Below are 128,732 nucleotides of genomic sequence, written 5' to 3'. Positions count from 1 at the left end.
CGGGCCCGTCCCGCGCCTCGGCTGAGGGGGAGGATCGCGGGAAACGAGGGGGAAAACAGGGGAATTGGCGTTTTTAATACACGTATTTCCAATTTGTATTGAAAACAGTTGGCTCTGGCTGCGCGGGAGCAGAGACTGGGGCAACGGGTCCTGTGACAGCACACACTCCACTGTCAGAGGAACTTGGCTGCCCTGAATTTGGAATTATAGCATTATGATTAAGAATTATAACCTTACTATGCAGTATTAATTTTATATATACACAGTAGTAGTATACAGTCCTGTTATACTACATATTATGACACTATTCGGTCCTAAACAATACACCTCCTTTTAAAAATCTCCCATCAATAAATGGGTTGGATGCTCTGCATCCATAACATCAATAGTTTGTCTGTGCTACGCATCTATAACATCAATAGATTTCTATCTATCTGCCCACGTGCTATCGCATATAATACATTAATTTAAATTTATTTTCCTGCGTTCACACGCTCCTAATGTAAAACAATGCTCCAGTGCTGATTTAATTTCGCAGGCATCGCTGGAAGTTTGGCAGGGGAGGCGCAGCTGGTGCAGCGCCAGCCGGGCTCAGCAGGAGACACCACCCAGCAGCACAGAAATGTGCTCACACCAACACCACAGCGAGAAAGGCAGAGCAGGGGCGGGCGAGGCTCGGGTGTTCCAGCCCCACACACAGCCACCACAACTACAGCCCAAACATCCCCTCCCTCCACAGCTCCCGGCTATCCAGGACGTTTTCTCCATTGTTTCTGCTCCACTTGCTGTCCCTTTTCACAGAATCACAGAATCAATTCTGTTGGAAAAGACCTCTGAGATCACTGAGCCCAACATAACTGACTGCAGCACCTTGGGCTGCTTTAAGACTGTAACAAATACTGCATTTTCAGACTGGTGTGCCCGAAGCAGACCATGAATATAGTTCTTTCCAGGAATTTTCCCCCGCTCTCGTCCATTTTTAAGACTCAGACTGAAAACTTTTAATGGGACTTTTTAAAACCCCTGTGAATAAAATAAATATCATACCTAGTGCTTTATGACTTCCTGCTCCGAGCTTCCAAGCGCAGCGAGCAAACATCTTCACAGACATCCACACATGAGATACTGCTCTTGAGCAATGTTATTACTGCAGGGATAGATGCTTAAATATATATATATTAATAGCACGGTTTCATTGTTATGGACTGCACCTCCGCTAACTCCTCACCCCATTAAAGTTTTAAACCTAACTACAATTATGGTTTTCATTATTAATCAGCACGTTAATATTTAAGTGCCAAGGAATTGTCTACAACTAGAGAAGCATTAAGAGCTGGAAGTGGCCAAGTTATTTAGGTTATGGACAAGCCATGGAGCTGGGGATGGAGGATGGCAGAGGGACCAGGAGGAGACAGGGCAGTCATGATGGGCCATCACCTCCTGAAGCTGACAGGCAGAAGAGCTCCGTTATCCCTTGCCAAGGAGACAGCAGACTGCAGGGAGACCAACAGAAAGAGCTGATGGCTCTGGGACTGCCTACAAATATCTGTAGGTCGTGGGAACAAGGACAGTCTCAGACTGGAGAACAAGGTCTGATGGGGGTAGAACAGCAGTCAAAGGACCATCTCAAAGCTGGGGCTGGTGTGGGAGGGAGGCCAGAGAGGCTGTTAAATAATTCTATCTGCTCCAGGAAAACCTCTGAGTGCTCAGGAAGAGAAAGCTTTAAATCAACATACACACTGTCACCAGATGCTGCACAGATCTTCCTATTCAAAGAGGTGTGTGATCCTGACAACAGACTGAGATCAGATTTATACAATACAAAAAAATTTCCTGAGTCAAGGACACCACTCAGACCCAGCAGAGCACGTTAAACATCACTTTGCAGAAAGCAGCTGTATAAAATAAACCCATGTGTCAATGGAAACAATAAGATGAAATTACAGAAATTATATCAGACAGGCTGATGCTGAGGTCAGGTGTCAAGCACAGACTCTTGGATGGAAACTCTTCAACTAAACAGGTGCCACCCCCAGCTCTCTATTCCTCCTTGCTAGACAGTGGTGAGAAGGACAGGTATCAATGCCTTGAATTCCTAATGAAGAGGAGTTCTGGGATATTGTGAAACAGGAACGATGAAAGAACATAAGAGATGAGACAGAGACTAGGGAAGGACAGGGCAGGTGAGTTGAGGAGAATTCTTTTTACCAGGCTTGGCTGCACCCCATCACATCAGAGTGGTGGTTAACACAACTTGGGGGGCCCATGCCTTCCTTGTGGAGAGACCTTGAGGCAAGAGGAAGAGCCACAAGGTCATTGTTCAGTGGCAAGATGCCACAAGGAAGTGACTACAAAGTGGCAAAGGGGTCCCTCAGTATATGGTCAAAAAGGCCAGAACCTTAGTACTGGAATCAGATGGATGGGATCCAGGCTTTGGACAAGGTGTAAAGCCTGCAGGAGTCTCCCAGGCAAGCACAAAAAGCAAGGGTGGTATGTGATGACTCAGTCAAGGTGACAAGGTTTGCTGGCACCTAAGGAGCAGACAGGCCAGGCAGGGCTTGCTCCTCTCTCCTGACCCTGTCCAGAGGGAAGGACAGCAAACAAACCTCCTCTTCCAGATCCAGCCTGAGATACTACACCCTCCAGGCTGCTGGTCACAGTGGGTAGATGAAGTTATCAGCACTGCTGAGAAGCTCTGCCTCATGATTCTGTATCCTGCTTCAGGGAAACCTCAACAGGGTTTGTACAGGTGCTCTGAGCTACCTGGGTGATTTTGCCTGAAGCAGATATGGAAATGCACACCCCAACTGCTCCCCAGACAATGCTGGATACAGGAGCTACAATAAGAAACTACATGTGTCAGTGTTTTAATAGAGCACCACACCCTGAAGCATGAAGTTAAAGCAGTTATGCAAGAGATTAAAAATCTTTTTATAGTACTGTCAGGCTTACTTACAAAGTTGTAAGCGTATAATTAAATATTTGGGATATTTTTTTTCCTTCAAAGCTGTGTGTAACTGGAAAGACAAAAACATACATTTAACATTTAAACTTCCTTAATTGCTTTTAAATGTCACTGCAAATTAAACAGTGTTTAATTGCAGTCTAATTGACAGCAGCACGAAGACATCACCTCTCCACCTGAGCAGAGAGGCTGGAAGGGAACAGCAACACACATTTGCATTGCACAAGCTGGTTTTATATTCCCTGCCTCCCCACCAGCACCTCTGTGTACCTTTGATGGCCCTGTGCCTGCTCCTCCCTGTTTTCCTGCATGAGAGATGATGAATCTCAACTTCATTCCCTTGTAGAGCAGCCACCAGCTCACTACACACAAAACCTCCTCACGGACAGGAGGAAAAGTCCTGGTGCCTTGGAAGAAGAAAACAAAAAACAATTAAACAAAGTCCAGATGTTTGCTGGGGTCCCATGGAGCAAAACTGTGACTCTCTGCGTCCTTCCACCAGAGGCTGTGCCAGGAGAAGATGGAGAACTTGGGGATCATTAACATCTCCTCAGAGCTGCACACACTGAAAACCTGACAAGGGCACTGGAGTGGCCATTCCAAATCCACTGAAAGATTAAAAAAAAAAAAAAAGTCTATTTTTTTTTAAGTACAGAGTAATTTTAAATGAAACTGCAAATCTCGTTTGGTCATCCGATGAAGCATCGGTGACCAAAATCAAATTTTGGAAGGTAAAATCTGGGGTCCCTGCCCATGGCAAAGAGGCTGGAACTAGGTGATCCTTAAGGTCCTTTTCCAACTGAAACCATTCTGTGAAAAAAAGCAGAGTGCATTGTTCCAAGCCTTGGGAAAAAGAAAGGGATGAGAGGGGCTGCCTCGCTTGGACAACAAACTCCACAGAGCCCGATGGTGCCAAGGAAAAGGAGCAAAACCTACAGTACTGAGATCTTCCCTTTCTCACCAGAAATAACAGAAGTGTCAGAGATAATGGATTAAAGCAATTCTCAAGCTTCCCATAACAAGTCAAGCCTGTTCAACTGAGAGGTTGAAACAAGTCACTGTGCCATGACAACACACCAGCCAAGTTTCTGTGTACCTTCCTTCTCCTCCTGTGTGCAGCAGCCCAAAATAATTCCAAATATTTAGATCATAACTAGCTGACTTTAGAGCAAACTGAGGAAGTTGTGCAGAGGCTCTCATGGTTCTCCCTGTCACCTTCTCAGGCAGTCAGCTGATCACATGGGTGTTTTTTTAATCTGTGTGACCTTTATCAGATTCCCAGTGTGAAAGTCCTTCCTCCTTCTTGTGAGTCTTGTGAAAGCTCAGTTGTTTTGAGAGAGCTCAGAGCAAGGATCCCAAATGTAGCCTTGAGAACTGACCTGGGGAACTTTTAAGTCATTTAATCTTGACCCCAACTTGGCTGCTGACACAACAGCTACAGTTCCAGGGTCAAATGAGAATTGCTTTCATGAAAAAGGCTTCTAATTCCTCTCCTGGTGGGACATCACTCAAACTTTCCCAACCTTTATTTGAAAGGAGTGATTGATGCTGAGTGTCCTCCACAGGTACCAGCTGACCCTTACAGAAACCCCCCCATGATGATTTCCCTTCATGGCTGCAGGCAACTGCTGCAGTGTGCAGGGTGAATTTCTCTTTCATTCAGAAGAAGGCTGTGGTGCTGTTCAGTGGCAGTAAATTCAGGAGAGAATCCAAAGGAAATAACCTTCTGTGAACAGCAGTCCTTGGGACCTAAGTCAGCTTTGCAGAGGGGCAGCCCCTTGTTACCCCATCCACAGCTGGCAAAACTGTGGACTTTGCATCTGGGGCACAACCAGAAGGTTTTAGGGGTTTGGGGACAGGGAGAGAGCACACCCAGCCTTTTTGGGGCTAAGCTGTTCACACGTTGAATCTAATCCTATTCCCATGAACATTTCCTGTCATGGAAGCTGGACCTGTCCACAAGAATTTTTTAAGTGTCTATAAATACTTTTCATCTCAAAGGTTTTTAGGAACATGCACGCTGGGGCTGTGCAGAAATCCCTTCCTTGATCACTGGGATCGGGCTGACGCCTGAAAACCAAGCGGCTGCTTGGCCAGGTCACTGCTCCTGATGTGCAGCAGCTTTGCACAGCACATCAGCAGAGATGAAAGCACAGAGCTCGAGGGAGGGTTCACATGGCAAGTTAGTGAAGTAAAACCATGCTGCAATTTGGCCACAGCCCTGAAATTACCTATTATTTTGAGAAGCGAGATGGGATCTTTATAGCCATCGATACAGCAGAGCTCAAACTTTTTCCAGGATGGAAGTCATCTCCAAAGATGGAGTGAGGGTCTAGCACTGAGGCTGATCAACCAACATCATTCCTTCAGTAGGAAAATGATTCCTGAACTGTAAGGCTAACTGTATCCAACCTTGCTCACCCACAAAGATCAACAACTCCAGCTCCAGTGAACTGAGTCGATGGGACAATACATTTCTACTGCATATTCTGTCTCTGCTCACCCCAATTTGTCTCAGTTTCCCCTTCTGCAGACAATGTAAACATCAGAGAATTGAACACTTTATCAGCCTTGGATGAATTTAATTAGACCAGGTAATTCCTGAGGTGAACAGTGCACTTGCAGCACTCGGGTGTTTCAAACAGAGGACGAGAAACGTGAGAGCTCCCACACTGCCACCACCTCCCAGACTGCCACCACCTCCCCTGCAATGCCTGGCTGCACTCAGGGCACCAGGAGCCTCCTCCATAACCATCCTCTTCTTTCTCATCTTCAGTCCTGGGATAAAGGATAAAGGGGATCCTGTGCTCAAAGGGAAAATGATCCCTTTCCAACTGGGATGCCCTCTGCCCAGAGTCAGCACAAGCACAAGCACAGGAAGGTATAAGGACACACTCCTAAGAGCCAGACCATCATCTCAGTGACTTGCAGCAAGAACAAACGCTAAGTTGCTGCTCTGAATATTCAAAACACACATTTACCATTAAGCCTTTTAGCTCTTGCATTTTTAAGCAACAGTCCAGACTGGGAAGGAAATGATTAGCATCCTGACTTCACCTCAGCACGGAGCAGCTCCCTCCAATGCTTCCAGCTGAGCAGAAGAAAGTCCTTAGGAAAACTCAACCATTGCAGGCACATTCTTCAGATCTTGTAGAATATTCCTCATCATCATCTTTTTGGCAAATGAGCTTTTGTGCCTTTAGGTACAAGATTAAAAAACAAAAATCATTTATATCTTTTCCATTAAAAGTATTTTTTTTAATCTTAAAAGATAGCAAAACTTTCGCTGGAAAAAATTGAAGTTTTCTCTAAGGAGGACATGAAGGAATATAATTAATAGCCTATAATATCAGGAATAAGGCTCAGCAAGCCCTGCAGAAGGTCCCTCCACACATCTCCACAGGGTGTCAGTGTTATTTCAAATTTGGGTCATTTAATGCTGGCATCAGACTAATTTTCTCACCACATTATTTTTATGAGTCTGCTCCTCAGAGAGCTGCTGCCACCACAGGCTGCTTGTTACAGAGCTCCCCCTTTCCTCCCATATTTTTCATTCAAATTAAATTAAAACCATTTAATTAAAATGAAATTTCTTAAAATTGGGAGACAAACACACAGTCATGGTGGTCTGGGGACAACGGGAGATTTCAGAGGGATCTGCAACGGGGTTGATGCTCACCACTACAAATCTGCTACCAGTTTGCTGGTGGGATTCTCAGTTGCTGCAGGACAATGGTCTTTCAGCAGATGATCCAGAACCCTTTCACATGCACCTACCCAGGGCTGTACCTCCTTTCCCTGACAGGTACGTGGCCACCACGAGCATCTCTGGCACCACCCATTCTGTCTTTTACAGCCTTTTGAGAGCTGACTCCGAGGCAGAACAAAGCTGTTTAAGTTGACCCTTGCCAAAAATTATTTTCCAGACACGTTACTAACCTGGCTGTGCTGAAACAAGGTCCCACTGTACTCTGGCAGCTGTGGCAGATGTGTGGTGTGACACACAATATCCCCTCGGGGTGACCGCCCAGGCCAGCTCCAGTTCTTTGCAGGGCTCTGCTGGGATGCCCTCAGTTCCAAGGTTCCCCTTCCCAGCAGCTTTCTTCAACTTCCACTGGTCCAGCTTACCTTCTACAATACACACACAACAGCTCCCCTTCTAACCTGTAATTATGAGAGAGTTACTGGAGGCACAAATGGTTGGATGTCTAACAGGGATGAATCCTGGCTCAGGAAGTTTCTGCAATTACTAACTACTCAGCATTTCAGTCATCATATTATTCAAAAATGTGCTATTTCTTATCAATATTAAGGACATCATCCCAAAGAGCTTCTGCTGAAAGCAATACTCAGGAACGTGCCTGCAAAATGACAGACAGCATATTGTGTGTTAGCCCTGCAGAGGACACGTTCTGCCTCAGATATCAGACAGCAGTTTGACAAACAGGGGTGTTTTTCAGCAGAACCATCAATTTAAGTTGCCCCTGCCGTGCTCCTCGCTATTTATCCTCCCATCCCTCTGCCAGCCCTGCAGTTGTGCCAATACCATGGCAATAAGCTGAATAGCAGAACTGACTTAAATTAAAAATAATCTGGCACCAAAGTCAGTCAGTATATATTTAATTCAGATTAATTATCCCATCTAATTTACCAACTGACTGCACAGTAGCTGTGCCACCAGGATGAATATGGGAGGAGTGGTGGGTGGGAAGGAGGTGCTGGACACTCTAATTGGCACAGTCAATAACAGTCTATGGAGTTTGACTTGCATTAGAATAACAAGAAGGTGAAAGCCCAGATCTCCAAAAATACCTGAGTCCAATTTTCCATAGATCACAGAATGGTTTGGATTGGAAGGGACCTTGAAGATCATCTCATTCCAACCCCCTGCCATGGGCAGGGACACCTTCCACTAGCCCAGGTTGCTCCAAGCCCCGTCCAACCTGGCCTTGAACACTTCCAGGGATGGGGCAGCCACAGCTCCTCTGGGCAACCTGTGCCAGGGCCTCCCCATCCTGACAGGGAAGATTTTCCTCCTAGATTTCAGGAGTTTCATGTTCCTCTTACATAAGCAAAGAAGGGCAACAAACAGCCTATGTCCAGAGAAGGGCAGCAGAGCTGGGGAAGGGTCTGGAGCACAGGTGTGATGAGGAGCAGCTGAGGGAGCTGGGGGGGCTCAGCCTGGAGAAAAGGAGGCTCAGGGGGGACTTCATCACTCTCTTTAAGTCCCTGAGAGGAGGTTTTAGCCACATGGAGGTCAGGCTCTTTTCCCAGATAACAAGTGACAGGATGAGAGTAAATAGCCTCAAGTTGTGCCAGGGGAGGTTTAGACTAGGTATTAGGAAAAATTTCTTCATGGAAAGGCTTGTCAAGCACTGGAATGGGCTGACCAGGAAAGTGGTGGAATCGCCATCCCTGGAAGAGTTAAAAAAGCCTCTGGATGTGGCACTTGAGGACACAGTTTAGAGCTGAACGTGGTGGCAGTGCTGGGTTGATGATTGGACTTGATGATCTTAAGAGGTCTTTTCCAACCTTAACAATTCCATGATCTTAAAACAGCTGGTTCTTTCTGCTTTCCCCTTCCACAGCAGGGCAGGGCACCAGGCAGGGGAGCAGCCTCACAGCAAGCCCAGCTCCTGCTCGAAGCTACCTGGTGGTCTGCAGAACATAAAAATATTTTGGAACAGCTGCACTAGATGATGGCAGAGAAGGAATATTGACTGGGACCGCTGCGGCCGTTTCTTAAGTCTTTAAAAATGAAACATCATTGCAGCTATTTAGTATGGGGTTTGAAAATTCAAATATTGACAGAAGGAAATTTTCCAAAGGATGCCAGCAGCTTTTGCAGCAACCCCAGTAGTAGAAACACTGCGGTGTCAGATGTGGGCTGCAGCACAGACCAAACCCACACGCTCCACACAGGCAGGAGAACTTCCAGCTGAGCACAGCAGCACTTTGCCCTCCCCAAGACGTTTGACTGTGCACTGGAGCTGGGGTGGCGAGGGCTGGAGGGTGGAAGGGAGAGGCTAAAATGCCCCGAGGAACTACAATCACACTTGCCAAATTCTGCATTTTACTGGAGAAGGGAGAGAGTGACTTCACTTTCTGCCTCCCCTTCCCCACTTCCCCTGCCCCAAACAGACAGATGTGGCTTTGCAAGAAATTAATTACAGATGGAGGCTGAAAAAAAGGGAAAAAAGCCCCACTTTCAACCACAAGGCTTTTTCCTCTGCAGACTTGAGGATGGATGGGGCGACCTGGGAAAACTGGCAGATGGAAAACCCATTACAGATGTGAGGTTTGGAGAATAAGGCTGAGGGACAATTTGAGAGTTGTAAATTTTAACTTTGGGGGTTTCAACGCATTGCTTAGCAACACAAAACAAATAGGAAACAGGAAGCCTCACGAGAGAGACGCTTGAATATTTTAGAATCCCTATTTGAGGTGAAGACTGCATTACCAGAGACCTGAGGGGCTGCTATTCTCAGCAGCTACAGTCAAGTCAGAAGGAAAATGAGGACTGTAATCTCATTTCCACACAGGGAGGCATTTAACTTATTCTGGTCGAGAAAAATAGTTATTTATTTGTTTCCATTCCTGTTTTGCAGGATCAGAAATACACGGTGCATTTTTAAGTACTTTTCTACCCAGGAAAGAGTCTCGTAATGTCTTCAAATACATGCAGGGAAGCTGCTTTACTGGGCATGTATATATTGTGTATGATCATTGCTACCATATGCCTGACCCTTGCTACATGGTCCAATGCCTTTTTATGCTGCTGCATAAATCATCTCCTAAAATTCCTGACATCTCGAAGGATGGCAGGGGCCTCCATCTCCAGGGAGAGGAGGAGAAGGGTGAAAAAGAACAGATTGCCTGGAAACAAATGCTGAATGTTTTATGCTATTTCCTCGCCATGAAGAGAAAAGGGACCTTCCAGCTTTGGAAGGTCAAATATTACAGTTTTGGCTTCTTTTTTTTTTTTTTTCCTGATCCACTGAAACACTAGAAATGCAAAGTAAAGCAAAGTGTGAAGCTTCTGAATGAGCCTGTGGCCAAAGCCTCACCTTCTGCAGCAAAACATGAAGGGAACTCATTAAATATTAAAAAATAAATTCCCAAGAAACCAAAACTCCTTTCAAAAATTTTGTTCTAAGAATCTGTACAAGAAGTTCTTCAAATACATACATATAGTGACACATTTGTATACAAAAAGAAAAAAATAAGCATCAAGTAGTTCTTTGCCTTATTTTGGGATATTAGCTCTGGGATGTGTTGAACTGGTAGGAGCATGCTCTGATCCTCTCCTGAACATGACATCATCCTGTTGCTTTCATGAAGGAGGTCCACATTAGTGGAGTTCAGAAATAACCCAGACATTCCCACTTGGTTTTGCTGCTTGAGCTAAAAGGGATACACCAGGCCCAGAGTTTTGGGGTTTTTCCTTTTCTTTTTTTTTTTTCCCTATATGAAAAAAGCCAAGCACACAAGCCCAACCATAAATAACTTGGAATAACTAATGCTTGCAAGAGTTAAAATCAGTAGGAAAGCTCCTTGGCAGCTCAGAACTCCAGGCCAATAAAACCAGCTGTTCATATATATACACTTAACCCTTCAAAATCAACGGAGAAAAAAAAAAGCATAATGGACACATCTTGCTTAATCTAATGGCCAGAAATATGGACAGCCAAGAGTACTTAGAGAAAAGGCATTCTGACATAGAATCCCAGAATGGTTTGGGTTGGAAGGGGCCTTAAAGCTCACCTGGTTCCAACCTCACTGCCATGGGCAGGGACACCTTCCACTAGCCCAAGTTGCTCCAAGCCCTGTCCAACCTGGCCTTGGACACTTCCAGGGATGGGGTGGCCACAGCTTCTCTAGGCAACCTGTGCCAGGGCCTCCCCACCCTCACAGGGAAGAATTTCTTCCTAATATCCAATACCCTCTCTCAGTGTGAAGCCATTCCCCCTTGTCCTGTCACACATAATTCTTCTAAGGAGTGCACTCGGCTTTGCTGCTCAAAAAAGGTGAAGTATCAACATACAGGCCACCTGAGGCTGAAAATGTGACAAACATCAATACATTTTGAAAATCTTATCAGAATATTACAGGGCAGGGCTACTTGTAAAGATGAAGGAAGTATTTCCCTACAGATCCTCAGCAGTTTTATAAGTAGCAGTACATCAGCTGAAACTACCAGATGTGAATACCATGGACAAGACCCAAAGGTCCAACTCCAACTGTGGTTCATCTCCTGGCATTAGGAGATGTTTAAAATCCAACTAACTACCATTTTGTGGGTGTGCTACAAAGAGTGTAAATCAGCAGACAGTGGCTGCTGCTCTGTGCCTGTACCTGCCTGAAAGCCAACACTAAGCTGGGCCTGGAAGAAAGGCTTTTGGGAATCAGCTTGATCTTGGTCCAGAGGAGTCATGTACAAAGGTCTCCTACAGGAAAGATTTCAGAGAGATACTTTTAGCTTGGCCTGGGACAGGAGCAGACACACACAAGCAGGCTGATGGTAGAAACACTGTGTTGTGGGTACATGTGCTCATGTTCCCTTTTCTCACATCCCTGTCCAAACCCATGCTGCAGGACTATCAACACTTCTTCCCTCCTCTGTCCTTGCATGACTTTTTTTTTCCCCGTTGCACATCTAAAAAGTGAAGGGGCATATTTCCAGTCCCTGAATTAAATACTAGGTTAATTAAACCACCCACATATCTCATTTACCAGACTGAATTTGAGAAAGTACCTACTACAAAAGTCCCTTGGTAGACCAGCACCAGAAGATGACCTTAGACAAGGTCCCAGCAGCTCCCACAAGTATTTTTTTTACAATCAGTAAACTATTTGACAAGGTAGTAAATACATGCCAGAAACTGATGGTCTCATAAAAGCACAGACTCCTCTTTGCTGCTGGTAACACCACTAACCTGGGGTGACACTGGCTGGAAAGTTTTACAAAATTCCCTCAGAGAGCCAGGGGTCCAGTTTTTTGGGTTTAAAAAGACAAGGAAGCCTGGCGTGTTACACTGTAAAAAAAGTCTGTATCATTTCCTTTATTCTCCTCTCTCCAAAATTCTCATGGGGCTTCACTACACAATGCAAGAAAGCAAAATAAAACACTAACTCATTCTTCCAGTTGCTTTTTCTTGAGATGAAGCTTCTTTTTCCATCATGTTCCTGTCACAGACATGTTGTGAGGCCGGTCTGCTGCAGCACTGCTGCCCAGCCTGGCTTGCATTTTTTTAGGAAGAGGGGGGCTATAGAAAAGGCACAGTGAGAAGCGAGCCTCACTCTGTAGGATTTTTTATCCTGGATAAAGGCAGGAATTCCTACCAAACCCCATGCACTTGTGGCCAGAAGCATCTCCCCAGCCAACGATGTGACACCAGGTCACTTGAGGCAGGGAGCTCAATGAAGGGAACAAACCCTCAGGCTGCTATAAGTTGCATTTGAATTAGAGAGCATTATAGTGTGGAAACTGAAACCTCATCAGATATTCCACTGGAAAACAGAAGGAGCAGCTTCTCCAAGTGTGAGACAGAGCTGCTGCTGCTCTTGGAGAGCGAGAGGGAGCGGGCAGCCAAGGGGCTGGACAGGCTGAACAAGCCTCACTTTTTTGGATGCTGCTGAAACTTGCCTCTGTTGGTGAAACCCTGGCTTTGACACGAGCTTCAGGCAGAGGAGATAGATGTGGGGCAGGAGAGATGATGGGGAAAAGGAGCATGGAGAGAGATAGGGAGGGAAAGGGGCTGCTCTGTTCCCAAACCCCTGCCTGCCCCATCCCTCCTGAAAAGGCCCCTTCAGCCAGGCCTATCTGTCAGCCTCCGACCTGCCTTTCAACATTATGATGCTCTTTGATTTTATTCATTCCTGCTGGAGGTTTTTGCTTAAATATAAACAGCAGAGGATTTCAGCCGGAATTAAAAAAATACAAATAAAAGAAATAAGAAATTCCCCAAACCTCCAGGCACATTTTAAAACACATTAAAAAAGACACAACAGTACCAGCTTCATACATACCACAGCTGCAGTGATTCGGAGCAAAAGTAAGGCAGGCTGAATGTGCTACTGTTTTGTTCTAAAATATGGACTTCACAACCAGGTGGGAGATCTCTACAACAGCGAAACCTGAAGGAGAGAGTGAGAAATTCGGTGATTCCCACCTTTCCCACCTTGATATTTCTGCTTCTCCATGTGCTGGGCAGGCTGGACTCCAGGCTTTTGTGAGGTCCCCAGGACTCTGGGAAACACAGGCAGCTTTACACTAGGATTTACAACCAGTAGGTAAAGAACAACTCAAAAGGTGTTTTATTACTCGTGATGAGGGACTATCAAAGAAGCCACAGGCTACTTTGCCAACTGTTTGGTGTTATTTCTTTAGTTCTTATTGGCAGTGCTCTTGGCTATTGCTCTATTTTTCTTTCCCTTCCCACTCGCTTATCTTTCATCTTCCAGCCTCCAACATTAACTCAATTGCAATGCACCGTATGTTGGAAATTAATCCACACAGATGCTGAAGAAATTCAGCTGTTAAAAAAAAAAAAAAAGATAAAAAAGAAAAGCAAAAAGGCAGCAGTTCCAGCTCCTGAAACACAGAGGCCAGGATGCTACTCCAGCACTTTACCACAACACTGGTTGTGCAAACAGAAAATGAGTACTTGAGTTCTCCTAAATGAGTTACCAGCAAAGGCAGAGGCTCTTCTGCACAGATTTTGCCATCCCTATTTTCTGGTTTGAAACACAGCCAAAGGATGAACAGCTTTTCCTTCAGTAAGCACAAGGCTTTAACGTGTCCCACCTTGTGATTAGCAGGAATATCCTGGACTCTTTCAACATGAAGAATGGGACCAGACAACAAAACAGTGGAAACTATATATATTTAACATATTCTTCTGCTTTTAGCATTTTTCAAATACTGATCAAAATACAAGCTTGACTTGCCCCATGAGAAGCACGTGTACAGTCGCTGTGAGAGACAAGGATTGGCCAGATCAGGAAATGTAGATGAATACTGACTGACACTTGTGTGCCCTGTGTGAAAACAAAGATGCCCAAACCAGGGCAGTTATGTCTTATAGCATCAATAGAGATGGACTGGCTGCCTATGTAACTTAAACAAAAAAGAGGAGAGAGAGGTGGTGTACCCTGTGAATCTATGGCAGAGGATTTAGAAGCAAATAACATCTATTAATCTTTTCTAGCTTGTATGTACAGATGTTTTACTTTTTGCAACACTATTTCAGGTTCAACCCAGATGGTGTAAATCAAGCTGTAATGCTCATTAAATGTATTTTCAAAAAAAGCATTTATATTCCGTCCTTTCAGCATTCCAAGCAGTTCAGCAGGGCAGAGCACCCACCCTGAGCAGGGATTGAATTTTAAAAGTACTAACCATTTTTTTTCTGATAAATTCTACTTTCATCAAGAATCCTTATAAAATTGCCTGTATATCTTTTCCATAGATTACACTGTTTGTAGTGACCATTCAATTCTACACAGACCACTGTGTAAATGACCAGTTAAGCCCAAGCAAACATCCATCTTGTTTTTCCAATCCCACCATTACTTTTGTATTTACTCCCATTTATCTTCTGTTTTGCAATGCCTTTTCTTGGTCTTACAACCACATTAACTTGCTACTACAATCTTTTCTACTCCCAAATTGTTTAAAAGAAAAGACCTATGTTTTTACTACATAAAATGTGAAAAACCCCCAAAAGATAGAAAACTGCAGTCCAGTGTAAATCATGATGGGACACTGATAATAAACGAACCTTATTCATGCCAGATAAAGCAACAAATTCTCATTTAACACACCAAATAATTTATCCTCAGCCAGAAAGACACTCAGTCAGACATTCTAACAGCCGTCTTTGTACACACAGAGAAGCTGCCAAGTCTCCATACTTGAATGATCTCATAGACTCTGGGAAAAAAAAAAAAAGAAAACCAAAACATTTTACCCTACTAGCTGAATACACAGGGGCAGAAAAGGATTGACTTGAAAGCATTTAAGTGGTTTGAGTCCTAGTACAGATCTGCAGACTAGTGTGGGGAAACAAAGTCATGGAAAAAAACCAGACCCAAGCAAAACCTCCTTTAAGTTTTCTGGCCTGTAAGAGTGCTGTCAATGAAGAACAAAGACCCATAAATATTTACTGCTGTTGTCTCCCCTACTCACGCCAAGCGTAATTCATACTCATTTCTCAAACAAGGAAAATGAAACTACTTATAAGAGCACGTAGTGACAGGACAAGGGGGAATGGCTTCCCATGGACAGAGGGCAGGGTTAGATGGGATATTAGGGAGAAATTGTTCCCTGTGAGGGTGGGGAGGCCCTGGCACAGGTTGCCCAGAGAAACTGTGGCTGCTCCACCCCTGCAAGTGTCCGAGGCCAGGTTGGATGGGGCTTGGAGCAACCTGGGCTAGTGGAAGGTGTCCCTGCCCGAAGTAGGGGGGTGGAATGAGATGAGCTTTAAGGTCCCTTCCAATCCCAACCATTCATGAAAAAGTCTGCAGCAAATGATAACCACAGTTGGAGAAGTTAAAGTGTAAAGGCAGTAAAGTTTCCCTCTGAATCACCAGAAAACAGTGATCAGTTTTCCCCTATGATGCCTTTCTCTTCTTGTGTCAGGCACTGCTGAGTTAGAAGGGGAAGGAAAATGGGGGAGAACATGGATATAAGCAAATAAGAGGACATTGATCCATGTGCTGCTACCTAGGAGAAATATCTGTGTGCAACCCCGTTGGCTTGGGCTTAGTGCTGAGCACAGATAGTTACTGAGCTCAGCTTGGTTCCCAGCTGTGTACACTGGACCTGATCCTCCTCTTGGGAAAATTTCCACAGCTCCATCAGGCTGTGAACGATGACAATTTTACCAGCTGGACACCGGCTGCATTCGGGGTTTCCAAAGACACTGTGGTGCCTTTCACCGTGCCCACGTGAAACCAGCTCTGACAGAGCCCTCGAGGTCCATCTCACCCTGCTCAGACGAGACACGGGCACACAGACATCTCAGCATTAAACAGCAGCTGATAGGTTTGGATTTCAGCTGTGCCAGCTGCTAGGTCAGGATGGGCTGAACTTCCAAATGTGCCACATACTTAAACTCCCACTTGACAAGAGGGACTCAAGCAGTCCATTGTAGCACTGAAAGTCATGTCTCTGCAAGTGTTAAGCCAGGCACCAAATATGCATAACTAATCTTAAAAAAACCCCAAAACCACACAGGCATAAGTCACTTGCTTTGTCTCACATAGTGAATAAACTGCACAACATGGACAAATAGCAGGGAGCGTTAGAGAGAGATAATGTGAATTTTCTTGAAGCCTTACATCCCCTTATCTACAATTTAACTTAGTATCTCCCCATACTGCTTTTCATAGACTAGCAAAGCGACATCAGATGCGAGAATCAGCTCTGTCTCAGCATCCCTCACCCCATCCAGCCTCTCCATGCAGCAAGGCCTCTGGCATTCCACAACATTCACCCACACAACTGGAATGGCACCCACGCTGCCGTGTTTTGCCTGTCTGGATGTGTGGGGCACAACCTCAGCCCTGTGTCTGTGTGGGAATGCCCAGCCATGCAGGACCATCCCACCCCCTGCACACCTGCAGGTACTCCACACTCAGCCCACAGCCCTGGAATCTCTCTCTCCAGTCCTCTCTGCATAAATCAAGCAGCAGGGAGGCTCAGAAACATGACGAATACGTTGGCCAGAATATCTCCTGCTGTAAAGACACAGGAGGAAGGGGGATACTAAACTAACCTTGCCTTGGATGGAAAAGCAGCTGGAATTTAATGTTCTTGGAAGCCAGCCCTGGCTGTTCAGACATGGATCTGCCAGGGAAGTCCCCAGCGGAGGCATTGCTCATTCTCCAAAACTAAAACGTCAAGAGAAAGCACTGGAAATCATTAAGCACTCCGTTCAACATGTCTTGAACAATCTCAGGCAGGGCAGGAGCAAAAAAAGAGCCTCTTGACCACTAAAACAACAAATTCTCAGTGTTAATATAAAACAGAGGGGGGATCATCAGCAATCCGAAGTGGAATTTTGCTTAATTGTGTCAATCTGAAATGTTACATCAAACCAGCCTTAAAAAAAATTACAAGAAGGAAAAGAAAAATAAGAAAAGATAAATGAACAGAAGTGTGTTTAACCTGGGCTTTCAGGGTCTTCATTATTACAGCCCACCCTGTGTAACTGCCCTGCACCAGCTACACTCCCCTACACGTGGCAAGGTGTGCTTGGTCACCAGGAACTCCAAGAGGGAGAGAAATGGTGATCCAAGGCAGCAAGGAAAACCTTCCCTGGAGAAGAGCTAGCATGTCCCACAGAAGCTGTGGCTCACTGGCACAAACCCCACTGGGAAGTAACATCACTACATTCCTAGGGCTCGAATTCAAAAGAAAGGGGGTTGTTTTGCCACCTGCTGCAGAAGTGCAGCTCCAGAGAGAGCGTGACTGAGTTTTAATCCCACACCAATTCAGACACAGATGCCAACTGGCCATCATGGAAATACATTCCTGGAGTTGGTACTTCCCAGCCCTTCCACAGGGAGGGAAGATTTTCTTACAGATGTTCTGCTTCTCCGAGGACTTTGCTACAGTGAGGTGCCCTCTAAATCACTGACACAAGGGCAGAGTCAGTGTGGAAATGCACACCACAGGCACCTCCACCTCCCACCAGAAATGTAAATAAGTCATGCCCACTGAAATAACTAAAAAGCCATTGGTCAGTTTTGGAAGAACAGAAGGAAATTTGGTAAGTGGCAGGTTAAACTGGATAGTTGTTTTTTTTTTTTTTGCTTGATGGCTGAAAGATCTGTATTTCCTAACAAAATCAGGTTCTGTACTTCATGAGTTGGGTAAACTGGTTGCTTATGGTTGGCTGATCCAACAGGTGCCAGAAAGAATTTCTCTTTTTCTGTGTGATCCAGAAAGCACTTGGCAATCTCTTTTGGAGGAAAGCTCTATCAAGGAAAACAAAAAAATCATTACTGTACTCAACTGAAGTGTCAGTCTCTCAGGAATCAACAAGGAAAGTGCTCCACATTAGCTAAACTTGAGAATTTTTTTTTAGTTAGGATCAGTAATGCTGGAAAACACAGGGAACAGCGTTTTCCTGAATGGTCCTACTGAGGACTGCTGCAGGTTGATGAGGCACTTAAGTCTCGTGGCAACAGAAAAACAGACTTTATCCTATTCCCTGTATGCCTGGAGGGGTTCTACCTAAAGGGCTGCTACAGAGCAGATGGCAGGGACAGGTTTTGGAGCAGGCTGGAAGACAACAACCAAAAGGATCCCCAAAAGCAGCCCTGAGGGTATCCTGGCATAGCTACTCGACTTCCTTGAGAGCTGGGGAAGGAAACAGGAGAAGCAGAAGCCTGAGGTACTAGAGAGGATTTCCCCAATTTGTTTATACACATGTATCAATGGACATATTCCAGCAGAAAAGACACATATTGCTTTAAAAAAAAAAATCAACAAAATGAGAAACAGCCTTTGTGCATTGGGATGAGACACCCTTCCCAGACCAGGCTTCCAAGTGGAAACAAGCCCCATTTATTCCAGTATCTAGCAGCATACATTGGGTTTAAATTGACAGAATTTAAAAAAAATAATTAAGTTTTATCCTCCCACATGCTGACTGGTATAGAAATTTTCATCTAAAGCAGCAGCAGATCACCAAGACAAACATATTCACAGGGATTTCTTGTCAAAAGTCACTTTAACACAAACATTTTAGTGGCAGAAAAAAAAAGCTCACTACTGACACCAGCAGAACACTATTTCCATTTAAAATGAAGAGCGTGGCAACTTCAGTTTTAATGGAAATTTAAGTGTGCTGGCACTGTCAACTAACTGTAAAGCCACTTGAAGGCTTTGTTTCATTTTTAACTTAAAAAAATAATACAGGAACAGGACATACTGTCAATACTTTTACAGATCCAATCCCACTTTCCGTGTGTGTTAATGGAAGCCTTACAGCTCTCCATTCACATGACTTCAATTTGGGTTACCACAAGAAATGTGTTATGACTTCAGGCTGATCTTTTAGGAAAAATTAAAAGAACATTTTTCTGTAGCTTGTAATTATTTATACAAAATCAATTGTACAAAACATCTGTTTATACATTGCTCTGATTAATGTTCTAATACCGACGAAGGAAGCAGAGCCCACACTTGGAGAAGCTGCATCAGTTAAACTTGTATTTTCAGAGTAGCTGAGACCCCTACGATTTAAATCATGACAAACTCAGGCTCAGAGGCATTTGAAGTCTCAGATTCTTTGATGTTCAGATATCACAGCTTGAAAATTCTCATCTTGCAAACTCGAATTCTGACAGAATGTGTAACCAAAGGACACTCTGGGCTACTCAGTGTGAGTGGCAGATTTCAGAGTACAACTGGAGTCAAATTAATATTTTGTGCTGCTGACAAACTAGTACTAATGTGTTGTTTTAAACAGTACCTTTAGAAGGTCAATTTTCCTTCAATATTTAACAGTCTGAGACTGTTTGTAAGACACCAGAGCCTAGAAGAGACTTCCCACGTCACCAAGTTATGTCTCATGGCACTGCAGACAACTAAAACTAGTAGTGTAATTTCTTTCATGATCTGATTAAACCCCACAAAAAAAACCCCCCAAACATTTAGGGGTTTGTTCCCCACTGCTCCTTTGAGGAGCTGTAACAACAGCTCTGAAGTACTGAATTTGACAGCTCTCATTTGAACTTGCCCTCCTTGGTGGTGTGAAACCTTTTATCTGCAGTCAGATTATGCACATTTGCTCATGCAACAATATTCTCTTATTTTAGCTTTTTCTTTTCCATTTCTTGCATTCCAGGATATGGGTAAAGAGCAGCTTCAAGTTTCACAATGTGGGAATAATACATTTTTGAAATAATAAGGAGAATTAGGAAGTAGATTTAAAACAGTAACATAACCTTAAAATATGAAGTGTTGTGTGCCTAAATGGCTCTTTTTAAAGAACCATGAGAAATTAAAATTCATCTAGTTACCAACATCCAAAACAGCATTGACTTAATCCAATTTGTTACTTCCTTGCCAGCAGCATATTTTTACTTTAATCTAACTGCCTATTACATTTTCATTGCATATCCTTGACACTGAAGGAACAAATGCTGGGCTGATACCATCAGAGCATTCAGTGTCATTATCTAACTAGGAATGACAGGCAGAACAATATATTAAAGAACTTGTGCTTAGCTGAAAGACTGGATGAGCTCAAGGTGAACTGGTCTGATGCATCCCAAAAGCCTCCTTTGGAAGCTTTTCCCACATGCAGAGCAGGAGGAAAAAAATCCACTGTATTTGCTCGTTTACATTCAGCACTGAAAAAGCAGCACTTCAAGGATCAAACGGCAACACAAAGCACTGAGTTAGAGAAAATAATAAATGTATAAACCTTGCAGGATTTGTTACCTCCCTTTATTCTTGAAAAGGACCAGAATATGGGGGTGAATTAAGAATTTTGTGTACTTCCCTTTTTATGCTTTGACCTAGCAAACCATTTTTCCTTACATTTATAAAGAAACTATTTTACTCATATTTTCCCTGGCCACTTGTAGGCAAACAGAATGGCAAGAGGACCAAGGGGTTCCCCCTTCTGAGACTGGCAGAAGCCTCAGCAGGAGCAGTGGCCTCTCTCACAGCTGTCCAAATGCCTCACTAATCTTAATAAACCACTTCTTGGGAGCATGACTGATGCACAATTGGAAACTCTTCAGCTCAGTAAGTTTTGTCTAGAGACTGTTTTTTTTTTTTTGATTTTTGACATTATAAGCTTCTTTGAGTGCAAGAGATTGTTCTGTCTGCTTGGAGCCCCACGAAATCCCTGGGGTTCCACATCACAGACAACCACCTACAGCCCTGGCAGTACCAGGATTTAAATGATTTAGTTTGCCCTGCATTTTTCTTGGGCTGCCTGGGACACACAGCCAGGCCACTGATGGGCTGTACCCCCCCCCACCATCAGTGTCAAGAAAAATGATTGAAATCAGGATAACAGATAGAGTTTTGCCAGAAACACTGGATCAGGTGTGCTCTGACAAGTTCTGCCTTGATTATTTTATGCATTTTTGACCCCTTGCAAAGTGCACTGGATACAATCAGCAGAGCTGGCCTGTTCTCCAGCCTGGCACTATTACTGCTGATGTTCCAAACTGGGCAGTAAGGCATCACCACACCCTTGAGGAACAGCTTCCCCTGAAACCTTATAACCATCAAGGCACTGAATTTGACAGCTCTCATTTGAACAAATGTGAACTGGCAGCACAGCAGCACAATCAGTAGGATTTAAACAAGATGCTGTTTAGTAAATATTCATTAGATGCCATAGTAGCAAGCATGATATGTCTACATATAATGGTTAGGAGATATTCTCAGATATCCAAATGGCCAACAGATTTATCCTGAAAGAATTTCCTTACTCCCTTTAGGTTCTCTGAAGGAACCTCACAAATGACCTAACTGTGGTCTTCCACTACCTGAAGGGAGCCCACAAGAAAGATGGAGAGAGATTATTTACAAGGGTCTGGAGTGACAGGACAAGAGGAAATGGCTTCAGACTGAAAGAGTAGGTTTAGACTAAATATTAGGAAAAAAATCAGGGTGGTGAGGCCCTGGCACAGGTTGTCCAGAGAAGCTGTGGCTGCTCCATCCCTGCAAGTGTCCAAGGCCAGGTTGGATGGGGCTTGGAGCAACCTGGGCTAGTGGAAGGTGTTTGGAATGAGATGAGCTTTAAGGTCTCTTCCAACCCAAACCATTCTGGGATTCTATAAAATTAAATGCAAAGCTGTGAGTAATAACTGTGTGTCAACATCCCACGACACATTTTGACTCCTAAAAGTAAGTAATAATATACAGGTGTCTCTGACAAGATTTAAAAGAAAGCCTGGGATATATTTCACACTGGCTCTCTGTTGGTGTGTTCACACCACGTTGGTTCTGCTCTTTATCATCTTACATACATAGTTTCAACCTCTTCTGGAAAGGAGGAAAGATTAGCAGAAACATTTTCACTATTAAGCCATCACCATGTTGAATGAAACTAAGAAAAAGCTTTCAATACATAAAAGTCATTAGGAGTCAGGAGTTACTTACCTGGCTGAAAGTTCACTCACCTGCATGCTGTAGGTTTACTCCTTCCTCTGAAGCCTCTGATACAGGTGTCAGAGACAAGGAATAGGAACAAAAGCAGCACTGGTGTAACATTATAGCTTTAATACTGATGGGGAGCTGATTACTGAGGTGAGTGTGACTCAGGCTTACTAACGGCTTACTCACAGTATTTTTGGTATGTAGTGCAAATCAAAAGTTTATGAAATGCTTGCCAACACCAAATATCCCCAAATCAAGAAATTATAATGAATCACAACTATCCCATTTAGACTGGCTTGCTTTGAGTAAATCTCAGATACATGTTTATACTCATTAAAGAGCATCCTGCTGCTTCAGCACCAGGAACTCAGGATTTGCATTTGCTGTTCCCAGTTCTGTCATAAAACACTGCTGATCTACTCACACCAGCATCAATCTGTCTCCAAGCCACTGCTGTGGGACTGCTCCTGTACGAGGCAACGGCTCCCTCCTCTCATGAGCTGTTTCTGTATTCCAGTCACTCTAAACCATTAAATCTGCAGTCAGGCAACGAGCAACAGAGGCCACCCTTTGCCCTTGGCTTGCATCTTCAACAAGCAATGAATTAGTTAAATGTTTAGCTGTATTACTTGACTTAAAAACAGTTCAGCTCCTTATCCCTTTTCCATAACGAAAGGGAAACATTTTCCTACCTGAAAAGAAAATGAAAGACAGATTAGCACATTGCTGCTGGCTGTGTTCATGTACAAGGCCTCTCTTCAGCTTAATAAATGGCTTGGACTCATTTTGTGTTTTCCTACAGATAACCCCCCCACTTTTTAAAACCTGAAAAAAAATACACTGTCATGTTTCCCTTTGCAGATCTCCTTCGAGAGGCCCTTTTGAAGGTTTCAGAATCGAAACTACATGGTTTTATACACTGGAATTTTTTATCAGGTGCCCGACATGCTCCATCACACAACACACACCGTATAAAACCCAGCTCTTTTACACAGCAGGATAAATTTACAGAGCAAAGTAATTTAGTAAAGGCCAGTTTTGCACGGCAGCAACAGTCTCTTGTACCAGCCCAGGAAGATAAGCTGAAGGTTTTATTTTGGATCTGAATTTTGTCCTTAAGTACCAAATTGAACTAAAAATGAAAGAGGCAAACATCAGTGTAAAGGTAAATATTACCCATGTAAGAATGTGTGTGTTTCAGTAATAATGCTCAATTTAAGTGAAAAACTAATAAAAATATTACTTACAAGCTGGAAGCATGGATTCAATCTTGTGTATTCAATTTATTTGCTGTTATAAAAACCATATCTCTCCTCTGTTCTGTCAAGGCCAAAACAGTATCATCTGCTTACATTTTTTGTTACCCAACCTTCTCACTTACAAAAACTAAGCTTAATATATATTAAAAAAAGGAGGGGGAGGGGGGAAATACCATCTCCTTTCAGCTTGGTTGTTTCATATATCTGTGGTTTGGTTTCTCCTTCTCCCACAGATGTTAAACCCTCTCCCCTCACTGTGGTTCCTTCCTATGTAAAAAAAAAAAAAAACAAACTAAAGATGATGTTACAAAATCAAGGCAATTTCAATTCTTTCAAATCATTTTTTCATAATCTTTTAACATTCAGTTAATGGACTCAGCATCTCTCCTTGGTAAAAAAACAGCAGGAAGTATAACCACAGTGAAAACCATTCCACTTGGGAAGCAAGGAAGAGATCAGGTGCCTTTCCCCCACCTGTGTTCTCACTCTCTGGATTGGAGGCCTTCTCCTGTAAACAGCATTCTGAGAGACAGGAACAGAAGAAAAGAGGCAAAAGGACTCCTTGATGTGTTCCTTGATTTAGGAAAAAAAAAAAAATATTAAAAAAACACTCCAAAGAACTCTCGCTTCAACCACACAAAAAGAGCTTTGAAAAGGAACCAAAAAAAAGAGGGAAACAGAAATCACCAGCTAATTAATTCTGTGTTTCTTTTCACGCTATTGAGCACAAAGCGTTTCCTCAAACTCAATAATCTGGAAATAAGAAAAAGGAGGGGGTTACAAAAATCTACTTTATTCCTTCTCTCTTCGCGAATACATTTGAAACGAATTGTTCCATCACAGAGAAAAGGAGAAGGAGCCCAAGGCTCACCCTCTGACAAGCATTTCACAGCCTGACCCCACAGCATCTCCCCCGAGGGCTGCACGATCCAGTTCAGTAAGGCTTCACAGAGTAACAAAGGCACAGAGAGGAGAGAAGCAACACCAAACAAAGAGCTGAGGAAATACAAGGCTTTGCATGCTATTCATTCATTCATTCTTCATTTTTAGTTTATCTTCCATGTAGTTGCTCCTTAAGAGCCAATCTGCCTGATCACTGCTTTCAGCAAGTTTAAATTTATCACATCTTTAAATACAGAGACAACAGAAAAGAATCTGATAAACTACCACCGAGAGAAAAACCACATCATTTAACAGAACAATCTCCGAGACCAAACATAAATCTCTTCAATGAACTGTATCTCCCTGCTAGCTTTTGGATTTCTTTTGTACCAGCAGACAACGGTATCTTTACATGCTTCATTTCAGAGGTTCATTAAAAAAAAAAAAAAAGCCACTAAAATTCCAGCTGATCTCAGCACCATTCCCAAAGACAGTCAAATTCCACGTTGCAAAACCTGGTTGCAGTCTCAATGCAGATTTTCAAATGAGAAATTAAAACTTCAGACACAGGCCATCTTTTAAATCATTTATTTCAGTAGGAAAGACTTTTGAAACCTGTTCTTCAATTCATTTAAACTAGCTTATGCAAACACACGATTTTCACACGCACACACAGAATAAAGTATTAAAAAAGGTGAAGAAAATGGCTAGAGGACAAACTGCACATCCCTCAGCAAGATCATAGTGCAATCCCTCTATCCCTAGAACGCCTCACACCAGCAGGGAACATTAAAAATGGCTTGTGTTTACTGCATGACACCTTGATCCCCCTCCCAGTGACGGTTGGTCCTTACAGGATTATTATAAAACATAGCTATGGTTTCCTGGTGCTTTTCCCACTTCAGTGCAGCAGCATTTGAATGGATACACTCCTGAACACAAGGAGCCAGAAGCGCCAGTAAACAAGGCACCCCAGAACCCTCTATTTCAACATTTCATCCATTTATTAACTGCTTTTCTGCTTTGCAGTTTCAGCTGTGAACAGCTTTGGAATGGTAAGAAATTCCTTCAGGAATCACAGGCGAAGGCCAGAACCTACCCAAACAAAGAGAAATAACACACTAATCAAACACACAAAGGAAAGGGAGTATTCACGGTGCTTTTAGTCACTGCAGAGCAGGACCAGGCTGACAGCCAGAGCCACGCCAGGAGCTGCAGGAACCTGCATTTCATTACATCTCATGCTCCTTCTTTTCCTTACCAACATAACTTCAAGGAGACTTGCCAGCCCAGTTCTGCGACAGGCACGGCTGAACTAAGTAATTTGTGTTTTCTCCTCGGACCCAACCCTTCTGTTGTCTTTGAAGATTCTTAGAAAGCATAAGACTAATTTGCAAATAATCCTTCCAACATCTGAATTTACCAAAAAGACTATATTAAAACTGCTGTGTTTTTATAAGGATGTATTCCAGGAAAACAAATATTTAATTGCATAAGAACTACACATTCTTCCTTTCATTTCCCCTTCCAAAGCTTCTGAAACCTTGCTGCTAAAACAGCCTCTTGCAATTGTTTCAGTGAAGGGCAGTGCTCTCCACATAGTGTTGGCACTAGAAATACAATATATAAAACTGAGCTTTTGGGATATTAAGACTAAGATTAATCCAAGTCCCCTCTTTCCCCCAAACAGTTTTTTCCTGTGGTATTTATTTCACATTAGCAAAAAGCCTGTAAGGAATAAATCTTCTCATAAGAATGTTCTTCATTGTTTACATTCAAATGGGAGAGAGAAAAGCAAGCTCCTTTCTAACAGCATGAGCTCTTCAGCTCATGTGGTCTAGATCATGACTTGGACTACTCTTTTCAATTTTCCCCCCTACTAAATCTACTCAGAGACACACCAAAATAAAAATAAATTAATTTTTAAGAGGTCTGAGCTACTTCTGACAAAAGCTGAACAAGCCCAAGCTACCAAATACCTCTACATTTTTCCTAAAAAGAGGCTATACAAACAGTGAAAAAAAAATAATAGTAAAGAAACTCAAGCCAAGCTATTTTACACTGACCAAAACAACTGTCTGCTGCAGAAATGCAATGACTGCCAGGAATGTCACCCCTTGGTCCATTGAGGACACAGCCTGCAAGTCTGCCCTGGTGGGACCCTCAGCACTGAAATAAAGGAATTGGTCTCCAAGTTCATAATAAGGCACTGGCAAAAGTCCTCCTCAAATCCAAGCACTCACCCTCCTGATACATCACATATCAGAATGATGTGGTTTAAAAAAGAGGGGTAACCCCTATGAACAAACTTCATGTCCACTCGTACAGATCCTTTCAGTGACAACTTTCCCAAGCCAAACCACCTCATGCACAAGACACTTTTAGAGAAGAACGAAAGAAAAAGGGTAACATTGAAAAAGAACAATAAAACTTTCACAGCTTTGTCTTTGTAAGGAGAATAGGCAATTCACTGATGTGATTTAGTACCACTCCTGGGGGCTTGATGCTGCAGCAGGTAGCACACAGAGCTGGCCATGGAAAACACTGGAACTACTAATGCTGGTGAGTTAGAATATCAAAAAAAAAAGGGACAAACAATAAAGAAAAATGCCACTGATAGAGACAGAAGAAACAATATCCCATGTTTTACCTTATCTTGATTTGGATAAGATTTACTACAGTTATACAAAACCAGAAGATCAACTTGCCTTTTGTCACAAGGGACCTCAACTTGTCACGTGCCTCAGCAGCACAAAAAACCTGCAACTGCTTCTGCTGGGAGGGAAAGGATCTGCTGTTAACATGTGTTATGTCTGATTCTAATAGAGGAGGACTACTGTAGGAAATGTATAAATGCAAATAGAGGAGGCTGATGTTGCAAGATTAGATTAGATGAATGCACTTCCAGTGAGGAACAGATAACTAATAAAACCCTGCTGTGGTTTTTAATGCTTTCTTCTGCTCCCAATATGTTTTCAAATGTGCACACTTCTCTAAATTTTAAAGCTGGGTGCTAAAGCTCATTCATTAAGTATTTATGTGCATTCATTCAGTATTTGTAGTTTTAATGCCTATAACTTGCACCTAAATACTTAATGAATCATAATAGCCTGAGTAATATTCCTCTGGCATGAAAATGTCTGCAAAAGGAAATACGTGTCTGGGGTGAGCTATGTTTATTCAAGCTATCCGAATTTTTAAAAAATAAACTCATTTGCTTTCCAAGAACACTGGGACAGAAGTTAGGTCTGAAAATCCCAGCCAAAAGTAGCACGGATTAAATGAGATAAGAGTTAGCAGTAAGTATTCAACCACCAGTGCAACATTATGTATTTCTAATGCACTGCACCAGTTCCATAAACCAGACATTCCCTGTTTCTTGATCTTTCCCAAAACTTTTAGTTTGGCTAAGAAACTGGTTAGCTGTCAGATGATTCACATTTGCATGCCAAGTCTCACTAGAAGATCTACACTGAATAATTTTTGCTCAAATGCCACCAAAACAAGGAGTTGCAATGGGCATCTTTAGTTTCAAAATCAAAATGTTCAGAAAAAACACAGTGACAAATATTAGCTGAAGTGTTTCAACAGTTATTAACAAGATAAAGAATTAGAGCAACACTCTGAAAATAAAAATCAAAGAAAACCTGCCAACTATCTGAAGTAGTCTGGATGACAGTCTTACCTGAATACCATGAGCTCGTTGCTGTCCTTGTTTTCTCAGCACTAGTTTCAGTTATTTAATTTTTTTAACTCCTTTTTTAATTAAAAAAAAAAAAAAAAGGGAGCATTACTACACTCTTTACAGTGTATATGACTTGTCTGTGTCTTTCCAAAGCTGAGCTGAGGCAGTTTTCCCTCAGGGAACAAACCCTCCACCTCTTTCTGAGCACCATTTATCTTAAAATATATAACGTGACAGTGTTTCTGTGTTGCCCTGTAGGACAACAATGGGAAAGTACTGAACTACTCATTGTAACAAGTGCCAAAAATGCTTTTCTGTGTTGTCATTACTCACTCCAGTTATTATGGCCACACACTTTAAGGAACTCCTCCCACAATATTCCATCTCTCCCATGAATCCCCCCTATCGGAGGGTGGAAAACAAGGAAGAGTAGGAGGCCCAAGGACAACGAAAACTGGGAACAGCAACAATTCATTAAAGGATGATTTGCAAACTGTTTTCCCCACCCTCCTCCTACCATAAAACCTAACTCAAAACAGCTGGAAAAATACAAAAAAACCAGTAATAAATGACATGTCCTGACCTGGCTCTGTCCTTAGCAAAAGCTGTGTGCTGTCAGGCTGTGGCTCCCTGTTGCATGTTGCCTTTCACTAACAAAAGAACAGATACAGTTATGCTGCAACCAACCCAGATTAGCTTATTTAAAAATTCAAAATCCACAGGTTACTATCCACAATGCTTAAAAAAAAGACACACGTTATTAAAAAAAAAAAAAAAACAACAAACAAAAACCCACTTAGTCATTGAGAAGAAACACACTAAGTAATTCTTAAAACAGAAAAAACCCCAAACTAAAGTTGTGCAAAGTCTACTAAGTAACACTGCTGGCTCTGAAGATGTTGTCTTTACTATACACCTAACGTGGGTAAACCTGGGAGATGTGTGAACTGCAGAGGGATTCAGCACAAGCAACCTCTTCCCAAAGTTCATGACTTCAGGATGAGAACAGGCTATTCATTCCTCATAAAAAAACCAGCCACCAAAAAATGCAAAGGGTCTCAAATTCTCAGAGTGTTTGTGGTGTAATTCCGACAGAAGCATCTTTCTAGTGTTTTCTTTCTACCAAGAGCCAAATCAGAACAATTCCTGGAAACATAAGCCAGCCTGTTACCCTTTACATCACCAAGTGGTTGGGGTTTGTATGTTTTGTTTGGTTTTTTGTTTTTGTTTTTACTGTGAGACTGGATTAGCCTTCTTTTTTGCCCGCCAGAAACCAGAAAAGTAATCATTTCCATTATGAGATTAATTTGACTCCGGAGGAAAAAAAAAACCCAAAACAGCTCAAAAAGTGAATTTATAGGCTTCTACTTAGATGCAATAAACAAACTAAACATTTTCAAAATAACAACTACTAGTAGAAACCTTTATTAGATAGTCAGAGAACTCTCAAACAGACTGGTAGGTAGCTTGTTTCTTTTTAAAAAGGAGAATTCATGGTGGAATCTGCAAGCGTATTTACGGCCACTAAACCACAATGCCAATGGAACAATTACCAATTTTTCACAAACTTCAAAGTTCTGATATCGGAGTCATATCTTGGGACAACGTTTCCTTGCTTTACAAAGACCATATTTTTTAAGATTAAAGAGAGACCGATCATCCAGGAAACTAGGTGACGTCAAGGAAACCCCAAGAAAGCGAGAATCAAAATCTTAAGCATCAAACACACACATAAAGCACAGCTCCCTTTTTACAATCATAATGTTTTTCTCCGTGAGTCATTCCAGTGACCAAGAATGATTCCTGCCAAGGACAGAATTTTGATGGTCCCACACCTTTTCTCTCCTTAGGTTATATCCTACCTCCTAATAAATTAGTTATTTGCCTGAAGATTAAAAGAGCTTCTGCACGTAAGGTCTGCTTTAGGCCACGTTATCAACACCACACAACGTCAACTATTTCGACCAAGACAGATACTAAAATCAATTATTGCCAAATGAGAACGTGAAAGCTTTGAAATTGTGCCTCTATCTTCTTAAAAATGTCCATCTTCAGTGATATCATGAAACACCACACACTAACAGTGGTCCCTAACTGGTCATCAGCAGACACCCAGAGAAGGAAAGCGTCTCGGTGAGCCGTACCCGGGTGTTGGTGTTTTGTCATTCAACAAATGGGAAGAAAATACTCAGTGCTGACCCAACAGTGCTTTGAGTTTTGTCTCTTACACACACCCCTTGACTGCCCAAACCACGTGTTTTGAACCAGGAACGAGGTCCCGACGTACCAAAGCGGTATTTGGGGTGTAAGTGCCGCTGTCGGGCGCCCGGCTCCTGTGCAGGACCAAGGTTTGCAAACTCACTGCTGTTTCAAACTTTATACTGGTAGGTCTGAGAGAAATAACACTGCTCCAGGCTAAAAGTGCCTGGGACAAGCTCCCATCCAGAACTCCTGGTATAGTCTAAACAACATCTCTAGGACATGTAGTACCTCTCTTACCCAGTTCATACACAGCTTTAGATACAGCTCTTAAATACCAGTTTACCTGTTTTCTTAAGAATGCCTAAAAAGGTGAGTTATTTTCAAAATTAGTATAAAGTTAAAAGAAACTCAAACTAGCTACAATCTATTTAACTCAAGCACAGCACCGCCAGAAGTTTCACACACACTATTTGGTGTTTCATGTTGGTTTTCCTTTCACTCTTTAAGGCAGTGGTTTCCACAGGTCAGTTCAGAGAACATAACGAAGCACGGTCCATGGCAATTCATGTTGCAACTCCATTTTTCACCTGGGGCACTCTGCTCCCCAGCCATTAGTGGTTTTGTTCAGGGCTCCAGAGTTCAGAGATCGAGTGGACAGGCTCTGTTCTGGCACAGATACAGCTGGCACATTTTTCATCAGGACCTCCTTCTCAGTTATGAGATGGTTCAAATTGTTCTTATTTTTTTTTTGTTTTGAATTAGCCTGTTATTCAAAGGTCATCAAGTTGGCAGGAACCTGAAAGCAAAAATGGAAATGATAGAAGAATTTACTTCAAGTAGTAGCTACTGACATTCAACTCTTACACACACTAGACACCTGTTCAAATGCACATTGTTCTGTCTCCAAAAAAGGGGAGGAGGAATGCAACTATCAAAACATACCTAGAACTGTAGAAAAAACAGGTATAACTAAAATATTAAATTGTTTCATATGGCCATAGAACTTTTAACTTTCGTGACATTTAAGATTTGTCAGCAAAAGAACCTTCACATGACAAATCTCAGCACTGAACTACACAAGCCCCAGCTAGAGAATTCTTGGCACACAGAGCAGTGATTGATGTAGGTCCTCTAGTATTTTTAAGATTAATTTAATAAAAACGAGGCATCAACACTTGCCTGAGCTTTTCCCAGAGGAAACCTGAATTCCCTGCTGCAGATATCACTCCCTTTCATGAAGATTAAAGCTAGTTTGCAATACATTAGTTTATATTTCCATTTTTCCCCCCATCAGGAATTTACCTGACAGCAGCATCTCTTGTTTACTCAGGTTATTAAAGAGCCAGCACATTCCTGATGACACTCAATAAATACCCAGTTTGGTCAGATTTGAAACAAGCATTTCTTGCTTTGCATCTGATCCTGATGGGTCCCTTCCAACTCAGCATATTCTATGATTCCATGATTTATCATTTACCTGTAGAATGCTCAACTGGGCTAAAGTTTCACCATTAAAATCAAAAATAGTATCTATTAAAATAGTTCTCAGTATTACTCAGCTGGGTAGGTGTTTCTATTCTATTGAAAACACCTTTAAACATCCAATTTTCCTAAGGCAGTCACGCTGTTAACAGTATTAGACAGTACTGTTAAATCTTATTGAATAAAACTTGTCTTCAGGGGGTAGTTTTCAGGCTTGCCTGGAAGTCACCACTTGTTTGTAACTCTTTGCTACTATTTGCCACTATCCCCACATTCTCCAGCCACAGGAACACAATTTCCTCTCCTTTGCACTGTCTCAAATACCTCCACAGGAGCTTCTGGAACCCTCCTTACTCCTTAAGATCTGTCTCAGAAGCAGAACTGAACAAGAAAGCACAGAAAGGTCTTTTTGTTTCCCCTTGAAATTCAGTGGTATTTCTGCTCTGGAAACTCCATAAACAAATGTGCAAAGGAAAAGGGAGAGTTCAGGGAGGCAAAATAACTTAAAAAGGATTTTGCTGATAAAAAAGATCAATAAGAATTTATACAGGAACAGCATTTAATAGGGGTTGGAGCAGTCTATCTTCCTTTTTGATTCATGGAAAATACTACCTTTGCTATCAAAGACTGCAAAATGTACCAAGGATTAGACTAATGTTTATACATTTTAGGAATACATAACAACCAACAGAAAATATGCACATCCATGACCTGAAAAAAAACAGCACTACAGGAGAGTTACCTGGAATTGATATTGAATGCTACAGTTTACAGCTTTTATGTAACTGTACAAACAGCCCTTTTCAAATGGGCAATACAAAAACACTGCCACTTGGACAGGTATTTTAGAGCATTCCTTGCATTTCCCCAGTTGTTTTAAATGAGCCTCAAGATAGCCCCAAATCCTTCTTCATTACCCCAGAGTCTGCAAAGGGACAAAGGCAAAGGCAAATCAACCAGCATGTGAAATGGAGGCAGAGGCTGCTCAGGGTACACTGCTCCTCACACAAAGCCCTCAGTGACAGCTTGGGCAGCTCGAAGATCTGTCACTTCTGAGCTCTTAAAAGCTCATTCCACTGCAGCATCTTGGTCTCACCTGTTGTCTGTTGCTTTGGCAGGCAGCACTCAGGTGTTTGAACCAGAGCATTGCATTCATTCTGTTCCCAGCTTGAAATTTATATGAATTTCCTAAGTGAGAAAAGAGAAAAAAAATCTGATGAGGAAACACAAACAATGGTAACGCACTTAAATCCTACCCATATTCAAATACCTCTAACTTAAGACATTATGAAAAGATTTAATAACAGAAGGTTCATATAACTTTACACTTAGTCTGGAATAGGTGCAATTGTTTGAGCTAGTGAAGAGAGGCTGTAGCTTCCTGCCTTCCTTTCCAACATTCTAGATTTCAAATAATGCCAGTATCAACTAGGAAAGAACAAAACATTCCTTAGAACTGCACAAAAATGTTTGAGCTCATTGCCCACTATTGCAATTTGTTTATAATACCATAATTTTTTAATGAAGTGCAAGATATCACTGAAATGCTCTCTGGAAAGCTACACTTGAAAATGTTTGAATGTTGTTCCTGAACCTACTGATACATTTCAGACTAGTGTTTTCAGTGCCTGGTGTTACACAGTGCTTGCTTACGTTCAGCAAGGCCATGTGTTACAAAAACTTTTCAGATTGCTGTTGCAGAGTTTAAGCTGACAAGCATTCAGTATTTACACCTCATATCAGTGGTGCTAAAATGGATGTTTGGAAATAAAACACACTAAGACTTGAAGCAGACAAAGCAATAAATAATTTTAAGCTCCTTTCTCAGAACTTCTAATAATTCTCTTTCTGCACAGTTTGAAGTGCTATGGAAAAGTAACATTTTCTTCCAAGTTTAAGCTGAAAGCAGGGTGCTGTGTTGGAGTGATGGAAATCCACAAAACAGCCAAGATCTCTTGGGGTTTTTTTTCCTGGTAATAGCACTACATTTGAACAGATGGTTTGATTTTTGTTTTTCATGTGAGAGGAGAAGGGACTGGTCAAGCAGGTAGTATTAGCTGAATCTCTTTTTTTTATTGTTAGTTCCATTTTCACACATGTGAAAATGCCCCAGTGTTCTAAATATAGTTTGAAAGAATGCAGAGGAATACTTCCAGTAAAAATCACAACTGGAGTTGTTAAGGGTTTGGAGGGTTCTCAGAACTTAATGAAGACTCTAAGGATTCTCCACAGATTCTTGTTCCCATAGCATTCTAAAGGCAAAGATGATATCTTGGAGAGCAGCTGAAATTGGAAGGATGTAACAGGATGTTACCTTTCACTTGCTCATTTTACTTGCTTATAAACGACCTCAGCAATGCAAATGCTTATTCTGGGAATCAGTGCACTCTTACCCTTCTCAGAATCAGTCAACAAGAAGAGATCTGGATGCTCAGGGTCATCTGCCATCATCACCATCCAGCCCACCACGGACACGTTCTTGCTGGGCGTGGATTTGAACTGGAAATACAGCCAGAGATGTAAAACTGAATTAAACCAAGAGGCTTCAGCCAGTTCCTCTCAGTGACACTGTCAAAGACTGAGTAACTTCAAATGAAGCACAGCTTCATTAAGCACAGTTAATTAACAAAATTCATATGAAATTAGGGAAAACAGAATTTATCACAATTAATGATATTCAAAAGAAATTAAAAGAAATATCACAATCTGCAAAAATTTGTGAGACCTCTAAATTGCACTGCATGGAGACAATTCCTCGCCACACTACTGCACATTAGAATGTACAATATAGTTCAAAAGAAGAGTATTAATAAATGCAAAGCTAATCCCTCCACTGTTAACAAACAGAAGAACTGAACTTGTCTGTGCCATAACTATTCAAAATTAACACATTATAATAAGTCTGTAATTACACATAACATGGGTTCTGGGGACAAGATAACACAACTGTGTAGTTAAATATTATGACATGATGAAGAAAATGGATCAAATGAAGATGCAGATTCAATAACCCAGTGCCCAGAACATCACGTGCTCATTTATCAACAAGATGTTCCAAATGCTGGGGCTCCCCTGTTCAAAGTGTTACTCACACACTGACAGATAACAGTACCTGTCTCTGCTACACTAGTCCCTCTCTTCACAGCTCCTTGATGCCACTGTTTTTCATTCTCTTTAATTATATTATTAGAAATCATAAAACATTCCTGAGACTGTTTTAGCTTTAAGTCATTAAAACTAACCTGTAGTTGTAAAATATTTTTATTCTTCATTCTAATGCCACATGGTTGATGCACAGCATTAAGCATCGAGTTACTTTTTTTTTCATTTTAGAAATATTGCTTTAATATTACTAAAAGAGAGTTCTGGTTCAACCAAAGAAAGTATTACTGCTAATAAGTTTGAGGGTGTCATGAGCAAAGTAAGAGACTGTAAGAATGTTCTCTGCATGAGAATACAATTACTTTTATTTATATAAGTTCCATTGCAAGTCTAATGTCAGTTATTCTAATCTGTGCTATAGATTAACTGAAGACCTGGAATGTTGTAGAATCATCACAGAATCCCAGAATGGTGTGGGTTGGAAGGAACCTTGAAGATCATCCAGTTCCACCCTCTGACATGGGTAGGGACACCTTCCACTATCCCAGGTTGCCCCAAGTCCCATCCAGCCTGGCCTTGGGCACTTTCAGGGATGGGGCAGCCACAGCTTCTCTGGGCAACCTGTGCCAGGGCCTCCCCACCCACAGGGAAGAATTCCTTCCTAATATCCAATCTAGACCTGCCCTCTGTCAGTTTGAAGCCACTGTCCAGATGAGTTTATCTGTCTGGGACTTGTGCAACCAGGAACATTTTAAACCTCAGTTTAAAATCCATCATGACTTGAAGTGAGCAAATGTCAGACTGCTATCTGAAACAAAAAGCATTTTAACCAAGTTCAAAATAGTTTAAGAGTCCAGTCTCTCTACATATGTATACTAAAGTTAAGTAACTCACTGTCTTTGGGGGGTGGACACATGTGGTAATGTCTCAGAAGAGGAGGAAGTAAATTATAAAGCTCTATCAGACAACATTTCATTACTGTGAGGGCTGGATAACAACTCCTTTCCAAACAGAAACTACAATTTCTTTGAGGAGTCAGTAAGTAATGTCAGTCTGTAATGAAAAACTGCTTATTCAGAACTTGCTATGGGCCTACTGATGACATTGCCTCAAAAAAAAAGAAAAGATGACACAGCCTACACTTTAAAGGGACCTGCAAATTACAAACTTCCAAGCAGTCCTAAAGCATTAATAGGTAGGTCCTTTTCAGAGATGGAAATCTGAGTCACAAAGCAGTTTTAATAGGTTACAGATCAGCAATGAACCTTTTAAATGGCACTCCTTTCTAGAGTTTCATGAAAACAGCACATCTCCTATCTTAGTTACACATCCCAATAGGTATCCAATATGTGGCATTGCCATGCAATGCAAACTGCTGGAGCCCCTGGCTTTTTAATTTCATTCAAAACAATTAGTTAATTATGGTACTTCTCCAAAAAGCAAAAAGCTCCACACGAGGAAAGTGTTTCCTGCCAGCATCAGCCCATCATCGCCTGAAACACGTCAGCTTTCCATCCCTGGATCTGCATTCCATGTTTACACAGTCCCCCAGGGCAGCTCATTCATTCTCCACTGATGCACAGAGCCTTGCTAACAGCAAGCCTGCTTTGTTAACATGAAGGGAATGAAAGCTTCATTGTAATTTAATGTTCCTGGTTCTTATTTGCTTTTTTGTAATATAGGCCACTGGAATGATGCTTATTATACACATGGAAAACTGCACAGCTCTGGCACCAGGCTTCACATGACTGAGTTCTGTTGCTGTTGTTCTGAGCTCAAAGGCATTTAGACATAAAACTTTGAATCAAAACCTCTGAATTAATCTGTGAACAGACTTTTCATTCCAACCTTTTAGCACCTACAAATCTCCTCCTCCACGTCTCCTGTTGAGATTTTACAGCTTTCTAACATTCAGATCATTTTCTCAGTGGCTGAACATCCTTCTTAGAATAACAGCATTCTTCTTCAGGGTATTTCTGTGAAACTACCACATTTTCTAGACTGCTAATAAATGGATCTAATTCTGATTATAACACGCAATGGAAGGCTTGGAACAAACAAGGGTTCGTGCTCAAGTGTGTGAAGCCTCCAAAAGTCTCTGTTTCCTTTCCAAGTACCTACAAACATGGAAAAATCTCTCCTGCACGCTATGTCATCACAGAAATTGGCAAGATTCTCCAGTCTAATCACTTTAAACAGTTATTTTACGGGTGTATTCACATGTTTCAGGGTGAATGCTCATTTTAAGACTCAGTTCAAGTGGCTGTCCTCACACTGTCCTTTTCTAAAGGTGCATCAGTGCTACAGTTCTGCCACAGAGGCTTTTCTGTGGGTACCATTTCAGCATATGAGATAAAACCTTAAGCACTGTACACACATTCCTGTCAGACTGTGCTGTGCCACATCTCTGTGCTCATTATGAACATGCTCATTATACACAATTCTCCATTACTGCAGTAATAACTGAGAGCTGTTCACTTTTTAAAATCAAGGCTCGTTATATGTATCAGCCTTTCTTAGGAGATACAGCACAAGAAAGTTTGCCACAGGCAGGTATTACAGTATCTCTTCCTCTCAACCAGATTCACATCTGGAACACACACAATACTGGATGCACTCCTTGGTCTTTGACCACAGGCATGAGAAGAAGAGTTGGCTTGCCCGTGTCCTAAAGGGAGGGGATTTCTTGCCCTTTCTGCTGAATTACACAGGGATTTTAGTGATGTAATTTTCCAAAGAGGTTGGCTATTATAAGCCTTGGAAGAGCTTTGACTGTTGGCCCATTCCAAGTGCCTGGAGCAATTGCAGCAGCAGAATGGTCAAAAGCATGCCTGTAATCAAGACACGTTTACCATGAGAGCTCCAGCCAGGAAACTTTATATAGCAGCCTGACTCTTTTGTTGCCAGCGTTCCTTTCCATGTCACAGAGGCCTTGAGAAAGGAAGCAGAGAAGACAGTTGTTTAAATGGCTCCAGAAGATGATTGGAATATTTTGCTGAGGTAAATCTCCAATGTATTGGTCTTTGAAAAAGAAGCCTGATTCCAAGTAGACAGCATTAGACAGTAAAAAAACCCCCAAATCTAGATCTAACCTTGAATCTCTGTATTTTGCAGAGCAAACCTCTTAGGAATATCACTGGATAGTGTTTGGAGGATATACTCATGCTCCAACTATCTATGGATGACTGACCATCTGCAGTTCATTCTCTCCTGATTAACTTTCTTTCTGAAACTGCAACCACAGGCTCCAGAACAAAAGGTGAGGCTTTGCACAGTAACCCTGCAGTGCAACAGATGGAAATCTATGCCATGGATAGCCAGGTTCAAACTACAACACAGGCAGAGCAGCTGGACAAGTCACTGACCACTTATTATTAGGTTGCTTAATAAACTGGAGCCTCTCCCCTTAATCCCTCAACCTCAGGCTCCTACAGCAGTTACCAGGTTATTTTCCACCTTAATTTCAGCATAAAGATCGTACTCTGTGCTCTAATAACCTCTGAAGCAGAGGTTGGTTCACTGTGAGCATTCACTGGGAACTATTTGTGTAAATAAAAGACGACCCAAACCACAGCTAATAGTTACTACAATATTTTCACCTTGACTGTGCCTGGGAAACCAGATCACAGACTGAGAGTTCACAACAGGCTTTGCATCCACAAAACAGAACAAAGTATGTTCACTGCCCTAAAAACCTCAAAGCAAGACATGAGCTGTGTACAGCCAAATCCAAGGTTGTGCTGGATAGTTCAATCCAACCTCACAGAGCCAACTATTAAAAAAAAATTAATCTGCTCCAGCAGTCATTGCTTTTAACTACCACTCCTGCTCCTCCCTTTCCTGGGAATTGCCTTGCTCAAACTCCACTCAGTGTTTGCAAGCCACGAGGCTGGCAGGCTCCTGGTGGGAAATCCTGCCAGCATCCTGGACTCAAATGCCTCCTCTCCTCTATCTGCAAACTCCCTTAACTGCTCTGCTGGATCATCCCTGGACAGAGAAATGTGAAAACACCAGGATGAGAGACAGATTTTGGCTCCTTAGGCACCAGCCTAAGAACCAGTTCACCAGCAGTTTAGTTGTTGGGGGTATCACAACACATCAGTGACTTGGGGAATATTAAAAGTCAAATCAAGAGGTTCAGAAAACAATTTCCCAAAGAGCACTCTAAATGGCTGTGACAGCATTTCAAGCCAAAGGAAAGGCTTTTGCAGTAACAGAGACTCAGGAGGATCAGGTACCAGACTTTGCACCTTTTTCCTTCATTTACTTCTGTCTAAAGAAAGGGCAGGACCATTTAAATGATTAAAAATTCAATATACCAAATTTCCAAACAATATAACTACCCACTATGCAATTTTTCCACAGTCTCTAAACTTGCACGTTATTTAGATTGTTTTAAAATTTTAATACAGAAAAGTGAAAAAGAAGCTTCTGAATGAATAGATACAAGTCTGGTAAAGTCCTCCATAATTTTGTGGTGGACAGTGGATAAGAGAGACTTACAAATGCACATTCTATTCTTAAAAGGAAACAAAATGCAATTTTGGCACAGAGCCTGAAGGAATCACAGCAGTAACAGGAACACAAAGTCTGACATTACCAAAAATTTCTTTTCCATTTCTCAGTGTTTCCAGAAAAAACAAGCAACTAACTGTGAGTGACACAATGCCAGCACCAGTTCTCTCTTGGTACTTTTTCTTTAATACTTGGCATTTCTGCTCATAAGAGCTTACAAGTCTGCTCTTTCCAGCTACCTTTCCTTCTAATGAGACTGAATCCTTCCATAAAGTTTTCACTGGAACCAGAGACAAATACATCCAAACAATTCTCCCAGGAGAGCCAGGAGACAGGATGCCTGGCTAATAGACCTTTAGCCTGGGCTAGTATTGTCTTAACTGGCAAGACAAATGAAGTAGTTTTGACCTCACCTAAGCAAACCTAGTGGGGAGTGGATGGCAAAGAAACCATGCAAATATTTCTACAAGTTATTAGCTATTACTAAACTACTCTGAGTATTAGAATACTGTTTCTTAATGAATTTTCAATAAAAGTGGAAAACAATATTTATTTTTTTTTAAATTAAGACAACATTACACACAAACTTCCCACACAGCAACTTCAACCACCCAGGAGCCTACTAAGCAGAAATCTTAAGCTTCAAATCTCTACCCTCTGAATATGAAAATGTTGGGATAAGAAAGCAGTATTTTGTACCAAAAAGAAATAAAGTCCCTTTCACAAGGATTCCATGAGCACATCTCAGTTTGCAAAATTACATAAGCTTTATGCAAAGCAAATGTTTTTCAGTGACAGTTGTCATAAATTAACCTGAAACACAGGCCAAGGGAACTGTTAGTAAAGATTTTCTGAGTAGTGAATGAACTCAGAAAAAAGACTCAAGTTACTCAAATTTTATCCAGCTTCTTAACAGAATCATTATAATTAACCAGGAGCATTAAACAGGAACCATGCACACCATAACATCCCTAGGACAGGTACAGAAAATCCTCTTACTCCTTCCCCACATAAGCAAAATATTTTCAGCTTCTTTCAAATAAAGCTGCAGCGAGTAAAAGGAGCATCATTCAGCTCTCTGCTGAACAGATGAAGTGTTTTGTGCTAATGGAATACATGATTATACAGAAAAAGAGAATAGTGTAGTTCTACCACATGAAATTACTACATGTTTAATGTTGTATGCTGTGACTTCCCAGGCTTTCCTCATCGGTGCTTGTTTGGATTTCAAGTTGCTGCAACACTCAGATCATCAAAAGAGGATTTCTACCTTAGAAAAGGGACAGACCCAAGGACAGAGTTCCCTTCCTTACAGACCAACAAACTCCAAGAGACACATGGCAGATGTGAAGCAGATGTTCTTGGTGTAGCACATAAATGTAAATGATATTTCCCTCGGGTATATCCATATGAGGTGACTGAGTGACTGGGAGACAGGATGGTGCTGACCAGAAATCAGGCAAGGCCTGAACTACTCTCAGTGTTTACATCGGGAAATCACATTTTAATTTTGGCAGATGATACTGGAACAGGCCTGGTTTACATACATGTTTTCTCTCTGTGGCCTTCAGGGATTTTGCAGCGTAGTAGAAGAGCTGGGTTCCACACAGTGCTACCCAGTATTTCGTCCAAGATGCTACCTGGGGAGAAAGGAGGAAGAAAAACCAAGTGCAATGGGTAAGTGAAACGGTTCATAACGCTGAGCTGTAAAACAGGAGGCATCACATCATCCTGCAAGAACATGACAGCACTGACTGCCCAGCCAAGCCATCAGCCACGTCTCCAAAGCTGCTGTTTGTTATTCGTGCAGGCCAATGAATGCAGGAAAAATCCAGAGAGCAGAAAGAACGTGTGCCTTTCCTCACTAATCTGAGAAAAATGTTCTGCATCTCACTCTCTACTTCCTGCAACCCCTACTGAACACTTCATTGAGTCAATCTGTCCGTTTTCTTTTCCATTTTGGGTACTGCCATAAAGTATTCTCATGAATATGTACTTTGATTTATAATTCACAATCAAGCATCTGCAGAGTAAATGCTAATGGTTATTATCAAATGCTGATGGTTAGGATTTACCTACTGTTAAGGAAGACAAAACACAATCCTCTCCTTTAAAGTCATCAGTAATTGCAGAAAATTTTATGTAGCGTTTCCTTCTCTCCTACTCCCTAGATTATGGGTATAGCCTTATAAACTGAATAAATGTGCCAAATAGAAGAATGAAAACTCTAGCAGTGACCCTAAATCTTAACTAGCAATGCAGAGGAGACCTCAGACACTTGAATTAGTTGCCCAATGACCATTTTACTATATTTATAACTGGGCAAAGGAAGAAGGTGAGAAAATTAATTAAAAAAAAGTATCTTACTGTAGGTTTTTTGCCTTCTTTCAACAAAGTCTTCCTCCTGAGAACACCTTGAATAGTAACTGCTCCTGGATACAAATGAACAGCCAAATCTTCAGATTCTAGAGAGCTGAAAGGAGCATGTGAAGATTTGTGTGAAAAAATATTTTTCCTAAAGTAGTTTTCCAACCATTACCAAAAACCTAATGCAAATACCTTTATTGTAATTTAGGAATGTCAACTTTTTATTTATTGGACTTCATTGTGGAAAAAGACTTTGGCTGTTACAAGGAATTGCTGTTGTGGATTTTACACTCGCAAGCAAAAGTGATCGGAAAAATTAATTAGCCAAGCAGGTAATTAAATCCTTAATTAAAAAAATTAAATCTCAAAACACAACTGAAAGACAAGAACAATTCATCTTAAAAAGCAAACGTCTGAAGTGCATTTGCACAGTTGCTGTACGTGTTAAACCTCTCCTTCAGCCCTTGCAAGAAAGACTTGAGTAGTTTTTGGTTAGAAACACTGGAATCATTAGCACGTCAAAACCAAAGCACAGCTCAAACATGCACAGTCTTTAAAATATCTGAAAGCAGGAAGAGTGGGCAGGAGCAGGAATAAAGAGTAGAAACCCAAACCACAGCTTTAAGGTGTTTTAATGTAACTGGGGCTCTAATTGCCTGCCCTACGTAGGATCTGAGAGCAAGGGGCTGAAACAAATGCCAGGTACAGCACTGTGAAAACAAAACTGAGCTTGATTAAACTCACAAAACTGACTGTTTCAAAAACCATTTTTGATCAGAGAAAAGTTACAGGAGGAATCATTTCAGCAAATGTCAATCAGAGCGTGTGGCTGAAGTGCTGGACCCAGCAGCTTTCCAGAAAAGCCAAGAGACTGAACAGCCCCCAAAAATCATTTCCAAGTAAGTCAGGATTTGCTGTTTCATCCATCCTAACGTTCACAAATGTTCAAAGTAAGCTGGAAATCTGGCAAACCTTTTCACTGCAGCACCTACAGAGGATGATGATATGGAGACAATTTTGGACACTGACAGATGCAAACATGAGTTTATTCAGTGAGACAGTGCTTGGTTCTTAATGTGACAAAGGTTTCACGGTTAATGGCCATCTCTTTCCCAACTAGAGTGACACACAGCTGGAGGCAGGATTTGTACTTTAATTTGTCAGAATAATCAGTTATGTTACTCTGTCAGCTTGCAAATAACATTATATATAATAAATTGGGGGCAATTTGAATGTGTTACTTTTTTTAGGCACAGTGAAGAGGAGCAAAGAAATTCAATGCAGAACTGCCAGCAAAGAAAACACGTGGAATGCCATCCATCAGCACCAGAAGCAGCTTCACTGTCCCCATGGGAACTCCCAGCACTGCTCCACAGTGGCAGGCAGTGCAAAAGCTACCCTGGCCAAACATCTTTAAGCCTCGACAGAAAGATCCCACGGTTCAGAATTTGGATTTGCAGACCAGAACGAACAAAAGTCCTTGTGGTGACATAGAGTAAAGGCACAGAAAAGTTTTTAAGTCTGAAGAAAAAGGTCTCTACCTTTTATTTTGACATGTAAGTTAGAAAGATAACATCAGAAAACACCCACTTAATTATGAAACCAAACCAAACCAAATCACCAACACCAGAGGGAAGGTTGGACACCTCTGTGTGCAGTGGGATTGTACCTGCTGGCCTTCATGTGGCCTCGATGGCCATTTCGTGACACTCTTGTCCCCGGACCGAGAGAATGGTACAACCTGTTCCTGTTGGATTCCATTATAAATTGTATGTATTACATATACTTTTATCCACACAAACAGCACGACTGCTAAAACAGCACAGAACTATTTTTGTGTGCATATCACAAAGCCACTTCTTCCACATCAGAAACAGAGGATAATTTTGTTCAGAAAAACGCATGCAGAGAGACACCATGGGTTTTGATTTCATCAGATGTTCTCTTTGTCAGAACTCATAATACTGAAGTGTTTTATTGGCACTGAAGAATAATATATTTTGAGAGCAAAGCCTGCATTTAGTTGTTAGATTAAATCAATGCAAAGGAACCACACTAATAAAACTTGTCTTTAAATCTGACTTTAGATGTTACTAGAAAAAATGGTTTCAATTTCTATGAGTATGCACACACACAAGCTGCATAGAAAGTAGTCATTAATAACACTGGATTTATCCCAATTTTGCCAGAGCTGTTAATTCCAGACAACTGATGCCTCTCCCTCACTTAAAGATGCTTATAAAGAATAGAAACCCACTGTACAGACCAAAACTAGAGACACCTGCTCTAGTGATCTTAAATTTTAACGCTTGCATGTCAGTGTATTAAATTCCAAAATGTGCTTCAGCATCTTATAAACAAAGGAACAGACTCAAGGTTGCTGCATATCTCCAGGAATTTCACACACTGTGTTTGGAATGCCTGTAAGGAACCCCATCCCTTTCCCTGGAATCAGGCAAGAGAACTCACCCTGAAACACGTGCAGCTTCAAACAGGGTTCTCAAAGAGCTCTCTCAGGAAAGAGGAAAGTATGGAAGGCCAGTGGAATTTGGAGGAGGGTTCTTCTGACTTCACTGTTTCACATGGAGCAAACCTTCTAACTGGGGGAGTCTGGGCCTGTCAGTTCTCATGCGGACAGGGATGAAAACCCTCTGCTTTGACTCAGGAGCCCCCATGACAGTTCCGAGGAGTGCTACCACAAGTTTAAACCTAACTAAAATTTTTAAGTTTCTTATGCTAAAAGCACTCAGCTCACCATTTTGTCTAAGGGCTTTTCCATATAATTTTTATCTTTGAAAAATTACTTGAATGATTCCATAAGGCAGCAGGAAAGGAAAAGAAAGAAAACCTTTTGAATGTTTTATGTGCCCTGTGATGCAGGCCCCAAGTCTGAGATTTCCTTTCTGACCCCATTTTCTTTCTATGCTCACATGGAACATTCCCATTGATTACCTAATGGAATCATAAGAGCCTTTCCTCATGTATGTATCCATATTTATAGCATGAAACATCCAAGAGTTCACCTTTGGCACAGAGAGATTTTCAAAGGCTTCTCCCAAAATTAGCACAGACCTTTAACTGCTTCAGTGATTTCAAGCAGAATATAAGGTTTGTGGTAACAGTGGTACCAACTATAAAGTTCTTTGACAAAAATTCCTACTAAAAATGTCAAAGCATGGTAGGAAAGGTCATCCATGGCAGCTCTGAGGCTGATGGGTTACCTGAAATTGTGTTATAGAAGCAAACAACACAATTTATTGTGCATCTTGCTCAGCTGTGGGAAGGTGAATATTCCATCTTTTTCTATATTAAAACTACAGCTGTTGGTCTTTTTCCACATTCTCAAATACAACATGGAAAGGGGCTCACATGGTCACTGTCACCTGGGCCTTTGAAGGTGTTGGATAAGGAGGAATATGTTAATTCTGGACCACAAAACCAGACATCAGCAAGGGGCATTTCTGTGTTTTGCTGTGTAACAGGAGTAACAAGGACATGAAAAGCAGAGCAAAAGAGGTGACAGTGTCAATGACAGGAGAGCAAAGGGATCACAAACGGGTGAAGTGTCTCAGGGGAAGTGAAAATGAAAACCAGATGGGTCACATGAACAGCACACACAAAATATCCACATATATAAAAATGCTTTGGGGTCTAAGGGTTCTCTGGCTGAGCTACTTAAAGAATGTGTGCAATGAGTAAACACCCAATTAGACAAAAGTCCTGTTAACTATTAGTGAGCAAAAGGTACTTCTCTGCTGCTTTAACAGATCCAGTGAACCTACTACAGTTTTTCAGTGTTCTTACATACAGAAGACCTCTAGATCACTAAAATAAAGAATCATTTTGAGGACTGAGTGAGAGATTTTAGGCAGCAATGTGAACAGAGAAACACAGGTTTTTCTTACCTTTCAAATGCTGGCCAGGAAGTCTCTTCACTGAGCTCAGAGCCATCACTGCTACCTAGAAAAAGATAAGAATGAATGACACTATTTCAGCATCTACAATTGATCCATTTCAACGATGTCTCTCAACACAATATTTGAGATTAAATGTGTAAAAACACTTCAGTAAAACACTGCAAGGAAAATACTTCGTAATTTGCTTCAGGAATTTCACAGGAACTGAGGCAGAGATTTGAAGGGACAAGGTCTAGGTGCACATTAAGAAGTTGAAGAAAAGGAGCACTAATAAGTGGGAAAGGTGTTTACAAAATTTAAAGAACGTCAAAAATGAAGATTTGTCTGATTAACACAACAAGCATTTAAAAAGAAAAGGTCACTTATTGAAATAATTCCTTACGAAATCATACGTGGTCACAACACTGAAGTGCAAATTCATTGCTGAGTCTCCAACACATGATTTGAGAAACCTTAAACAACTTTTTAAAGCTATCTCCCACTTACTTTATCAGATCACAACAGCATTACTTCCTTCTGTGCTTTGTAAACAAATCCAGTGTTACCACAAGTATCTTATTTTCAACACTGACAGTAGAGGAAAATCACAAAATCTAATATCTAATGCATTCATCTTGGCATGCCCACAAATAACACAGTAACTTTACAGTTATAGTAAATCCCATTAGGCTGAAAATGAGTATTTAAGTACAGATACAAGGTGGGTGTTATCTGTAATGTTGTTTAAAGTCAGTAAATATATATCAGTATAGAAATACTGTTAACAGAACTCAGTAACTTCAATTACTAACTGTACTATACAGAGTGTTCAAAGGAAGAATTTATTCAGTTATTTTCAAACAAACCAGAAAGCAAAACCAATAAAAAAACAATCTAAATCAATGCACCTTAATTAAGGGTTCTCCCAGAGAAACAGCAGCTAAAAATGGGAACAAATTCCCAGTAATTTTACACAGAAAATCAGCAGGGAAAAGTGGTGCCCTGAAGAATAACGTGTACAAAGTCTGGATATTCACTGAGTAAACATGGAGGCAATAAAGTGTCACACACAGCAGGAATAATTCCAGCCAAGAGCCATGAAAATGTCAGCATGGACTCAAGTTTTCTCTGTGCAAAATCCAAGAGAAAAGACACGCCTTTATCTGCCAGCTCAACTGAGATGCCTCCTGTGCAAACATTAGCTCAACATCCTCATATTAACATCATCTCTAGGGGATAGCAGATAACTTGGTCCCAGCTTATTCTGCATTTTTCTCAAAGCAAAGTCCTAACCTGATTCACACCAACACTACAGTAAAAGAGATTTGTATAGGGAAAGAAGCTGAGAGACATAAAAGTGACATTCCAGTGGAGCTACTGACTCCTAAGCTGGGAATAAAGGGCTGCAAGAAGAGAAGTAATATATCCAACAAGTAACCAACCAATTCAGGTGGAACCTGCTGTTACAGTAAAAGTCTTTGCAAAGTTCCAGAACAATGCTCATCATTTCCTGGGAGGAAAAAAACCTGTCATTTAATATTTTCAGCAAACTCTACATCCGTGTCACAGTGAGAAACTCAGTGATTTATTTCACCCTACCAAAACCACAGCTGCATTCCTCTGTAAGGTGACACATAAAGTCTCTTCAAATAAATAAGTAACATGCTTTGGGGATGAAGAGACAGAATGAGAGGTAACAATTCAGAGACAACTTGAAGGAGATATTTGGGGTAAGACCTCCCAGCTGACTGTCTTGTAGTAGAATCTCTTACAGGAAGATTTTCAAGTGCTGAGGTCCTTCCAGCAGGTGGAATGACAATTAGGAAGGGAGGTCTCAACAGTGTATCAAAGAAGTTTTCCTTGCACATAATTGAGATTTTCTTTGTGGCTACTTGGAGCAATCTGTCCTGCAAAATGGTGCAGCAATTCCTATCAAGTCACTCATCCAACACTGAAGTTATTAGGGACACTTAGAATCTTATTTATTTCCTTATTACTGCTTAGATTTAGCTTTGTACTAACAAGAAGTGCAACTTCAATATGAGCTCTACTTAATTGAGGCCCATGTGATAGAAATCCACACAATTAAGCAATAAGTAATAAGACTATTATGAAGTAATTCTTTATATTTAAAGTAGGCTGATACATTAAAATTCTACCTGAAATGACATTTTGATGGCAACTGTATTAGCTTGGTTAATAAAGCTGTAATTCAATTGCTGTACTAAGTACACTACAGACAGATTTAAAAGCTAGTGCTGCTTTCTAAAAATGCAAAGCAATTTAGAGGAAGAGCTGAAATGTCATCTGTCAGAAAGTGACAATCCTTGCTACAGTATCAGTACAGTTAGAAAACTTGAATGAATTTGGGGGCTTTGTAAACAAAAAGTTTCACTTAAAAGTTTAATCTATACAGAAATTTCCAATTATTACACTTTTAAGAGCAACGTCAATTTGTAAAAAACTTGGGCCAAACATCACAGCTATTGATTAAATGTTTTTTTTAAAGGTTGTAAAAAATTGTAACAAAACCCTAGAAAAGACTGAATTTTAGCATTTGACTATACCTCTATCATCCATATAGAATATCTCCAGATTCTAAAAAACTAGACGAGGTATTTTGCACAACAAAAGTTCTGATACTAAAAAAACCAAAACCTTTCCCGAAAACCAAAAGAATATACATTACACCCTCCTTCCAAAACAAAACAGAAGTAAAAGGGACTGTTTTTAACTTAATAAAAGTTAGATGTCTAGCCAAGTTCTGTTTAAACATTAAGTGCACTATTTGACTGTCACCTCAACTGGAAATATTTCATTCATTCAGTACTCTAAAAATATATCACCTTCTTAAATTCTTCTCAAGTATGTACTCAATATTTGAGTTTTTCCAACAACCTCGAGCAAGTCTTCAGGTTAAACTCCATAACAAATCCTAGGTAGTGTAAGTCTTTGCTATCACTGCTCTAAACACGTTTTAGCTTCAGGTAAGAAGCCATTTAACACAGGCCACTATCTTCCTGGTTTTCTTCATTGCTTATAAAATTAAATAACTCTTGTGCAGGATTAAAAAAAAAAAAATCTGGGTTGTGTTTATCTTTACTCCTTAATATGAAGGCTTTTTCCTAGTTTAGGAATAACAGCACAGCTGGCAAAATGGGGTTTTTTTGCTAACCGTGCTGGTGATTATCTGAGAAGGTTCAGGATTGGTTATGGAGCTCCAGCACAGCAGCTCGGTTCAGATGTGAATTTTCTGTTCCCATTTGCAGATGTGCACATGCACTGTCTGTGCTCCAGCCACACAAACAGCCTGAGGTTGCCAGTTGTGTGACAGGGATCACATGTGATGCCTAAACTATTCCACACCCAGTCCCCCGGTCACGGCATCCACTCACTGCCCCAAGTCTGGGGATATTGAACACTTAACACAGGCTTCCTTCATCCAGAAGTTACTCCCCAAAGTCAAACAGGTGTTAATATAAACAAACCAACCCCAAAGAGTTTAAAAAGCATTCAGACTAAAAATTCTTTCCCCTTCCCAAATCTGTCATCGACACTCTCTTGGCTCCAGTTACACCGTGTTTCCAGGGCTGGTGACTGCCCTGATAGAGCTTGAAATTCTAATGTGAAAACACAAAAAATTGGTCAAGAGGCCTGAACATCAATGGCTGAAGCACAGCTAACACCCAGCTAACACCATGAAGATGGGTTCCATGCCCTAAAAGTTCTGTTCTGCTTTGTTGGGTTCATGATCACACTGAAAATCCTCATTTAACCACTCTAAAGTTCAATGGCTCAGCTTTGGCTCTCTAGTTAAACCAAAGGAGGATGGTGGGAAGACTCAAGCAGCATCATGCCAGAGAATCAACAGAAACCTTTACTACCATCACTGATAATGAGCTTCATGGTGAAAAACCAACAAAAGCAAATAACCAAATGGATAAAGATGGGGCAGAAACAGGATTTGTACAACTGCATTAACTGCAACACACCCAGAGCACAAGCCTTGGACCAAACAACACTAATAAGGACTGGGGAAGAATTGGGGTGCTAGAATATATCCCTCTCCTCCTCTCAAACCCAGGCACCTACAGGTGCATTTTTAAACCTCTAATATTATACAGCTTTTTCACTTACCTTATCACTAATGAAGTAATTCACAATAGCAAACCAGGGTATCCACATTCAGGGATATTTAAAGGAAATATATTAAAAACCCCAACACATTTATTCTTCCTGAAACCCTACCCAAACTTTGATCAGGTGACTCAGAGTCCTAAACAGCTCAACAGCAAACTACAGGGTGAGGAATCAAACACACCCACTGGCTGTGCACAGGTCTTCCCTACTGTATAGGCTGCCAAAACCCCTGAAGGTAAATGCACACACTATATACCTACACCTATACTTCATTTATTTAAAAAGAAAGATAATCCCTTGCAGGATTCAGTAACTTAGAGGTGGTTACTTAATAGAGGATTTGATTAAAATGCTGATATTCTCTTATGCATTTCATGCCAGTTTAGGTTTGGAAATGTACTGTTTTTACAAGGCACTTTCTTACATTAATTCACACTGATTCAAAACACCTTCCTTGGACTCTGCAGCATTAATTCCTCTGATTGCATTAGAACAAAGGCTAAAGTTATTCTCAAGTGATTGCAACACACAAACAAAGGCCAATGTTCAAGAATCTTAGTTTTTCCAGAGCTTTCATCCATATCACTGTAGATTAGGAAAAGTAAGTGGGAAAAGAAACAGTTTGAGAAAGAAAACACTTGAAAGTTAGAACAGAATTTGCCTCCAACACTGCTAAAAAAACAATCCATACCTGCTTCCTCTGAATTTTTAAACACCTGAAGTTACATTCTCAGTTTCTGTGTTCATACCTTGAGACATCTGTTTTTAAGCAGTATACATGAGACAGCACTCTTAAAAAACATAACCTCCTTAGCAAAATAACTTTGCATCCTGTAGGTTTGGTGTTGTAGGAGGAGAAAAGCCACACAGAAGCAATATATGAAAAGAAGGGATAATTTTACACTGTCCCTTTACTACAGAATTATCTGAACAATTAGCCATTGTAAACACACTCCGCTTGAGAAAAGAAATCCAGTAACGTAGCAGAGCTGAACTGTAAGAAACGGTGGAAATCCAAAGCTTCTGAGAATAATGAAACAATCTCACTGCTGCAAAGATACTTAAGAGCACCCTTAAGCAATACAGAAATACTTTAAAGGCATAAGAAAATCGGGAAGTAACAGAAAACCATATATTCTTTAGAAAAATATCCTACGAAATAAAGGAAATTCATGCTATTTCTGAGTGGAACCACAATCTAGTAAAAGCTTCTTAATTTATCCTACTTTTGGGTGAGGAGGTGACAGTAGGCAAATACAGGCAGAAGAACAGGTGCTAGGAGAATGCAGGTGGTTCCTTGAACCCAGTCAAGAGCAATGCTTAGATCTGGGAAGGGAAAGAGTGTACACAGTGACCTCACCAAAACATAGTGACCTCATCAAAACAAACACAGCCAGTGCAGAACAAAGACACCTTGTAGCTTTAGGACTTGCTGATAGCAAGGAGTGGGGATTCTCAATAACCTCTCACTGCAAAGTAAAAGCACCTGTCCCAGTTTACTGAAAGCAGATATTCTGGATTGTCTGCACAAAACAGACATTTTCAGCACTATTCTGTGTTTTCAGGCGTTGTCCCTCAAAAGTCTGTTTGCAATCAACAGAAATAAAGTGGGGTTTTAAGGACTCGAGTCATACAACCTCTTTTTAGCCACCCATCTAAGAAGGAGATCAATCATAACCTTAGAGATCACAATTCTCTTTGTGATCCTAAAGAGCTCCAGTTATCCCCAGCTCAAATGTAACTGTCTACATTATGAACATCTAAAACCTACAAGAGACTATTTCCTCTTGTTACATTCCTGAACTCAAGAGGACATTTCCCATCTCACACCGTATAAAGGACTGGACAAGTGTTTCTTCCTTCTAATTAGGATAGTCCTGGCACTGCTGGAAGAAGATTTCTCACTTCTGTTCAGCTAACAAGCACCTATGTTATAAAGGAAGATGGCAACAGATCCAGATGTACATCTCCCTCACTCCAGCACAGTACACCATCCTCAGCTGTGCAACACGGTCCCGTGGCTTCAGGAACAAGAGCTGTTTTGACCCAAGCACAAGACATTAATATAAAAGGGGCTGTATCTTTAATATTTTTTGAGTTCCAGGGTTATTTACAGAATGAGTTAAAAGCACACAATCAGCCTCCAATCCCTGACATGAAGAAAAGAATCTCATAAAGGTCTCTGACTGTGGCTGTCATGTCACAGATTGGCCTGTTTTCAGCAAATCCCCTGCCTGGTTCACTTTCTGCACTGCTGCTGCTTTAAGAATCATTCACTGCAATGAAAAATATCCTTCATATCTGAAAGATTAATTGATGTAAAAATTTTGGGTATTCTCTGCACCACAATTCCCAGAACAGACTGCCAGTCCTTCCCAACACAACACAACGAAAAAAGTCCATTATCCCTTGAAGGCATGTTTTTAGTTTAGAGACACACACTGCTGGATTCCTACAGACACTGATGTTGCACTGCTGCTGCTTTGATAGTTAACACAGAGGCAGATTATATCAGATCCTCCAATATGAAAGGACTGGAAACGCCTGAACACCTCTGAGCTCTCAAAACACAAGAGTGATTTAAAGAAGTATTACAGATGTCTTTAAAGGCACATTCAAGGTGCTGGCATAGCAGAAACTCTGTCCACGTTTTGAAGAGGGATCATTTATCCAAAAAGTTCAGTCCTATATAGGCTTATATGTAAAAAAGGTAGTCCTGTTTCTAGAGCAAGAGGTTTAAATCCACGTTTACGGGCAAGGTGAGGAATAACACTCTTTTCAGTGCACACATTCAGAAGACATTTTCCTGACCATCTTTTGAAGTTGTGCTGTAGAACACCATAAACCTCCTCTCTGCTGCAGTGACTGTACTATTTCCAAGTCCTGAGTAAACAGACTACTTCAAACATGATGGAGGAACTCAGCAGCTTCAATCAACTTCCTTCAATCCTGCTGAGGCAGCAGCACAGAATGCCAGGCAACTTACACTTCCAAGAATCCTGCAGTAACAGATACTGCAAACCTCCAAAACTTCCTTTCTTCCCCCAAAAGTATTTCTAGAACCTCCACCAATCTTCTGTGTCATTGAGATTTTCACAATCAAGAGCAGCAAAAGTTATAATGCTGCTGGACTGTCAAAACAGGGAAAAAACCGAAGTATCCGAGTATGGGGAGGCTGGAGGTGGAAGAGAATGGGAGAGAGGAAGTTTTAACCACAAATGCTGGTCTTGCAAAAAATGCATAAGGGTTGCTGTTTTACAAGTGATTTATACAAGTCTTGTAAAGTGGCAATTTTGTCCCTACTGCATCAAATCAATAAGGTCATGGCTGAGCTAGAGAGCAGAACTGAAAAATTCGGAGATGAGACGGAGTAGGAAAACCCCACGTTCTCTAAAATATCTGGATGGTGACTGGTTCTCACTCATACCTCATGAAAAACTGCCTGTCAGCTCTGGCAAACCTTCCCTGCTAGGCTCTAATGGAGGTAAAGAAATAATTTACCCTGGAAAAAAGGATCAGTTGCAGAGAGTTTCTTAGATATTCAGACAGAAAACCTGAGTAAAACACTGCCCTGAGAAAAGGGCAATGCTATATCTCAACAAAGTAACACACATTTGGTCTAATTCCACAGATTCACCTATTAATTTTTTTTTTAAATTATTGCCTCTAGATATTCGATTTTTTCCACATGAAATATTTAATGTTTTCTCAGGATACGGCCTTCTCCTCAAGAAAATAGATGCACAGCTCCTGAAAACAGCATCATCTGAAAATCTGTGACCTTGTGTCTCTCCATGAAGGCTAAAAAGCAAAGCTGTGTTTTAAAATTAAGTTCTCCAATGAAATGCATAACACCACAAAATTCTATCAAGCTAACAAATCTGAGAGAAAGGACTGTTACAGAGGTTCCATTTCCTAGCCCTGGCTGCAAAGAGGTGGACATGAGAAGCACTTGTCCTGCCCTCTCTTCACTTTAAGGATTCTGTGCACAACAAGAAAAAAGAGAAACTCTTGTCACAGAAGACACTCAGAAAGCAGAGGTTCCCCAAAAAGATTACCACCCTAAAATATGAAGATAAACAACTTAGCAATATTAAGTAGATTCTGACATTTCAAGGTATCTGAAGGTTAGATTTCTATTTACACCTGGCCAAGTCAGAAGTATCTAGAAATTATGCTCTTAAAACTGTCAGCAATTTACAGTTCTCACTGTCAAGTCAATATGGCATTTTCAACAGAAATACAATCAAAAGTCATTTTAGTCTTAGATTGATTTAAGAGGGAAAAAAAGAGAATAGAAAATCACACCCTGCACTTCCTTCCACCTCCCATCAAGGAAGAGGAGTATCAGATGTTGTATCATTAAAGGGGAGGGGGAAAAAAAAAAGTGCTTTTTTATAATTTCCCAGTTCATGGTGTACAAATTATGCCACCCTCCTCCACCTACATTTCCCAAAATTGTTCTAAAACAGAATCAGTATTTTAGAACAGTTCTGCTGCAGGTACAATCACCAACCAATAGTGCTAAAATCTTTATTAAGGGTACTGCATGGGAATCTTTTCAATTCCTACCTATTGAAATTCCACTGGAAAGGGTGGAGCTCTCGGCCTGCCCTCGGGATGGGACGTGAGGCTCCATGACACTGTCATCCAGGAGGTGCCTTGGTCCTGCGTTGGGGAATGTTGCACTTTTAAACTCAGCCGTGTTCATTTTGTGTATGAAACTGGAAAGGAGCAAGGACAGAACTGTTACAGCATTGCCTGGGATACATTTCAGGAGCTGGTTAACACCCTGAAGGATTGCAGGCAGTGTGTTCCTCATGCCAAACTCAGTCGTGGCCGAGTCACAAGCAATTGTGCACAAACTACAGGAATTGCTGGTTTTAAAAGTTCAACACACTCATGCAACAAAGAGAGGCTCAGGAGTACATTAACAATTACTTTCAATATCCTAAGGCATTTTTGTCTTCTTATAACACATAGTTGAACTGTAGGACTGCATTCTAGCTCATTAAAGGTAAGCTTACACATTAGAAGTTGTTCATTACTGGATAGCTACAATCTGGCATTTTGAAAAGATCACAAGGTAAGTGATGACATAATGATCAAGATATTAATTAGAAGTACACCTGAATGGTAAAAGGTGTAGACTTTAGTGCAGCCATTCCTACACAAAGTTATATGAAAGTCTACAAAGGAGGTCTCTCCACAAAAATACCAATAAAGCAGTTATTTCAATTTGAATTTGAAAGAATTACACTGGCATTGATTTGCTAAAAGTGATAGTTTTGTCATTCAGAAAGAGCCATTTTGGTTAACTCATTGACTAGTCTTATCATCATAACTTCAGTCTTTCTATTTTGACTAATTCTCTTGGATTGGGATACCACCATTACAGTTCTGAGCTCGCTCCCTGGCCACAAGTTGGGTCTGTAAGCGAAGCACTGCATACAAATCATGTTACTTTTTAAAAGCACAGCTTTTGTAAGGAAACACGACACAATCACAGAGTTTAAGATGATTTTCAGATTAAAGAAGACGCTGACTTGTATCCCAGACTGTGGCATTTCCTATGGCCGTGGGGTATCAGGTTCCGAGGAGAAGGGGGCGTTGGGGGTAGCAAAGCTCCTTCAGCTGCAACATTTTTCCGTCCACTTTGGGGAGATGCTCCGACTTCAGAGCCTGGCAAGGAAAAAGACATCACTCCTGAGTCACTTCAGAATTACTGTCAGGGCTGCTTCTCAGAAAATCAGCACAAAACTTCCTAAACACAATTTATAAGGGATAGCCTGCAATAAAACTCATTGATATACTGATAATTAAAACCCCTGCAATTTAGAGCATTTGCACAGGATTAAAATCAAACACCCTCAGTTCAAACAGACCATCCAGTTACAAATATTTTTTAATCCTAAAGGTTGCTGCATTTGCTCCACTGGTAAATCCCACTGATTCTACATTTTCAGACTCCTGCCTTCAACCACTTTTGGCATTGACCAAGAAGAATGTCCACTTTTGGAAGCATATCGTACCATGAAAAGTTTAGATGAAGGCCCTTCTGTCTAGACACAACAAAGAATGAATATTTAATAGCTCTTCACCCCAAGTGACACTAACAAGTTAGTGCCACAATACATACAAGAACCTAAAAAAATGACTCAATTCCTTCTTTACAGATCACCTTTAGACTTTTTATTACAAATATACAGTGTTTAAACTTCACACTTCTTTATTAGCCTCAGGCAAATATTTTCCACGTTCACAACTCAAAAATAATGCACAGGACAACCTCAAGTCTTCTCACATTTGTTAAGCATTTACCTACTAAATCTTCTCTGGAAGCAGCAGAGTGGGGGGTGCTGGTCCCTGGTTCTATCTTTAATGAAAGTCTGCATTAAAGAAACATTAAAAATTACTTTATCAGGAAATCAAAACATAAGCTTGTGAAGAAGTATTTTTTAAATTTACAGTTGAAAGCTGTCTGCTTCTATAATTGCAAGAAATACTACGAAGCTAATATCAACTGTGCAGAGTTATCTTTAGCACAGGCCATTTCCAAACTTTATTATTTGGTTCATACAGAGCAGGCCAAGTTTGCAACACCACCAGGACCTCCATGGCCCAGGGACCTCTGGCAGATACATAAAGTCAGTGATGATACTGCTACTCCAGCACAAAACCTGGGAAGAATAAAAAAAACATACAATTGCTCCCCCCACCTTGACTAAAATATTTATTCCTGGCACACTCTGTATTTTAAATTTTTCTGTAAAGTCTACTGTGCCAAGCCGAGCCTTTGGTCTTTACTGGTCCAAAAGCCAAGATCCTTTTGTGTCTTGGAAAACACATTATTAACTTGATTTCATCCATAACTCAAGCTTTTTTCTGTAACAGGCACTGTTTAATGCCATTTCCAAGAGTCCCACAAAGAAGGCAGACTCCAGGGGCAGAGAACTCCAGGAAGATCAAGAGTATCTTGTCCACACAGTTTCCAGAATTAAAAATCTTTGAAATTAGCAAGGTTGAAAAAGTATCTACTGCATTGTGGGGAGAAAAAAAGTTGAAGTTTGACAGCTCCTCTCCCTCCTATTCCCAACAGTTTAATAATGAATAATTACAATTTTATAACTTAATTTTTTTAGATAAAATTCTTTAATTTTTTTAAATAAAATCCACCTATTCAAGTCACAATGGCTGGTTTCTAACTTCAGCCTCTTTGCTGACAGACACCTTAGGGGACAAAAAAAATAAAACAGTCACTTATAGTAAGAACAGTTCTTCAAAATACACTCCTTGACCATAAAAACATTCAGTCTGGAGACGTACATTCATTGCCCTGCCACCAAAACATGGATTGTACAGGAGGAAGAGACTGTAGCTCCTTCAGCAATAAAATTCCCACTGGTAGTGAGTCCTACCTAGCGAAGGTGGAGGAAGGTGGAGCGTGGAATGCAGGAAAACAACATCACTAAGAAGCAGAGAGGGTGGGAATGGGTGGGGAACCTCCTCCAGCAGATCAGCCAATGAACAAAAACCTCCTTCATAGGCAGCACATTTGCTTTAGGGTGTTTCCTCTCCTCAGGGCTAGTTCCTGTCTTTTGCCACAGATTTCCCTCCCTCAGTTTTATTGGATGCCAAATCACTTATTACAGTAATCTTTTAATTAGAGAGGTAGAAACCTCAGGTGGGAGGCTGGGAGGAACAGGCAGAGACAGAGATGGACAGAAATCAAGTGCTTACAAGGTATTCACACTGTATAACCTAATCAAAGAGCAAAATATAAAATGAAATACATGCAAGTGGAAGCCTTAAGTCACCCTCAGTGAACACATGGGACTGGGTGCACAGATGGCTTTGTTCTGCTGAAGAATGACAGTAACCCATCTCCAGTTATGGAATTCATCTTATTGACTGCACAGTGTTACAGGTGAGCCAGGTGTACACAAAGTCTTTATCAGACTTTTGAAAACAAGGGCTTGGTACATTCTGCCACAGAAAAGGAAGGAGATAAGCCATGCAGCATGTGGAAAAATGTCTTGGAGCACAGGATCCTTCTGGAACCTCAACCACTTGCAACTGGTTCATCTGAGGTGCATAATCATGGAATCACAGCATGGTTTGGGTTGGAAGGGACCTTAAATCTCATCTCATTCCAACCCCTGCCATGGGCAGGGACACCCATACAATATAATACAATCCCCTGATACAAGTGCAATCTTACAAGTGACAGGCTTTGTGTTATAGAAGTTATTTTGTTATGAATTACAGTCAGTTGTAGCATTTTGTACTTACTTGTAATTGTCATCTTCTACAAACTTCTGTAGTTCTTCTATGTACTGCACTGAGTTTAGATATTTTTGGACATGAGGCAACATAGGAATATCTGGAGAACAGATGACATTTATTATTACTATACCACTCATTGGTAAGCAATTTTCCAGAAACTAAACAGATTCAGATCTCCTGACTTTTTCTGTGAGATGAAGGTACAAACTACAGCCTCTGGTGATACTGAAATTTTAGAACTTCACAGCAAATCTCATGTGCTGAGCTGACACTCCCCACATCCACAAACCCCAGAGCTGCTTATCAGAGCACATGTAAGGGAAAAGAAAGACAACTTCTCAGGCCAAACTGAAGGCCCACACCTGGAATGTGGAGGGCTCTGTCTGAGGACTCCTTCACAGCCCATGTTCTCTTGATATTGAGCTTTCAGGGAAGCCACACTCCTGTGCTAATTCACATTCCACCACTGCAAACACAGCCTTACGACTTTGCTAGAATATGAAGGGGACTGTGAGGGAGACCTTTGAAGAAAAAATAAATGATCTGATCCATGAACAGAACTATAAATGTCCAAAAGACAAGCTGAACGTATTTTATTACCTCCAGTAAAAGTACTACTCCAAAAGCAATCCTATTTTTAAAATTCATGGTCATAAAATTACGAAGCACACGGCTACAAGCTTATAACATACCAGTAAAACTACTGTTTCAAATAGGATGTACTCCATGTTTATCATCAGGAAATATGTCCTGCAAAAACGTGTGTGATGTAAGAAAAGGGCAATTTTCTTCTGTCTCAAACAGCAATACCAAAATAAACCCTGACTTTTGGTGTGAGAGGAGGATGAGGGAGGGTGTTCATGGCATTCAGATGAGCTGGGCCTTACTTCAGTTGCTTTACAGTAAACAAATATTGAAGCTTTTAAAGTTCCTCTCTTTAATACTGCAGTGTTTCCACAACAGCTTACCATATTCACAGGACTGCTGCAAATCTGAGATAATTCGGAGAATGTTGTTCATTAAGTTTGTTCTTTGCTCACTCTCCAGAATGCTCGCTGTGGATGGGTAGGCAGAGTCAATATATGTCAAGTCTGACAGATAAATACCTGAAATAAGAGCAGAATGAAAAGTTTCTTTACTTAAGTGTCTCACACTTAGCAGAAAAAACTCACCAACGGTGTTGTGAAGAATTTCTGCTTTCGTTGTCTGATATGCTTGCAGGTCTTTAATAATGTCATTATTTCTAAATCTAAAAGTAATTACCAGGGCATGAACAACTACTCACAAACCCCATCTTCACCACAGCACCAATGAACAATTCCCTTGACAAATATGAAGCACCCTGAACACACAATGCTGAAACACCTGATCAAAATTACTAATTGTTTAGGAAGTTTACGACTTCTTTCTTCCAATTCAGCAATTAAAAAAATACTAGAAGGAAAAATTGCATCTATAACCCTTCAAGATGAATAAAAACTCGGACTCAACTTGCAGCAACGTGGGAAAAGTTAACTAGGGAAAAAGAGCACTCAGACTGAAATGTGGAATGAATCCAACAGCCTTACAGATAAGACATTTTAAGTCTTCTACCTGCCTTTTCCCCCTGCACTATTTGTAATCTTACTACTCTTTCAATCCCCTGATCATATACAGATGAAAATCCTCCTCCTTACACAGTAATGCTGTAGATAAAACACTTTTATATCTAAATGCAACTCCATTTCTTGAACTTCACCCAAAGACTGATCATTCTGCCTCAACTAAATGAAACACATCCTGATCAACCCTGCTATTAAGAGGAACTGCTCTTCATCCCCTGCATCTTCCACAAGATACCCAAACTAAAAAAAATACACAAATAATATTATTTAAAAAACCCATTTCTGTTAAAGGGAAGTTTTAAAATTATATTTTGCTTCACCTCTCAGCCTCGTATAACCAAAATCATAACAAGGAGTTTGGCTTTACAGGTGGAAGACTATTAATGCAACCTCACAAGAACAGCAGTTGTGTTTGTATAGCACCTAACCAGTACAGTCCTCAAATGTGAGCTGGGAAACTCTGGGCATCCCTCCAAAATCAACACGCACACACGCGTGTGTGCGCACACACAGAAACAAATTAAAATACTTGTGGTTGAAAGGTGATATATAAAAAAGGGAATAAAAAGGTATTACACATGACCTGATACACTACTAAATCTCTCAATTTTCTATTCTGCTGGAAAGAGTTTATTAAAAAATAGAAAGGATAATCAGAACCATCAGGCAGTCCCCTTTAATTGCCATGCTACAGTGTGTAAGCTGTCCCGAACCCAACTGTACTAAGCTATGTCCAAACGAGCCTTAAAAATCCCAAACCTGCTCAGTCTTCCACAGAAAGAAGTAAATCATGCTTATTAACTATAATTAAGGAAATTCCCTGTAACAGGCACCTGCACTATTATGCAGGATTTCATAAACCACTGTATTTGTAGGATTATCTCTCTGAATGACTTGCTCAATTAAGCACAGAATTTTTCTTTGAGCTAAGTCAACAACTCTCCTGTGGAGAGCAGCTCTCTGAAGCTACTGGATGCATTGCTATGAAATCTAAAATAATTCTGAAGGCACACAAGGGTAATTCTCTCTCAAATGTAACTGGCACAGCCTTTGTGAAGAAGCTGAAAGGATCAATGGCAGCAAACGGAACGTACTCAAGTGCTGGCTGAGCACGGACAGAACCCAACCCAGACTCTGCTTTCCTCAAGGAGCGTAATCTCTGTGGCTCTTGCTACTTCTAACACTGGTCAGATGTTATCAAACATTCTGATACCTACCCAAAACCATCACACACACACACACAGAGTTTTAACATTTTCCACATGTATCGGAGGCTTCGTGCCTTTAACAACCGGAGCTGTTTCTTATTAAGTGAACGTCAAGAATTGAACGCGACATTCTGTCGAACATTCTTCTAGACTACAAATGCTTCATTTTTCCTGTTGTATCCAGCCAGGCTGCCCCTTTTATTCCCAGCAACACAAATCAAGTTTTATCAGCCTGAAAGAATCTTTCTTCTAAATGAAGCCCAGTACTGTAATAACTTGAAAGGCATCTTTAGGCAGCGTAGTAAAAATGTTTGATTTGTAATTGCCTGCTGAACTCTTGCACAGTCCGTTGCCATATGGTACCTCCCTTCTACTGGCAAACAATCTTTCCTTGTTCCTGACTTCTCAACCTCCCTACCCCCTCCTTTTCTGGAGGGTATGGATAGGAAATCCGAAGGAGGAGTTTCTCCTGCTCTCCGAGTGCTCGCGGTGACATCATAGGTGGGCCGAACGGCTGAGCCGAGCGTGTGTTTGTTTAAAAAAAACACTGTCCAAAAGTGATGTATATGGAATCTGGGTCAGCTGGAGCTGGTTAGAGCACTTCTGCTCTATTCTGTGAGAATAAAACACTGCAGTTTCAAAAAACCATTTCTTTCTCTCTTCTGGAATAACGCACACCGGAGCATTACTTTTTTCCCCCTTTTTTAAATGATCAGTTAGTTTGGTTATCGTATGGAGAAACCCAATTCCTCAGTACAGCTTGGATCTAACAGAGAAAGACAAAAGCAGTTTTCAGCTCCAACTGCAGATTAACAATCCACAGCATCGGGTAATACAGGAAGAAAAAGCAACTTGGCCTCTGGATTTTCCATCTCCCACAGAAGCAAAACCAGCTGGAAGACTTTTTTTCTTGGTAAGTTTTAAAGTTATTCTTACTTGCAAGTTTCATTTTGAGCTGTTTGTGAATGCTACATACATCTCCCTCAACACACAATTGTGAAGAAACAAATCCTTCTCAGCCTGAGAAAAAAATTGACAACTGACATTAAAACTCATTTTTGTGGCATTTGGTAGACTTTGGAAACTTGGAAAGCATTAGAAAGGACTCTGCATAAGAGCAGAGACTAACTCGTTCCAGTTGTAAGGGTGAACTAGTTTCAGTTGTTTAGCTGCATTGTTATCTACAGTTACAGAAAATTAGCACTCCCAGAGTCTTTGCTAAGCATGTAATTTGGGTACTGTGAACATACTAACGTGAAATTCCGATCCTACCAGAAAGCAAAAGCCAAAACCCCTATCGATTTCAGGGGAGCTGGATTTCACCCAACACCAGAGCATAGACCTAGCATTACTAGAACTAGAAAATGGATACCTCAATAAAACCACTGTGAGAAGTCCCAAGCAAATCAATGCACATCTGTAAGTAGCAATCATTGTATACCGTTTCAAGTACATTTTTATTTATGGTACTTCTGAGGAGTGGAAGTTGCTTCTGAGTTGTGGAGCCAACCAAGAAACCAGTCATACAGTGATTCAGAACATAATCAAGTTTGTAGCACAAGCAATTGTGCAGCTGAAAATCCAAAGACATTGCTGCTACAGGCACTAATCCCTTCTTTCAACAATTTCTGGGAAGTGAATTGTACCTCAGCTGAACTGCAGTTTGTTTCTAAATAAAGATCCATTTCGTAAACATGAAATGCAGTGTACAAGGCAAAACTATATTAAGTGGAAAATTAAGGGGTTTGTTACAGCTGTTTGGGGAGAGGGGGGGGGAAGGACACTGCTGCAAGTCAATGATTAAAACAAGGAAGTTGTTTACAAACAAAAGACAAAAGTACAGATAAAGTCAAAAAAAGACTTGCTAATACGTAATTTTCTACTTTTTTTTCCTTTCTTCATGCTGACTTGAAAATTAAAATACTGTAAATAATCCAGAACAATGGAAATTAAAATTTAAGTTATGTATTTGTATGAACAAACTCAGAGATGTCTGACACAGTAAGAGAGAACGAAGGGGCTGATGCTAAAAGGAGCAGCAAAGTATTACAGAAAGCAAACTTAATTAAGATTTGGTAGCTATGGGAGGAAAAAAGTCTGAAGCAGCCTGGACAAACAAGAAAGATGGATCCTTTCCAGGTTTTTGAGCCCTTTTCCTTACTATCCTTTTGTGCTTATTTACATATGAAGGAGAACAATGCAAACAACACCAGCACCACAACCCCCATTTGAGGCACATGGTGTGCTCTGGACACCAGGCTCCGTTCATTCATCATCAGCCAAGGCTCTGATTTACACTGCTTAGAACAATTCCTAAATCTCCCACAAATGAAAACAGCTGAGTCAATAATTTTAAAGCAATAAACTGGCTATGTGCAAGGTTTTAACTCTCTCCCCTTTGCTGCCTTCCAACTCTGGAGTTCAAATTTTGAAATGTTTATTTTAAAACAAATAATGCAATACTAATATTTCGCTGCTGCCAAAAGCATGATCTGAAGTATGGTGGAAAAATATACTATTTAAAGTTTTAAAGGAATTTGAACCTTTAAACTTTTGGCAGTAACCACATCTATCAGGTCTTAATTACTGTAATATTGAGCTTCGTTTTTTGTAATCTGCCCTGTTGGTTTGGTCCTTAGCATTTATACACCAGTGAATGAAGTAAAATTTCCTACAGCAAACATAGCTAGATGCTTCATACCTTCAGTATCTGTTTTAAAGAGAACTCTGGAGCCCCCAAATCACACATTTCCAAAGACAAAAGGCACCATTTCGTTGTACCTGCCTGTTCAAACAGTGCAAACACACACAGTGGTCGCCAACGTATGTAAAGGAACCCCACATTAAAAAAAAACTTGACCAAAATAACTGGAAATGTTATGAAATTGTGCTGTGCTTTCAGAATACCTACTGTGACAAGATTTACAAACCTCTTTGGCAGAGAATTTCTAGGAATTCATCATTGTAAAAAGTGACACGTTTTCAATGACTGCTTCAAAAGCCCTTGATGACTTTTCGATTGCCTTTCCTAAATGGAATCAGATTCACATTCATCTCCAAGAGGTCGAGTTCTGTGACTCAATACATCACGTCTGTGACGAACAAAACCCAAGAACATATTATTCCTGGATCCCAGTCAATACAATTCAGAGTAATCCTGTTATTTCAGCAGAGGCAGAGGGACTTGCCGGAAAAGCACTTGTTTATACAGGGAAAAGTAACTCACTTAAATACAGAGATATACTGAAAATCCATGTGAACGTTTCTCCTATAATAAGATTGTTTTCCCCACATCACTGGTCCTTCTAATGTTATGGGTCCGGTTTTAAGCCAAAAAAATCCACAGAAATCCTCACTTATCCTGTGTAGACATAGGGGAACATAGCTGGGTTTATTGATTTCAGCTGCTTAGGCAAAGCTCAAAAGAAAATGAAGCATGTATAACATCAATAACTGGTCTCAGAGGATCTCTAGTCTCAGTATTATAAATTTACTTTCTCAAAGAAACCTGTTTCTCTTCCTGTTACATATAACAGGGCATCACTGGTATTTATCACTTGATCATATTCTTTTAATAATTATTCTGAATAAAGCTAAGTACTGATACAGCATTTTCCAGACAAAGGGAATCCTAAATTCACATTTACCTGCGACACCTTTGTTACATTCACCCATCACACCCTACACTGCCCAGGGAGAACGAGAGCCTTCGTCAGCTCTGGAAGAATAGACTCCAATTTGTGTGGTGGGTTTCCAAATTCTACATCCTGCTGAACCTGAGTCACAGCAGTATAACAAAGAATGAATAGTTTGTTGTACAGAAGGCTGAAGAATGCCAAATATATACCAACTTCCACACACCCTCATCCCTGCAACTCTGTCTTTGAGATAAAATATTTGGGGGGATAACACAGTCTGTGTTACAGTAGTACAAAATAGTAGTTACTGGCTTGTTTTGCTCTTTTAAATTAGAATTTTTGTCCCTTTAAGCACTTTTAAAAGTAATAAGTCCAAGACTAATTTTGAAAACAAGTTGAGTTTTTTTTTGCATGGGGATCAGTCTGGAAAAAGAAAGAAACAAGAAGAAATGGCATTAAATGTAAAATGGTACTGAAACTCTGTCCATGGCTCTGAGTGTTTCTGACAGGCTGCTGAAGAAGTCTGTGTTGCTATGAATAATGGCACATTTTGCCCTGCAGAAGCCATAAAACACCCGTGTGTCAGAGCAGACGTAATGCAACTTCTACAGAAACCTGAGCCCCAAAACTGGGTGGTGCAGAAACATGACAGAACCAACTGAAGCGACAGCTTATTCCAGTTTAAAAACATGACAGTTAATAAGGGGTTAAAGAACGTATTTTAAAGCAACAGTATCTGCAATCACAAACTCCTTCACCTAATTTCCAAGGTCTGCAACCAGGTATTCCAGCAGCCCCACTCAACAGAAGCAACTCCAGACTTACAGGGGGGGTTGGAGACTGTGGTTCTCTGTGATCCAACCCCTGAGCCTCAACTGTCTCCTAACAGTTCTGCCACCACCTAAACATCTAAACCTGGGAATCTAGGCAGAATGTGTCTGATTCAAAAACCCCAAAACTATTTCCCAACTCTAATTTCAATTTGTCACTTAGGTCTTACATATTAAGGCTATCATCCTGTGATACTTTGGATAAACAGCTCCTATTTTTTTAAGCTGCTTGCCCAGAACATCAGGAAATTTCTGAAACAGTATTTTCATTTCCTTCTAAGCTGATTAAAACTCCAGGTAAATATCTTGCTCAGAACCTATTCTTGTATAACAAGTTAGGCACTAAGCTGCTTAAACATGACAAGCAACATTTTAAGACATTTAATTTTTTCCAACATCAAAATTTCCAGGGGGGCATACACATTCCCTACCAGGTAGATTCTTGGAAGGAACTCATCCCTGCTTATCTGAATGTCTCAGTTTACTGCAAGACATTTGAATCATTTGACATTCTAGAGCATAATCTTATGCAGCTGCTGCATTTGGCTATGCTGTACTAGACCCTGTAATTCATTTAATGGTCTGACAGCACATATATAGACACAGAACTTGTAACTTTAACACATAAGGGTAAAAGTTCAAAATGAACACATTTAATATTAAAAGAAATGCAGAAAGCAGACTGCAGCAGAATACATGGTCAGAACGTGGGCTGTGTTGCAAAGTGTTTGGTTTTGAAAGATTCATTTAAGTTTTAATGTATTTCAGGGGAAAAAATGTGCTGCTGTGGGGAAAATCCCCAGCCATTCATTATTTCAGTAACTCTGTAGGGTATTTAAAAGCTACCAAGAACTAAAGTGCTATTCACTTTCTTGGACTATGAAGTAGCTATTATATACTGTGAAAATAGTAAAATACTGGGCTTGTGCTATGGCTTCATCCCCAACCAGATGCCATGAAGTCACTCTCCCTCAATCTGCAAACACTGAACATAAAAGTATCGAAAAATAATTTAGTTTTTAAGCTTCAGACAATTAATTCAGCTCATCCTTGTCAGCTTAGAAACCACACACAGAGCAGTTCCCCACGTGTTTCCCATGATTCATGTGAACATTTAACCTAATGAACTTCCAAATCTGAGCACTGTTCAAGTGATTAATATTTTAACTGCCTGAAATTACCAAAGAAAAACACACAACCAGCTCTAGAGAAAAGTGATACTTTTTCCTATCTTTTTTTTTCTTTAAACAGAACACTTTCAGCAGAGAAACATCAACAATAATTTTAAGTTCTGTTTTTGAAAAAAAAAACACATTTACTAGTAGACACCAAAATACCTATTACTACAAACTAAGAGAAATAACTGTTTTGAAATAAACTTCCTCAAATTTATGTGCTCCCTCCATTCATGCAGGGTAAAAAAGGATTTTCAGTATGTGTTAAGTGCAAGTGTTTTCTCCCCCTCCCAGAAGCAGAGCTTGCAATACAACCTTCAGCCAAACAAAAAGTTAATTTTTAGGCAACACTGGCACATTTAATCAAGATTCCTAGATCCAACTCCATGTGCAGCATGGTTGGAAGCTTGTAACCACTTCTAGTGAAGCCAAAAAAAGAAAGACTTGACAGGTTCACTGAGGTTGAGCAGACACCATTTGTAGCAATAATATTAAGGCCAGTAATAGAACTGGGAGAAGTGACCTGATCCAAAAGTCACCTCATGGTTTGTAAATGTGAATGTGAAGGAAGCAGCACAGCTCTGCTTCTCCTCCAGGGCCATGTCTCAGGATTGCCAAATGCACTTAACTCCAACTTAGCAGCAACAGCATGATAATTAACTTTCCCTGCTCTTACTGTATTTCTCCCTGTAATTATCCAAAGGCCACTGTACAAGGGCTTGGAGAAGTAGCCTGGCAAGGAAAGCCAGATCAACAGCTGAGATAAGAACAGTGATCTGCTTCACAAAGCAAACAAAACATAAAAAAGAGGGCTTTTCCCTCTTATTTAAGTGCTACCTTTGTTTATCATCTCAGATGTTTAAAGCTAAAAACGTGCCTCAAAAAAATTCCCAGATTTTTATAATTTTAAGTCTTTACACAAAGTTAAGAGAAATTAATTATTTTCCTTTAAAGATGAATGAAACACTTCAGTATGGTATTTATAGTGGTAACACACCTGATATTTCACTATTATTTGGATACAAATCTTCTCAAAAATACAAAAATAGCGTGACAACAATTTGAAATGTGCATCTCAAGGCAACTAAATAGGGACACACATCCAGACCAGTGTCCCAAGCTTTTCTTACAAAGGTAAAGTTACTTGAATAAGTAATTCTCAATGGGTAAGACAACTACCTTAAGCTAATCTCCTGCCTAACACCAGTGTCCAAAAACAGTGTTAAAGACATATTTTTCAATATATCTATATCTACTACACCTGTGTATATATATAAATTCAAAAAAATGGGTTTATATATAAATAGGTATTTATATAGTAATTAGCAAATTATACATCTATATGTATATGTATATAAAGCTAAGAGAGGACCAGAAACGTTTATATAATCCAAATTCTAACATTTATAGAAATAATTTATTCTGCAAGCACTGGATGTTCTATAACCTTGTGCAGTGAGCACAGATCTGAGCAGTCCCCTGGACACTGAAAGTGTAACACAGAATCTGAGCAGAACATTGTTTCTGAAAATTTATCTGTTGCAACAACTTCTCTACTAAATCCTGCATCTAAATTTCAGGGTTTGCTGCTCAAACGAGAAAGCTGATCTTTGACAGTAATCTAATGGAATCTAACTCCAAGTAAGGGATTCCAAAGGCTTGGCTCCACACCACGGCAAACTCACCAGTTCAGGTAGTTTAACAGTCAAGGAACCTTAGTTCTGCCTCTAATTTATGACTTTATCTTTTATCTGTTCAACAGCCTCCTGACAGTCACCACACTCGTGTTAAAATGAAGATATTCAAGTGGACTTTGGGTGTCCTGCTCTTCCTGCTGTTGTCCATCGGGCGCTGCACGGAACAATCCACGCCGAGCAAGACGCCCCAGCGGAGACACCCTCGCTCCGCAGAGGGCGGAGAGGAAGGGAAGAAATGTGGTTACACCTTCTTGGTCCCAGAGCAAAAAATCACGGGGCCGATTTGCGTGAACACCAACGGCCCGGCCGCCGGGAGCAGGAAGGACGAAGTCACCAGGATGGACATCGAGAACCTGAAGGATGTGCTGTCCAAGCAAAAGCGGGAGATTGACATTTTGCAGTTGGTGGTGGATGTGGATGGAAACATTGTGAACGAAGTCAAGTTACTGAGGAAAGAAAGTCGGAACATGAACTCCCGGGTCACCCAACTGTACATGCAACTCTTGCACGAGATAATCCGGAAGCGCGACAACTCACTCGAGCTTTCCCAACTGGAAAACAAAGTCCTGAACGTCACGACAGAAATGCTGAGGATGGCAACGAAATACAAGGAGCTTGAAGTAAAATACGCAGCACTGACTGATCTGGTAAACAACCAGTCTGTGACTATCTCACTGCTGGAAGAGCAGTGCTTGAGAATCTTCTCCCGACAGGACACCCACGGGTCCCCACCCCTCGTCCAGGTGGTGCCACAGCACATTCCCAACAGCCAGCCCTACACTCCCGTCCTTCTGGGAGGTAATGAGATACAGAGAGACCCGGGATACCCCAGAGATGTAAGGCCACCACCTGATCCAGCCACTTCTCCTACAAAGAGTCCTTTCAGAGTGCCACCACTGGCTCTGATTAATGAGGGTAAGTTCCTGTCGCTGTCTGTCTGAGATCTCTCCATTTCGGAGTGAAACTGTCCCCACTGCAAACACAGAACCAAGAACTGAAAGTGCCTGGTACAGTTTGCCCCTTGCTCCTGATTTTCTCTCCCCCTGCCACCTCCCAGGGAAGGCTTGAGTTTGCCAAACAACCTATTTCTGCATAAGATGAATTTGTTGAAACGGCTGATACTCAGAATTTCAGTCTGAACGATTCACACCTTTAAGTCACAAAATATTGGGGGTTTTCTCTCTCCAGCTGGGTTTGAGTTACAGGAATGAAAATTCAGTATTAGTATAAACTTTCTACTATTTAACTGTTTCTTTGATGATGCCTGTCAGCCACATCTTACAGCAGCAGGCAAGGGCGAATAAGAGAAACTAATTCATCTTAAACAAAAGAAGTGATTGTAAGCAGTTCTTCTTTATTCTTACATATACACATTTGCCAGAAGCTAATCCTGCTGGAAGACTTTTCATCCTTCTATTCTGACCTGCTTTAAAATGAACATCCAAATCCACCATCACAGTTGTGCAGTAAATCTCTAAGTGTTTGGTTGAAATATTCAAGAGTGATAAGTTTGAAAGGACAATTGAATCAAGGTTGGACCCAATCAGATGCACTCAGCTTTGAAAATATAAAATCAGTAACATTCCCAGTAATTAGATGGCAGTAGGGGATGGCAAGTTAAACTAATACTATAAATATTATGAACATATATTCAGGAGACTGTATCACATCTTCACATATTGCATTCTTTGGGTCAGCAGATAAATTCATTTATCACTAGAAATCAAAATTAGTGACAAGATAATGAACTACCTCTGAGCTGCCCTGAAATCACGTTTCTCACTTTATTAAAATATTGACAGAACTGTGATTTTTTAAAAAATCTAAGGATTCAGAAAAACAAGTTCTCAGACATCCATTCAAGTGCTTACTCCTGGCTTCTGTCAGCACAGCAGAAGGGTTTGGTCAGGGGTTTTTGGGTTTAGGTTGTTTTGGTTTTTTTTATTTCTTTCAAATTGCCTTTAGTCACAGTTGAAAGTTAACTTGGTTTCTAAGATGAAGCCAAATATTTGTGACTGTTCTGCAGCATTACAACCAACCAGCTGCTGATGTAAAGAACAACTATTTTTATTCAAGGTCTGCAGAAAATTCAGGCACGAGCCCAACTAAAATGCCAGATGTCACGGGAATTTCAATTGCACATCATGGCACAAAGGAAACAGCTCTTACCCAAGCATCACGTTGATGTCTGGTCAGACAGCAGAAGTATAATTCTAAAAAAACACAACTTCCTGCTTCCCAGCAAACCCTCACTTCAAAGTTTTGTTCTAAATGCATCTTCTTCTCCCTCAATACATGCCTGCTGCACATACAAACCGAGGAGTATTATCCCCTGAATTATCTACCCTGCTTTTCACTAACCCCTTAACCCTTAAAAGTTCAGAGTTTGAAGCTGTTCTTGCAGGGGAACACAAAGAAATCTTAGGACACTTATTTTAACGTTCTTCAACTTCCTTTAATACTGTTTTCTTGAGTTGGAAGTTTAAGTGCTTCTTGCAGTGCCTTGAGAAAAGGAGGATTGAGAATTGCTACAGCTGGTCAGTCATCAAACCCCCAATTCCAACACAACGCCCAGTTATTATCTCTGACTTTTAAAATTAAGGTAAGCAGATTTAACAGTGCACAGAATGAAAACTACGTCATAGAAAAGCCACCTTTACAGTTAAAAGATAATGACTATTTATAATGTATAAAGATGTCAAAAAAGACCAATGAAAACCAAAGAGCCCATTAAAAAATAGGTCTGTTAAAGGCTTATGTCAGAATAAAAACCTGGACAAACAAGTAGGTACAACTTCATCAGATACAGGAGGTGAAAGTTCCTTAAAAATACTTGCACACAACATAAATTTACAGAAGGGTCAATGCACATCTTAATATTGTGGGTAGAGAGTAAAACTCAAAATACATGGGGAACAGAAGGATGAGGGTTCTATTTTTTGGGTAGTTTGGGTAATTTGCACAAATACTGCTCTAAAATTTGAGGAAGGATAACTTTACTGTGAATTACGGTTGTCACAATTACCTTAATTTAATAATAACAATCAGTGGTCCCAAAATTTATTGCCACCATTGTTGCAAAAAGTAGCTTCAAGTTAACCCAGTACTTGAAAATTACACATCCTCCCCCCCCCACACCCCTACTAATACCTCTCAGTTAACAATATAATTTAATATATTAATAGTCCAGTTTTATTTTGAACTTTTCCTCTACTGTTGCCCCCCCAAATCCCCTATATGAAGTTTACACAAGCCCAGCTTCTATATCATCTGCTCCAGATAACATTTGGCCTCTTAAAATTATTACGCCACCAAGTTATTAAGCTTTCAACTTAAAATATTTAATCCCTTTCCTTCTCTACCACATTTAATTTACCACAGAATATCATCTGCACTAAATCATACATCTAAACCACAATTTTAGAAGTGAAATATTTAACAGCTCATCTCCTCAGAGTACTTCTGCCTAATAACTGTCTCAGCGACTTAGTGTACACAGACTGTTACAAAAGAGTAGATGTGCATGAGATACTTATTCCTTACACAGATAATCTATAAAATCTGTAAGAATTTAAGCAGAAAATCATGCTTTTTTCATTAGTCAGAGCCTCCACTCACACCAGCACTGTGGAGAATCTTCCACTGTTTCAAAAATGTCAGCATTTCCACCGAACTAGATCAGTTCTTACAGCACGAACTTGAAATAATTAACAAAGAATTTACTTCTCCGAAAAAGGTTCAAGGCTCACCAAAAGGTTCACCAAAAATTATGGGATATGCTGGATTTCCTAATACTAACAGCAAATGTCTGACACCCCTACCAAAACATTAACTCATGATAAGCACACAGACAAACCTGAGCAGCAAAGCAGACGAGTTGCATCCTGTTTCCGTAATGCCAGCTGCATTTTAGCAGTGATTCAAGAGCATTATATAAACAGACTGGTACAATTCTGTCTGCCTTAAAAACAATCCAAACATCTGCTTAGGTCTCTCATGGAAAAATGGGCCCTCAATTCCTCTTCTGGTAGAAATCACATTAGATAATATCCAGCAGATCTAATCCAGCTCCTCTGACCATTCAATTAACATGACAAAAAATTAAGACTTGGTTGTTTACACTTTTTCTAAAGCAATAATTGTTTTACAATAACACTTTTGGAACAACATCCCTGTTCAGCTATAGAGCACCCAAATTTAAACAGTTCAAGGAAAGGAAGTGAGACCCAGCTTAACCCACAAAATTATCTATCCTGTGGACAAACTCTGCAATTTTCACAATCTACGTGGAAATTTTAATAATTGTGAACAAGAGAAAAAGCATTCATATACCACAGCTACAGGATTTCTTTCCTGAACTCCCATTCCTCCACTGGAAGAATGGGAAAACTACCACAAATCCTGACAGTGCAGCAGAACTTACAATGATGGCTCAATGTCTGCGACATCCCTGGTAGTCCTGTCATGGCCAGAAGCTCCAAGTTCTCTTCATTAGATACATAAGCTTTATATATTCTAATTAATATGAAATGCTTTAAGGATTTTTTTGTTAATCATATATTTGTCAAACTGGCACCTACTACCTGAAAATGTAAGAGAAGTGCAATTTTCAACATGCTTTTGTCACACAACATTAATCTGCAGTGAAGGTCAATCTCCCTCAACCTCTACTTTTGATTAAAGAATAACCTCAACAACTGTCTTCTATGCTGCTTTGCACATGAGCTGCTTCTGTGACTGATGAGTTCTCTCTGAACTTCCAAGGATGTTTGAGAAAATGAGCCTTCCAGGAGGAGAGGAAAGCTGTAGGTAATTTATTTTCAGACATACTGAGTTTTCAAACATATTTAGGGCACCCATCACTAACCAGTCATTAGAACACACTTTGCTTTTCATTAGTAAATAACCAGTCTCTCTAAACCAACTGAAGCCATGATAGACAAACAAATTCTTTTCTAAAAAGCAGAAAATAAAAATATTACCAAAAAAATGAAAGGCAAAGTTTTCAGAGATATGCAAACTGCACCCTTCTTACACAATGACCAGATGCTCTTCTCTAAGTGGTATTTGTAAAACCACTATTCACATGGACTAAAATAAAGCTTTCAAGCAGCACTGACAACAGGAACAGCATTTTTGTAGAGCCACAGCCCTAAAAACAAGTTTATGAGCCCTTTTAGCTCCTCAGAAATCCTTCTCCATTGCTTATTTCTACATCAGTACCCACCTACTTGTATCACGCCTGGATGACACAGGAAAAAGAAGAACATAATTAATTAAAATCATAATGGACCTCAATATCAAGAGCCAGAGTATAAATCTTGAACACAGTAGACAAAAACTTAGGTGTTGGTAAACAAATTCTATTATTTGTTTAGCAAAATGAAGTTTGGGTTCAAAAATACACAGAGAGGATAGTGACATGTTTATTTATATATACACAATCAATCTCAGACAGTAACTTTTTGCACTGTTTTCCATGGTAGCTTTACACCTGAATTGAATTACTGACTTTCCATTACAAAATATTCCTGAGCAATGGGCACTGCACAGCCAAGCTTGAATGCTTACAGTATTTCTTCTCCATAAGGTCCATTCAAAGACTGCCAACAAGCCAAGGAAGCTGGACATTCCAACAGTGGGATTTACATGATCAAACCTGAAAACAGCAACGAGCCAATGCAACTGTGGTGTGAGAACAGCCTGGACCCTGGAGGATGGGCAGTTATTCAGAAGAGGACAGATGGATCTGTCAACTTTTTCAGGAACTGGGACAGTTACAAGGTAAATTACAGAATGCAGAAAGTCAGTGGGTGAAGAAGGATAATTGGAAAGAGTGGCCACCCCTCAGAGGCAAACATATTTCACAGGGAAGGTCCTATTTTCCCCTCAAGGCATAGTTAACTTTGTGTGAACCAGCTTGTCTGAAATAGCCTCTATTTGTGATGCACAACACAACTGGGAGACACATGTTGTTCTAGACAGTGACTGGGAAGCCATTTATTACAAAGCTCTAACTAAACACATGACTTTTATTAACACACTGAGAACTACAGTAAGTACTTGTAAAGCTTAATTGTCTCCCTTATGAATAGGCAAACTCAGCCAGTGGAATTATTCATTTAAACACATTATAAGATTTGCAACATCAGGGCCTCAACTTAAAAACAGTCCTAACAAATGAACTGAAGGAAATAATCTCCACTTGTAAATTTAGGTTAGAAATCTGAAGATGTCAGGCTGGTGAAGGGAAACACATTCCTGTGTGTTACTGTGATATCATGCACTACCAGGCAGAATGCCCAGGGTGAGAAATGGATGCTGCTCTGGAGTAATTACATGCTGAACAGGAAATTTGAAAATCCATTTGGTTGGGTTTTTAAATAATAATAATGTGCTGGCTTCACACATACAGGACACAGTTTTGCTCTGTGCTGTTGTGCTCATTTGAAGTGGATTTGCAATTGCCACCTGCATTGTATCTGTAGAGAGAACTGAGCCACGTTCAACTCCATCAGTAGTTTAACAATAGCATCATGTATGCAAAGGAATTGACAAAAAATCAGCATACAGATTTTTGCTTCTTGAACTTAATGGTTCAAATATTAATTATTAAATCAATAATGAATACATAAATTCTTCAATACATCAATCAATCAATAATCATTAAATCAATAGTTATTCAAAGTCCTTACTTCTCAGGACAGTATGTGGTTGGTTTGGGAGCTGTTAAATGTTATAAAATGTAATCAGGGAGTTATGGAGTGCCTCATAAAGTAACCACAAACATTTTGATTACAATGCAACACCAAACATTAGCAAACTTGGGCAGAGGAGAGAGCAGATAGGAAATATCACTTCACATCTATTGTGCTGGCAGTCTGTGATTTGCAAAGAAAGATGCCTTTATATTTCATTTCTGATAAATCCAGTAAAGAGCCCAGATGAATTGTGTGATTAAATTCACAGTAAAACCCAACACCAGTTGAAATACAAAGGCAACAAAAAGTTATTTGCCTTGAACAACGACACGGCTGATCCATAAATCAGCCTTTTTCAACCTGGAAATATATCCCTAAAATTCCATTATTCATCCATTCTTACAGATTCCCTTAGCTTTGTCAAGAAATATATTGTTTCAGTTTCCCTGTTCTCACTCCCTTTACCTTAAAAAGAAGAGGACAGCCCAGAACACAGAAATTTTGCTGCCTTTACTGATGCTGGCAGCGATTCTGGCAGCATCTCGTGCAGCTTAGCGGTCCAAGTGCAGCAAAATAAGGCACTTAAATGCATGTGTTGAGCAGTCATCCAGAAGCTTAAAGGCTTTCAGTGCCCAAATTCCAATGGTTTATAACACTCCTGCTGCTGAGTGTTTTGACAAACAAGAAAAACTAAGCCAACATCCCCCTTCTGATCTTCTCTCATACAGAAAGGATTTGGAAACATTGATGGAGAGTACTGGCTGGGACTGGAAAACATCTACATGCTCAGCAATCAGGATAATTACAGACTATTGATTGAGCTGGAGGACTGGAGCAACAAGAAGGTCTATGCTGAGTACAGCAGCTTCCGCCTGGAGCCCGAGAGCGAGTTCTACAGGCTGCGCCTGGGAACGTACCAAGGGAACGCCGGCGACTCCATGATCTGGCACAACGGGAAGCAGTTCACCACACTGGACAGAGACAGGGACATGTATTCAGGTAAGGAAACCGGGGTGGGTGGGAAAAGCGAGGAACGTGCAGTCCATTAGTTATATATCAGCTTTTAAAACGCAATATAGTGCCCAAAACCAGCACGGAAATTCTGACAGAGCAACTCTGTTGAAAGATGCTTCAAAGCCAGGGTGACACAAATCACGTTGGCAGCGCTCCCTTCAAGCCCCTGCACCAGTCAGAAATTCAAATTCTATTACCCTCACTGAGAACACACTTCAGCAACTCTGTTTAGCTCAAGGACATCCCATCACTTCCATGTGACTGCACAGTCAGAATCCCTGCCCAGGTGATCTCCAAGTAGTGCCGCTCCCACAACAATAATCACCAGGAACTAAAGCCTCTGGACACCATGAAAGGAACTGCGAGTGTGCAGAGGCTCAGTTACATACCAATACTTGAGAAAGGGGCAGATCATTGGGTTTGTCCTCCTTAAAGCACACTTTTTTGCTGCTTTCCTCCAGCTTTCCCCTTAGCAGTAAAGGAAAGGTTGGGGACTGCAATACTTCAACTGCTTTTCCTCAGCTGTCAGTAACCATAAAGCTGGACAAATCCTGCAAACTCTTAGACAAGCCTGTAACGGTAAAAACACAAGTTACAAGCAAGTCTTTGTGGAGCCGTGGCCCCGTGTGCTGCTTGGGGCTGTATCAGCTCACATGGCTTCCCTTAAAGTATTTCTAAACAGCACATAACCCGAGTTCCTGGGATGTTAGCTCATGGAGAAGCAGTGCTGGTAGCCTGAGAAGAGTTATCTCCTTCATTTTCAGCTGTCACATTAAACACAGTGTCAATAATTCCCCCCCTCTGCCAACGGCTGCTGCTACAACAGAGTTTATAATTCAAGTAGGAGCAGCAACCCAAGTGACCACAACAGGCTGTGAAGTACTTCCAAGTGCCCTCTGAGAATAAGCCACAAAACAAAAAACACTGTCATCTCCATTTCTGCCCTTCAGAGCCAAAGTTCACCCGTTTCCCTCTGTCCCACAGGAAACTGTGCCCACTTCCACAAAGGCGGCTGGTGGTACAACGCGTGTGCCCACTCCAACCTCAACGGGGTGTGGTACAGGGGAGGCCACTACAGGAGCAAGTACCAGGATGGAATATTTTGGGCTGAGTACCGGGGAGGCTCCTACTCCTTGAAAGCAGTTCAGATGATGATCAGGCCTATAGACTGAGGAGGAAAATCCCGCAGCGCCCGAGGGATCCCGTATAAACTTCCCGGTGCTTGAGTTCCAGAAAAAAAATAAAGTATTACTTTTTTAATCATTATTTTGCACAATCTGCCCCTGCAAAAAGCAGGTCTACAGTTTTCCTGTCTTCTTTTCCCTGTCGTGTTCCCCTCTCCTTTTTCAGACCCCTTCTCTACTGTGACAGACGGTGGGATTTTTTAAACACACATTCACAAAAGCAGATGTTTGTGCTTGCAAAGCATATTTATCCTTTGTTCAAGACCAACATACTTTACATAAACAGTCATTAAAGCTGGTAAAAAAGTCCAGATTTATGACAAGATATAAGCTTTTCCACTTCAGAAAGCTTATGCTCTTTCAGGTTAGCTCAACTCTTACATGTAAATATGTGAAATGACACTGTCTTGCTTTAATGTGAAAATTGATTAGTTATTTAACAATTTATTTAAAAATGTGGATATTGCTTTCAATGAAAAATCTGACTTCACATTACTGTTTGATATTTACTCTGAGAAGCTACACAAAAAGTTGGAGACATTTTAGCTTTGCCAGCAGAGAGAGATTTTTGCAACAAATAATTATTTCGAAATGAAGTGGCAAATTAAACATAAAATGTAGAATTCCTGAAGGAATTCTCTACACCACTAAGATCTGCAAGTCCTACCTTCTGTAAAACACTTGGGCAAAACACTCCCGATGTAAGAAAAACTGATTTTATGAAATTATTGGTAAACTTCAGACAACCAAATTGCTGGGTACTTTTTTTACTTTCAACCTCCATAGTCAAACATCCTAATTAAACAGAAGTATTTCTTGATAGTTTGAACTTAATGGCAAAACTGAAAGTCCTGATATTAAAATCATGGCTTGACACTCAGAGCCCCTTCCCCTGCTTCCATTAGGAGTGATGGGAGTGGATCAAGTATTCACACACACTAATTTAGAGGACCAGGTCTCTCAGTATCAGAAGTTTTCCTCCAACACAGATTTCTGCTGCCACAGTAAAACAAAAGTTAGAAACCAGCTCTGAGTGTGTTCTCCCTGTCATCCCAAATTTGGGCTGCTCTTATGACACACACGTTTCCCTTCCTCTACATGTTTACAACTTTTGACACTGTCTATCTTGAATTTTATCTTCTAGAGATTGGATTTCCACTGGAATTAATAAGTAATTTAGGAAATTAATTAGAAAAGACTCCCAAAATTGGATACAACAAAACATTCACCTTAGGTACCAGAATCTCAAAATTAAAGCTTTCTTCCTGTTATATAAAACTATTTAATGACTGTACCTAGTCACACAGGTTGCCTAATTTTATTTAATATTGCATAAAACTAAATGTGCTGTTCTGAACTGTAATCAAAGTATTTGTTTAGCATCTCATATGTGCCTTCAGGATTTTAAGGAACTTCACCCCTTTTTAACATAAGAAACCTCGACAGCCAAGAGAATAATCCAATATGATTGTTAAGTTAAATTAGTTGGTATCAAATGCTGTGCAAAGCTTCATATGTGATTCAGAGAAGAGGAAACAGCCTTCTGCTTTCAGAACACACTCTGGAGTAGATAAAGCTTCATTGATAATATATGGCTGAAAGGGCTGTAATTAAATCTTTGGTCAAGAGATCAAAGCCAACAAGTTTCACCAATATTTAATTGGGGTTGGCGGCGGTGGGGAATCAGTCCCAGCATATTCCATTCCCAAATTCCAAGAACTTTAACTGACACAAATGTTTACTATTCCCATTCTGAAATTGTTCTTCATGTAAGGAATATTTGTTTGTTACAAATATCACACAGACCTCATTGATTGAGTGTCCTATAAAATGCTTTTTATTTGCAAATGCTTAAAATTCAGACTCTCTACAGTCTATCCTTTTTTTCTATGGTAGCTGGATAGAAGAGCAGTTCAGGTAAACTTAAAAGCTGAAAATGCCCTCCAAAATGTTCCTTTAATGAACACTTCTGACAGCTTTAGTTCATTCAACCAGCAGATTTCCTCTCCTCGGCAGAGAGCTTATTTTACCCTGAAAATCTCTTGCCTGCTACAAAAACAGTGTTTGTTTATTCAGTGCAGTCAGTGAAAGGTGTACTTTGCAGAAACCCCAAAGTAAAATTAGCTTGCACTCAGCCTTTTAATTAAATCTTATATATTAGACATGTAAAAAGTGAGTCTTCCCCAGTTTAAAGCTGCAGGATGACATTAACTAAACATTATTACGAAAATACACCCAGAAACCTCAGACTGTAGAAATGCTGTGCTCTGAAAGGAAAGACTTAATTAAGTTGCCAATTTAAGATTACGAGGAGGGAAAGCACAGCATCTCTTTTTCAGGTTGGTTCATACCCTGTACAATAATTCACTTTCAAATGCTTGTAACTCTATCAGTTTGTAGCTTTTGAGCTGAACTTCCTGAGCAGGGTGAATGACTTCAAGAGTTCAGTGTTTTCTCTCACACTTCTTTTAGAGAAGATTTTGAAAAGTTGCTGTAGCATCCCTCAACCTTCTTGCCCTGGACATTCAGGAGCAGTCTGTCTGTGAAGGACAGAGCCTTCACCATTCCTGTACCAACAGTCTAAATTTAACCAGGTGGACCTCAAGAAAGCTTAACTTGTACCAAACCTGAAACATGGTTTTCACATTTATTTCCAAAATCCATTGCGAGCACCATCACTGAAGTAGCTGAATATTCAGCTTAATATACTGAATATACTTAATAACCTGTTTTCAGCTTTTCTGTTTCTTGTTATAACTCCTCAAAGACAGCTATAAGAAAATATTTCACAAGGTAGTGCTGCTTAGTTAAATAAAAATCTTACTTCTCAAGATATGGCTCAGCTGTTTCATTGTGCAATCTCAGATTAATCACAACTCTGTGATAAGACTTTTTTATTTCCCTCCTGCCTCAGTTAAATGTGGAAGGACATCCTTATCTCATCCACAGCGGGTGAGGTATTAACACAGCAATCTGTACCTCTGTGGCTCCACTCCCATTGCAAAAACTAAACCAAAAAAGCATTTTAAGTTTTATCTTACAAATGCTAAGATGGTCATGAAAAAACCCTCTACCACCCATATTTGATATTTGGTTGCATAAGGGTAAACCAAGTATCCTCTGAAGGGTAAAACATTGACCCTTGAAATTGCAGCTGAAATTCTTTTATATACACACTTTGTCTGTGATCATCCAAAAGGGGCCTCCATGAACAACCAGTGCCGGTGTTTCTCCAGAGGGGATTTGCAATGCCAAATGTAGCTGTGTGGCAGGTTTGATGCTCTGCACTCTCCTAAAGAGCATTTTGGGGGAGCACAGCAGCTGCTGGATCTCCCCACCAAGAGTAAAGAAATGCCCACTCCCCCTTTTCCCCTGAGAGGAAATGGACCTCCTGAAGAATCCCCCTCCCCGGCACGTGCCATGATCACCATGATTTCCATCTGCAGACTTTTGTGGAGGCTTTTTCCACAGATTTTAAACCAGGAGCAGCACTACTCCTGTACATGATTTTATGGCAGAAGTATTCCTTTCAGGAACTGTAACCTAGACTGATAAGCTTAAAACAGTAACTAAACCGAGCAATTTAAGTTTCTCCTGTTCCATATGACCCTCACATTAGCAAAAATGCCTTGGGAAAGAAATGTGAGAAATAACGAATATTCTCAGGTCTTACTGGAAATCAAAGCTCTGATCAAATGAGAAAACTTGGACTCAATTTTCAGTCCTCCAAGATGGATACAGATTTATCATGACTGCAGTTTCAAGGCAATTTTGTTCTTTTTGCCACTTATTTCGACCCTACAAAATTAATTTTAGAGAGAGTGCACCAGTGGGTATTTGCTGTTTCTCTGGAGAATTAAAAAAGGCTTGAGGACATTCTTTATGTCATTGGTAGGAACTGATATCACATGAAGCCAGTCCCAGCACATCCTTTAACTCCAACAGGTCACAGCAAAGAGCATTTCTTCCTTTCTAAATAGAAAAGAACTACATATTTCACTTCAAAGTATCAAGTCAAGCCCAAAGCTTATTCTAATACAGAAGTCAGACAAGAAGCTTCTACTGTCTCAGGGAAAATATCTGTAACTGAACAAAACTGAAAAAACTGCTTCTCAGTACTTGCCTTGGGACTCTCACAATCAGCAAGAAAACAATTTGAGCCTGGCTTCATGTTTCAAAAATCATGGTATATGGGTCAAAAGCATCTGGAAAGTCAGAAGCATTTCAGAACCCTGTACCATGTGCCTATACTGTATGTGTACACATGATGGGAAAGCTACGTGTTTAATCACATTACATTATGCTTGGCTTCTTTTTTGCCCCCTTTAATTCAGGCCCTGAATGAGGAACACTATGGGACACTAAAATTACTGTTGGTCCCTCCCAGCAAGCTATTTTTTTCTATTTAAGTACAAAGCATTTAAAATTCGACCAATTAATCTTGACAAAGTTAACAGCCCAGCTGAGTAAAGGAAGTATCAGACTTCAGGAACAAAGATATTACAGTTTAAGAGGTCTTAGTGACCACAAGAAGTCATCTGGAATTCAGGTGTAAGAGCTACTCATACCTGCAGAAGTACCAAAAATTGGATACACATTTCCTTAATTTTATGTGACTACCAACATCTTAAGGTATCAAACAAAAGCTACATTAAAGAAAAGCACACTGATCACTTTAATGTCTTAGTTTAAGTAACACTTAACTCTTAGCTTGGCAACAAAACCAATGCATATTAAACACATTTATCTAGTTTTTAGATACACAGCAATGTAATTTACTGATAATTACTCCATAAAGCTGAGTCAGTCATAACAACACTGTTTCTCTTGTCACCTTGGTGTAACTAATGAAGCAATATCTCCAGATTTTAGCACGTTCCAAACCCCAAGATGTACATTTATTTATCTCAGAGGCTGGTGATTTATAGCATCTCATAAATTAAAAGCCCTCATTTTTATAACAGTCAAGTGTTCAGCTGTAAGGGCACTAGCAGGGGTAACAATTTAAGCACTTCTCCAGAAGCCAATCAGTGTATTTGTACAACATGTGGGAAAACAATTTCCTAGCAACTGATACTGTATGTAAAACCTGAAGTGTTTGTGAGGTTTAACAGGTATTTTCTTGCTGAAATTCTGTCTTGCCACATACAGAGTGGGGCAGAATCAACTGGGGTTATAGACTCTTTAATGAAGAATAGAAACAGTTTCATGAATGCTTAAAAGATGGGGGTTTGTTTGTGTAATTACTGGAGAAATATGCTCCTACTTACCTAAATAGGGAATACAAGGAGTCATCTTCAAGCTGCTGATATAGTCTCTAAGCCTTTTGTAATTATCTTCTTTACTCATAACATACTCCAGCTTGTCAAAGGTGGCTTTATCCTTCCGGCTCAGTAACTGGGGAAAGAAAGAAGAAGGGAAAACCAGGTAAACTTAAATTTGATCATTATGATTTCTCTTTTATCCTTATAAGCACACATTTCCACTTGCCCACTGTTGTTGTTATTGGTTTGGGTTTTTTTTTAATACAGCTGCCTCAAAATTACAGCATTTACTCCATAAGGATGAGCAGGCTCTTTGGATCATCTCGTGACATGCTGACCCTGTGTGACTTCCCCTTGAGCTCACAGGGCAACTCCCATCATGCCTCCACTTCCTGCATTAAGGGAGAAGAGCACAGAGAAGCCAAGCATATTAAAGGTATTTTCTGTGAGGGCAAGGAAGGACCTAGTCCTTAGTTCTTCAGTTTTGGAGCTGCTTCTTTTTTAAAAAATTTTTCTTCCTCTGTCTCTTGGGCTCAAAGGATGCAAAGAACACTAAAGAGAAGTACACGTGCAGAGACAATAAAAGCTAAGGCTGACAGTTTATAGCAGCAGGAAAGGACTTAGAGCCTTCTAAATTGCTTTTTGCTTTCTAGTTATAGTGTGCCAACCCTGAGCACAACCTTTTTGAAATGCAAGAAAGGAGTGATGAGGTTTCAGAGTGGGAGAGGACTCACCTCCCTTCAGATTTTAATGATTATTTGCTTACATTGCCCAAATCCTCGCTGGTCATTTACAATTCCTTTACATTAATTGGAGAGAAGTTGAATATTCTCTTCTGTGACCTTTCTGGCAAGGTTCACAACTCTTTTCCCGTTTGGAATAGGGCAAATCACACTAAAAGCAGCATTTTTTATTCTCCAGAGTTGAGAGTGTGTGCAGGCAACAGGCGAGACAAATTTCAGGCAAATTCAGACATACCGTCAGAAGACATGAATTTCATCTTTTTTAGGAACATTAGATTACCAAGCAAATATTTAATGGCTCCTTTCTACTCTGGATTCCAACCATATTAGGTGGGGGTTTTTTTTATTATTTTTCAGGAGATGAATATACTTGGATTTATTTTCCTGACTACATAAGTCGAGTTGATTGAGGGTTGCTACAAACCATCTCAGAAATGCAGAAGAAATCCCTCCTTGTTGAAGGTTTTGGAGAGTTACTGTATGACTTACTCAAATGACTTGGTGACTCCAATAACGGCTTGAAGTGCCTTTTCTTGCTTTTAGTACACAGAAAGCCAAAGGCTTAGAATTACTTCTAGAATTTATAAACTGAACCTCCAGGGCAAGGACAGTTTGCAGTGCACAGTGCTGGGAGCTCTCCTGCAACTTCAATTTGTAAAGGTTTATGTAAGATGAGGAAAAGCTTGTGGTTATATGAGAAATCAAACACCTGCAGAAACGTGGGAGAAGTTACCTGGCATTTCAGAGGCTGGAAGAGGGGCAAACTTTAAACACTGATACATGTGTCAACAGCAAACAAATAATCCTCCTAAGTGCAAACACGTGCATAACCAAGCAGGAAAAGAAACTGGGGACTCCCAGTTCTGAATGGCATCATCATGGTAGTAACTAATATAGTTGTTATTGATTTATAGTTATAGTTACATTTATTTAGAGTCGTGCAAAAAGAGATTTAAAAATCAATTTGGCATCACAGTTTTGTAAAACTGTTGAGGCATCAACCCCTTGACACGACAACATCAGAGAAACAGAAGTTCTCCTCGAGATCATTTTGGTGTTAATTTCATTAACATTTCCTTGGAAAGATTTTTGGTATGCAGAAGCAATGTCTTACCTAACTTTGCATTTGGAAAATGTGCCCAGAATTCCAGATGAGTATCTCAGCAGGAGTGAATTATATTCAGTTTTGGTAACGTTTATCAACTGAACAACATTATGATGCAGTTATCAAAGAAACACTTTTTGTAACATCCAAGGACGCACTGACATGTCTTCTGTGGAAATTTTCACCTCTTTTTAATGATCTATTTATATATATCCCTTGCACAGGAGTATTTCAGTCACCTGAATGTTTCTGTCACACTTCATGTCACAGCTCATCTGAAACAGCTGGAAAACTACACAATGTATGGCTGATTCAAGGATTATTTTCTAAGCTCTGAGGCATCAATGAGCAAAAGTAATTCCTGATATTCTTCTTATCAAGGATACTATATAAAAATTATATTAATGCCAGTCAAAAAAACAGATGTCAAATGAACATGGTTCCAAAGAACACTGTTCTTTCACAACCGTGCAAATGCAGAACTACAAATATACTGTCTAATGCAGTTATAACTATGAAAATAATTCTGAAAACTCTGAGGAAAAGTGATAGATTTAGTTATCAGTCAGAGAAACAACAAATCTCTTTATGGCAACTGAATCAAGAGTTTCTGAACATCTGCTCTCCATAGCAAAAGAAAAATTCCAACAGCATAAACCCCTTAACGATTAAAATATGACCCACTTTGGCATTCAGAATTTTCCAGCAACTAAATACAAAATAGCTTCTGGTCAAATTAGAAGCCTCTGCATTTAGCAGAATCTGCAGGGAACTATTTTTCAAAGGAAAATATTTCTATGCCTGAATGGAAAAAAAATATTCAAGAGGAAACCATAGACTTCAGGGGAACTCGGAGCAGTAGAATAAAATTAAAACTATCTGTAATAATTACTGCATCCTTTGAAAACAGTCTGTTGTATTTTCCTACAAATAAATTAAGGATGTTTTATTTTCCTATGAATAAATCAACCCCCCTCTGCTGTGCTGCTGCTCCACTCACCGCCCACGTCTTGGTCAGCCTGAAGATCGGAGCACTCTGCAGGCCTGACACCACTGCCATGAGTGCATGGAGATTATTCAGCTCATACAGTTTCTGAGGACAAAAAAATACATATATAATGACAATAAACAACGTTCCAAGTGCTGTCAATAATGACTGCAGAATAAACAATATGAAAACGAGGAAATCTTGCAAGTTCTAAAATGAAGAGTTACAGGGAACTGCTGTGCATCCAGACCACTTTTATGGAACCTCCTAATTTTTCATTACTGTGTCTACATGGTTTTGAATTAGACTGTACTACCTATTTCATAGCCCACAGAGAACCCTTAAAAATACCTATATAGACCTACATCTTGAGTAATACATTAGAAGTGCCAGAAATTTTCTGACATTCAAGCCCAACAAATTCCTTTCATAGCATTCGACAGTATTTTAGAACCTAATGTGCCAGAAAGGATAACCCAGTGGTGAATGATGTAATCATGGCAGTACTTAAAGTTTATGCAGCTACCAAGGCTCCACCCAAAAAATAGTGTTGCAGGATGAAATCAAGGTAAATTTCCAAAGCCACATACCTGGAGTACTCCTCTCACTGAAGGATAATTTGGGGGTATGACAACTAACCAGTAGAAAGCAACAACCTGATCAAAACTGAGCAGAGAAGCCATCAGGGTAAAGGAATGTTCTTTAAAACTCTCTACACAACACTGTTGTTAAGTGCTTTTTCTTACATATTTGGAATTTCCCTCCCTTTCCTTTTTCCTTTCCCTCTGTCTCCAAAACCATCAATCCTGTCACAAAAGCTTAAAAATGGTCTGGAAGAAAATGTTGTTACCTCTTCTGCAATATCAATTGTTCTGACAGATATGAGCACCCAAATATCCAAACTACATTCAGGCATTTTTGGTGGAGTGCACACAAATTGAGGTTTTACCCCTAACAAAGAGACTCTGATATAGAGAAATGGATACTCAACCACTGTACTGCAAATCCTGCTGAAGACATTTGGAGCACTCACCAAGGTAGGTCAGTATTCCAGGCAGATAAAATAAGGAACCCTTCCTATTCACAAAGTGGTGGAAGTCTTTTTTCCTGCTTGAAACTTAGCTTACCAAAGTTTTCCTGCTTAGGAGGCCTTTCACGAGGTAACAGGACAAAACCAGCTGGACTAACATGATAATAAATGCTGAATATCAGAGGAGACCTTCTGTTTGGAAGGATGAAAGCGATACCGCAAGGATGGTTTTCTGGATAACAGTTTTGGAGCAGGGCAAATGATTTCCTCTTACAGCTTCTACAGAACAAAGGACTTGTGGGCATTACTCAGGAATGCCACTTTTAATGGCACCCTAAGAGCAATTCCAGTCTGGGTGCTCAGCACCCCACAATTCTACTGACAGTGGAAGTCTGCCCATGCCAACTGATGAAGTGCTTCCCTCTGCTCATCCTCTTTTGGGAGGATTCTTTGGTAACCATGTGTAAAGGGCAAAAATCACTATTTTGTGGGGCAAGGTGGAAGGGGGTGGATATTTGTCCTATACCATAGTCCTGCTATTCTTCCAAGTAGTCCTGCTGGAGTTTGTCCCTCCACTTACACAATAACCCTTCTTACTCCCACACAGATCCCCAAACAAGGTAAAGTCCTTTCTCCTCAAGGACAGTGTAGCTGATTAAAAAGGAAAAAAAAGGGCTTTCCCAGCTGCTGCCAGCATTTAAACAGAAGTCATCACCTGCCAGGATAGTCTGGGAACTCTGGGGGAATGTAACTATTAGGTCCAATTAGTTCATGCATAAAGCAGTATGGATGAGACACCACTAAAGGACTGCGAGCTCTACAATAGATGTCAGCATAAAGAATTCACTGTGGAGTGGATTCACAGCTTCTCTGAAGAAAAGTTCATTAGTGTGACCTCTGGCACCAAGCTGCTTTGATAGCAGCTTTGGGGTACACAGGAAATCCTTCCAACAGCACTAACTGCAGGAACTTCACGTCAGTAGCTGTATGTGAACCAAGCCAAGATAACAAGTAAGTTAAAAAGTGTCTTATTTTTTTTTTTATTGTGTTTTTTACAGCTCCCAGGTAAGCCAAGGTCAATGATCTAATTGTTAGAGCATGTAGCTGTCTCCAGAGCAGCAGCATTCCAGCAGACACTGCTGTCTGTAACCCACAGGGAGGTCAGGCACCTTCAGAGGCTCTGCCCAAAGCTGAGCCTACAACACCCAGCCCGGGCCAGTTCCACCCCAGTACAAACCAAAGCTGAGCCCATCTGGCTTCCCAGATCTGTTCTGCACTGTGACCACACAGGGGAGCCTCTCCCTCCTATGGATCACAAGGCAAAATTTGGATATGTTTGTATTTCAAATGAAAAAAACAAACAAACAAACAAGAACTGATTTTTAAAAATACATGAGATGAAGCTACATTAACTCACCAGATATCAAAGGATACCTAAGAGAGATCATTCAGAGTTTATGACCACAGCATCATTACTGAGCAAAGCCTGTAGAATCTTACAAAATCAGCTTGCTTTGCCAAAATTTATAGTCAAATGCTACAGAAGTAAAATATTATTTCATTAAAAACAAGACAAGGAACCCATTTGAATATAAAATTATTGCCATAAAGTTGTCCATGTTTTGTGACAGGTAACCCAAGGCAGCCACAGCACTCAGCTGTAGTTACAGGCACCCACCATCTGACAGCAAACACTTGAAAAACATCCCCCTCTTCTCACTGCAGTGAAGAAGTTTCACTCTGCTTTGAAGGGCCAGGACTCCGGTTCACCTACACATCACTCAAGGTTTGCTGACCCTTTTCTTAGGACTGTCAGTCCAAAAGGCTTTAGGAAACACTGAGAGCTCCAAAATGCTTTTGGAATTCAAGTATATTTTTGAAACCATATTTATTAACTTGTTATTATTCATGACACAATTGGAATAAGAGATAAAAAATCCTTTCCTTCCAATGGTAAAGGCAAACAAACCATTTCTGTTCTGACTGATGCTGTTTGAACTGATTCTACACACAGCATTTTGGTTTAACCAATCTAAAAATCACATCAGGTAAATTACACTCTTTTATAAATAATATATGAAATAAAGCATCTTTGCATTACCTTAATTAAACTAGATCAGGTTTCAGAGAAATATTTCCCCACGTGTATTTTTGAACTGACCAACTTAGTTATAAAACCTTTGATTGTGGTGAATCCCACACACCCCTTCCCAACCCAAATTCTTACCTTTGCAGTTTTAATGTAGTGGCTCAAAACCTCAGCTCGTATTTTCAAAGTCTGTGCATGCAGAATCTCTCTAACAACCCAGAAGCTTACCTAGAAGGTAGAAAAATTCCATTTTAGAAAATACAGAGTTTCAGCATAACACTTTGAGTAGTTTTATTTATTTTTATAGAAGTACAGTCTATGCAAACAGCCTTGATTTCAGGCTGAGCTGGAGGGGGGAAATCTCACAGACACAAACCAAATGGCAAGACACTCAAACTTCAAACAATGCCCTCCCAGAAAAACAAAATCATGAAGAAATTTTATTAGAAGTCTACAAATTGAAGGAATACAAACACTAAAACTGAGTTATATTCGTTGGTTTTGCTCTTCCACAACTTCAAAGCTGCAGTATCCAACTCTCAGATGAGCTGAACAGCTCCAGCTACAGTTCACTGACACTTCCAACACCTCCAAAAAAAATTAATCCTGAACAAAACTGGAACACAAGGTAGAAAGTCCCTGCTAGAACCTGGTTTATAGTTTGTACTCTTATTTCTGGCTACACCAATCACCTGCCAATTGACAGCACGGTACCATACTCCTGGGTAAGTTTTATAGGATTAACTTTCACTGTGGTGTAAAATCACTGCTATATCCAGTGTGGTATAAAGGACAGTTGCTGCATTTCATACTTACTTGAATGACTCAGAAAACCTATGTTTTAAAAGTGTTTTGTTAACATGTCTAAATTCTAATATTTTCTCTTCTCTGCTCCTCCCCCTTGCCCACCCTCTGCCCCCACAAGGAATGATAAAAAATAAACACCTTCATAACTGTAATAAAGCAGCAGCAAAGAATTAGCCAAGAGGAACAAACACTGCAGCTTTTATTCATATATTCACTACAAGTTAGGAAAAACTGAATTATCAAGATACAGCATGACTGGTATTTACAAAACTACCGGAAATGGTGTAGGAAGAAATGTACCTTCTCATACCCAAACAAATTTCAACCTGTCACGTTGCTTTGATTTTTAAGTGATGCTAAAGAGCTTCTTGTAAACTAACATTGTGTGTGTGTTCAGGTTCCTGCCCAAAACTTCAATTAAAAAAATGAAATATCCTCTTTCACTTTGTCCAGTTATGACAGTCTTAACAGAGAACAGCCTGAGAAGATCCACACCCCCAAAAGGATTACATTTGCAGTGAAGTTACAGTGATCTGATGACAACTGGGATGTCAAAACACAACAGCTCTTTGGAACTGAAAAATGAAAGAATGGCAAGAAAACCCACAAAAAAATCCCCACAAACATCTTGCATGACAAACACTTTCCTTTGGTCTGTCTGTCTAAGGCTGTATTAACCAGGAAAGAATTCACCATGGAGCTCAGGTTTCTGTTTCCTTTCTTTTTTCTTCATTTTCTTTGCATTCCTTTTTTTTTTTTTTAAGCAAACTATCTCCAGATAAACTGTGTTGTCCTCACAAACAAAAAATGGTTCCCCATAAAATACTGAAGTACTGAATACATTAAATATTTGACAGTACTTCAAAATTCTGTCAAAAAAAAGAGTTTAACCTCAGTTTGATGCTCTGCTGTAGCTACACAGCTTGAGAAAAAGAACTTTTTTCCCCTTGGCTGACCAACGAGTTTCTAAGGAGATGCTTTCCCTTTGAAGATCAAAGGAATTTAAATTTTTAACATAGATTTTTGTATCATAAAGAATCAGGGAAACACAACACATGCCTTAAAAGCCCAAATCTCTTTGATTTCAGGTTAACAGTGTGTCTGTGTAACAGGAGAATGCTTTGACAGCCCAGACTGTCAAATACTTGCTCAAAACACTGGAAATGCTCAAGCATTTTCATGAGGATGAAAAAACCAATTTATTCCGTTGGTCCTGACTTCTGTGAGAGTTCACTGGCATCCCAGTGACTGTGCCACACAAGTGCCACACGAGTGCCCTTGTTTATCCAAGGAAGCCTGGTTTCCATCCCAATCCCAGCCACGCCTATCCCAACACTTCCAAGCTCTTGCAGGAAGAAACAAACCCAAACCAGAAGAAAATGCAGAACTTCCTTGGAAGCTCAGAGCCAGCCAGTCCCTTCAGAGGCAGAATAAGCGGGAGATACAGAATTCATCACACTTCATCACTTCCATTGCAACCACTTTCACTTTGCTTTGATGTGTTTTTACTGACACAGACACTGGTTTTTGGCTGGTCTTGTCTATTAACTGGCATCTTTAGACAGCCCCATAATCTAATGTATTCCAAGCATTGAAAAAAAAATCATTTAAACAGACCCTTTCATTAATTCTTCATGTAAATCATAAGTATTTGTTCCATATATTGTGGTTATCTTGCTTCAAATCCTCTCTCACTGCATTTAAATGTTACTCTACCAATATCAATCAGCTGGATGACTCATTGCCTTTGATACCAGTTCAAACCAGCATTTAAACCCTTGCTATATAATTGTACATTTATATTCTTCCCTATTAAGGTCAACCTAGAAAAACAGGCTTAACTTTAGAACATATCTGCTCTTAAATCACATCTTGAGCTTTTTAAATTATCCCATGTTTGCCTTATCTGAAATACTAATTTTGTTATACTGGGGCTTTGAAGTTCATAGTCGTTGCTTCCAAAGCTAGTTATGCTTTCTGTGCTAATTAGAAGATAGGCAAAATTGAGAACCTCTCTTTAATAGTTTCTCAGTGTCTTTTCAAAGTATCTTCCATGTACACTAAACCTCTTCACCATTCCATTTCTTAATTTCTGATAACCCCAGTCAAATCCACTGCAATCCAGCAACACTACGATATTCAAGACAAACTTCTCCTAAACATAATGTTTGAATTTGGGTTAAAAAAAAAAAGACACAAAAGCCCCAAAACCAAACCCCCCCAAACCAGAGTCAGTAAAACACAAAATCAGCCTTTTGCAAGTGGGATCTTTTGCTTTAAAACTGGTCCAGTGTTTTGAATCTAGTTGACTAATTTCTCTGGTATTTTGAGCTCTGTGGCAGCACAGTAACATTCCCACTCAAATAAAAACCTCAAGAAGGAGGTTTTCAATAGAGATGATCTGACAACCAAGAGAGCAACAGTGACCTTGACATAAACAGCTACCTTGGATAAACTGTGTTTGTTTAAAACATATGATAAATGCTTATTTTCAAAAGGTAGAACAATGATCTAGGCAGTAAACTTGGCAATTGTGCCCTCTGACAGATTTACCAGTAACAGCAGCAGTGTGCAAGCACACAACTCACTTTCAGAAGGAAGCAGAAAAAGGCAGAAATCGGAGTTTTAAAAAAAAAAAGAAATTATTTATAAACAATACTCATTAGTAAATGTGTAGCTCTATGGAGTACCACCTACCAATGCATTCACTGACAGTAAGAGAGTCCTGGTATGGAACAATTCAATTGATTTCTCTTCCCTGAACTGGATCTGTTTTTACAGGCACCACATGTAATTATCACATAACTCATGCTGGAAATACCTGACTGCATCCTCAGTGGACTGCAATCACCTACACAGAACCACTGCTGCTTCCAAAATGCTACCAGCAGATCAATCTGCTGTGAAGAAGCTGTTAGTGATTTAATATTCTCTTTACTCAAAAAGTGAGAGCTGTTCATGGTTTTCTTTTGGCAGGTTGGGGGGGGGGGAGAAGAGACAGATGCATAATGCATAATTTAAACCCTGGGAAATTTCAAAGGTTAACAGAAGTTTGAGGAAATGTGTTCCTGCCTGAGAAGGCCAAAGGTTGCAGTGATTTTCCTGATTCCTTATTTTAGGACTAAGGTTTAGAACCCCCCAAGTAAGTGGAGCTGAAACAATCCTTGTCCCTGTCTACTCCTACTATACACAAATAAGACTCAACAAGGCTTTCCTTGATGCCAGAAGTGGAAATCCTTATTCCCATGGTAAGTTTTCCCCTCCTCCCTTCTGGCTGCTGAGCACATTTTACCAATTCTTTGGTATGTATAAAGTACCCTAAATAATAACAAATGAGAAGTGGGGTCCTTGATGAGGTAACTGCCTAACATGGCCTTTACTACAAAAACAGCCCAGAATATTCAGCAGAATGAACATTTCTTGGAAGAGACAACTTCCATGAATAACCAAGGCAGCAAATAGTGGAATCAGTGCTGTATCAATGTTTTTACACCTATTAATGTTTTTACACCTATACACTTGAACAGGAGCAACTTGAAAAGCTATATTAAGAAAATGTCAACTAAATGCAAGAAAATCACCACCACAAAAAAAAAACAAACACATGAACAGAAAACCCCCAAATCCTCAACCAAACCCCCCAGATCTCAACAGCTGATGTGGTCACAAGAAGTCTGCAGTGTAACATTTTCTCTTTGGTCAAGTGGAAAATCAGGTCCAAAACCCACACCCAGGCAAGGATTGCAGTCATCAGAAGGTTAAGACATATTCTCTGTGGTTTTGATGAGAAGAAATAGGATTTGGTCATTCCTGAATGTGAGCAATCATGAAAAGTGAGAAAATACACAAGAATTGATAGGGGGAAAAAAACCAAAACCTGAAAAGGTTAGTTTGGTCTGAGTTTCAGATGAGTAACAAAGATGTCTGTAAGTCTGAGACTGGGTACAGAGGTTAGATCTGGAAGAGAGCTTGTAAGTTTGAGACACTATTAAACATTTACAAGAGGAGAGACGAGAGGAATAGAATTACTTCATCTGCAAGAGAAAATACAGCATTACTTAAAAAGCATTACAGTTTTGAAACTTAGTTGGCCAACTACATAGTTGAAGTCCTACAGCTTTAATTGTGGAGAAAGTTAAAAATTCTGTTCTTCTTTTAAGGGCTGATTTTATGCAGAGAAATTGTTAAGTAAGAAAATCATAAATCTCAAACACACTACTTGAAAATCTTGAAAAAGTCCTGCCAAAATAATTACCTTGAAAAAAGTCTGCCAAATAGAGAGTTAAAGAGCAAATTTTGTACAGAAAAATTGTTCAGAGTTTTTAAAGTTTGACTAGAATCACCTTAAAAAGGTAACCATCCTGACAGCAGGCTTCTATTTCTGGGGACAAAAGCATCTATGTGAAGCAAAAGATACTAACACAGAAGGAAATTACATCTAATTACTACTCCAGAAATCCTGCGTGGCAAGCATTTAACCTGCAATTATGATTCTCTCTTTATATAAAGACAGCCAGCATTTATGGGGAAAATAGGCACTTTTCACCAATTACTGCTATTTAAAACAGAATCACAGCTATTTCTTCAGTACTGGCTTGGACTTTCTATATATCCTTTAGATAAAGTGTCTGCTATAAGGAGTTCCTTAAGTTTTCAAGTAATCAGTTGTGATCCAAAATAAAAGTGATGTGCCAGAACACTTAATCTCACAGACTTTTTAAAATGTGTACATCTAATAAGGCTGGAAAAAAATAACTCACATGATTGAATCTTCTGGTGAAAGCAACAGCATTTGGTGCAGAACTGTATTTCTCTTTTTTATTCCAGCCACAGCTTGCCAGCTCCTGGGAGAACAAGGATGAAAATTCACTTCAATTTAGTGCATAACAAATGTTCAGAGCCATGTAGAGACACAAATCTCTTCAGTTTCAAAACAACTTAACAGAGCAACAGTACACTGAAGTAATACAGTTACACTGGTTCTGATTCCTTTGGCAAATTGGTATTCCACAAGTGTAATTTCTGAATTGTTTTGAGTTACTGGACTTTTACAATTCATCTTTTGTTGAATTAGGCACTTTGATAATTCACCTCTTACTAGGAGATTCATTTTTTTACCACAGAAAATCCTGCTTCAAATGTGGATCTCAGATAGAGAGCAACACGTCCTTTTGTGTTTAATCACCTTCTGAAGAGACTTGAAAGTCTACTGAAAAGATACACCTGGTTAATCTAAGATATGTCCCCTTATTTTAATTTGGCATGTTAATAAGTGCCCCATTGCCCTGGCCCTGCACATCTGAAGGCTCACACAGTGTAGACATCACCTCACTAGCAAGACCTCTCTCCCCTGTACAGGCAGCTTTCTTTTCTCTTGTCTATAAACTACAATAAAAGTCATTTCCCTTTGCTGCCTGTCCAGTTTCCCAGCATTCCTGACTGACCCCTCTGCTCCAGGAGACACCTGTTAAGACCCTCTTGTCCCTTGCTAGAACCAGCTTGTCTAAATGCTCTGCCCCTTGTAAAACACTCATTTCCCTGCTAAACAGACTGTGCTGCCTATTCCATTACTCTGTTTCAGGCATGGTTCTCAGCCTTCCTCTAGAATTCCACTTTTTCCACTACAAGTTTCAAACCTGAAGTGTTCACCAGAATTACTTCCTTAGTCTGCCAGTCAACTCGGGCACAGGAGCTACACACCACTACAACCACCAATTTCCTATTTTATGTGATACATTTAAAATGAAGGGAAAAACTGAAAGATTTAGGATCAAGAATAAAACCCTGAACTTCCTTCATAACTCATTTTGGTTTTTATTCCTTTTTGAATACATAGAAGATTTTGTTTTCCTTAACAAAATACTATGGGAACACTTAAATTATGACCTGTATTACATGGCAGAAAGAGAGATTGTGTTTCTCACTGGAAGCTTTATATGGGTCAAAGTGAAAGTCTCCAAAAGAGGTGAGAGAAAGCAAGGATTAATAGCAGAACCATTCTACAACTTCAGAATTATCAGAGATTAAGAATATTCAATAAGTGAGGAGTTTTTTTACTGCCTGGCCTGGTGAAGCAGAAGGGATGAAGAGGTTAAAGACAGTAACCCAACTAAAGACTTTCAATGTGAGTACATATGGGCAAATAATTTTGGATGATGTACTAAAATATGTAAAATAAGTAATCAGATTTTCCAATAAAAGCAAACTGATGTGTTCTGCAAGGGGACATCTGGCCCTGGGTTAATGTTAACATAACTACCAGTAGCACAACTGAGCAAGTCTGGGACTCCTTTTTGTTTCACAGTCACCGCTCTCTGGAAAGCCACAACCACTACAAGAAAGAGAGAATAAAAAACAACACAACACTTCTCACTCCCAGGGAACAGAGAAAAACCTTCTAATTGACTGGGGCAACTCCCTTTTTTTTTTTTTGTATCCCAAAAATTAAAATGCAAATTGGCTGCTTTCATACAAATAATTTATTTGCCACAGATAGAGGCAAAGCTACAGAAGTATATAACTGTGTGCCATGAGTATGTTCATTCATTTTGATGCTAAAAGTAACATTACTATATGTTGTTCTGGAAAGTGTTATTCAGCTTTGGTTTTTGTTAAGATAACCAAGATGAAGTTCTGATGTTGCTTTGAAAGAAAAGCGATCTATAATAATTAAAAAACATGGTTTCATACAATGAAGAAGATGCAACACAGTAACTTTAAAATATTAAAAGGCATTTAAAAAAATACTGCTCACACACTTTAAAGATGGTGAAAAGTCATCTCCAGCAATTTTAAAACTGAGCATCTTGGAGTACATCTTACAGAACCCTCATTTGGGAAAACTAAGGAACACACATTTAAAGGTTCAAATTCCCATTCAGATACCATTCTACAAAGTCTGGGAAGCAAAGGGAGATTCAGAGCCTGTATAATGTAGATTTGGTGGTGAATTAGAACAATCTGTCGTAAAACACCCTGCTTTTAAATCTCAGCACAGGGAGAAAAACGTTGTTCCTCATCTCCCACTGGGCATGCAGATGAGAGCTCTGAAATCTGATATCGGTGTCAGCAGGTCCTGTTTTGTTTTCTAATTTCAAATTCCACAATGCTTGAGTGCACATGTCAAGGGATGGGTAAAGATTTACAAGCTGAATCAAGACATGAGTGTGGCACGGTCTGGTAGGAACTTGAAGGAAACCCAGAGACCCACAACACTCCATTAACCTGCTGTCAAGACACCTTTAGGCAAAGTAAGTCTTTCCATGGCTGATTTTCCCTTCTGCAAACCAGGAGAAAAGCAATTTAACTGTGTCCAGCTTCTTCTGACCTGAGAGCTGATCTTCACAGCCCCTTTCCTTAGGGGATTAACACCATTTAGAGACACATCAGACAACGGACCTCTGAGTAGCTGTGGGGGAGCACTGATGGACAGCTGGTACCTGCACCCTGCCGGAGCCTTCAGCTGCTTTTGTATCAACACCTGAGAAGAGTCAAAACAGCCACCCTTCCTCCTGGATATTTTCCAGGGAAGACATCACATCAGTTTTTCTTATGCAACACATACAGATTTATTATAAATAATTACTTTCTAGATATATTCACCCATGCTCCAGCAGTTTTTCTGGATACCCTTAGAGTGCTTTCAAATGGCAGAATATGTTTCTCCTGATCTTCTAATAGGATCTCTCTCTTTTTTTCAAGCTCTTTTCCAAAACTTTAAAGCATTTTTCAATTTTATCTGACTCTTTTAAATATTTTCCTCATATGTGTGTTTGTACTACTTTTCCTAATGTTAAGCACTGCTGTGATATAAGTTCAAACCAGATCAAATGGGAAGCTCTTTGAAAGATTAAACTCACCAAATAACCCACACAAATCCACAAGGGCTGGGAAATAGCTTGCTGAAATCATATAAAAGCTGAATCATGACAACATTTTCAAGTACACTTCAAACAGCAGCTTTCAAAAAAATTTGGAGGCACACAAATGATGAAATCAATAATCCCAACCAAGAGATTGAGCAGGTTTCTCCACTGGAAGCAAAGTATTGTTCAGTGTGACACAAGAGTGTCATGACAAAGCCTTCTACCAGTGACAGAGCTTGTGAGAGACTGAAGGTGGCTGATGACCTGAGGAAGACTTCCACAGTATTGGTAAAATGGACAATAAACTGAAAAATAAACCCTCAAAAGTGCAAAGCAATGCCCACAGGAAAATGCTAATGGTACAGAAATAAGGAAAAAATTAATTAACATTTATTACAGTCACTGTGAAGATCCTGAAAACATCAGTTCAAGTTCAGCTGAAATCTGAAAGGAAAATGGCATTACAGAAAAACAAACCAGAGAGCACAAATCATTGATATATTATCCTGACAGACACACAAATCACACACATCTTGAATGTTAAGATGCCATTGCAACCATTTCTCTTTTTCCAAATAGGAAATGAACCAGTTACAGAAACACAGGACAGGATGAAGTATTAAACAGATAACAGTAGGTGAAACCCAAAACATTATGATCAGAATTATCAAATCAGGATGTTTTTCATTCAGAAACACTAAACCCCAGACGCTTCATCTCCAGCACTAACTGAATATTTAAATACCAATATTATTCCCAAAACAAACTATTAGTTCCAGATATTCTTGTGTTAAAAACCATCTGCCTCAGAGCTGTATTAACTGGGACAAAAATTAAGATTTATAGACATACACTTTGCAATTCTGGAATTTGTATTCTGGCATAACTTCTTCATTTATGTTTTAAAACAAGGCCAATGAAATACTTACCTCTGGTTGAATTGCTTTAAATACAGGCACATCCATTAGTGTTATTTGACCCTGGAACAAAAATTTTAAAAATCATAAGTTAAGATCAAAATGAACCTTGCATTCCATTAGGGTGCTGTGCTGATTAAGAACTGCATTTGTTCTGTTTTCTTTTCTTATTTGGCTTTCCTTTGGTTGCTAATTTCAGAGGTTTCGGCTCCTACCTCAGGGCCATCCTGCAAAACCAGGGAATGAAGTGCTCCCAACTTTGCATAAACAATAAACAAATGATGAGAAATTATCCTCAGGAGCATAACCCTGCAGTTGCACATGCAAGTCAGAGCTTGAACTAGAAACAGTATGGAAGAGGCTACCCCAGAAGACAAGGAACTGACTTCAGCTGCTCAGGGGTAGTTTCTCTTCAAACTCTGGATGCCAGTCTGGGTGCCACGTGATTCTGCCAGAACACCCCTAACATTTGTCAATCAATACTTGAACCACATTTGATTAACTAAGCAAAGTCATTGTTCAGTTGCTCAGCAACAGTTCAAATGAAACACAGCCATCTCTCTTGCAGCAGCTCAGGGCCAGTGAGCACATTTTCATTCTGGGATGTCTGCTTAGCTTTGAGAAGTGTCAAGTCAAAGACTGGGTTTTGCATTTTGAAACATATTCACAGAGCCTTATTTTAAGCTTATTTAATCCTGTACACTTTAGGATTTCCTTCTGACTCCACAGGCTGTCAGAAAAGACCATTTCTTTTCAAGAGTACACAGGCAGCCCAGAAATACCAGCACCACCAAAGTTAGATATCACAAATATCCTTTTAATGATGAATCCAGGGACCTTGTTCTGTTCCCTCAGCTGTCAGCTGCACAGCTTTATTCCCATTTCCTTGAAAACAGCAGCTCCCCATTTATACACTCCAAGGTACACACTGACAGGTTTGTGGCTCTCACAAATTGCCACTGCCACTGAATGACACTGTGGATGGCAGAACAGCTCCTCAGAGAAAGTCAACCCTGCAGGACAATTTTAACTGGGATGCTGCAGTTGAAAGCCAGCAAGTGCAAAGAGATGCACCTGCTCTAATGAGACTCTGCTCTAATGACCCAATCTGCACGTGGTAGCACATCTCCTTGACCTCTAAATCTCTTTTTGGATAGGAATTCTGACAATAAGCATTAAAAAAAATTATACAGAACCATTTTCTGTAGCCAACACACTGCACACAATCACCTGCTATTCTGCAGTACATCACAGAAGCAATGAGCCCTTTGTGTGTTTTGTTTTTACCACACTTTCTTTCCTGGGCTCTGCTTTAGCTGGTTGCTCTTTTTTCCAAACAGGCAGCACTACAGGCTGGGGGAAGAGTGGCTGGAAAGCCACATTCTGGGAAGAGTTGACTCTTCCTTTTGATTTCCACAGAGAAGCAGCCACACCTGAAACAGCAGCCACAAAACTCAGTGTCCTGCCTCCCACCTGCCTGCTTAAGAATATCCAGCTTTCTCAGAAATGTATTCCTCTCAGTGAATATGTGGCTGATGGGATGGATCCCTGTGCTTTGCAACAGAGGAAATCAATAGGAAAATCGGTTGGGGTTGGGAAGGTGGAATGAGAAGAATGGGCACTTCACTAAAATTCAAATCCAGGGTGTATTAAAAGATCCTTTCAAAAGACACAGGCATTTCAATGGTTATTAATATTCCACTGCAAATCCTCCTTACTAAAACAAGATTACAATAACAGTACAATAGAAACGAGCCAGGACACTGATTCACTGTTCACAGAGCAGAGAATGCTTAAAAATAAATGTCTTTCTTCCCAGTCCTCCAGAATCTGTCCTCTTCATCAGCCTGAACTGCCTCAGTTAAATTTGACTGCTTGCTTCAGTAGCAACTCCTAAACCAATTATTACTTTAGGACAGGCTCAATACCAAATATCTATGAAATAGAATGTTTTATTAGAACTTCACAGTAAAATTTCTTTATCAAAAATAAAGGCACACGTTTTAGAGGGGGATATTAAAAAGGGCACCTCGACATTGAAAAAACAGATGTCAAGGGTCAAGATTAACAGTCATTACTAAAAATATTTGAAATTGTTATTAAGTACATTAAAATATTAAAAAAAGCCTGAGAACTCGAAATGCTCAGTAAGTTTTAACAGAGGAACTTCTTTCTTTTAGTATCACGTTGATATTAGGGTGATTTTTTTTTTTTTGCTAGTTTGGTTGACGTGTTTCTGCTTTTGCTAAAATCTTCAGTAACACTGTATCACATCAGCACTTGTTCAAGAAACATCCCTTATTGAGGTCCCTTTCTTAAAGAGCTTGAAATTTCCATTAGGAGTTCCAAGTGCTTAATAAATTGCTCATAATTCAAAAGAATCGAGCCACTGAGAGCTGAATATTGAAGGTGATGGATAAAAAGCCATTTGACTTTATGTGTGTGACATCGTAACTCAGAGTTTAAAAATACCTTTGACAAAACAGGCAGTTTGAAACATTAACTTGCTCCCATTTGTAAGCCTAACAACCGAATTTTTACCCTTTTAAAAAGGTGCTCTCTCACTGCTAAGTAAAAAACAAAGCAAACTGAAAGGCTGGCAGTCTAATTAACAGCACTTGAAACGACAAAACTTCAAAAATAATTTAGGGCTTTTATGTCACGTGCCATTGCTCAGCTTTAACAGCAACAAAAAACTTCTGCCTCCACCAACTCAGGGGTATTTAAGGCCCAGCAAACAAAGCCACTGGTTTGGTTCCTGCAGTGAAAGAGATACAATGCACTAACTTTTCTCACTCCAGCTCCTTAACCCAGCCAATACAAATTCCTGGAGAGCTTCCCTCTCCCAAATGTGGTTTAATGCGTTAATATTCAACCCAAAAATTATAAGTGTTCACACCAACTTGTTACATGAAGCTGGCCAACCATAACTTCTCTTGGTTTTGGATTGTCAGCTGCCTAGATTTAAAAAAATAAAAATTATTACATGTGCAATAAAAAGCTTCAAATTTGTCCTTACTTATCTTTTAAATAAGCATTCTGATTACGCAAAGATAAGGAAACTTGATATTTTCTGTCCTTCCAGAAGTGATATATCTATCAAGTTCATTTATATATTACAGTATTCCTTCACTGCCAAGGCAAAGAGTGAGCCAAATGGAATTTTTGTGTCTGTGTTTGCCCTAGATCCTAGATAACAGCTCTGGAATATGATTGGAAGAGGTATGTTTTTAATATATAACTAATATATTTCCCAATTCTCAACCACTTGAAGAGCTCTACAAGGGAAAAACCATCTTGTAAAACCAGTGAATGATCATTTTCCAATTAACACACCAGAACAGTAGCTGGCAGATATTTCCCCACCCCTGCCCAGGAGTTTTGCATGTGCAGAAGACCTTTCCTGGGGACAGTCTCCAACAGCCAAGTTTAAACATATTTTATCTCTCCTGGGCATTGAGAAGTTGGACTCGTTAACAATTAACTACTTCAAACTACTAAAATTATTGCCACACAGCTTCGTATAAAGAGGTTTTACCCCTCTCTTGGGGAGATGTGTCAGGTCAGAAATTTTACATCCAGAGGACTAAGAGCTACTTTTCTGTGTCCTGCTTCTTTCAGAAATATGGAGAAGCTCAACAAAATGAAATTTTAAAGTATTTCCTGATTTTTTTTTCTCTTTTCTATGAGTACACCTGGATTATGCTCCTTCCATAAAACCCTGTAACTAAAGAACTCCTATTTCCATTTAGGACCACTGTGTTAAGCTCCTCTCCACACTGCTCTGTGAAAATTCCCATTGGATCTGGGCTATGATCCCATCTTTCTAGTCCCTAGACCTTCTTTCTCACTACTGGTTTTCCTGCCATGTCCCTACCCTAAGGACAGTGCACTTCCCACACAGCTCCTGGACAGAGACCCTCAGTGTCACACGAAAAACTAAGTTTGTGTTTGGGATGGGAAAAGAAAAAAAAAAATCCCATGTCTGCATTTTGGTTATTGAAGAATACTGCCATCACCTGATTTTCCTTGAAGCCATGTTGGTTCAAGCAGCACTTCATAAATTGTTCCTTAATCTGAATTTTTAGAAGGAATTACATTTAAGCCTTCCAACTTGGCTTAGCACTGCCTCTCTGAGCTGCCAGGACACTTTTCCTCACTGAAAAAAAATAGCTAAGCCTCTGTTAAAGCACAGCATCAGTAGGAGAATAATTCTGCTGTCCAGAAGGAACACCAGGGGATTCGAGTTCCTGTGCTGAAACTCTCCTTGTTTTCTCACAATGTCCACTCCAAAACTTTTATCATTAATAGCTCCTCCACATGCCATAATTAAGTTGCTTCTTCTTGCTCTCATTGGGAACATGTTTATTCTAATGTTCTTCTGTAAAGTAAAGCTAACAGGATATATGTAACCTGATATTTAACTGTCATAAGAACATCTCTGAGAAAAACTCCTTGTTTCGACCGAAGGGTTTTTAAATAAACTCCATTTGTGTATTGTTTCCAAAATAAGCAGAATCTTCTTCCAACAACCATTTGACAAAGCTTAACTGGAATCAAAAAGAAAGAAATACACATACATCTCAGCGTGATCTTACTCCACAGCACTTCCAGGGACCAGGGTGAAGAATAAAGAATCCTTCTTAGATAACTCGGTGGAAAGAAAAAAAGCAATGGATTTATACAGCTGCATTTCCCTTAATTCTACCTCAAATATTTACACCAGCGTGGCTAAGCTGAAGTATAAAATGAAAAAGTGAGTCAAAAAGTAATAAACAGTCAGATAATTAAACAGTAGCTGTCTAAGAAATACGAATTTACTGTAAAGCAAAAAATAAATATTTCTTCAACCTGAGGTTCCCCAGCACCTTAATTTGGAGCTCATGTCCCCGAGTATTTTCCTTTTTTCCTTCAGCCTCCTCTTTCCACTGCCACTGCACCACTAACAGATCCCACCCCACAAATTGTGCCCTGTATGCTCAAAACCACAGTTCTCCCTTGGCTGAAAATGGGGAGCATTCACTGTGACCCTGCACACACACAACGGGCCAGACACCGCTGGGCAATCCTGGCACCAACCTGCTTGTGGCTTCCAGCCCACTAAGAAAGAATTGAGCAGTGACCAGCCTAAAAGCAGGTATTTACATCAGAGATGGTCTCCATTTCAGCTACAAAGATGTCTGCAGAATCCTTGGCAAAAAACAAACGTGGCCTAGTTCATGTATTCATTGAATTTCCCCAAAATCTATGCAAGTATTCAATATATCCCCTGAAAGGGGAGGATGGAAGCTGCAAGGTGATAAAGCAAACTATACATTTTAGATCAGCAGCAGCTATGCCTGAAGATCTCACCCATTTCAGCTGTAACTGGGCCCTTTCTAAAGCAGCCTTCAACCTCACAAAGAATTTAAACCACTCAGTTGGTAACAACCATATAACTGACTATTACACCTAAATTACAAGAAGAATTTCCACTACTGTTCAAACTGGAGCCCTTGAAGGGCTGGCAGAGTTTTGCTACGAAGTTACTGTTAGATAAAGGACCATTACATGGAAAGGCACACCAGGATAACTAACATTCAGGGTAGTGTAAGATGATTGCCAAAGGGGAGAATATGGAAAGAAAATCACCAAAAATATCTGCACTCAGGTTTCTCTTTGGCTTGGTAAGCAGCTTCTTGAAAATACAGGATTACAAGTGATAGCTTTTGTTGTCCAACTTGCCTCTTACCCACTAACTGACTAACCAGATGGAGTTTTGAAATGAAATAACAATGATGTCTCTAAGTCAGTGGGAACTGAAAAGACATCTGTGTGTCTCATTGGTACTGAAACCACCAGCATGGGTCTTATTTCCAGTATATCTCAAACAATTATCCTTCAGACTGTTGCTCTTCTTCTTCCAGGCTGTTTGTCCCATGTGTACACAATGACCTGATCAAAAAGCAACATTATCATAAAGGTACAGGATGAGACTTCACAATGCTCACATTGACTTGGTCACTTCAACTCTCACCTTTATGCTGCCTATGCACTGGAATTCTTTTCCATTCCAGCCAAGGTTCCCTGGCCATTAATCAGACAGCTGTCTAACTAGCTCTTAGGCAGCAACCTGCTTTTATTGCTGTTTTACTGGCTTTATCACATTATCTTTCCTCTCAAGGAACGAGGTACTTGGCCAGCCCCTAAATCATTTAATCAGTGTACCACTTTAAAATGAATTATATTTTTTTAAACAGGATTCACTCAGCCTTCCCTAGTGACAGATGTCTGTAGTCTGCACTGCATCCATTTTACAAGAGCTATCACTAAACTAAAAGCTTCCCCATACTTTGAAAAAGCAACTGGTAGCATATCCATGTGCAATCCATGCTGGTGTCCTCAAGAGCTTGGCCATACTTAACATCACTCTGGTAGACCTCACATTTAACACTGAAATCCAGATTTTACACTTCTCTGTTATGGCAGGACTAAACCCAGGAAGAATGAGGAAATGGCCAATAAAATAAACACAAGTGTAAGGGTCAAAGGTATTTTGCCTCCAAGGTACCTAAATTTTTGGCAAATTTACTTACTTCTACAACCTTCAGCAAGAATGATCAGAAAAAGGCAGCACTCAAAGCAAGCAAGTGCTACTGGAAAAGCAGATAAACCTGCCTGGGGAAACAAACATTAACAAAGAGGTGCAGCTGTGTAATGAAACACTGAAAAAGAAATGAAAATAATTATTTCCTTGCCAAAGGGCTGAACACTGATGGTTTTGCTCAATTGCTCAGAATTCTGTCTGTAAGATGTTTCATATTCATTTACAGTAAATGAAACCTGTTATGAAGAACTAGATACTTTGAAAGGAAAGAGTAAAGATGTTTCCTTTGGGGAACTGAGAAAACAGCAAAATTATACCTGGTAGTATAAACCCAAAACACAAGCATAGCTTCAACATTTTAATATGAAATTCTTAATTAAAAGATTTTTGTGAGTGCAACTCTACCCAGTTTGAGACAAAATATGAAAATAGTAAAAACACTGGATTTGAACACAGATTTTTATCTAGCTGAGATTTACTAAGTAGGTAACATTTAAAACATCCAGTGTGAAAGGTTTCTGCATGTGAGAGATGAAGGATTAGACAGTAGAGCAGAAGGATTATGAAATGTGATACAAGACAAAGCACCTTGGTATATTTGGCTGTCCAAGTGAGTGACAGCAACTCCACAGAGACTTACTGCTCTGTTCTGCTGCTCCACAGCAGCCACTGCTTCATTCAGTGAACTCATTCTGGCCCCAGTGCATAATTCCACTTGAATCCATGCCCCCAGCCCCAAATCCCCTAAGTACTTAGATTTCCTTTATGTAGAGAAATCACAAGATAAACCTAAGAGGATAGCCAGCCCCAAAAACCCTTCCCAGGGAAAGCAGGTGATGCATTGCCCAGCTGTTCCTGACAACAGTGCAAAGAAGAGGCCCAAAGCACATGACTTGAGCCTCAGTCAGGAATAAATCCCATTCACTCTCCAAGAAGAATTTCATGTGTAAGTAAGTACCTACCCCTTCCTAATCCAGCTGGCTTTAAATTTTCAGTGTGCTCATTAGAATCAATTTAGCCATTAATAATTAATAGAAATAGTTATTAATGATTACAACCCAGAACAAACTTAATGGGAATATCTTGTGACACGTAATACCACATATTGATAATTTCTCCAGGACAAATCCTCGTGGATCTCATCACTTGAATTATAAATACACTAAGAGCAATAGGTTGTTAGCAATCTTTCTAGTAGCATACTTGAATATTTAGAAGGACCATTTGTTGTCCTAATTCCTACAAGTAGGGTAAAAATAAAAAAAATCACCCAGTGTTTTGGTTAAACATCTCCTTTTTCTGTACACTCAAAAAAAAAAAAAAAAAAAAAAAAAAAAAGAAAGCACTCCAGTAAGAATTAACAGAGTTAAAAATTAAAACACCTCCACAAAAAAAAACCAGCACAGATCAAGTATAGTCTTGCAACTTAAACCCTGCATGTCAGAATTAAGCTGCATCACATAGATTTAAGAATCTTTGGTCTATGCTACGTGTAAAAGGGTGAAAAATACCTGGACAGCAGAGCCCCAAAAGATTACTTACCATTAAACAGAATACAGACAATGAAGAAAATGTTTTTAAAACCCATGGATGACAGAAGTCAAGCAAAAACTATCCAGAACTGGAGAAGCAGAGGAAAAGCTGCCAGGAAGATTCAGACATAAAGCAATAAAAATGACTGCAACTGCTCACCGCATATTCCTCTGGTGTGACCTTCAGAACATCAAACACCACGGCATCAAAGCTCTTCTTCAGCTCAGCTGAACCTTTGTCACTCAAGGACTCAGAGCTGCTACTCTTCTGCAGAAACAAACAAAAACACTGAGGATATTTTGGTCCTCTCCTCTTCTTTTTGTCTTGTCTTTTTTTACACTCCCAAAAGCAACACTTCTGTTCAAACAACGCAGGTCACAGAATTGTTCTGTTGGGTAAGTTATCAATTAAAAGTCAGCCCAGGACATGGTTTCTCCTGACACAGACTGCTAAGGTTTTCAAGACTGTGGATGTGGGTCCTTGAAATAAACTCTTGTCCATTTTTAAGAGCTTCTGTTATAAGGACATATAAAGAAAACACTCATTTAATTATCATGTCCACTTTTAATTAGATTCTGGTAGTACAATCTTTCTGAAAAACCTGCCTTTGAAAACACCACTAAAACCTCTAAACCAGGGAGGCATTTTCAGTAACCACTGTACTTACAGACACATTCCAGTTACAAGTCCTCTCTCTTCCTGGTTAGTCAAGATAGGAGAAAAAAAGTACTCCTTGCTGAAAGCAAATTCATGTAATTTTTGCCAAAATATATTTTATTCAATTTTATCAGACATCACACGAACATTCAAGACTATTTTGCTGAGCAAAAAGGTAGCTTTTCCTCCAAGAAAACTTTTCAGGTGCGTGCCAAAAAACGACCAATGATTCATAAAACAAGAGAAGTACAAAAATTTGTATAAACACAAACAGTGGTCTTGGAGACTGATGGCAACTGTCTTGTTTAGATATTGACAATATCTGTGAAATTATGCTGGAGATTATTTGAACCCTTTTGATAACAGAAAACTCCAGTTTTCTTTTCACCTTGTTTGTGGTGCTTCCCACTTCCACGTGGACCTGCAAGTGCGTAACACACAGGTCTGCTAACAAAATTTGTGTGTAAATATATAAATAAGCCAAACACCTTTGGGAAGGTCCAGTGAAGGAAGCAACTATAGTCAGGACTATTGACTTTGCAGTGTTCTGACTTCAGCCCAAGCCTTCTTTTCTTTAACAAATGCAAAACTACATTAACTTCAAAATAAGAGGCACCAGCAGATGAGGCCAATCTCCACTGCTGGGATCATACACACACTCTAAGCTGTTCATTTCTAGGGGGCAGAAGCTTTGGTGGGCAGGAGGGCCCCATATCTACGCCAGAATATAGTCCAAGAGACAAAGGGAACAACTTTATTCCACTGCTACTGTGCCAGACTGTCCCTCAGTACACACAGACACACAAATACCTGTCAAAACATTTTCACGGGCCTTGCCAGCCCAGCTTATTGCACTAAGAGCATTTATTCTTGTTAAAACTTGAAAAGAAAAGCTTTCACATCTAGATGTGATAGAAGAAAACACAAAAAAAGGCATTTTGGCTATGGCAAGGCCATAAATGCTAGCTCATGTTCTTTTTTGGTATACAAAGATCAGAACTTTACACTGTTCACATCCAAACTTGGGGGTGTGTGAAACCAACACATAAAATATGACTCTGTTGGACGAAACTTGTTAAAAGGAAAACATTTGAGCGCATTTAAAGTGAAAATGGAGTCCTTGATTCCCTAACAGGTGAGGTTTGCAGCCCTTACCTCTGAGGCAGTGGCTGCAATGTTCACACTGCTGGGCTGCCCGTTCATCAGGTCCATGCTGCCCACACCATCCGGCTCCAGCCCTACATCGACAGCAGCACCATCATCTCCAAGGCAACCGAAGAACCATTCCTACAAAGAGCACAAAGTCATCAGAAACCACCTGTTCATGTGTTTTAACCAAGAGTCAGTACCTAGAATCCTTAACAAAATGAAAGGGCTCCCAGAATGGCTACACCAGTTTGAGGTCCAGACTTCAAATTCTAACACATATTTTAAAATTGCCTATTTAAAAACAACATAAACGACTGAAGGTTCCATTGAGATCCATCCCTTACTGGTACTATCAACTTATCATATTCTTTTCCCTACTACTTCCTACATGCCAGGAATCAATATGTACATGTATGCAGCAGCTCTAAATTAAGGTTAGGTCTGCAACATCAGTTCACAGCTCTTCCTTTTATTACCAACTTTAAAAAGTTTGTTTCAGATGTTAACTCTATTAGATAACTTTAATAAGGTGCTATCCAATCATTTCCTATCTTATATGCCTCTTTAAGTGAAAAATTACCATATCAAAAGCAATTAAAGAGTGCAAGTGGAATTTATACTTTTCTCCACAAATTACCCAAATTATTGCTTAGTAAAAACACCCAAAACAAACAGAAAAACACACAAAGGAAAACCCCACACACTAACTTTTAGTGCATCCTTTCAAGAATACTATTACTTTTCATTTCTACAGAGAAAATGTTGCAAAGAAATGGAAACCTTTGGCACCCACTGCAAAAACAAAAAGACTACCCAAAACTGAAGTGTTGCAGAGAGTAAAAATTGGTTTATGCTTAAATTTAATGAGCTCTTGGTGCCCTCTAGTGTGAAAACTACTATAAATCAGCTTCCTTAGGTCTGTGTCTGCAACAGGTGTGACTGTCTCCAAAGTTGGTCTTATTTATGAAATTCACTTTAGGTTTGTAGTTTAACTCTAGTATTAAATGGTCTGCAAATAAATGGAGAAGTGACGGGGGGCTGGGTAATTCCACATGACAAAATAGTATTGCAGCAGCTCATACTCGAGGCCTCTAAGGAATGAAACAAAATAACCTGAAAAGTTGTATCTCCAAGTGACCTAAACCAGGACTGTCAGACAGACAAAGCCTGGAAGGCAAGAAACTGCAATATTTAAATAATAAAATATCCTCCAAAAAGCAGTAATTGTAAAGTGCCACTGCAGGAATGCAATACAGAAAGGAGGGCAGCAAACGGGAGCCATGTGGCAAATTTCAATCAAACGCTTCAGCTTCCACTGAATTGAGTATTCCACTGAATTTTAGAGTATTAACAGTCCCATCTGAGCTGTACTTCTGCAATTCAGAGCAGCCATCCACATTCTACCCCTTTCTTGTTTTGGAAAAACTGATGGGACTGTTTCATTCACAGGACAGAGGATGTTGCATTCCACTTTTACATTATACTCCCAGCCCATTTGCTTTAAGAGTGATTACTCCACTAAAAATGCACTTAACTGCATTTAAACCTTAGCTGGTGTTATACTAACAGAACATGCAAAGGGAAAAATACACTTCATCTTTGGCTTGTGACTGTCACTGCTGTGCTGCCCTTCCCCATCTCAATTACCCTTCAGATTATCTTGTGAGGAATATTGCCAAATGCCCAGCTCCCCAGTGCCTCTTCCCTACAGCCTTTTCATTTGCTGAACAGAAAAGCATGGAAATAAAACTAACTGATGTGTCACAACTTTCATTTATGTAGTGACAGCAGAGGACAGAGGTATCACATCTTCAAATCCAGTTTCAGGCTCCCCCACACGTTCAGAACTGCACACTCATCCCAAAGTAATCTCTTCTGCTAAAAAAATTACCCTTCAGATATTTGTGATATTTTTAACCTTTTTTTGAGGAAAAATGACACTTGGGACAATTCCCCCATAACTGTATCATACAAAGCCAATCTTACACTAAATGTTATACATTTGGCCCTTGGCTCACATAGGCTTCAGTTGTTCCCCTTCCCCATATTAATGGGAGGCACCAAGAGGGAGAGAATTGGGGAAGTGTTTCTGCCCAAGGAAAAGCAAAACCTGAAGTCTGGGGTGGGTTTTTTGTGGAGGTATTTGGATGGTACTGTTTAGAAAAAATTATGCATATCACAGAAGCCTCTGGAGTCGGCAGAGCAGCCTCAGACAAACAAGAGGAGACTAACTCCTCTCTAAGCAAGTGCTAAAGCCCAGTTTCCTAAATAATCAGCCTCACAATAACCCACAGGCTCTCACAGTAACTTATTTCCTAACAGGTTTCCACCTTAGAGGATCTACCTGGAGGGTACAGCAGTGCTGATCCAGGTTTTCCTTTTATACCTGGTTCCTGTGATGGGAATTGAGAGAACTCTGTCCCTTAGTCAAGGAGGGTTGAAATTGCCCACCATGCAAAGGAGAGACTTCTACAAGGCAAAGAAACACTGGAATTTTTTTAATAAGTAGAAAATCACCTAGGGAAGAAAAAACAAAAGTGCATGCAAAGGAAACTGAGATTACAAAATAAAACATGTGCCCTCAGGCTGTATCCTAACAAAGCTGTCCATGCAATTTCCTGCCCATTATAAGTGTACCTCTGAATACATTTATACTTTTCCCCTGCTTTGTGGAGATACAGTAAGCAGCTGAATTAGTACTGAACTGCCATAAACTAACATTCATCAACTTTAAAGTTCCAGGATTTGCAGCATTTGAAGTGTCTTCATGTTTAATGCAGCTTTCAAAAGTACATGACCACTCCCATAACAATGAAAAGTCACAGCAACGGTTTTGGCCAGTGTGTCACTGAAGACAATTATTGAAAAATATCTCACACTGGAATAATTAAATCATTTGCTTCCTATGCTACTCTTCTGCTCAACACCAAAATAAGAAGGAAACAGCAGTATCAGAAGGTGATCAAGAGCAGAGCAGTTCAGAGTAACACAGCTGGGTATGTGCAATGACTGTGACAGTGAGTCACAGAGTTTTCACTGTGTACCTTGTATATCCAGTTACCAAAACTGAATTACACTGAGTAATTTGAACCTTCAGCCTGTTTCTCCTCTCCAATTTAATAAATGCCTCTAGGCCAGAAATGGAATTGAAAGTGTTTTATATGATACACAAAATACTTAAACATGCATTTATGCCAACCTGAAGCCTGGACACGCTATGTGGTATCTGCCTACCTCTTCGTGCCAGTGTCCAGTGAAAAGCAAACTAAAAATACTGATACAAAAGATTCCTCACACCTAAAGAATGAAAATATCTAGACTACTGTTGTGGTTTAACCCCAGCCAGCAACTCAGCCCCACACAGCCACTCACTCACTCCCCCACGGCGGGGTGAGGGAGAGAATCAGCAGAGAAAAGGTGACAAAACCCATGAGTTGAGATGAGACAGTTCAGCAGGGAAAGCAAAAGCTCTGTGCTCAAGGAAAGCAGGGAATTCATTCACCCCTTCCCACGGGCAGGCAGGTGTTCAGCCAGCTCCAGGAAAGCTGGGCTCCATCCTGTGTAACAGTGACTTGGGAAAACAAACACCATCACTCCGAACATCCCCCCTTCCACCCCCTTCCTTGTCATATCTGTGGCCTGGAATGTCCCTGTTGGGGTCAGCTGTCCCAGCTACATCCCCTTGGCCCACTTTGCTGTGCACCCCCAGCCTACTTGCTGGTGGGGTGAGGAGCAGAGAAGGCCTTGACTCTGTGCAAGCAACCAGAACATCCCTGTGGTACCAGCACTGCCCTCAGCACAAATCCAAAACACAGTCCCACACTAAATACTATGGAGAAAATTCACTTTTTCCCAGCCAAAGCCAGCACAACTAAGCAGGGGCTGCTGCCTTCACTGAGTTGTTCTGCAAATTCACCTAGGGCTGTATTTGATGACCATTCCCTTCCAAGGACTGACCTACAGATCCCCCAAAAGGGCAGCTCGGTGAGGATGAGCAAGGGCAGTGCCACAGGGTGTGGGTGAGCACAGCTGACTTATCTCAGCACAAAGGGCACCAGAGGGTGCCCTTTGTTTTAGACAAACAGCTCTGTCAGTGGAGCCATCAACTGACTGCATCCCAGAGTGAATCAACCAGCGGTGCAAAGGCTTCTCCCTGAGTTCATTAAAAAAGTGACTGTGTCCCAGAGTTATCCAGAGGAGCACGGGGGACTGAATACACGGCTCTGCCCAGAGCACAAAACTAAATAACAAAGGCGTTTCAGAGAGCTTGAGCTGGCTTCAACCCACAGATTCTTCCTGGTGGCCGGGGACACCCAGCATCGTGACAGTGAGCACACTCCAGAGCCCAGGAATGGGCATCACACTGGTATTGTGTTTCAACTGCTTTACTGCAGTTGCTGTATTTTGCTAAACTGAATTTGTATTTCTATTGCAATTTCAGTATATTTCGTACCACATTGCTAAATCAGAAATCCTCTGTAACACCAACTCTACTCGAACTGTGAATTTAACATCAAACATTACACCCCCTCCATGTGTGGGATGCCTAAAAGAACCTGGCCAGGCAGTACTGGACTCTCACAGGTGTCTCACAGGACACCTACACCTGCCTGCCTTCCATAGCAGCTGTTCTTGAGTCAGCTTGGGTCAAACACTGTCCCAAAAATACACTGTACAAACAGCACTTCAAAAGACGACTCTGAAGTTACATTTAAAACTTCCTGTGAGAGCAGTGCAAAAGCTTTGAGGAAACAGCCACAGTGCAGTTTTATGAATAGCTCAAGAGTCATGATGACCAATATCCTCGTTGTTCTTATTCATAATGTCAGTACAAAGTGTCATTTGTTTTGATCACAGATCCCCATTAAGATAACAGAAGTGCCTTGCATGGATCACGATGGACAAATATGCAGAGCCACTACCAAAGGCTTTGGGGACCAAAGGACAATAAGGACCCGAAAAATCAGTTCCAGAGACAATGAACCTGAGCTCCTGATCCTGTGGAAACATCTGAAGACTAAAAGAAAACTTACTGTCTAAAAGGCAAAAGCTGAGACAACTGCTAAAACCCAACAACAACACAAGAAAAACAAAACCAAGAAACCCACAACAAAAAAACTACAAGAAATCAAACGTATTAAAAGACCCACAAACCATACACCCCACACCAAAACAAAATAAAACCAACAAACCAATAAAGCCTCACAATGAAGCAGAAAAATCACCAAGGAATAGGCCACAGGACAAAGAATGTTCATTCAACCATGAAAGAAGATTCTGCCAAGTAAAATCAAACTGCACCTTCCAAACTGTATCCTTCAGTTTTACACCCAAGCCACCAAAACAGAAACCCAACCAGTTACTGCACTGTAAGAATAAAGGCAGGGATAAAGAATAAAAATGAAAGTCACCTAAAGTCATGCTTTAATTCAATTTTCAGCAAGCATGGTAATATTGAGAGGTAATATAAGATAGCAAAACTGATAAAAATTGAAACTACCACAAAAGAGATGAAATCAAAGCCCAAGCAACTGAGTATAACCCCATTCTCCTGCAGGAAATTTATCACTGAAAATAATAAAATCCCAGACCCAGAATCACACACACTACAAAATCTGCAGACACGTGAATCTTGGCAAAGCGTTGGGTAAATTGCCACTAGTGAAGGGGTAATTTAAAGATAAAGGGCCCCAGCATAAGACACACATTGGGTAGAGGCATGATAAAAACAGAGCAGCTTAGTATCAGAGAAGGAAGAGATTACTAACAGTTATTAAATATGCAATACCAGCACAAATATTAGAGCAATAAAGCATTTGGTAATACAGGAAAGCAATACAATACAGGACAAATAAAACTATCTGATGGACAGAACAATAAAAAATTAAAGTCAATCATTAAAGGACTCTTGGAGCTGATCCCTGTAAAATTTCTGCTGTGAGCTTCAGCTGGAAATGATGCCACCAATGCTGTAAGCAGGAGGTATCCACAAGAGAGGTTTGCATGAGTTATGGGCCAACACTACCTGCAAAACATTTCCAAGGAGACACTGATGCTGTTACTCTGCAGTTCTTTTAAAAAACTTTTCAATGGAATGCGTGCAGAGAAGGGCTTGCAGGTTCTCTGAAGGCACCACTGCAGAAGGGGAAAGCAGGAGAGCTCAGCTTGCTCATGCCAACACACTGAGATCTGCACGGGGACACACCTGCCACGACTAAATACCAGGAGGGCAAACCAGGACTATGAATGAAATGAAAATTTATGCTCCAAATCAGAAGACAGCGACCGGATTCTTAACAGTTTCCAGAAAGCACCAGTAACAGCAAAAACCCCATAGCTGCCTAAGCTGATCCTGGACTCCTTCCTGGTAGGAATTGTGTCCCATGGCACTTGCAGCAGCAGCCCAGCTGCCCCAGTAACACAGACTCCTGCTTTCACTGGTCTGATGGGTCCTGCTGCAAACTCAAAGCACTTCTGTGCTCACACAGATCACTTGTGCCACACACACATTCCTTCCCTAAGCATCTGTTGCACAACAGTCACAGCAGCATCAGCTGGTTAAGCTCCAAGACAGATGAAATTAGAATCCACAGAACAGCAAGAAAGAGAACAAAGATTCTTTTTATTATGTTTGACACCGAAATTTTAAATTGAAAAAAAAAAAAAGAGAGGAGCTTCATTTAAATGTGTTCATTTAAATTTACATTTTCTCCTCTTATCTTAGAAAAGGTTTTACCTGGACAACTAAGTAAAATTGCTATTCTTTAAGAAGCCACTATCCACCCCCAGCACTTTCACTATCATGTATATGCTCGTGTTCTGAACAGCAAGATCTTACTGCTGCTTTTATGCACCTCATTCCCTGACTTGGGGGTAGCAGGGGAAAGAGAGGTAACAGTAAGGTTTTGTCTCATTCATATCTTACTCAGTTTCCAGCTATCAAGGTCTCTTCTCCATGGTGTTCCAGTACCCAATGCTCTCCTTTTTAATCTCAAGAACTGGTACAACTTGTAGCTCCCATTTCCTCAGATGACAGAAAGAAAAAAAAAACCCAAACCAGAGTATCCTTCTCCAGGGCACAAGCTACTCCTTCACCAAACACTACTACAAAAATCAAACCATTAGCTCAATTTGTGATCAACTTGCAGCAACAATCAAGAGGTTCAGCTCAAAATGGAAAGTTTCCCGGACTAGTTCCACACAAACAGGAAGGAGATCCTTACCTTTCCCACTTCCACACTCAGGAGCAGCTATTCCTCCATGGACTGACAGAGCCAAGGCTTCACTGGGAGATATTCTAGCACAAGGCAACAGCTTTTGGTGCACAGCTGCAAGCAGTGGCAGATCCAGGCCCTCACACAACGCAGGTATGAATCAAACAGAGGGATCATTGCAGGCAACAAATGGACTAAGCCAAAAATGTGAACATGTGTACGTGCTATTTCAGTTTAGCCTGAGGTCGTAAGAGGTTGGCTGTCTGCTAACAAAAGGTCTCTCCAGCACAGTTTGAGTGTTAGAAGACAAAACATAAGTGCAGTAAGTAAATAACTGCACAAAAGCTGAAGAAGTTCGTGCTCGCAAACTACTTACAAATTCTCAGGTCCCCATCACTTCTTTCTTCAGAGACCAACAACGAGCTTCTGTTCCGTTCTGTGGTTCTTTAGAAAGGACAATGCACAGGAGAAAGTTTTATTCCTTCGGGTCTGGCTCTTACTTTACAACTGCTGTCAGAACAGACTGAACCTCTGAAGTTATGATACACGGTTTGTTTTACTTCCCACGTGCCAAAACAGTAAGCATTAGGAAACCAAATTATTTTAGCAGAGAAGATACATCAAAAGTATAACAAGGCTTTACTCTGCTCAGTCTCCTCTCCAGAATTCAAGCCTACCTGAAGTTTGCTCTGTCTGAACAGCATTTCTTCTAATGCCTGAAAGAAGAAATCCAGGTTTGCTCAGTGAGGAACCAGAGGAGGATCCTTCCTCACCCCAAGGACACAAAACAGGAGAAATCATAACCTTGAGACATTTCTCAAAGATAGGAGCCAGTGATTTCTATTTTCAAGATAAAGAAGCAAAAAGGGGGCAAAGAAAATAAATAAGACTTAAACTGGAAGCTGATATTTTTAATTAATTAGGCAGTTCTAAAAGATGATAACCTTTCCCCAACTGGCTTTTCCACGACCCCACCACGTGGTCATGCAGCTCAGTTTTGTTTGCAAACAAGAGGAGCAGTAAATGATTAATGTCCTCTTGATTAACTGAGGCTCAGTTTGCAAAATGTTTTGATTATGGGCCTAGACGTGCAGGCACCACTTCAGTGGAATTAATAAAGGAAGAACACATCTGTGGACAACATTCTGCACAGGGAAATCATACTTAAGAGCATGTAACAGCAGAGCACTGAATGCTTCTAGTGTGGACTTCAGGATCCAAATATTCTTTTCAGAGGTACTTAGATCCATGTTTTCTCTCTGTTTGTGGAAAAAGGAAAAAAACTGAGCCTGAGGATCCAGGCAGTATTCTGTGTAAACCTACACATCACACATGGATGTAAAAAGACTCCAATATCCATTCAACTCACGGAAGTATCTTCTGTAGGCATTAAGTGCCAGAGTCAAAACTGTGAACAGCCAAATCAAAACCAAGATGATCAAACCATCCTAGGACAGGTTTTTAACAAGTGAGGGGTGACAAAGTACCAACTGTTGCTGAGGAACAGCCTCCAAATCCACAGAGCTGAGGACTCAGTGCATACACACATTTGCTTTGCAGAGCAATGCAAAAAAGACTGACATTTGGAGAAGAGAAGGCAAAACTGCTCTCCCATTGAACACCTGACTTTCTCATTCAGGAAGAAAACACTGCTGAGAGAACATTACCCTGTATTTTTGTAAAGCCATTAATAGACAACAAGGATATTTCTTTAACAATACAAACAACATCTTAGTCTGGTTTGAAATTCAGCTTTCAGAGAGATGGGTACAGTCTTCATCAATAACACCTGTGATGGCAACATATTCAAGAATAATCATTCTTTTCTGCACATCACACATCAATATGCACCGTTGCTATAGAAATGGTGCTAACAGAACAAAATCTATCAGCCCAGGAATTGCCTGTGTTGGTACAACTACTGAAAACTACAGCAGGCATTTGGGGGAGAGCTGGATCTTCTGCCTGTGTCACTGTCCCCTGCATTCATCCACCGAAGTGGGTCAAGCCCAGAGCATCCAACAAGCAAACAATACACAAACCAGTTAATTATCTGCCTGAGCATCCACATCTTCCCCGCATTTTTAACTCCCTTTGGAAGGGCCTCGGTAATCAGGTGACTAACAAGAGGGCTGAGAGAGACTTAAATACCCACACTTCAATGTTAAATGCTTTTTTTCCACTCAAAAAAACCCTGACCACCACAGCATCTGCCTAATAAAACATAAGAAAATGAGCAAATCCAAGCTAATTCAAATACAACTCCAACAAAGTGAATGGCTGCTGGAACCTTGTTTCAGTTTTTAAGGACAATCAGACAAATTCAGAGGATTTCTCAGTGACCTGTTCAAAGTGTCCGAAACTGGAGACCAACCAAGTGCATTGGTTTCAACCTAAATCATTCAGAGTAAACATTTTCATGAAAGAGGACTGTTTATTTTTAAGATGGCGTAAAACTTTTTTCTTGTTATCATAACAGAAATGTACAGTAGACTACAGGGCAATCCTGTGTCTGCCTTGAGTAATAAAGAGACAGATTTATCTGAAGGCCTGAGATTCTGGTAAACCCACCTTCCTGCTCTGTGCACTAACAACAACAGTTGAATCACCAGCAGAATCTAAATGTGATTTCAGGTAAATGGACAGTAGAAATGAGAGCCCTGCTGGAGCCATTTCTAAGCCATCTATCTACATTATTGATGAAAGGACCTGCTCTAAAGAAGGAATGACATAATAAATATCCACAGAGTTTGTATAACTGATTTAGAATACAATGCTTTCCAGAAATACACTGAGATGTAGCACAAGCACTAATCTGAAGAGCACAGCTGGCAAAGAACAAGCACCAACTATGCAAAAACACTAATATACTTCTAATGGTATTAAAGGCAAGCCTCAAATTCTTGTTACAAAACAAGGAGAAAGACAAACTGCAGGGGAAAGATTAATGACATGCCTTCAATACAGTCTGTCAAGCAGGATTTCTAAGATTATTCCAGCACTGTGAACTCAGCACAGGATGTTCACAAGTGATATCCTACCCAACTACTTGGATATTTGAGCTATTCAGTGGATGACTGGATAATTACCACTCAAACATATCCTTAAGCTTATGAAATGCAGCTGTGTCCATTTCTGCCAAATTAATGAATGCAGACATCAAAAACTGATCCAAGTGCAGGTATGTGCAAGCTGGTCCAAGAGCAGTGACAGAGGCAGCCTGTACACAATACAGTTTTGACAGAGATTTGGAGGAGAAAGGGGTTTTGAATGTAAATCAACTGGTTTACAGCAGATGAGGGTATTTCCTCTTAAGGAAGTCATGCCATTTAACGGTTCATTTAACTAAAATGAGAATTACATTCACCTTTGTCCTAATCTTTTGACTGATAAAAAGTAAATCTAGAATGCCAGAATGCAAGCAAGTCCACAGCATGAGATGGCAGGATGTTGCAATTAGGAATATAAAACCCATTATCAAGTGACCACTCACTGATGTTAACTGCATCTTGAAAAAGCTCAGACTGGCACCTTCCAAAAGAATCCCTTATGAACTGCTACTTATGTTGGTACTAATGGCCAAAATCTCTAATCTTTGACTGGAAAATGCTTTGCTTTCTTTTCTAGGATGGCCAAAACCATCACGGTGATTAAGCAGTGCAAAGCTCTGGGAAACCACAATTAGAACTAAAAGCAAAGATCCTCAGATCCTGGAACACCAATCAGGTGAGCTTTTCTGTTCCTGGCAACTTCTGTTAGGACACCTTGCAGCAATTCTGCCCTTAATTTAGCACAAAAATCTTTCTTTCCCCCTTCTACAGAGAGGGGACCTTCTGGCCCAGACTAATCAACAGCACTGGTTTAGTCTTAGCAAAAGCTATTAGTCATTCTGGACAAACCAGTGAAAGCCAATTCTTCACCTCATCTAAATGAAAATACAACACCTCTTTGAGACCCTGCCATGCCCTGTATTGCTGCATTAAGAGTTACAGCTACAAATATAGAAAATAAAATTCAATAAAAATATAAAAACTGAAAATTCAGCTACACAAACAAACACACGGCTTGGCTAAGATGAGTATTTTTGCTGTCATGCAAGATTCACCTTGAACAGGAGGAAAAGCATGAAAAAAAAGGCAATGACTAAGACAGAACTGAAAGGAATAGTTCCTAAGTATTTGGAACGAGCAGCCTAAGTTACAGTTTGGAGAAGGATTTGATCCTGCTTCATCATTATTGACATTACATTGTCCTTGTCCTGGAGGTACATGGAAATCTGTCAATAATAAAATATAAGTGGACACTGCACACCATAGAGGGAGTAGCCTTGCTTGAAGCAACAAAAAAGCCCCAGTGAAGAGAAAGATGTGTTGGAAAACAAGGTGAGGTGGGAGACCTGGACAGGGAACTCAATTAAAAATATATATTTAAACTAAATGAATTAAGACCTTTCAGTACTGCCTCAAAGCCAAGATCAACCATCTCAGTGAATGAAAAGAAACCAAACACAAAGTAGTAACTCCTTTCCCCATTCCACACTACCAGGAAGTGAGTTGCCTCTTACCTGCTGAAAGAATGGCTGAAAAAGTCAATACCTTGGCTACACTTTGAAAACCCTTTAATCTTTTAGTTTCACATTCAGCCTGCCAAGCAGGGGAGGTTCACGCTGGTCGTGCTGTTATTTAAACATAAACGAGAGCCAGCCACATCATAAATAGGGTATTAGTACCTCACTGCTGAAATACTGCTGAAGTCACCAGCCACAACATGGTTAGTGTGTTTTGGCAGGTGATACTTTTGAAACAGCTTTATCACTTAAAAGCAAAGGTATTTTAATGACCTGTACAAATTCATCTTTCACTACCTCCAAGACAACAGAGGAAAAACCACCTCAGCAAAAACAGCCAATGCAACTACCAATTTAAATGGAACATTCATGCAGGGATCTTTCTGACAGAAGGATCTAGTTTTTTCACAAACAGCAGGGTAGGGTTTTCCAGGTCAGTTGTGTGTGGCTGATAAACCCCACAAATCTGGCAAAGCCAGCAAACATCAGGCAGCAGGGCTGCTCCACCAGAGACTGCTGCATAAACCAGCTCCCTCACTGAGGAACGAAGCAAATTCAACATCAACTCACTCTGCTCAACCCAGCCCCAGCCCCAAAAGAGAACACAAGTCACAAATGGCATCTCCAACCTAGGCAAGACCCCTTTTTTCTCTTCCAAGACTTGTTCTCTGATTTTGAGGATTGTTACATTAAAAAAAATCAGCCTCCTCAGTATTAGAGACAATGCTAATTGTGAATTCCAAAAGACAGTAATTTTCCTCCTGCAAGCAAAGCACTTCTACCAACTTCAGGAGAATCATAAATACAGAAAAAGCCACAAAGAAATAGAGATCAGCAAGTCTAATGATAAGATCACAGAAACACACCCAACTGCCCTGGGGAAAAAAAGATATCCAATTCCATTAATGACTTGGAATGCAATAGGGAAAGCTGACACCACAGAAGGAGACCAGCAACAAAAAGTTCAGTTGCTGAAGCCCATCACTTCTCCTCATCCTCCCTCCCTCACCCCGAGTAAAATCAAGATGCTACCAGCGACATTCAGCACCAGGCACGCAGAAATGTGACACCTGAAAGCAACACAGAACTCCAAGGCAGCAAGGGAAACCTGTATTTTCCTGTTCTCTGGAGAGATCTCACCTCTGGTCCACGTCCTTTAACTCCACTACTGCCTCATTCTGTTCTCCAGATTATCATTTCACAGAAAGAGAGGAAGAAGAAGTATGTAAAATCATGGATTTTTTTCCCTAGGTCCTGAAAATAAGAGCTAGCTTTAAAAAAATAAAATAGATACAGCTGAAATAAAGCTCTAAACTGTTCTGCAATATACCTTTGTTTACAAATGAAAGATTTAACCAAAGTTTTGTGGGTGCAACAGCTCAGCAAGACATCTTTCACATTAGCTACTTGCATTATTAATCAAACAACCTTCCCCTTTTAGCAGTATCACTTAACAGAGGCCAACTAGATTTCTATGTCTAACAGCCTAACACAAACACTGCCCATCTAGGAATTATATCACCATATAGATCTGCACAAGAGATTTCACATTTTTCCAAAGCTATCCTTTATTATAAAAGGCTTTTTGGCCTCAGCAATACCCTTTGAATTAATGTCTTTACTGTCTTACAAGTTGTAAAACTCAGATCAAGAATTACTCTTCAACAAAACCACATCAGCCTCAAATGAACAGCACATATACCTTTCTTTCTCTTAGTCTAAACTTGTTTAAGAATTCATAGCCATTTTGCATATTGGCTGAGTTTCTCTAGGAGTCCTGACATAATGTCACTTTAAATACTTTAAAACTTTCTGTTGTACATACAATAATAATCTGGGATCTTGTAAAAACAAATACAAAGCTACTTTTCCCCCCTCTCTCTCTCCCAGTCATACAGCATTTGTGACCAAAAAGAGAAGGGATTAAAGCAGTTCCAATTGCTGGTCTCTAACAGAATTTTAAACATCTCTCCTTAATAAACCCATGTCCCTGAATACCAGCTTATACACAGCTACAGAAATACTTCTTGGAAGATAAATTAAATTACCTTATCTTAAACATGAACTAGGTCCTAATTGAAGAAGCCTTCCCACCACTAAGAGCCTCAGAAAAGAGTCAAGACTGACTTCTCAGGAGTATCAAAGGCAAGTCACAGCATGAAACACAGTTCAAGGTCTGTCATCACACAGACCCTTATCCACATTAAAAAAAGCCAGCAAGTTAATTAAGTACAAGGGCAAGCCATTACATGCAGACACTGAGGAAGCCACCCACCAGCAGGTCCTAAAGCACTCTATCTGCTGAGCTGCCATTCCTCAAAGGGAAACAAATACTGTACCTCAAAAGTAGGGTTTTTTTCACTTCATGTTGCTTTAATTAATGCCTTCAGCTTTAGAAAACACTGCACCTCTGGCACCCACCTCAAGTGAAAACTTACCAAGCTTGCCTTTTTGGCTCATCTCCTCACTACAATTTGGTTAACACCATTTTCCTCTCCAAATTGCTTTAAAACTCTTCCGGGTGGACACTTCGACCACTCGAATAGATATTGGCAGTAAAGCAAAACAAATAAAATAATCTTTTGCCATAGTTACACAGGGGTACAAAAAATAACCAAAGAATCACAGTTTCATTCTGCAGTTAGGTTTGCTACTGCTACCTCAAATTCATTTGTAAAACACAATGTGTACTTGCTTAAAGCACCATTAAAAATTACCTATTACCATGACTGAAAATGCCACAGATTGGATCAGAAAGAAAGTTACTGGCCACTATTAAAGAGAAGAGCACTTTTGGCGAGGCAAATCACTAAGAATACCAAAATCTATTACCACAGAGTTATCTGGCAAAATCTGCTCACAATAAATCCAAAACAGGCTCAGACTGGGAACAGAAAAACAAATATCCCAAAGGAGGCTTATAAGAAATGATGTACCCTCACCAGGGCAAACAACAAGCAAAGGGTGGCCAGCCAAGCACTTTTCAGGCAAAAACATTTCTGCTACAGAGGAACATTTGCTATTATCCCATCAATAAAATGGAAAACAGTTTCCTAAGAAATCCCACACCTGACACCATCCACGTCCAGCACATTACAAAGTAACAAAAAATAAAGCCTTATTCCTAGGTCATGTTCATCCTCATCCTATCTTAAGGCAGACCTTGCAAGGCCCAGGTTACACCTGCCCTAACAAACACCAAGTTTTAGGCTGCCCACTGTCCAGCACATTCCTGGCTCCTGGAAGCACAGGGTCAGTGTGTAGCTGAGCAGAAACCTTGCTAATCCTGTTGGAATTTTGCACCCCGAGCTCCAGAAGAGACCTGCAGGTCAATTCAACTGCACTGAAGAACTCGACTCAATAGGTTCTACTCTTACACATTATTCTTTTCCAAAATGCCTGCTGGCATATTTCCATAAAAGTCTGATCAATAATAATAATATCAAAATTCTTTAAAGGTACTTACCAGAGGAGCCTGATGACTAACGCCCAAACAAACTGGTCAGTGTAAAAGCAGGTGACTAATATTCTAAAAATAAAGGAGAGAGCTGCCACTGCTCAGGTGGACTCACCAACAAAGCACATGGGAAAACTGGCTGGTAATCAAGGACAAGGCTGCTGGCAGAGTGGTCTGGCCCTGCCAGCAATAGCAGCACTGTTTAGGTGCCCTTTAACCACACAGAGCAAGTTAATTACGAGCCAGAGTAGGAGAGGAAATACAACAATTATGAGTCATCCACTCACCCATGTGCTTTATCAATACACTTCGTGATGTTAACATTACTAATTAGCGACAGCACAAACCAGTGATGCAGTAATGGGAGAGAGAGAAGCCCAAAACTTTGGGCCTTTTTATCTTTCACCTATTTAGCACTTCAAACAATTCATGTGCATTTTGAAATCCGAAACATACAGGTAAGAAACTGTGTGATGCTACCAACATCCTAACGCTTCCCAGCTGCTGACTGCAGGTGCTTTTGGAACCCCTAAAATACAGCACAGCCTTCTGGGCTTGATCAGCTCCACTACCAAGTTTCCAGTAACACCATCATCTCTCCCAGCTCACCACACCAGCCAACTGTCAAAGATGCAATGACAGGAGAGTTTAGCTCCGTGCAAAAGGAGTTTCCAGAAATGCCACAAGGATCCCAAAGTGCCTCAAATTTTTCAGCATAAAATCTGAAACAAAGTTTTTCCCAAGTTCACAAACCTGCAAACGCAGGTAGGGATTGCAGATGACCAGAAATTAGCACTCCTCAAGCTCAGCTACAACCAGTTCAGGGGTCATCTCATCCCCTTAATCAATTTTAGCAGGTTTATGGGAACTCTGATTTTATATTTGCCGTCATCTCCACCACTAATGCTTTTTTCCATTCCCCTCTCTGCCATGACATTAACACAAGATTTTGTATGGCTGAAGAACAAACAGTTTAGGGGAACTATCAAACTGAAACACAAAGCAAGGAGGGGGGGAAGCTTAATTTCTTAGCTGGGTAAGTTCCCTGATGCAGTTCTCTCTACCAGTATCTCTGCCAAACCAGTGTGAGAAGTGAGCAGTCAATAAATAAGCTGCCCCACTGCATGTGGGGTCACAACCTAACCTAATCACAAACTAATTTAAACTAGTGGAGGACCCCAAAGTTATCAAAAGCAAGTGACAATTATGAACAATTAGAGTATAAAACAAACAACCTGGCAATAAAACAGGTGGACTTTGAAAAAATTTTTCAAAGCACTTATAAATTTGAGTTTTACATGAAACTAAGTCTCAAGTCCACCTGTGCTCACACACCTCCCCAAATTCAGATGTGAAACTTATAAGGAAAAACATAGTAAATTGAGACCTTCAGCTTTTCACTGGAGGCTTCTGCCTGGCTCTACATTAATCTGAAAAGGATGTATCACAGCAGAAAACATGCTTTGTACTAGTCCTGTCTGTTCACTTATTAGTCTAAGTACAGTCACTCTGTGACATTACACCACTAATTCTAAATCTAAATGAAAATATAATACCATAGTCTAGACAATTACTCCATATCCTAGGCATATTAATAACGTGATAAAAGGAATCCAATATACAAACTGCATTAAGATCACTTTCTCAGGATCCCTGCCAGTTTTATTTAGCCACTATTATCTAAGAAATACACCTTTAACTTCTGAAAAAGATCAATATCCTTCTTCCTCGGCACAATCAATCTGAGCCCATTTCAATGAGAGCAGATTCATTTGTCTCAAAGATGTCCCTTAATGAATAATGAGGGAGGCACAAATCAAACAGCTTTTAATGCCACACTACTACAGGAATGGTCAGAGCACTGCTAGCCAGTCCTGGGTCACTTCAGACCTCACTGATTGCTGCCAACCCCACAGCTCCATTAAAAAGAGGTGACACGCACCTATCCCAAAGCACAAGTGCCACTGAGGTGGCTCCAAAGCCAGCAAAACCTTCTGCATATATTTTGCCTCCAAATCACTTTAACACAGAGTTACAGCAGGAGAGCCAGAGCATCTCCAGCTGCTGCTCTCAAGCCCTGTTAGGAATTCCTTCTCTGAGCACTGCAGCCCTCAGCAGCTGACCGTGGGCACACAGGACAGGAACATAAGTGAGGACACTCACGAGCTCCAAGAAATTACTAAATTGGACCAAGCACTTTTTGGCACAGGAGCTCACAGCAAGCTCAACAATCAGACTCCCTCTCTGGCAGTTCTGCTCAGAGCTGGGCATGCTGTTTTCAATTCCTTAACCCACCCAGGCTCTCCTGGTTATATTGCCTTACTTGCACCAGGAACCACAGTACGATCTAAACCCAACGGGAGGAAGGGAAGGATGACTTCCAGCCAATCTTTCCAGCTCTGATCAGGTGAGGAGGGCTCAGTCTTCCGGTGAAAGATTTAAAAAACTGATTTTGCTGCTTCAGTATGATTGCTAAGAACAACTAATAAACATGAGTCACCAGAGGGCAGTAACACTTCTACTGAATGGCAAATGCAGTCCTCCAATTAGGGAGGCTGATAATTACATCCACATCATCATGTATATTTTATCTGGATTGAACTTCAGCCAGCTTGTTCCAATCCCTGTTCAAATCTCAACCACATGTTGATGAGGCACTGAGCTACATTAACTGTTGTGGTCACACTTGCAATATATGGGAGAGACTCCCAGTCTCCCCAGACAGACCAGAAAAAAACAGGGCAGGGAATAAGGACAAGGCCTCCAGGACCTGCAGGGTACATGGCTGCTTGTTCTCCCAGCTTTACCTGAACTGTCATTCCTGTAGTCAGGACTGCAAGACAACCAAGAAAAGGGAAGGAAGAGGGAATCCTGTCCCTAAGGAAAAGTACACATTAAACATGGAGGCTGTAATTTCTCTGCACTAAACTTACAGACATGGAAAAAGTTACACTGGCAATAAAGTGGGATAGGAAGGACTCTGGGAGCATTCTCAGGGGATCTCCATGGGTTCAAGGAAGACACACTTGTGCCATACAGCTGTCTACAATTCATCTGGAAGCCCATAGGGAGGTTTCAAAAGACAGCTCTGAGTGTACTAGAGCAGCACACCTCAGAACAGTCCAGAGAGCAAACATCAACCTTTTATGCACCTCAGGAGCACCACATTTTAAAATACTTTGTGCTGACTCACTAGATTTCCCAGCATTTTATTTGCTGTACTGTAAGATTGGGCGAACAGCTCCTTTTCCCCAGACAAACTCTGCTATAAAGTGAAACCCAGACAGGGAACAGCCTCCCTCAGCCTCAGGTGGGTTCAATGACCATCAGTTATGCCATTCTGACCTCTGAGTCACAGCAGCAGCTCCAGTGTTCACCACACACCAGGCTGCAGAATGTAACCTTCCCTTTTAGGACTTTGGGCCTTCTCCACCTCACAGAGCTCCTCCAGGGCCAGCACTGGGAACCTCTGATACCCCACACCAGCTCCCATTTCAGATGGACCCTTCCTGCTGGGCAGAATCCCAGGTGGGATTCTGACCACCTTGCCCACAAGAAGGACTGCAAAGCCATTTTCCCTGGAATCCTACCAGGCCTTTAAGGATCTTTGTAAAGGAAAATAAAGAGTTGCAATCACACATCCACACGTTTCTAGGGGATTAAGACACACTTTCAGCAGTCTTTTAGGGTGATTAATTAATGAACAGACAAAACATGAAACCCACAAAGCTTCTGTTCATGCAATAAATATGAGACACACACACTTATAAGATGATTTCTACTGCAGCAGTTCCAGGTATTTAAATATAAAGGTTACTAACAGAAAGGTTCTTGTTATTTTGAAAATGCATTTCTAAGTATCTTTTCTAACAGGGGCTTTAAACCAACACTGAAAACAGAAACATAGCATGCCTTTAATGCCTTATACTTTGACAAAATGCAACCAATTACACTCTCCACCCCTAAAGGACATTTTCAACTCAGCTTTACTTACTGAATGAAAGGAGGAGTCCAAATGACTCAGCTTCAAGCAAATATGAAGGAAAAGATTAACCCCTAATCTCAATGAAAAAAAAAAATAGTGGAACAAACTGATTAAGATGGAGGTGTGGCTTGTCAATTCAAATCTTCAAATATGCAAAGACACATCAAGCAGAACATTAGGACACCATGACTTCATTACCCTTCTGTACAAACACAGCCAATTTTAAAAATCCAAGTTTACACAACTAGCTGAAGTTAGCCCTGTATCTTCATTCTTGTTCATTAGTGCTGAGCAGCATCAAGATCAATAAAATATCTGCACATGGGTATTTTTAATCTACACAGTGACCAGGCAAGATAAAAGTGCAGGGAAGGAAAAAGATTCCTCCAAAATTCTGCAGAAAAAAAAAACCCAAAAATTCTACAGGAAAAAAAAAAATTCCACAGGAAAAAAAATCAAAAAAACTCCACTGATGAGTAAACAGGACAACCTCATGAAGAGGCTTTTTGAGGGGGGGTTTGTCTCCATTAGACTGAGGAATCAAACATTTCTCATCAAAATCCAGCAACACAAATTCTAAGGTCAAATATTTCCCAAGGGGGCTCACAGGCACCAAGTGACTGCTGCACAGCCTCCCCATCACCTCACAAGTGACTGCCCGTCCCCCACCTCAGCCATGACCCACCAGCATTCCAGTGCAGAACACTCCTCCAGCCCTGCTGATGGGAATATTTAATTCCAGACTAGCTGGAGTGTTCCTTTACATGCAACCCAAACTCCAAATACAGATGTCACCAGAGGGCACCCTCTCAATTCCAGTGACCCAGCTTCAGCCAACTTCTGAGCAGGACTGCAGACAATCCACAGGAGGGATGTGCAGAGGCTCTGCAAAGCAGGAAGAGTTCTGCTTCTGCAAGAGATTGCCTTTAAAATATAAAAAAACCACACCCCACACAAACTAACAAACAAAAAAATTTAGTTATATAGCCCAGAAACGTTTAGCAGAGTAACCAGGGGCACTGCTAGAAAAAATCACAAGCAATTACCAACTTCTGTAGGATGTTATTCTGTGGCACTTGATGGTGCCAACTCACTCCAGCTGTTTTGGCATTCAGGTGGATCATATCAGCTTACAAAACCAGGACCCAAGCCAGTTCAGCTCATGCAGAGGTGCCTATGGAAGTCCTCTGCCTCAATTATCATAAATCACCCTACAATAATACATGAAAAAAATGCATCTCTGTTGTCAAGAGAAATTTATGGGAAACAATATATTTTCCTACTCCTCATTGTTCTGTATCTCATGTCAAGAGGGTCAAAAAGTAAACTACTTGCATGAAAATGATACAAAAGTATCAGCAGTGAGTAGTTTTCAACCTTTGGTCCATGCATTATTTCTAATGACCTGCTGAGACCTAATAAAGTTTTAAACCAAACACCTGGTGAGCTGAAGTTCATAAAATGAAATTATGCAGTAAAAAACACAATAGGTCTGTATAATCAAAAAGGGTCTCAATCCACTGAATAGCAAGTTAAACCCAATTTGCTTAGAAACAAACACCACTAGAATACAACTAAAATGAAGTCAGCTGCAGAGGCAAGCAGTAATAAGAAAAAAAAAAAAGGAAATCATCATCATGCATCCTGTATTTTCCAGTCTTGAGAAAAACTCAGAAGCCATAGACCTATAAAACATGTGATTGCCTGGCTATCAACCTATCCCACTGAAAATAAACAGTTTCCATCTCTTCTAGCTACCTGTCACAGTAAAGCCCCTTAATTTAGCACAGGAAAAAGGATGGAGCA

General features: G+C 40.3%; 2 protein-coding genes across 7 annotated transcripts; one reads left to right on the top strand and one right to left on the bottom strand.

Moving 5' to 3' along the window:
- Positions 1 to 24,817: 24,817 nt before the first annotated feature.
- Positions 24,818 to 115,411, bottom strand: RALGPS2 (Ral GEF with PH domain and SH3 binding motif 2). Of its 6 annotated transcripts, XR_001921503.2 has the most exons (21): positions 115,294 to 115,411; positions 107,710 to 107,841; positions 106,057 to 106,185; positions 97,791 to 97,841; positions 93,757 to 93,840; positions 88,328 to 88,417; positions 85,083 to 85,175; positions 82,241 to 82,367; positions 58,888 to 59,025; positions 57,926 to 58,016; positions 55,955 to 56,022; positions 55,180 to 55,315; positions 54,206 to 54,357; positions 45,503 to 45,557; positions 43,267 to 43,344; positions 41,598 to 41,703; positions 40,778 to 40,870; positions 34,007 to 34,112; positions 32,710 to 32,801; positions 27,930 to 30,927; positions 24,818 to 27,019 (listed from the first exon to the last, which is right to left on the bottom strand). XR_001921503.2 is itself a non-coding variant. In XM_018079067.2 (20 exons), exons 2-20 carry the CDS (start codon positions 107,764 to 107,766, stop codon positions 30,898 to 30,900), a joined length of 1,776 nt encoding a protein of 591 aa, XP_017934556.1. In that variant the 5' UTR covers positions 107,767 to 107,841; positions 115,294 to 115,411; the 3' UTR covers positions 24,818 to 30,897. The 6 variants fall into 6 exon arrangements, 5 of the variants coding, with proteins under 5 accessions (XP_017934556.1, XP_017934558.1, XP_017934557.1 ...); XM_018079067.2 differs by having other exon boundaries at positions 24,818 to 30,927; XM_018079069.2 differs by having other exon boundaries at positions 24,818 to 30,927; positions 106,057 to 106,164; positions 115,294 to 115,409.
- Positions 68,167 to 77,366, top strand: ANGPTL1 (angiopoietin like 1). Its single transcript, XM_018079072.2, has 4 exons — positions 68,167 to 68,986; positions 73,662 to 73,855; positions 75,501 to 75,771; positions 76,771 to 77,366. Exons 1-4 carry the CDS (start codon positions 68,167 to 68,169, stop codon positions 76,956 to 76,958), a joined length of 1,473 nt encoding a protein of 490 aa, XP_017934561.1. The 3' UTR covers positions 76,959 to 77,366.
- Positions 115,412 to 128,732: the final 13,321 nt, after the last annotated feature.

This window comes from Manacus vitellinus, unplaced genomic scaffold (genome assembly GCF_001715985.3).
Source record: "Manacus vitellinus isolate BGI_N305 unplaced genomic scaffold, ASM171598v3 scaffold_44_pilon, whole genome shotgun sequence".
Lineage (NCBI taxonomy): Eukaryota > Metazoa > Chordata > Aves > Passeriformes > Pipridae > Manacus > Manacus vitellinus.
The sequence above is the reverse complement of the archived record's forward strand: the minus strand, read 5'-3'. Positions and strand labels throughout refer to the sequence as shown.

Coding starts and splice junctions, on each gene's coding strand:
- ANGPTL1 (XM_018079072.2), top strand. CDS start 68,167: ATGAAGATATTCAAGTGGACTTTGGGTGTCCTGCTCTTCCTGCTGTTG. Junction 68,987..73,661: donor ACTGGCTCTGATTAATGAGG/GTAAGTTCCTGT, acceptor CTTCTCCATAAG/GTCCATTCAAAGACTGCCAA. Junction 73,856..75,500: donor GGAACTGGGACAGTTACAAG/GTAAATTACAGA, acceptor TCTCTCATACAG/AAAGGATTTGGAAACATTGA.
- RALGPS2 (XM_018079067.2), bottom strand. CDS start 107,766: ATGGACCTGATGAACGGGCAGCCCAGCAGTGTGAACATTGCAGCCACT. Junction 97,842..106,056: donor TCACACCAGAGGAATATGCG/GTGAGCAGTTGC, acceptor TTTTTGTTCCAG/GGTCAAATAACACTAATGGA. Junction 56,023..57,925: donor GTAGAAGATGACAATTACAA/GTAAGTACAAAA, acceptor TCTTTAATGCAG/ACTTTCATTAAAGATAGAAC.